This window comes from Brachyistius frenatus, unplaced genomic scaffold, assembly GCF_029030835.1.
Source record: "Brachyistius frenatus isolate BFR_SWC_R1_liver_20210118 unplaced genomic scaffold, ASM2903083v1 Contig_64, whole genome shotgun sequence".
NCBI lineage: Eukaryota > Metazoa > Chordata > Actinopteri > Embiotocidae > Brachyistius > Brachyistius frenatus.
Genome location: NW_027210663.1, coordinates 505,557 through 643,818, shown reverse-complemented (window position 1 = coordinate 643,818; position 138,262 = coordinate 505,557). Strand labels below are relative to the sequence as shown.

At 40.5% G+C, this 138,262-nt stretch overlaps 1 protein-coding gene across 1 annotated transcript; it reads right to left on the bottom strand.

The window, feature by feature from the left end:
• Positions 1 to 29,328: 29,328 nt before the first annotated feature.
• galnt9 (polypeptide N-acetylgalactosaminyltransferase 9) lies at positions 29,329 to 109,081 on the bottom strand. Its single transcript, XM_069706613.1, has 11 exons — positions 107,872 to 109,081; positions 96,054 to 96,234; positions 84,038 to 84,204; positions 76,890 to 77,064; positions 67,687 to 67,884; positions 61,237 to 61,354; positions 41,796 to 41,981; positions 39,721 to 39,858; positions 37,387 to 37,482; positions 30,584 to 30,751; positions 29,329 to 30,360 (listed from the first exon to the last, which is right to left on the bottom strand). Exons 1-11 carry the CDS (start codon positions 108,110 to 108,112, stop codon positions 30,214 to 30,216), a joined length of 1,815 nt encoding a protein of 604 aa, XP_069562714.1. The 5' UTR covers positions 108,113 to 109,081; the 3' UTR covers positions 29,329 to 30,213.
• Between the last annotated feature and the right edge of the window lie 29,181 nt (positions 109,082 to 138,262).

Here is a 138,262-nt window from a genome sequence, read left to right as displayed (position 1 = left end):
ATCCATTCATATAGATGGGGTTGGTTTCAAGCTTTCTGAAGAGGTAATCACTTTGTTTGGTGAATCAGCACGGTGGAAATTCATGGTAAATATTCAGCAGGTATTATCTATTCTGAAATATTTTGTACACATATTCTGTAAAGGCTGTTTTTCCTATACTGCCTTATTTTTGTTGCTGTCAAGTAGAGTTTGACAGCTGGTAGATAATGATGGCAGCTGTCAGCATCTGTGAGGTCACCAGTGGGAACCACTGAAACTAAACATAATAACAGTGACAAGAGGACTAAGTGTAATAGTGTAGCATAGTAAAATATATAATGAAATCAACAGATGTATGTAAGCCAAACATCCTATCACAATATAGAGGCAGCTCAGGTTTCCCAAACACAGCCAGCATTGCAACAATCAGCACTGTGAAGGTGTGAACAGTTTAAAATAGCAAACATCGTCTAAATAAAACACAGTTAGCACATTGGATGGATTGTAAACACTTTTTTATTTCACTACATGATGGTGGTGGAAAAGATGTTATCACATGTCATCGTGACAGGCTGTTACCTCCCTTCGTCTACTTTTGAAGTGACATTTTCAGCTACAGTGTTTGTGCAAACCTCCAAATGAATGTCACAATCGCTCAGAGATCAAAAGGGTAACATGCAACATGCTTCGTTTTTTGCAGTTTCATGGTCTGAACAGCTGGACTTGCTGCTTCTAAGGCAATTATTAGCCCGCTTCATTTAAACAATCAGATGTCAGTTATTCTATACCTGGTTACTTTTTGTGCATTAATTATACACATAATCTTACATAGAAGAGTCTTCTATGTAACTGTCGCCACAGAGATGTGGCAGGTTGACAGAGATATAATTTCATGCTGAAATAAAACCTGACTTTCATTAACTTCCCTTCCACTAGTTCAGTCTTCACCCTTTGATTTCCCCTCTGCACCTCTGACAATTGTGACATTTTTGTCTGAATGGTATTTTTACATGGTGTGACTTCATATGCAGTTATAGAGATTTAATGATACCTTGTAGTAATGGTCTACGAAGTATCTCAGACTGATCAGACTTATTCAAATAAAGTTCAATTCACCATAAACCAATGTGAGAGGATTGTTGGGCAATGTGAAATTTTCTATAATGCAATAGCAATTATGTATTTTCAAATATTTAGTTTTTTTCATGAGACCCATGATTCAAAATTATTATGTACATTTTTTACTTTCACACTGGAGAGAACGTAAGAATTTTGAGGGAAATATAAATTTGCTTTTCTGGTAGATAAAAGGTAGACGAGAACGCTATAATCATTGGAAAAACACTTTCTTCAAATACAATTGTAAACAGTTGGATTTTTTTATTCACTACTTTGCTTGAAAAGCACGTAATGTAAAAAAAATTCCCGACTTTGCCCAAAGGAGCTGCACTGATTGAAACCTGCTTTAGCTGGCCTTCCTAGCTTGCCGTCAAAAGGCCAACTGAGTCAGCAGCAACAAGACCTCACCATCCCTCCTCCACAAATCTACCATGGCTACGTCTTCACTGGACCTGACTCCATAATCTGCACCTGGCATGAAGCACTATGAGCTGTAGAGATGAAATTGAAGTGTGTATCTCCAATTCCTGGGGTACATTGTGATAAGAAAAGCCCCAGGGAAGTCTAGTGTGTGTGTGTGTGTGTGTGGGGGGGGGGGGAGGTTGTCTGCATACATGTGAAAAGGACGACAGCCGATATGTGGGCTTCTAAACAGCAGAGGAATGGCTGAGCTCCTCTGACAAGGTGGACGTTTAAGTTCAGAGCGTGTGAGACTTGTCCCGTCAAGTGAAAACAATTGGCCAGTTCCAGCTCCAATTCATCAAGGTGACAGTAGTTGGCCACGTGGACATGAATGAATAAATAAAGGAGAACGCGTTCAGTGTGCAGATAAAGAGGAGCCTGCTGGGTAGACGCTGTCAGAGAGGCCTGTCAGTATGGATACTGTTCAGCCCTCGTTGGCAAAATGACATCCCTCAAGAGTGAAACCCTCGCATATGGGTCTCTCCTCTCCACCCTACGATTCATCACATACAAATTATGTGACAGAGGGAATAAAATCCATATATACAATCCTCCCTTTCACCTCCCATCTACTGATACTGTAGCATACTGGGCTGCTGTCATGGCTTTTGCTTGTAGTCTGCCCGGGGAAAAAACGGGAACGGTTGACCCAGGAAAACTCAAGCATCAACATCCTTTTCTTGACTTTGACAGTGAAGAGAAAAGTATTTGTATGCGCCCTATGTGGATACAGAAAAGTAGTCTTCACCCGTCATTGCAGTGCTCTTGAGCTATGACCTGCCACATATTCATTATTGATCATCACTTTCTTTTGCAGCTGAGTTGCCTTGGTTACCTGTGAGCATCCATGCTGCCCGACAAGGCTCCTTCCATGTGTAATTCACAATAAATAAGAAGGTCTTTGATAGGGAGGCAGTGTGTGGTGCTGAGGTTGTACTGTAGACACATTGGGGTCATCTCACTGGATTATTTGGCTCTTTTATCTTCAGAGTGAAGAAAGTTGAAGAAGTTGCCAGGAATCTTTTCTGTGATCCATCAATGCTGTAGTTTTAGTCATCGTGCGGATATTTCAATGTCAATTATAATGAAGGAGAAAAGTAAAGATGTAGCGCAACATTTCCATTAACAAGCTCAGTTAGATGAGAATACTGATGCCGCTTTCGTGTCTGTAGCGTAGACTGAATATAAAAGTGGACGTAGCTTCTGGGTCTGAAAAATTAGGCCAATGTGGAAGTGCTGTGAAGGGCAATACCACTGAGGGCCACTAGGAGTTGGCTCCAAAAAGGCTCTGTCTCCATAGATTTCCATTCAACTTGTCTCATGAAATACAAGTTCAATAAATGTTTTCACAAATTATGGTTCTCTAAAGTCACTCCTTCTTGTTAGTTTTCCATCTGAAAGTAATTCAGTCAAAAAATTGCGCAATCGGTTAGCAGCACATAGTGTCCTCAGGTTCCAATCAGATTGAGCCAGATCCCTGCTTGCTCCTCCACAGCTCGTAAAATATGGTCACTGCTGGCTCCAAAATAACAAGATGGTGACGGTCAAAATCCAAACTCGAGGATTCACAATAGCCGTTAGAAAACCAATGGGCGACGTATCTGTTGGTTGCTGCTTGGTGTGTAGGCTAAAAATGAACCTACAGCCAGCTATGATTAGCTTAACTTCGAATCGAGAGCAGAAATTGGAGGAAGCAGCTAGTACGACTCCGTCAAAAGCTAAAAACAACAACAGCAACAACAACAACAACAACAACAACAACAAAAATCTTCCTACCAGCGCCTATTTATAGAGTAATATCAGTGTTTTGTGCCAGCGTTTTTTGGGCTTTTTCAATCTGTAAGCTATGTGCAGGTAAATGACAAATGGTTGTAACTTCACATTTGGCAAACAGATGATATGACATATCAAAGTATCAATCAACCTCACTAGAAAGCTAGCTGGTGGACAACATACTGCGGGCAATGCATAATAACAGGGAGAAGTCGAGGCCGTTGGGAAGTTTTCCTCAGATGTGTAAATAAATTACAAAGAAAAAACACAACCAGAACTATAATATATTAACTTATCATCCAACGACAAAAGAAAAATTCCATAGCCTCCTCTGTTTCCTAAAACATCAACAAACATGTCACAAGTCATGAACTTTTAGAGAATGCTGAGGTCTGAGGTCGTGAATGCCACAAAAGGGGGGCGTTCATTTAGCCTCTTCTCATTAATAAAGTAAAATATGACTCCCAAGTTTGCACAATAACTCCTTTTTGCAACAGAGGCCTGAGAAGATTTTTACCTCTATCATTTGTCATTGAAATCCACTTTAAATGCATCACTCAGCTCTAACTTTTTATGGGATACCTCGGGTCAATCCATCATCGCATGAACAGAAGCGAATCTAACAGCACAAGCAACTTCGTTTTCCCTTTGTGTGGACAAAAGGCCCTTATTTTCTTTATGAGCTGTGCTCCTTCAGCCGTGGCATATCATTCTACGAGTGACACCTTCATCATAAATTATATACAGGCAGCGCGATGGCACCCAACTTTAGCCTGGGGTAAGCAGTGGGTGGCGCGGGGAGTCTTACGTTGCTTGGCTGCACAGGGAACCATATTGATTACCACTCATGTTTCTTTTGAATCAATCTCCATCACCCATTGGCTATTTTCCCCATTATATTTCATTTGGGAAGATGGATGATGGAGATGGCTGGCTGCATGTATCGGCAGCCTATCTTTGGCACCGCAGAGATTCTATCAGGAGATTTACCATTGTCTCCATCACCACCAGGATCGGCTAATGGAAGGAGGCACATCACTGTCACTGCCTGCAACACCCCCCCACCCCCACATCCATCCTCCCCATTCTCATCCTCCCTCAATAAAACCCCGTGAGGATCCGGAGACAACGTTTACTTTGGCTGATTAAAACCCCTGCCAAATAACACCTTGGGTCCAGGCTAGACACCTGCAGTGACAGGTGACATGTGGTTTTGTCTGCGCATATATGTTACCATATCTATCGCACATGTTACTCTGTATATTTACAGAGAAAGAACAATTTCCAGTTTGATCTCGCTGTCTGTGTGAAGCATAAATAAAATGACTGGTATTGATGCATCATTGTGCATTTTTTAATCGATGCATCAAATTTTTCCCGAGGCAGATCTGAAATAATAGAATTTTTTTTTATGTCAATCAAAGTCTAAAGATAATGAATATCTTCCCATATTTTTTTATTCATGCTGTGGCAGGATATTAACTTGGAAGCCTTATTTTGCACCCTCCCTCCCCTCTCCCACCCACCCCACATGGCATATTTATCCCCTAACACAATCTTGCTTTTGATTGTTCCTCGATAAACCGGAGTCGTTGGATGGAGGCTCTGTGTGGAGCGGATCTCGCCTGGCTGGTGTAAGCCAGATTTATTTTTCCTCCCAGCACTGGAGCTCGGTCAGTGCTCGGCTCAGCCCAAACCCCCTGGAGCGCTCACCAATCTATCAAGTCCATCAGTGTTTCATGTAGCCTGGGGGACACTGGCTGGCAGCCCGAATGAGCTCACGCTTCCTCATTCTCTTCCTCCTCCTGCCATTGCTTCCTGTGGAGGCCTGCCTATGCATGCTGTCTGTCTGGATTTCTGTCATATGGTTTGCAGGATGTTGTTTTTGCTGAGATATTCGATAAGTTCAGATCTTTCTATGAAAGGCCAAAGTAAACTACATGACTACCTGCCTTCTTAAAATGAAATAGAAACATTAAAGAGAGGGCATTCAGGGGGTCTAGTAGTATTTAAAACGTATTACTAAAATCTTCCTGACAAGTTGTTATGACTATTTTCTGAGGTCCTGGCTCTATCTCATTTTCTTCTTCTTGTTTTTGAGGGACAGCCGACCTCTCACTTTGTCATGTCAACTACAATTACACATTTGTGACTCGGGTATTTAAATAATTATTTGCTCAGAGTAAAGGGCTGAGAATCAAACTGCTCTGTGTAGTGAGACTTACACATTCTATATGCTAATCTTCACTTTACTTGAAGATTATTTAGTTTGTTGCTACAATGAAAACAAGATTTATGCAGTTTGTTCCATTTCCACAAACCCACAAGCCGCTCGGTCCCTGTGGGTGCATAAACTTTAGATACATGACTAACGAGTCTGAAGTTTAGTAGAATTTTAGCTTAAAAAACCCAAATGAATAGATTGAACCAGGAGGCCAACTGAATAAATTCACATTCAAATACTATTTGGGATCAGCACTAGAATTACAAATATGCCCAAGGCTACTTCACTCTTTACTTTCAGCCGTCTGGAGCACATCTTAAAATCAAAACCACCAAAAAGCCCCAGAGATTTTTTAGCCGGGACTGATTTGATAAATTATTGTTGTTGGCAAATGCTTAGTTAAACTAGCAACTGAAAAGCAACCGGAATAAAGGCTGCACTGTAGAGTCTGTTCATAATCCTGGCAAAATTGTTCATGCTCACTGTATATATTTTGCAACGTTATTGCAGCATTTATTTTTCTCAACCAGGTTACATGTTCAAAATTCCAAGTAGGAATTTATACTTTTTCTACGTGGATTTTGTCAGCGCCACCTTGGTTCTGCTCTGTGTTGGTTAAACTTCATGTCAAGCTAACTTTACCTTAAATACTTTTTTGAAATCAGTATGGAGATAAGTTTAAGTTTTAGAGTAAAAGCCTTTTTTTTTTAAAACTCCAAACTCTAACTAGGTAGGTAAGGACAAGACTCCAGGAAGTCACTTCACCAAGCCAAGAAAAATAAAACCAAAGGAGCTTTTTATTTTTACACTTCATCTCATGTCTGGATAAAGCTAACAAGTATTCGTGTCGGTTTGAGAGTGGTTTCAGTCTTCACATCAAGATTATAATAAGTGAATAAGTGTGTTTCTCAAAATACTTAACTCATCCTTTAAATTTCCTGTATTGCATCGCACAATAAGGTGCAAACTTAGTTCTGAACACACTACTTTGTCATTATTAAAAAATACACTAATGGGCCAGCTAGCGCATCATTAAATTCATACCATGAAGAAACGTATTAAAACTCCATAAGTAAAGCACTAAATGGTTCTACCCCCTGAGTTACTTTTGATAATACCCCAACTCTCTCTCAGGCTGAAACTAAACAAAAACATTAATGTCTCATAAATAGCTATAGAAACATAAGCTCATGCTGTGCCTTGATAGTTAGAGATTAAGTATCGGAGGTAGTGCAACAGTCTTTTCCCAAAACTGAGGCCTGCTTGTATGACAATTGATAGGTAATCTCAATGAGTACTTAGAGCAAAAAGTAGCAGGAAAATATTGGTAAAGTTGCATTATAGTTTATTTACCTGTTTATTTTCATGTCAAACTTTGACTTGTGTTTTGAAATGTGAAGAAAGTACAATTTAAACCTATATTTACTGTGAGGGGGGATTTGGTGACAGCAGAAACAAGATGTGAATACAAATATGACATATTATCACCTTTTAAGTTGCTATGGCAAATGTGTTAGTTGCTTATTAACACCTCCAGCAGATATGGAGTAACACAAGCATTCGTTTTGAGTTGTATTTGTTACCATCTGATGAATTACTAAATACTTTTTGTTCCGTTTTTGGTCTCCACCATCTTTTGAGCTCAGCATCTGGCTTTACAGCTGCTAAGTTATCCTTTCTTCTGTGGGATTACTGCCCCCTTTTTCACTGCAAACACTGCCTGCAAATATCTGGTGGTATAATGCATGTCTGAAAAGCACTGCTGTGTACCCAGAGTACCACATTCATGCTCCAATCACCCAAGTCAGAAGATGATCTTGGTTTAATGGATCAAGAGAGCCGAGATGGGACGCGAGCTTAAAATGGCACAAGCATTCCTCTCCTCGGGCAGTTATTTTTCCAAACAGCGGCATGTTGCTCTCTCTCCTTTTAAGTGGTAAATGTTCACTCCATCCATCAAGTGCTTCTGTTTAGAGCCAAGCATTTTTCTGCCGACACAGTTACACGGCCAGGCAGGAGTGGACTCAACATCCCTAAAGCTTACTGTCCATCACCGGGTATTGTTTATGGTACAGACAAGAGGAAAAGCTGCAATGTCACTGTGACAGCGGCTAGAATACTGACCGATGCTGAACATGTTTTTATTCTGTAGTGCAAACTAAAAAAAAAAACATCACAGTGATTTAAGAGAGCAAACAATCACCGCACACTGCATCAGTAACAACAAACAACTATGGGACTCTATTTGGAACAAATAACAGTGCAGACTTCTGCTTTTCTCTATTCATTGTATAACAAAACTGCATAAGTTCTGCTGTTTTTAACGAATAACCACTCGCATGTGGCTCTGGGTATATCTATCAAGATTTATATCAAGGACATAAACAATATGTTTAATCAGTAATCTTCTAATCTAAACTCCCATGTGGTTTATCCAGTGTTTTCTGAACAACTCAAAGGATGACTGCTGAGATTCTCAGCATTCACACAACATTCTCGTGGATCCTCTGTGGCCTTTGCAATATGTATGCCGGTTATTTCGTGTGATATCAGCGTATTTCCTGGAATGAACAGTGAAATCAACGTACCTCATCCTTTACCTTTAAAAGTCTGGTTGTATTACTGGGACAATACAAGTGCTTTTTCATGTTTAAGCCTATTTGTGTACCGGCTGTGTGCTTTAGAAGTGTGGTTTCTCAAAAGGGCACACATGTCACTACACGGCATTGTAAAAGTCAGCCCTGCTGCACCAGGGACAAAGCCTTGTTTACCTTGATCCTCCTGTGAAAAATGTCGCTCTCCTGCAGAAGACAAATTGATGATTTCCTTCTTCACAAGTTGATTTGAAGCAGCGAAAGATTTTCATTGAAGCCAAAACAAAGTATTAACCTATGAATATTTTACGTAGGTGAAAATACTTTCTGCCTCTGTTTGTAAACACTAAAAATATGTCAATATTCGGTCAGTCTGAGACTTTGATTGGACATGAAAACAACAAACAAAGTGCATAATTAATTCAAACACATTTGGAAATGTGAAGTGCACTTGCTTTTATATTTTAGAGCAGATTTTACCAATCAGCTTCACGGCTGACTTTTATCCACACCAGTGATGTTTATTTTAATTACCTCCAATCAACACAATTCTCCAATCAACACTTGTCATCTCTGAATAATTGTCACTGAACAATCAACACTGATAAACACAAATTAGCACACTGCAGAAGAAAAATGTGACTAATTAATAAAACATGAAATCCCTGTCTGTCCGCTCCCGAGTTATCTTTTTAGAAACAATTCAAAATTATATTTAACAAAAACATGCATCTGCAGAATTGTATATTTTACTGCATCTCCTTTAGTGAAGTGCTATTCAGTTTTTCAGCTCTACAAACCAAACCTGATGAACTCATCCTGTCTCTGCACTAATTAAACAGTAAGTGGACTCTTCTCATCCTCTGGCACTGAAAATGCTTTTTTCATGCCAACTGTACTTGACTTGTGGCAGCAAGTCGGATAAGGAGGACAAACTGCGTGGTGCACTTTAATGACTGCTCCCCTTGCAACACCGGACAACACTCCTTTCCTTTTTTTTTTTTTTTTTTCCTCCTTTCGTCACCATTCAGATGGCTGCTTTACCTTCACCATTTAAACTGCTCCAGATTACGGACTAATTACTGACAGTCTTTCACCAGCAGGATCTTCTCTCCAATAAACTTATTTCATATGTTTGGATATTTTGCTCTTTTTATTTAGGTACAATGTTAAAAACATCAACACAGACATCTTGCAATGTTTACAGAATATAATTTAAATAGCTCTTTAGTTTCATCATTGTTATCATTGCAGTTTCCTAGGAAACAAGCGATAAAAGGTGTGTTGCCACTTGGTATTAATACACCCAGTGCAATTATTATTTTTCTTATAAGGTAATGTAATGTAAAGATGGTGATGCTAGAAGCACTATCAGGGGACACCAAGTCATTTGTATGCATAATTTGGAAAACTGCACCAAATTTAATGACAATTAAGTCAAGGGTTGTAAGAATATTTCAGTCTGCGCTCATCGGTCAGAACAACAATTAATTTAGGCCAAAGAAACATTCTCTCCACTGAAGCAACACTTTTAGTATAGGTACTGGTTTCATGGGTATTCAAAGGTGCACTCAAAAAACTACTGGGTTAAAGAAATTGTCCAACTTTAATCCCTTTGCTGGATAACTATGAGACAGAACATGTGTCCATTTGGTTTGACCCAAGTGCTGCATTGTTGACCGAACCCAGTGAGTGAAATTAACTTTCCAAAGACCAAAGGCAGCGGCAACATAGAGAAAACAGGCAATGATCAGAAATACAAAAAGACAAAAACTTGTGATAGTACAAAGGGAGGAAGACAAAGGCTCAGTTCAAAAGAGTCGAACACAGATCAAAAAACTGGGAAGACTCACAGAGAATTCAGGTAAAACGCTGGAACAATGAGCATGGAGACATCAATGAACCGGCACAGGCGGACAGAAACACAGACTAAACACACAAGAGCAGGAAGACAATTAGACAAAGGTGGGAACAATCATGGTGGATGGGGCAATTAGAGACAAGGACAGGAAATCAAGACACCTGAAATAGGAGGAGAAGGTAAATAGCTAAATAAAACAGGAAATGACACGGACAGAAAATAACCACATAACATCAGCCAGAAGCCGGTGTAACAGTTCGCGGATAGAGATTTTTAAAGTTAGCCAAGTAGCATCTGGTCAAAAAGTGCCAGGAAGTTTAACCATGAACAAGCGTGAAAATGAATGGGTCAAAGTAACAGAACCAAGCGTTCAGCTGTGAATAAACTCCTTACAACTCCTTTGACCCAAAGTAAGCAACCCAGAATTATGACTGAGCGAAACCCACCCAACAATGTGTTTACAAAAACAACCCAGCAATTTTTAAAGTAAGATTGTTGAAACTAACCTTGAAAAAATGTCTGTGCCCTTAAACTTTTTACTGCAGAAATATCACCTTGTAGGATCAGTAAAATATTTCATAACAGGATGTGATTTCATGGAAATTATCATCCCCAACCAGCACTGACAAACAAGACATAGTAATTAAATCAAATCTCCATTTCCTCTGAAACAATCACGTAAGAAGCAACACAACAGAGCCTTTGTGCCTTGGCCTTGTCTGGAGTGGTTAGACTGAATCGGGGCCACACGGGAAGCACAGTGAAATGCTCTTGTTCCTCCCTGACAGTGCATACAGCCCTGTGCATTGTGTTTGTTGGTGTGCCGAGATCTGGGGAATGTTGGGGCTTATGTTGGAAAGGAGGAAATGTTCGGCTCACGCCAGAGAGCGGCGGTTGATGCTCGGTCCCTCAGGCTCTGCAACACTGTCGCTGTCAAACCCCGGGGCTTCGCTTCTTCTCATGGATCAAACACTCTGCACAGGACTGTCAAAGCCCATCTCGTCACGGGGAGAGGAGCACACCGAGCGGCTGTGATAGTTTACTGGCGAGAAAGGGGGACCAAAAAATTACTTTGCTCTGACTTTCAGGACCAGTGTGTTCAGTCAGCAGTTTCTCATGTCTTTACTTGCATCTCAGCATGTTTATAAATGTGTCCTACTTTCTGGCCATACATGAACAGCATGGAGCGCTTCGGGAGGCTTGTTACAGAACAACACATTTCATCTCTCCGCATGCTTGCAGCAGTTGGGCAAGCCTGTTCTCTCATGTTCTTTATATGATTTCTAGAAATCAAAAATCAAAAAACATGAAAATGTGGAGACAAAGCATGAAAACAAAGTATGGAAATAGAGGAGCAAAATAAACAGAAAACAACATGGCCTCGGGCACCAAGCAGAATCTCAGAAAGATTAATGAGTGTTCCCGAGGACCCTAAATTAAAATAGCATCGCTTTACATATCATCTTGACAGGGGATAATTAATTACCAGCACGCATACAATTGTTTTTAGAAACACTGTTATTACTGTACATGTACAAAAAGTCACAGCTTCCATTAATGAAATTCACAACTTTTCTAATAGATGTCTTCATTGGTGAGATGCCAGCAGGTCAAGAGAGCGTAGTTTGGCATCCGCAGAATTGCTGGTTCACTTACTCACTCCGCAAACTGGAACATGGAAAATAGGACTTGTGATCCCATTTTTAAAAAGGCAGAACAGCACCTAGAGGGAGAAAATACATCCAAGAATGCAACAAGGACAGAACTGCAGCTATTTAAGTCATAGGGACTCTTGGAACAGCACAGTTTCTGTAGAGCAACCTGAATAAATTATGGAGTGTCTCCCACAACAGATAGAGCTTTCTAAGAGAGTGGATAGCACACGCTTGTTTCACCTCGTCATCAATCAAGCATGGAAGGCAATCTAAAGGCTGTCAATACAGGATGGTGAATAACATTGAGAAGTCTTTGGTAAATGGGGAGGGAAGGCACGTAGCCAAAATGTAGGTAGACATCAAGGCAGAGCTGTATTTCAGCTGCTTCATGTCATCCTAAATCTTGCTCAACACTTGGCAAGAGTTCTTGAGAGAATACAGCTGTTGTATCATCCGAAGGGGAAAAGTAGGGCTGCGAACAGAATAAAACTGCCCTGTCGCCTTATTTGAGAGGCTTGGATTTGCTTTTTTGGGAAAGTAAAAATACTTTCAGGGGAAAAGTTTATTTCAAACTTAAAAACATAAACTGTGCCCTAAACAGCAAAACTGTCAGCTCAAGAAAATAATTATAATTCTTCTATCTTTTTCTAATCACCAAAGACACCTCCCATACAGGATTTCACTCAAACTGTTACCATGTCAACAACATCCTATTAGCACTAAACACTAAGTACACCTGATCCTGAAGGAAGTTGATTCAGTTATAAATAGAAATATTGGAAAAATACAATTTTGGCCAAATAAATTAGTATTGTCTTAAACATGTAAAACTATATACAAAATTACAGGAGATCCCAATAATGGTACGGATTGATCCTCTGGGGAGCAGGAATATCAATGCTGCTAAAGTAGTGAAAAGAAACTATTATTCTTTTGAAATGAGAAACTTGTTTGTAGTTTATTTAGTCTCTGTTTTGTTTTGAGAAACTGCAGTCGTAAACATACCACGTTTCTTTAACGTCACATGACATGCTGTCTTCATATTTAACATACCCTTAAAGCCTTTTGGAGACACCGGTGAGTGGGCTTGTCTAGTTTTGCATGGGCACGGTGTCATATTGAATCATGGGTGAAAGTCAGCGCTGACAGGGTTGCAGAGATACAGTGCTGGGAAGCTGTCAATCCAACTGAAGATGTTGCCATCCTGTTTGAACAAAGCATTTGTTCAATTTAAAAAACCTCAGTGACATTTTTCTTTTAATTCCCTTTAAATTTGGACCTCCTGCAGGTGTAGATATGCAATCACTTAATTTTAAAATGCAGTTGAAATTTCCACAGCTTGAAGACAAAATTAGAGAAAATCAACATGAGAATATTAAGTAGCTACAAAAAAACGGTAACTCTACCATATAACATCTCCTGAGGATCTCACTGTTTTAGGCACCAGTGGTTTAATGTCTTAACTTGCTGCAGTGATGTAGAAATGCGGTTGCAGGTGCAACAATGACCACTTTGCACCGCACTCAAACACAGCTGCTGCCTGTGGTCAGATGTGCAACAAACTTGAAACTTTTAATTATGAAGAGCAGTTAAACATTACCTGAAATTAAATTACTTACGGTTTATCTCCTTCTATTTCAATGTTCAACATTCAAGTGACGTTTGGATCTGGAGCAGTGTGTTTTGTGATCAGTGTGTGCACTCTAACATGCTCCTCATAGCAGCCATTAGCATTTCATCCCTAATTTTAAAAGTTGTCCAAACATCTTCCCCAACAGGCACACACACACACACACACACACACACACACACACACACACACACACACACATCATCTTTTGTAGATAGTTTTACAAAAGTTGTAAGCTGTTTTTTCAAATTCCGTTTAGCGTGTATCTCCCCTTGTCTTTTGACAAAAGTGTCTGTATTTCATAACTGTTGAGATGAGCCTGCTAGATGTTCCCTTTTTTGTGTTCGATAGCACTGCAGTTTCTGGGATCGATACGTCCGTAAGTCAGTCAGCGCTGATGTCTTGCTGTCATCGTTGTGTCAATGTGTTTGCATGGGTAAATGTGAGCTATTGTGAAGAACTCTCCTGCTCTACTTGCAGGTTAAAGGCACCATATTCTGAAATACCTATTAATTTTTAATACAGAGAAAGTTTGAAATAAACTAAACTAAACATAGATCAACACTTTAGCCCAGTCTGCAAGTGAAGTGAAAAATGCAATTTTCATCTGCTCATTATACCATATTCACATAGACACAATTTTGTTCTAGTCTATTTGAGCTTTGTCTTAATGATCTAGAGATGACCATGTCCTGTTGAAATGTTTGGATCTTCCAAGTATCCTATGTCTTAAATAGTGTTGCACAAAAAAAAAAAAAACTGCTGCACTGGAAATATGATTCAGTACACACTGTTGTAGCTGTAATTGTTTAGTTTAGTTTTTTATACCAACAAACTATTTTCATTCCATTTTTGTCTGAAGACCATAAGGCCGAAAAGCAATTGATCTTTGAGGTTGAGCAAGTACATTTTCCAAAGCAGATACAGAAGAGAATCAATTTGAAGCAAGAGCACCTGGCACCACAATTGGTTGTGGGTATCAAAGGTTACCCTTTTCTGTCTCATGAAACAAACAAACCATAAATCACGACTGATTGGACAGTGTGGCCGATGTTGGCATCGCCACGGCACGTACAGGAGAACCAAGGTTCCCATTAGTGAGGTAAATATGAAAGTAAATAAAGCTTTGGAAAGTAAATGCCAAGAGTTTTGTCATTAGATGATTATCTGGAAGATCAAAAATAGACTTCATTATCAGGAGGGGTCACATTTAACAAATTAATGCTCTTTCTGGAGTATATTCAAAATGAATTGCTGTTTTGCTGTAGTATATCCAATTACACTTTCAACCCTTGAAGTCTCGACTATCCACCAAACGCCTCCCCTGATCAACAACTCACCTATCACAGCTTAGCAACTGTAACCAGGTGTCAGGAGTTCAGTTTTTTTCCTCCGTTTTTGCCCCCGATCACCTCTCCTCCTGTGTCCCCTGTCTTTGTCTGTGGCCACACCACTCACCTCCCGTGGCCACGCCCCTCACCGGTCCCAGCAGATGCAGCCACTCACCCCTGATCACCACCTGCAGGTGTGCTGCATCTCCCTGATCACCTCCCCGGTCTATATGTAACCTGCCCCTGCACAACTCTGGTTGTCGGTGCATTTTTGTTAGCCACCCGTCCGTCTTCCGTCTGCTCCCCGTCAGCTCTCTGTCAGTCCTGTTCCCGTTCCCCCGGCCTTTGTGTCTCCTGCGGATATCCCGGTCAAAATCACCAGTCGGTGGAGTTGCCCTCCCGGCTTGGAAGATTGTTGACGCCGTCCCTTCCGCTGGCCTGCCGGCTGCCCTGTTACCCGTGTCCCCCTGGAGCTGTCGGTTGAGTTGCCCTCCCGACTGGACGTAAAGTGGACACGCTCGGTGCCACCTTTTGGTTTGTAGTTTTTTGTTTGTTTATTTTTTGGACAATAAAGACTGTATTTTTGGAACTGATACCTTGAGTCTGTGAGCTCGCATTTGGGTCCTGGAAAAACACCCACCTCATAACACCAGGGATGCCAGATGTGTTAAACTTTGGATAACTACTCTTGCTGAAGCAGTATGTGTGAGGCGGTATATATTTAGACAGATGCTATAAGCACTGAAAGGTTTTGGAGATGGTTGTCTTTTTTCTAGCCTTTCAGAAAGTAGAAATCCAGAAATCGTGTGATCGCAACAATTCATGTAAAATCAAACAATCTCTGCAATACTTGTGGGGAATTGCAGCTTTGCAAAATTCCCAAGATTTTCTTCAATGGGGCCCTGTGATAGGCTGGCGACCGGTCCAGGGTGTACACTGCCTTTGCTCAAAAGTGAGCTGGGATATGCTCCAGCCCTCCCATGACCCTCCTCAGGATAAAGCGGGTGTAGATGATGGATGGATGGAAGGTCTTCAATGGTGCTGCTGAACGTATTACGGCACAAAGCCTTTTAAAAAAAAAATACTCAAGGATCTTCAACCTCTCCTCTCATCATCAAAACAAACCGCATGGCTGCTGACTGGAAAAACGGGAGGCGACCAGAAAAAAAACATAAGTGACCGAGCTTATGGTAAATGTAAAACTCAAAACTAAATGAAATGAGGAGTATGTTAAATTAGTTTTGTACATGCTTCCAGTTGTAAGAGATTGTACTCTATTGCCTATGTGTTGAATTAACATTATTCAAAAATAATTTCGAGCACTTATGTTTACAGAATATTTAGGTTTTGTGTTCTAAATTACAATCACAGACTAATAAAGATAAATAACTTTTTTTTTTTTTTACAAATATATATATATATATATATATATATATATATATATATATATAAATACATCATGAATAAAGATTTGTGGGTAATGATCTTCAGGCCTCAATGATGGAGTTTGCTCAGTTTTCATGAGAGTGAAGAAAAAGTATTTAAAATAAAGCTGGGTCACATCTTGTTAAAGTGTCCATAAACAGCTTTGCTATTTCCAGGACCATAACTTTCTGGAAAGGCTCCAATTATTGGCTTTGACAGTCATACATTTTTCATAAGCTAGTCGACCGCCCATTGTGTAACCGTCTGATTTTCCTGGTACAGCGTGTCCTTGGCACATTTTTCTCAAGATAGCACAGGTAATAAATTGGTACGGTTTGGTGTTTAGCTCTGTTTAGATGGCGATAGGCTCTCCATTGATGATAATCATCTGTAGCAGTGCACAGCAACAGTGATTAATTGTTGATTTTCCGTCAGAGGTGGCAAGTGATGTATTTTACCCGTTTACAACGATTCGCTGACTGATTGCAAAGGTTATCGAGGAGTAAGATAAAAGCTCTCTTTTGTTCAGAGAACAACCTTGGATAGATTGCCCCTCAATTTGCAAGAAGACACTTCAAATTTCTATCGCAAGTCTGAAATGGAGTTTGTTTTTAGAGACTGAATGTCCTTCTCGGCAGAGGTAAGGACTTGTTGTCACGTGTGTTTGTTGTGCAAATGTCCCCTTTAAGTTCTACATCAAGAGAATCAGCGAATGCCTACATTTGAACAGACATTGCTGATTATTTAGACAGATAAAAGGAGGAGGCTCATTTGTATTCAGAGATGGGTAAAGAGGGAGAAGTGAGTACATGACGCCCGGGCAGGACGGATACTTGCAAATGAAAGCAACCCACAGGTCAAATCAATACTCTGTCTGCAATAATACTGTAAAGTGGCATACCAAGTCCATTTATATCTTTAATAACATTTACCACTTCACCAGTCCAGTGAATGGCCACAGCAGAGAAGTTGGAGAACTCAGAAACGTATGCACACCACCCAGCTCTTCATCCATCTGAGAATCCTCTTTGAGATAAAAATAAAACACAATGCAAAGGGGAACCTGTCAGAGTGAATATTTGAATAAACATTTGAAATTCACTTCTGAGATGAGTCACATCTGTTGAGAATTGTACTCTAAGCTTTCATTTCCATTGTCTCCTCAGCCAATCTCTGATTGGCATTTAAACAAAGCTTCGAGTATCCTGAGAGGATTGACATTTGCGTTGCTATTCTTTATCGTTGCTACTCAGCATATTTGGGATGATAAACCATTCTTAGATGAACTTAACACCTCTTTTCTTTTTCTTTCATGTAATGGGAACAGACCTGCAATAAAATTAAACAGATTTAAATTTCCTGTTTAGACTTTGGACAGCAGTATGTTGTGTGTCTGCGGTATTTGGTCTGTGATGCTTTCAATATCTGGACCCTTTGCATGATCATAGTGACACATGCTTGGCCTACTCAACTGGGAGCCTCAGATCCTGGAATATTTAGTATACTTAAAAAAAAAAAGAGCACATCTCATGGAAAATGTTGACTATTTCAACATATTTGAGCAAGTAGGTTTTATGTCTGTACAACTGCCATTGTTGGGCTTAACAACAAAACAATGAGCCAAAAGACACTAAATGGCTCTATAGAACTGAAGAAAAGTGAAAAATCAGATGATATTTCACTTACACAGTCATTTGCAGTCACTTTCCACATATTTTCTTTTCATACATTACGACTATGTTGCAAAAACAGTGACCTGAATAACAAACTTTAGATTTTCCCTCATTCAGATGAAGAAAGACTATATGAGAGACAAATCTGAAAACACCTACAAACTACGACAGAATAAGGCCCCAGAATGCACATATATATCAATATATATAAGAAATACCACGCTGAAAGCAAAGTATGTGTGCTCAGCAAAGGCCTTCCTTTGCTAAAGAAATATATCGGGTTTCAAATGTCAGAACTACACAAAGTTCGACATCAAACTCCTGCACTCCTCCACTTTGTAGTTACTGGTGCATTGTTCAATAGGAGAGTCATCAGAGAGCTTCCGGAGGCGGTACGACCCCCGAGGTGAGTCAGGTAGAGAGCGTTGCTTTGAGCCTTCGAGAGAGTTGGGGCTTTGCATTGTTGAAAAGCACTGGAAAAGTCAGGAAACATGATTCTCACCTCATGTTTCCATGCCTCTCCAGATGGATGGAAACCCTGTGGACAGGTACAATAGAATATACTATGACCACATCGTCTTTATCTGTGTGGGCTGATGTGTTGATATGAGGAGATCCGAGGAGGCCTAACAAGGAATCTACAGAGAGGTATACTCAAGGTGTGAAGGATTTAGAAAATAAAAATTATTCAAGTTTCTGCGTTGAGGAAGTAACACATGATCAGACAGATCACCTGGTCAGTTTCATTCCCTTCATCGGGCCCATCGCACGCCCACGCATGAATGTCCGAATGTCCCATTACCACTTCGCTGTATGTTGGGATTGATTCCATCCATCCATGTTATTAGAGGCCTGAAGGGCAACCAATGAAGAGTATTGTACAGCAGAGCGCTGGTAACAATTCAATTAGCTGCCTCCATCTTTGCAAAACCTCCACATGACCTGCATCAGTGGATTTTGCTGACGATCAACCTATGTAAAGTGATGGCATCCTTGGGTTGTGCCTCGCAACGCAACCAACATGCTGATTGGCTGGAAGGACTGCAGGTTAATGGGATGGGTGGAGGGGAGGGGGGACTTCCTGTTATTTGCATCTCTGAGATTGGTTTTAGTGTAAGAGCTTTAGAAAATCAGTGATGGTTCCATTTCAGAAAACACAAAAGCACATTGAAATTACAGCTCTCTCCTCTGTTCGTTCAGAGATCGACTCATGTGCCATCAATGCATATATTCATTTATCTTGCAGCTGCAGCACTTCACTTATAACCTGTAATTTTATTTCTTGATTTGTGCATTACAAGATTAGCCGGTAGCTCATTCCTGCTGAATACTGTAAACCATCTTACTGTGTGCTGTTTTTTGGGTTCACTGATTGACCTTAGCTCATCTGTCCACATATAGTAACCGACATTTACTCTTTCACTTACCATATTTATGGGGAATCAAATTAAGCTTTGAAATGTTAAATGTTTTTAATTCTCTGTGACTGCTGAGCATGCAAGTGATTATTTGCCAACTGACTCCATTTGCAGCAAGAAGCTTTTATTCACGACTGTCTAATCTATGTTGCTGCTGATGTTCCCAAACTAATAAAAAAAAGGAGAATCTGTAAAACAAACAAACAAAACGCTAGAATTATAAGGTAAGAATTATAAGGTAATGATGGTACTATACATTTCATATTATTTACTGATCCACAGTTTTATCAGATACATTTATAGTTGGACCAAATGTCAGATAACATCTTGTCTTTGCAAGTACTTCAAATCTCAAAATAATTCTGCAAAAGGAGAGAAAAAGTCCAGAGCGGATTTGACAGAAATCCTTCCCCAAAAGGAAGTGGATGTCCTTGAGGTGTAGAACTAACATGAGCTAATATGTCAGCATTAAACAGGCTTGGGAGGTCATGCACTGGATCAAACTGGGAGCCAGTTTAGTGATATTTGGCCAAGAGCCACATAAGGCAGCAGTGAACAGCAGGGATTCCTCTCCCAGCAGGTCTCTGATAGATATAGAGGACATGGCTGCTTGCATAAGGTCTATCACGCTTCTATTTTAGATGATACACACTCACACATGTAGTTGGATGTGGAAATACTGCATTTAGAAGGACATGTTGGCATTCAGCCTGGTCTGCTTGAGGGAATCAAAGTCAGATTGGGCAACATCCACAGGAAGCGCTGCTAAGCCTTCGAAATGGATATGTCCATGTGTACATTAATTGGTAAAAGCACTGAACACCAGTCTGCCTCACATCATGCGCCTTTAACAGGGTTTTTAGGCAAGTGATAGAAACACCAATCCCAGTAATCCTCAACACCAAAATCATAGCACTTTCTTGATCATTACTGACTCTCACTGTGCTTCTCCTCCCATATGAGTGTGCAGTTCGCAGCAAAAATCCAACCGTCAACACAAATCTCTCACCCTATACGCCACTTAAAACTGTCCTGAGCTTGTCCTAATCACAAACAGTATTTCAACCTTCTTCACTTTGCTGCTGAGGGAATCCAAAGCTTTGAAAAGTTTCAACTCGCTTTCTGATTTTGGGACAGGCTCAGTGTAGCTTCACTTCATGAGCTGCTTCTTGAAGACAGACTGATGAAAACGCACTGAGCAATTTTTCAAGGCCAGCGTGCTACTATGTAGAAGATGTACTTGTTTGAAACACACTATGAGAGATCTATATTGGAATGAAGCTGCAGAAAGAGTGCAGGGAGCTTGCTCAGGCAAATAACCACAAATGCTGCTGTTGGTAATACATTCCCCCTCAAGTCATGGAGCTGTTTTGGGAAATAGCGCCATTAAAGTCATCACTGTCTACAAAGTGGAAAGAACAACGGTATATGGGAGCAATGAAAAAGACTGGCTGACCTTGATGGAGTTTATTAGCATAAATCAGCCCTTTGGGCCCCACATACTGGCTGGTAGTGGTGGTGGTGGTGGTGGTGGGTGTGTGTATGTGTGTAAATGTAGTCACTTCTGAAAGCTGTTTCATATAACCTTGTGTTACACGAGAATAAAAAGATCACAATTGTGCTCACTGCTCACTTTACTTTTTAGTAATGGGTTTTACTCGTCACAAAATAATTCAAACAAATTACTGTTCTAGTAACTGTAAAAACTTGAGGTGAACACTTTCTATAAAAGTTGCATTGAGATCTTTAATCAGAAGTTAAATATTATTTTTAAAGGTAGTTTGTGATCATTTATATTTCTTAAAGGCCTGTTGGATTATTATTTCACTGCATAATCTGTGGATATTTGGTGGCAAAGTAAACCAACAGCAATGAGATCACATAAGTGAGTTTGGTATTTAGAGCTGCAATAATTGATTTGTCTGGCCACATCAAGACAGCCAAAAACACATTTACTTATTATTATTTACACATCCTGGAGAGAACAAAAGTATATTAGCATTAATTTAGAGATCCCCCCCCCCAACAAATGTAAGTCTAGTTTTTGCTTTATTTTGAGCTCTTTTTTTGGTCTCCACCAACTCCAGTGAAAAATATGGGGCTCTATAATGTTTGCAGGCTTAATTGTTTGTACATGCCTCTGGATATGCATGCATGTATGTAGAGTTGTTTTATTTGACTTATTTTCACTGAGAAAAAAGTCAAAGTTGCAGTAAGTGGAAAACATGGGCCCGGAAACCAAAACAATGAGCTGAAAGACTCTAAAACCTACATGGCATAAAGCAGGAGACTGCTGACTGAAGTGACAATTCTCTGTAGGGTTGTTCCTAAATTTCATCAACCGTTTATGTAAAAAAATATTAGAGCAGCAATAAGTAAACTATTCATGTTCAAAAATTAGATGCATAAGAATCAAGGAAACTGATTTGACTTTAAAAGTAATGGTTTTATTTGGCTTTTAAAAGCTGGGCAGATTCATACTTTCTTACTGAATTCATATATAGTAAGTTACAAATAAACAGTTTACAAGAACAGTTTCCATTATATTGAACATTTATCATTTTTGCGAGTTTCCTAAAGATTCCTTTTGCTGTTCTCTTCTTAGTGAATATATAGTAATAGTGACCAGAATTTTGTTGGGACTGTCTGAGTTGTAAACGTGTGAAGCAGTGAGCTGTTTGTTTCGATGTTAGAGTCACGGAAAAGTTGCATGATCAATAATATATTACTTATTTGGCCAGATGCTTCTGACTTCCAGCTTGAACGCATAGTGGAGTATAGAGAAACTCTCCACAGATCAGACTCACAAACCAAAGATGTGCAAGTTGTATTAAAGTTAATGTAACTTGTCCTGGTCTTGTAAAGGTCAGACTCTTCAATGTTGCCATGTAATTTTTGCGGTTTTAATGGCATTTTTTATGGCTGGAAAAATATTGCACTGCAACTCCGATGTGTTTGATAACTGTCCCTGCAGACAAGTTCTTTTCCCCTCTATCTCATTAAATGTAATCCCTCTAAACAGATCAAACTTGTTTCTCTATTCATTTGCCAAAACAGAGCCTACAGGCATCTTCAGATGTTATTGGTTTACAGCAGTGATTTTGAACCCTGGAGCAGTTTCTTCCTCTGTTGGGTTGCATTAGGAACCCCTGCAGTCCAAACTAATGGACCAGAGGCCTCATTGAGGTGCTGGTTCCTCTCCGGGTTTACAAACCAGCCTGGAGCTTTGTCAGGAGAGATGATGTGATCTGACTAGCTAAAGAAAGTACAATCATCAACATATAAATTCTTATCGCCATGTAGTATGACTACTTTTTAAAGCCAACGGATATCAAACAGTGAAGAAAGGCTGAACTGAAATCTAAGAAATGGAAATCACCAAGGATGTGGTCCATTCAGACTAAACAGGTCATTGTGTGTGGATGCTATACTTAGCCTTCAAAAAACGGTCTATTATTTATTGCATTAACTTGCCAGTAAGTGCATAAGCACACACACACACACACACACACACACACACACACACACACACACACACACACACACACACACACACACACACACACACACACACACACACACACACACACACACACACACACACACACACACACACACACACACCACCTCAGCGCTGCCTATACAGTTCTGTCTTGGAGGCAGAGCAATGCCGGGTCTAATTGTGGCTTGGAGCTACTGTGCTGCTCCTCTCTGGAGATCTCATTATAAGGTCCACAAGCTGCTCAAGCACGTACGCTCGCTTCTCGCTCTCTCATCCCATCAGCTTGTACAGCATAACTGTCTGAAATCTCCATCACCCCCTTTGCAGTATTGACAGAATAAAGCAATTATTGTTGATTAGGAAATTGCACCTTGCACCTAAAGAGAGACACGTAGAGTCAAAGAGATAAACTGCTCAGTGAGGTGTTTGATCTCGCTGTTGGCTGTCCATAATGAGTGTCTAGTTAGTGTCTCTGATCCAAGCCATGGGAGCAGTGGCTTTCAATGTCTTCACAAAGTTTTGTCCATTTGACAGCTGTTATGACTGTTGAAGGGCCCAAAGCATTACTTTTTTGTGTCATTTTACTCATTCAGGTGTCATTTCAACTATTATTTTACTTTTTACAGGCACATCTGATTAATACATGATATGCAAAATACTGTAAGCACTCCATCTCTTCTGAACTGTTATTTTGTTTGTCATCTATGAATTTAATGTTTATCTAAGTTCCTTAAATGCAATTTGGCTACTGTAATTAATGTTATTATCAGTGTTGTGGAAAAGCTCAGTTAACATCAACCCAGCAAGTACAACTTTCCACATTGCTGCATTGAATTTAAATAATGTATTCCTGCAGTTGAGAACTACTTGTATGACCTGAGGGTGCTCAAGTAGTACTTATAGAAAAGTTTTTGTGAGCCAAGCTGTTCAATAAATAGTTTCGGGAAATACAATTATTAGTTTTCTTTCCGAGAGTGTGACGTCCTGTTCTGGGAGGCAATTAGCTTAGCTTCCCATAAAAACTGGAAGCAGGGGGGAAGCAGAGAGCCTGGCGGTCTTTAAGGCTGAAAAATACATCTACCAGATGTGTGTGTGTGTGTGTGTGTGTGTGTGTGTGTGTGTGTGTGTGTGTGTGTGTGTGTGTGTGTGTGTGTGTGTGTGTGTGTGTGTGTGTGTGTGTGTGTGAGGGGGTTGGGGGAGTCTCATGGCATAGTGATGGAAAGTTTAGATTCATCATAGAAATTTACCTGCAATATAGATTAGGTCCAGAGAGTCCGTTTATTAATTCCCCAAGAGATAAACCTGAAGGATCTGTGCAACTTCTTGCACATTTACTGTTCACTATTTAACTGCCAATCACCCAAGCTCAACAAGAAGACCTTGGTGAAAAGGCTTTGACTTTTCTCCATTTCCTGTTTTGGAGGATTTGGGTTACTTCAGTGAGTCAGATTTAATTTTGTTGTCAAAACAATAATGTACCTGCTAATAATAGCAAAAAACAACAAGATAAGACTAACGATAATCACTGATCCTAAAGTCCTAAATGCTCTCTACCCTGGAGGTTTATGTGCTGGGACCAGGCTCAAACTGTTATCAAAACACAAATATTCAAAAGTTGCCAAGCGTGGCAAAATCATTGAAGAAGATGCTTAAAATGGATGAAATATTCGTTGTGCTTCATTTCTGTTGCATCAGATTTGGTTTAGTTACAGTTGAGAATTCTTAGAGCGTTTACTGACTCATTGTTAGTTACATTTAATTTACAGTTCTAATTAGGTGGAAATAAATAAATGCAATTGTTTTCTGGAGTTTTTCAAATCTTGCTCTGGCCTGGTACATATGATGATAAGGAGACCTATTGTGTTTAAAATTCTCCTTGGTGTCTCTTATCCATCGATCCCAAGGCTGTTGACTTTTGGCCTCACTGTTTTGCATCTGTTACTGACTAAACTTGGAGATGTTTCCAGGCGATTATTACAAAATAAATAAAAAAAAAAAAAAAAAAAGCCCACGGCTGAAGGGGTAAGATTGGGAAATTCAATTTATCTTGGTCATTTTCAAATGAGTCACACTGTTTTGAAGGCGAGCTGCAGCTAGTTATTTATACCTCACACTTCGAGGTATGATTCCACACGACTTCCACAACCACCCCACTGAGCGGCTCTACTGGCCCTGCTGTTACTACACAGCTCCTTCCAGGTGGAGGGAACCGAATAGCCAAAAGAGAAGTGTGTGTGTGTGTGTGTGTGTGTGTGTGTGTGTGTGTGTGTGTGTGTGTGTGTGTGTGTGTGTGTGTGTTAGTCAGACTTTGAGAATAATAAAAATTGCCTTTGTCTCAGAGCTCCTTTAAAACTTTTGATTAAAGAAACTGTTTCCTGTTTGTTTCATTTGTGCAGAAATAGGATCTGAAGAGTTACATGTAATATTTTTTGATCTTAGTGACCTCCCAACCTTGTCGACATTGTGCGGGTGTCAGGCAACTATTAGAGAAGCTAGAAGTTATTTCCATCTACCTTGTGTGTTTTTGTGTCTTGGATGGAGTCAAGCCAGCTGCTTCCTGCAGTAGTTATGCTGATCTAAACTCATCAAGGTTTCCAGCCAAAGAGAGCAGAATCAGTCTTCTTATCTACTGTAACTCGCAGCAAGAAAAGCGAAAAGGTGTATTTACCAAAAAGTTCCAACAGAATTAAGAAGTATTTTAACATCTTTTTAGCGTTAAAACTTTTCCTTTAACATTTTTAAAGAGTAGCTGTGACCCTGCCAAGGCGAAGATACAGTACGTAGTTTATTTGAGTGTCCTTTTATATTCCATTTCTGTCTCTGTGTAAATGATTTTAAATTAAACAAGCAAAAATACGAGGAGGAGTTTAATATGACAAGTGCTTCCTGTTGGGAGAGCCCAGAATAGAGTGAACATCAGCTGGCTCAGATGAGGACTAATAAAGAGGTGAAATACTATAAAGAAAAGCTATCATTTTATCTTAAGAAGGACTCATAAACTGGGAGACATTAATCTGTGCATGGAATGACCCACTGACAGTAACCATAAAGCCCAGCTGTTATCGAGACCACTGGGAAATATGAGTTTTTATAATAATCCCCAGTGATGGATTTGAGTTGATAGAGCCAAAAGGTCATTTTGATTCTGAATAAAAAAAGAAAAGAAAAAAAGCAGGTATTTTTAAAAGAACTGAAGGATCCTACAGTTTTTCACAAGATAAATCTACAACATGATTATACAGGTTTGTGTGTTATGCCCCTCAAACTTTGCTCATTAAAACTTGCGCACTTATTGAGCCGGCTATCTGTCCAGAACTCTGTGCTTTCCAAACACGGCAGTAATTGCTGTCAGTTTCTCTGCAGATAAATAAGCTGATTGCTCCCCTGGCTCTCTCACAGCCATGAATATATGTGCAAACAGTATCCATTCGCGGCGGCACGGGGAATTAGCATCGGTTTGGTATCACAATGGAAATGCTGCCTTTTTTGCAAACACTTTTATCAGATGCTGTTGAAAGAAAAAGCCCAGCAGCCTCTGCACCCCCGGCCCGCAGCTGTCTGAATAATGAAGTCACCTATCCCTCTTGGCTGCAGCCCAGGCGTGAAAAAAAGTATTGTCAGCATCACAATGAGAAAGGCCGAGGGTCCCGGGCTCAGGAGACGGATGTGGTGTCCTTGTCTATCCAACACCCTCCAGCCCCCAACACCACTCCCCGCCTGCAGCCCCACTGTCACACACACCTTCCCCCCACACCTTCCCACCCGCCACCAGCCCATCACTCACTGTCACTCTGCAGGAAAATGAAACCTCTAATGCAGGCTAACCTTCCTTTTCACCTGCTGCTCCAGACTCAGGAGCCTTTTGTCTGATGCTCAAGCATGCAGCGCTAATACACACACACACACACGCACACACACACACACACACACACACACACACACACACACACGCACATGAAATTGGAACACGATGTGACCAGACTTCCGATTGTTACACACACTAACCTTTAATTCACAACCTCAACTTTAAATGATAATCCACCCAAAATGTATTATTTGAGCTGGAAACTGCCACTCAAGCTTTGCTTCCTCACACAGAACGGTGGCTTGAATTCAAAGAATTACTCAGACTGTTGTGTATCCAGGATGATCACAGCCTTTATGCTCTGTAAACATGCAAACTACTACGTCAACAGAAAGTGATGTTTGATACTTAAAAGGTAGATTTTAGGTGCAGTACGACTACCTTAATTGTAACTGCTATTCAACTATAAATCCAAATAATTATAATTATTGTTTTTGCATGAAGACATTTCTTTTATTTGGCCACTCAGATATTCTGCACACAGTACTGTAGCTCTCGGTTTCTACTGTCCTCACCACAGGAGTCTGGTGTAAATCGACTCAGCAGCCACAGAGCTGTAACCCACTGAATCCATTCATGCTATGAGGTGTGGTAACATTATTTTGCAGGTGTTAAGTCCTGGGAAACCCATATTGCTAGAAAAAATAATTTCCCGGTTCAGGCTATTTCCTGATACAGGGGCTGTGAAACATTGCACTGGCAGTGTATTTGTAAACCCTGTCGGGGACCAGAATAAGATATTACCTTGGGAGGGTTGGAGCGGTCTTCGTTTAGAGGACACACAGATGATGCATTGCTTATATGAAATGATTAGAGCCACAGAAGCATGACATGGTGGCAAGTGCAGGCAATCTCTCAGGGTAAACCAGCTGGAAACCAAATTAAAATGGGCCTTTGGAACATGCAGGCTGGATAGCATGGCTAACCCCAGTAAAAAGGACTTTTCACTTTTCATTGCATCCCAAAACAGACGGTATATCTGGAGCCGGAGGAGAGAGGAGAAATAGATTGGACACACAAGGAAGGCTCTTGTGAATGTAACAAAAGTCTTCAGTTTTCAAGATAAACAGCACTTTTTCGGTTACATCCTGCTGCTCAGTATACTATGTCTATGTTGGAAGGAAAAGAAGACAGCTTCTTTTTTTTCTTTTTTTTTTACTCACAGTTGTCGTTTTTGCCTCTACAAATAAGAAAAATATATTATTACTGCTACTTCAGCTCATTGAGAAAGAGGACATTTTGTTCACAGTTGCCACTAGACCATTTTCACAGCAGACATGTTGGCGTGTTGTAACAAGAAAAGCAAAAAAAGGTGTAACTGATAGAATAAAAAAAATTAGTGCCTACCATTTAGGTGAGTTAGTTCCAGGGTACTGGTATTGTGCATGCTGTCACGGTTTACTACAAACCTGATGGAACTGACTGTGCTTTTCTTGCCATGAAAAGTCAAAATGTCATCCATGTGTAAAAGGTCTACAGATAATAATTTTTTTTTACAACTGTTCAGCTTAATTACCATTGCAACATATACACAGTTTGCAATGACAATGTCAAACACGTGAAATTCTTGGGAGTTTTTGAAAGCACTTAAAGTAATTTCTGTTATTCTCTCCTCAAATTTGGAACCCAAAAAACAAAACAGAGATAAGGAGACAATTAGGAGTTTTAAGGCAGTATTATTGAAGGGAGATGGCTGAGGGAGGTGAATCAGTGGTGGCATATTGAAGCAGGGGAAGTCAAGATTGAAGCTGGTGTGGTGGAACAGGAGGCAATGGAAGCTGAAGTGAAGGAAAGAGGGCTGAGCTGGACAAAGCAGGCGACAGGTGAGACCAGAATGATTAACTTGAGACGAACACTTTATTGGCAGGTATTCAGGCAAACACCGACAAAAACTAGGAATTTGGCCGCAGGAAGAGCCGGAGTTTAAATACTGGCTGTGGGGTTGATGAGGTGGTGAGCTGCAGGTGTTCAGGTGGATTGGCAGCAGCATGGGACGCATTGCCACGCCCAGCCAGACAAACACACACAGAGACCGACACAGAAGACAGACTGGGGACAAAGAAACCGCATGAGGGAGGTGTGAGAGTGGCAGGAAAAACACAGGGAATGAGGGATGTTTCAGCTGGACCATAACAGACTGTCCATTTTTATCAGCAAATGACAACCGCTGAGGGAGATTTCAGGCGCGTAATCAAACAAACATTAGCTCCACGAACTGGTTGAAAACACTCTGAAAACACTTTTCCACGTTTCCAGCTCACAAAACAGGACTTACATATGTATTTGAGGGCAACATACATGATATTGTGCTGACTCATCCTTCTGTACACGGTCACTGGAGGCTGACGAGACCAGTGCCGAACCTGCCAACGCCTGTATGGTCGATGTATTGTAGCCTTATTGCCATGTAAAGAAATACAGAGCAAGTTGCAAAAGCCACAAACACCCAAGTCTGTCACATTTTTGGCTGCACGTAAGAGAAAACTGAGCAAGTACAGAAGTTTCTCTCTGAGCACGATCAGTGGAAAGCTTTCTGTGCTCTCTGGAGACCTGCTGTCTGATGGGTGGGTTGGAACAATTACGCTGCACAGGGCCAGAAACCCGGCGGAGGCTTAAGGTGGTTGTAAGAGCACGCACAACAAAAGACACGCAATTGTACTGTTGTTGTTAGCAACTGGCCTTACGAGAGTACCAAAAAAAAAATGTTTTTATGTAACAGGCAAGTACAGCAAGGGAGAAAATGTTGACATGAAATTCACTGAACTGATAAAAAAAAAAAAGAACAAAGACTTGGACAGAGACAGACGGAGAGGTGGCTCATCATAAAAATGATTTTATTATCCTAATTGTTATCAGAGGACAAATATCAATTTTCCACTTTTTTTTTTTTTTTTTTTTTTTTACAATATATTACTATCATTAGACTGTTTTATACATTGTTTTATATATTAATAACTTTCAAAGAAGTTTGTACATGCTTTTGGGACTGACATTCCCTGGTCAGATGAAGCAGAAAAATTAGGAAAAAAGGCACATGATTGCTCGTGTCCACAGCGAGCAACACAGTCCAAAGAAACAAAGAACTGTAGTGGTTTGTGTGGGTGCGGGTGAAATGCCTCCCGGTCTGACGATGGGCTCGAAGCCTATGACACGTCTTGCCCAGCACATTATTTCCAAAGCAAGTTTCCAAATCACGGCCCAAAACACTCACCTTAATGGGGCAATTGACAGCAATTATACCTGTAAATTTACTCAGATGGACTCAGAAAAAAAAAAAAAAAAAAAAAAAAAGTCACACGCATCCACGCTCTTTCTCACCTCCACAGGTCTGATAGTTTTACAGTAGAAACAGAATAATTACTCAGATGTGGAACCACCTTCAGGGGATGCTCTCAGGTGAGTTGTTCTATACATGTAGCTGAATGTCAGAAATGTGGGCCATTTCTAACAGTGCAGCTCGCCGTAAGGTCTGGTGTAAACGCGCAGCTCAGTGTAATACATGAATTGATCATATTCTTCTTTAAGACTCGGTGTTGGAAAGCTCTGTGGCCTGAGGGAAGCTCAGTGTGCTCTGCAGTCTGCAGTGTGAAATACCACACACTAGCACTGGCGGTCCCTGGTCCTATTTGAACTGTCCACAGTTTGACATCCAACCGTGCCTTGAAACACTGGCCAAACTGTCTCAGAGGTTGTTCTCTGGCTTCAGTGCCTGGGATGCTTTATCCAGTTTCGTATCATCCACTTCTGACCAGAGCATCTTTGCACCACCAGGCGAAGGCCAAAGTTGGCGTCTTTGGACATTTCAACTTCCAAGCATCGGCCAGTGTCCCTGCTGATGATTGGACCATTCTGGAACAAAAACATGAACACAAGGCTGAATTTATAGCAAAAACAGATGGTTGCCTCAGTAAGAGCTCATTCATAGAATAACTCTCACATTTTAAAGCCAGTCACTGCTCAAACTCCGTGACAAATGCATTACTCTTTTATCTGTCCTGACATTTGTTGTGTTTGAAGTGCAACAGTGGAGAAGATCAGCATCAAAAGATCACATCATGTGTTTGCTTCTTACCTGTGTAAAGTCCCAAAGCCTCTGGGAAGTCCTTGAGACAGTGTCGCATTTTTTCAGAGTGGGAGTGCGTCCTCTGCCATCATCAATGAGACATTTTGTGTCAGGCAGGAAGGTGGTCGACCCCAGGGGTCCAAGCTGGAGCAGCCCCTCAGTGGAGTAGCGGGCGAGCTGCAACACATAGTTACCCAACGTTTTACACACTCAACTGCTGGAGTAGCAATCATAGCTTAAAAAAACAAACACTCGACTTTTTAGAGGGCATCCGCGGGAAAGCACAAGCCTGAAATGTGATCCAGTGAGAAAATGTGATTGAATGTGGGTTCCATTGATGCTGTTTCTGCAGTTTGTCTTTTTGAGCAAAAAAAGACTGTGGAAAGAACAGAAGCCGAGAGGTTAAGAAAAAAGCTTTTCAAGTTATCAGGCCGATGAGCAGACGCTGTACCGGATAGAGAGGCTACGGCTACTTTTTTTTTTTTTTTACCCTTCTGCATTTCACCCCTCCAAAAAAAACAGACATAGGGGGGAGCCAATGGCTGATTGATCAGTGAACATGTACACACACACATGTTAAAATGACTAAAGCAACTGAGTGCCCAATTTGCCTCCTGGCAGCCAGACCTGCATCATCACGTGATGTTCCTCTGCTCTATTTTCTACACTAATGTCTATCTTCACTGCACAACCTGAACAAGTCCATTAATATTAATAATTACTGACATAGAACCAACATAATACCTAAAAGAAAAAAAAAAAAATCCAGATCGCCTACTGTGCTCTGCTTTTGGATAATCTTCACGAAATATGAAATACAGTATCAGCCAACAAAACATTTTTCTTTCTGCTTTCCTTAATTTATTGCACATAGGAACTCAATGCATCTCCAATTCAAAAATGTATCCCAACATTGAAACATTTAAATGTAAGATTTAAAGGAAGCTAAAATGTAGCATGGTATCCATTTTGTTCGTGTCAAAAGATAAGATGCAAGTAGAGATTTTGGTAAGTGCACTTGAGTTGCACTCAAATACAGTCAAGATGTAAGCTTTTATGTTTTATATGCAAATTTATAAAGCTGTCTTCACAGAAATTTGCATTTGTATTTCAGAATTATTTGAAAGGGTAAAGCAGATTTTAAAAAGTCAGATTTAGTTCTTTGGTCCAATTTTGAATAAACCTTCTGTCATTTTTAATTTGACCAATTATTTAAAACTTTTCCACATTCAAAATTACAACACCATGTGTCCTTATTATATATGCCACGTGTTGTTTTGTAGAATAGTTCAGTGTACAGTGGAGCTCATTATGCTACAATATTTCCCCAAACCAAAACCTGATCCCTCACTGTTTAATCCTGCACTTGAAAGGCTCTGTGGCGATACGTATCTATTACGTAAGGATACAGTAGAGATAGCATTTATTATTTATGCAAGTAATCCTCTATGAAAAATGAGATGCAGAAGATAGGGAGGTCTTCGGTGTGGCAGCAGCCTGGCTGTGACTGCCCTGAATCACACACACACACACACACACACACACACACACACACACACACACACACACACACACACACACACACACACACACACACACACACACACACACACACACACACACACACACACACACCTACAATCTACTTTCAGTTATTCATAGTCATGGAAGAATCAGTGTAGCAATACGAATGCAGACTTCTGAACAGCTGACTGCTGAATGGTTTGTTTTTATTGATGGAAAAAATATGCCACATCTTTCCCTTGAATTTTACTCTTCTGAAAATCTTTAGAAACATTTAATCCGACGGTTTGACTTAGAAAATTTGATTTGATATGAGCAACATTTTTGACCTGAAAAGCTAAAGGCGACCCTTGTGACTTCCATCTCTTCTTCCCATGAAGATTAAAATGTAATGATATGAAAATGTATTATTGTGGTCATACACTGACACTCTGCTTTCATGTACTCGTATCAATGAATTTTAACATAAAAATCCCTCTAACTCATGTAACTTTTCTGAACAGATTTTTTTGTTTTTTGTTTTTTTTGGAGCATGGTTGGAGAAACCAGAGCAGCAGTATGAGGTCTGTGTGTGTGTTTCTTCTTGTGATAAGAGCAGGTGCGTTTTAACCCGATGTTCTGCCCTAGAGGGCCGCTAAGAACAAACAGGGAAACAATGAAGCACCACTTTATGTGCCACTCAAGGTTCACTGGAGCTGGTTGGGTTGCTCGCAGGGATGCTGATGAAAATATATCTTTGGACGGAGGAATGACAGACATATACATACATATACATACAAATACATATACATACAAATATTTCAAACTCAGTCCTATTTTTCACGAGGTTGCAGCCTAAAGGTCATTAATACAGGCAGTTTTATTACAAATTCTTTATGGAATTTAGTATATCTGTCTTGGGGTATTCTGGGGTTGTATGACCCTAAACAGATTTAACCAAGGTGTAAACTACGACTGGGCACAAGGAAAACCTCACATAATCCGCGCTAATACCGGTTTACAGCTCAGTCTATACTAATACATTTAAAATGAGACCATAACAAATAATTAACATAAGGAAATGATTCTGCCAAGCCAATTAACCTGAGATTCCTGCAGCCACATTAGACGCTCCATTGCCTTCCTGCGATTGTAAAACATTTTGCAGCCACTTCTTGGAGGTCAAGCTAACCACGCATTTCCTAATTAACTCTTACTGCCACGACGACGAAGCAAATGCTAGTGTTTGTACATTGTGTTGGGTTATAATCTGCACATTTCTACCTTTCCTGTACCTTGCTCCACCAGGAGGTTTTTTTTTTTTATCACAGATTATGGCAAACGTCTTAAGAAGGGCTCGACTCTAACCCTTTCTTTGGAATCTGAGGTCCATATTTATGTTAATGTGGTGGAAGCTAGAGTCTTAGTCATGTTCGGAAAAGGCCGATGAGTCTCAAGAACAAATGTGAATTTGTTAACATTAAAACCCTTTGATTAATGCAGATGCATTGGTGAATCATTCCACATTGATCTATGAATCAATGCCAGCCATTGTCCTTCTATCTGTTGTGCACAGCTGCTTTGTACTGAGTGAAAAGCTTCTCCTTCAGTTCATTAAATCCCTGCAGCCATCAGAAGACAGCAGGACAGATTATGTTGATAAATCTGTAGCTTCCTATCAGAGAGGAGCCGCTCTGAAACGCATCGCCATTACACGCAGCTGTCCACTGAGTTTACTCTGATTAAAGCACGTGCAAACAACATTTTGGGCTGCAACAAAATAACCACACGCACACACACACACACACACACACACACACACACACACACACACACACACACACACACACACACACACACACACACACACACACACACACACACACACACACACACACACACACACACACACACCTCAACAAACACATCAGACAGGTAATGGCTCGATATTCGACCTGTTTTTATGGGAGATGTCAGACTACCAGAGCTCATTAATCCTGCCTGCCATAAAACCAAAATACATCATCCAGACAAATATATGAAGCCTCTTATTACTTGTTGAGTTGTTGTTGTCTTGTGCATATTAGCAGTTACCATAAAGATGAATAACCAATATGGCGGAACAGACAAAGACAGGAGCTGCACTCGAATCTCATGAACAGAAAATCCAAGGTTCAGTAAAAATGCATCATTTACTTTAACAGGCTACTGCTAGGTGAGTATATGTGAGTAAAGCAATGGCGCAGGCTTTGTAGCTCCTCCACAATGCTTTCACTTCATTGTACCATTGGACAAAGGTGAAGCATTATCCATGATTTAGATTTCCACGGGGAGAGCTGGCGGAGGGAGACTCATTTCTCAGAAGTGCAATAAAAATATATTCTGGCCGGTTATTATTATTAATTTTTTTTTAAAGGAATGCAAAATCACAGTGTCCTACAAAATTGAATTCGGCCCGCTCACCGTAATGCCGGTCATCACAGTAATCTAATGATAGAGACAACAAATTCATCTCCATTTGTTTATTTCCCCCGGGGACAAGGATTAAAAGAGTCAGTGGTGCCTGACATTACGGGACCCCAAAGATCTCTCTAGAGGGGGCGGGGCATCAGCTGCTGGCCACCTGATAATACTCCTTCGAATGACAGATGATAAACATGTCACTCACAAGCACGAGTAAAGTTTGAGCGTGTGGGAAATGGAAAAAAAAAAAGACGCATGAATAGCATTTGCATTATTTGTCTCACTGCGGAGAAGAAAAAATAAGCACAAAAACAGGACAACAGGTTTCCACCCACAGAGCCATTTGTTCTGGGATCTATTCAAGTGAAGGTTGCACTCAGCACACACATTTTTTTTTTCTTCTGTAGCATCCCACTGCATTTTCACATAATCACATGTACTCTCACCAGGGAGTACTCCAGTTATTCTGTGTCTCATCCACATCCTAACCACATTTAAAATGACCGTGATGCACTGCGCTTTAGACTTTACAGTCTCTTTAAAAAAAAGAATCCATATATATGTTCTTTGCCCGTCCTCTTCTCGTTAGCTGCTATGAAAGCCTGAATTATTTTAATTCATTTGTAGATATCACTTTTTTGGTCTTCAAATAAATCTGCTAATTGTTTGAGTTTTTAGCTTCTGTTTTAGAATTTTTAAATATGCTATATTTGTAAGACTTCACAGATGTCAGTTCAACAGAATGAGAAGAAAAATAATTTGTTTAGGTGCTTTCATCTACAGTATATGTAGCACACATTAACAGCTGTCAAACTTTAAAAGTGGCACCACAAACATTTGAGCAAAATGAAGATGTGCCTTCGGTAAAGAGAGGAGATTTCCACCCTGCTGTTCCCACATTTAAACCTCTTCATTTGGTCCTCTGAGCGTAACACTGTATATGTAAAAACATTCTATAAATCTTTATGTTGTGCAATTAATTTTAAAAGCAGTTATGCTGTTTGTCCATGTCGCAATGGAGCATGTTGACTGATGTTTTTGCATTTTTAAATAAGGGCTTTCAAATCATCTGTGTGGATTTCCATCTCATTTCCTTGTCTTTATGGACTCTGCAGGAAGTTCAAGTGCTAATTAAATAAGACAGGAGGCAAGAGGCAGCCTCATCAGGTCCCTTTCATTTAATGTGATGGTTGCACATGGAATAGTATATATATATATATATATATATATACACACAGTATATAATACTGTGTAAAAGGCACTTTAGGTATTTAGATTCATATCTATCATATATTACTTCTGGGAGGCATCTGTTTTGATTCCAAAATCCTCCATCAGGACAACGACCCCAAACAGCGGAGTCATATTTTCTGCAACAAGAAGAACAAGGAGTCCTGCAACAGATGGCGGCGCCCCCACAGAGCCCTGATCTCAACATCATGGAGTCCGTCTGGGATGAAGAGACCAAAGTAACTGAAACGGTCTCAATCCACAGAAGAGCTGTGGCAAGCTCTCCAAAATGTTTGGAACAACTTCCCGGCCAAGTTCCTGGAAAAACTGTGGCAGTCGAGACAGGGAAAATTAGTTCTGGTATAGGGAGAAAGGGTGGTCACAAAAATAATAATTTGATTGAGGATACAAATATTGATGGCAGAAATCTGCAAAAATCTACTTTAGTAGTAGACATCGCAAAAGCAGCATGATTTTTTTCAAATCCAAAAGCTGCCAATAAATACACCTTCTGTTCGACACAGTATGTTCAAGTTCTTTTAATATCAATTAAATTGAGATCTGCAGCCATATACAATGCAGATTTTATGTCTTTTATTATTTATGCATGCACCTCTTTATATGTATTTCTTTCCTGTGTTTGAACATTGAAGGTCTTGCACCCAAACATGTTTACAGGATGTATTGTGTGTTAAGACGAACCTTTTGGTTTGCGTTTGCTTCAGAGTTTCTTTTTGTTTTATGCAGCCTGTTGATTATACTTTCAGCATGCAAATTGTTTTAGCATGGTAGTTGAGGACAGATTAGCTAATAATGGTGATAGCAACACATATTTTTGCATAAATGCTGAACTTCCATAGAATACTCACCCAACCTTTGACACATGGTAACTCATAAAAAAAAAAAGTGAGAACACCGTGTGGGTGTGAGTGAGCCTTTAACACAAATCCACATCTTACTAGTCCTTCATCCATTAGTATCCTGATGGACATCTTAATTTATTACTATTTGACCATGAATTCTTGCTAAAAAAAAAAAAAAGGATCCTGCATCACTCACAAGCTCCAGGAGAAAGCATTGTGGAAGTTCTGTTCAATGAGAAATTAAGCAAACATATTTTAGCGTGTTTACTTCCACCACTTATTACATAAAATTAGATTTAATTTTTTTTAAAGATGACTCTTTTTTTTTGCATTATGCGGGAGCATCATACACAGACAGGAAACACAGGGAAATAGAGCAGCAGATGAACTGCAGTAAGAGTCTGACCGGACAGGAATTGAACCGTGGACTCAGTGCTGACAGCCTTTGCTTGTGTGATAATGCGCCCTAAATGCTTGACTGTTGCTCTCCCAGAATTTAACTTAATGGGGCTTAAAGAGGAGAATAACTGCACCACATCGTCTTGAGGAGAATCCTCCAAAAAAAATGTTCGAGTGAATATTTACATTTTCCTCAAGGGCAATACAAGGAAATCAAATGCAAATTCTAACACCTGCAATGTTGTTTGGAAAGAATCAATACAAAACGCTTGACTGACTGACAGGTGAACATGGCTGCTTAATGAACTCGGCAGTCAACATGGAGAAATAAACAGCTGATGAGTGTGGTCTGACCTGGGAGGACATGCCGTGGCAGGGGTAGAGGATGGCTTTGTCGTCGTCCTCGGCGCCCTGGTCCAGGCAGTAGCCACTCGCCTTACTGTTTCTCACCTGAAAGAAAAACACAGGAGCTGCTGTTAACACTTCACATGTATATTAATAATAAATGTAATGACTGAGTTCATGTGAAAGGAGAAGCTCAGAGTGACAAGTCCATGAAAAATTATCAAGCAGTTTCCTCATTGCAGTTCTTCTCTTCTAGAGTCTTTCAGCTCATTGTTTCGGTTTTCTGACCCACAACTTCACTGGTTCACTCTCACCTCTCCCATAAGTTTTATTTCCAGGCACAGCAGGCAGTTTTTTTTTCTGCATCTCTAATAAACTCCCTATGTTTCTACCTGTCTTAGCACCGAACTGCAGACAGACCAAGGTAGCAGCTGGCTACTCAACGCAGAGGGGTAAATAGCAGCTAAAGTGTCAGATATTCTTCACTGGGAGATGAAAGAGACTGAATTAAAATGAAAGTGAATATTGAACAATTGGCATGTCAAGTGGACAGAAAAACAGAAAAATCTGCTGGATGTGTAAAGAAGAATTGTTTTTCTGAGTTTACAGCTTGTTTTTGCCGCCGCACAAGTGAAAAAAATCCATCGGTTAGAATTTTTGTTTTTCATTCGGTGAAGACGCTGAAGTGAAGAAAAGAAGACAGAAGCACTTCCAGCATGGCAGATGGGATAATAGTATATGACCATGAGGAGATAAATAATTGTTTCTTTCTAAGAAGGATTGCTAATATCACTGTCGAGTAGTTGGTGTTGCACAGCTTATTTTGCTCTTCACATGCAGAGTTAGTTGAAAAGGAGGGAAGCCAACCTTAAGAAAAGCATTCTTTAGTTTTGCTTTTGGGAAAAGAAGTTTATAGATGATCTCTTCTATCAGACAAAACTTCAGAAAGAAACTGAATTTTTGCAGGGAGGATTCTTGGCTATACTTTTGCTCCAATCCCCCAAAAATAATATCAGCACAGTATTTTTAAAGTTTTGTGCGAGTCAATCCCTTCTGCATATTATCAGGTTGTTGGAGGAGTTTTCTGAAAGTAAATCAATTGCCAATAGTTCGGGATTTCTCTCGTCCCTAAAATCTGACCCATTGTTTCATTCCTGTGTGCATGTGATACTGACTCCTGGTCCCAGCTCTCTCTCTCTCTCTCTCTCTCTCTCCCCTCCCCTGGGCCTCCAGATGATGGTGTGCATTGAGCATGAGCTTCAGTTCTGTTTGATTTGAATGCATATGGCTTCATTTCCAGGTTGTGACATATCTATCATGTGCTGTTGTCAGGGAAGGTTCCACTCGGCAGGTTTGGTCAGCATGGCCGAGCGCGGTGCTGATGCTCGATGACAGATGAGACTCACTTCTGCTGCGGCGGCTGTGTGGCAGCACAAGGTAACTGTTTCCCAGCTTGTCAACCGATCTGAAAAAGTGCCACTTAAAAGCGTCCTCTGAGGAATCCATTAGCTGGGTGACGTAGCCAAAACAGGCGGCAGAGGAAGCACTACGGGGGAGTAAATTCACCCAGCTCTGATTAATCTAGAGGTTAATTCTGATGTACTCTGACATGCAGAGCATATTGATTTTCCTCTGTTTTCCATTGTTAAAATTGATACGAGGTAAAATGATGCGTTTCAGAAAACATCCCAACAGTGTCTGACTCAGGAGTGCGTTCAATTCTTCAACCTGTCATAATCCTGTTTTCGTCCTCCACTGTGCTGAGTGTGTAGCCAAGCCCAAAACAATCAAGTTGAAATGGAAAACTAATAAGTGTTTAATTAGAACTCATTATGAGGAAATTGCACCTAATCCTGTGTGTTGATGCTGCATTGCTATAGCAACAAGATACAGTACGTTTACCGTAGACTGGCTTCAGTTAAATTGTATTCATGTCATGGAGTTTAATATAGAGAGTATGAACCTGGCAATATGATGAACCCTGGTTGTTTATCTGCATATGCTAGCTTCTGTTTGTTTACAGCTTTCTTGCAAAGAGTTTTGTCCAAACTAAAGCAGATATCAACGAGCTGCTGACATGAATCTTTCAGGGAAATATTACTCAAAAAGACTGTCACAAAAGACATACTGATAACGGACAGCTCACAAATTAATAAGTTCTCACCAACCAATTTTCTGTATTTATCATTTGTGAAATCAAATTAGCTGCTGCAGCGTTCGCATCCTCTTTAAACCGCAGCTCTGTTCCTGTTACATCAACTGTAATAGAATTACAGATTATGATAGTGCTAAATGAACATGCAGTTTATTTCCAGTAATCCTTTCAGCGAGTATTTTCCTCACCTCGCCGTATGTGATGGTGTTGTTGTAGATCCGCATCTCTGGGTAGACGTGTTCAAGGTACCAGCGGAAACTCCGACACTGCAGCCTTTTCCTTAAGGCCAATCGCTCCGAGACATCCCCGAAATCAACCCCAGGATTCTGTCAACAAATGGTGCAAAACAAAGACAGAAAAAAACCTCTTAGCCGGCGGGCACTTTACTGACAAGAGAGCTAGATGCTGGAGAAATGGAAGATGCCGGAGTGTTGAGGTGCTGAGAGGACGCACTGAGGATTTAGTGAGGAGATGGATAGATGTACCTGTCATGTGGGACCTTCATTGTTCTTTCATTTAACATGATCTGTGCTGAGCAGATTCTAATCAGCTGCTTAATTATGAGCCCTCACGGCCGTGTCTGCGTTATGGAGGTGGCTTCCTAGATTGATTGGGGGAATGCCTAATTGCACAGCCCGGCAATGAGGCGTGATTCTGATGCACGCACACACACACACACACACACACACACACACACACACACACACACACACACACACACACACACACACACACACACACACACACAAAGCCCATATCAGTGTGTACATATAAAGCGCACTGCTAAAATGAGCATGAATATGCAAACAAATGCACATTCTGTACAGTCATAGTAAATATGCACTGCCTACATATGAAAGGACAACACAGTAGTCTTCCCAGAGAAATTAATGCAAAGGCCCACACACACACACACACACACACACACACACACACACACACACACACACACACACACACACACACACACACACACACACACACACACACACACACACACACACACAGAGGTTTGCACAGCTATCTTTGTGAGGACATTAATTGACATAATGTATTCTCTCTTGTCAAAATGTCCTCAATCTGATGGGCTAAAACGAAAACTAGTCCTCTAAAAGATAGTTAAACAAGCACACACACACACACACACACACACACACACACACACACACACACACACACACACACACACACACACACACACACACACACACACACACACACACACACACAGAGCTGTCTTAATACCAGAATATGTTTCCAGGTACATACTTTTCATTATCCCGCCCCTAACAAATGCATTCAATTTCAGTGAGATGATGTTTGGTATTTGGACTTTGGCGCCTGTCACCATGGTGAATCATAAAGCCGTGGCTGACCAAAGTAAAGTCGTGCTCTCAGCAGGTATCTTAGACAATAACAATAATCTGTGATTGTGTGTATGGGTAGGGTTGGGGGGTGGGAGATTGGGACGGGGGGGGTAGAAGGAATAATCATAGCGTTAGGTCTTTGTACTGTACACAAAATAACTCTGCGCCACAGGACAGCTGGGGTAATAACATGCCATGCCACAGTGTTTGTAATTACACTCAAGAAGGGATGTGGCCTGATTGGCAACTTTGTCAAAGTTGATGCCCCAGCACCTCCTGCACACCAGCCCCACTGCTCCTCCGCGCCACCGTTCTCCAGCTGGAACTTCCTACTTGCTCTTAGTGAGGTGTCATGTAATGATTTTTGGGCCAAATTTCCAGATGGCGTCTCGGGATCAGCAGTGTATCAGACGCTTATTATTTCGTTATGAACATCAGTGCATTGTTTTAGTACCTTCACTGACGTCCTTCACCGGCAATCATTTCATTCTGCACGGCTGAAGAGGCAATTAGGATTCAATATTAAACTCTTCATTAATGAAAGTAGCTGTTTATTATTTTGCAGCCCATCTCAAAAGACCCCCGAAAGCAATTAAGCTAAACTGACGTGTACGAGAATAGACTGATTAGATATGTGGCTCGTTTCCTTCACTTGGTGGACCTCTCTCATCTGTTTGGAGAGAGACTCCACTGCTCTCTCGCCCTGTCTTTGCTCTGCTGCCAGTGTGAAGGTCAAGTGGGATGAAATCTGAATTTAGAATTTCTATTGACTGGTGTCTCTGGAGAACCGGGCTTCATGTCTGAATGAGCAAGTGGGATGGGAGGAGAGGCGGGGCAACGGTAGCTCAGGGCCTGAAGGAGGGGTTGATCTAAGACTGAGAAAGAAAACAACGTACGTTCATGGGAATGTTCCAGGCCATGTAGACGTGGGATTTGTATTCATCCATCCACACCTCTGCGGCCCGCAGGGCGTTGCGCTTAGCGTAGTAATCTATGTCATTGTTGTAGGGTTTCTTGGTACGCTCAATGTGGGCCACTCTGGCACATGGCAGGACTTCCATGCTCCCGCCACACTGCCACACCTACACAGCAGAAAGAAAGAGAGTTACAGTTTCAATCAAACATGGCTTTGAACTGTAATTTCTTCACTGTGCTTATTGAATATGGATAAACATCATGGGAATGCTGGAGGATGCCCGCTGTCTCGGTGGAAATTTAAATCTACTGCTTAGCAGAAATGTGGACTTGAATCAGACTAGACGCACTGAGATTGAAGGATAATTCTACTTTATTACAGTTTGGTTCGTACTTTCACACTCTTGGCCAATAATCCAATGTGATTGTGTTGGAAACAAAAGGAATTGCTTGTCAGTCATAAAAAATGGCACAAATAAAGCAAGTAATAAAAGGTCAATGTTGACACCAAGGCTTGTAAACTGTGATGGATGTCTTCAGTGGTTTATGTTTGGTTATTTATTTTTCTATTTAGCTTTGGTTATCCTTGGACTTTATTTAACCCTTTAAGACCTGGCTCTTTTAAAAAAGAAATTCAATCCGCGAAAACATGCAAAGCTGTAAGACCCAAATGAACAACTTTTAGCTTTAGGATAAAAGCAATATTTAAAAACTACAAAACAAAAGTGGACATTCTTACTTCTGCCTACTGAAAAATGTAGATTAGAGAATGAATAACAGTCTCATAACAATGAGTCAGGGACACTGATGTTATTGAACCAGATCAAATTTTTTTTAACTGCCTTTAAAAGCCTCTTCAGTGATTGTACCAGTGTCAGCCAAGTCTCCCTTCTGGAGGGATCTCCAGAAGGGAAACCTATGCTCCCTACCCCATTTCATTTTTTTCAGCAATGTCCTCACCTTTCCACATCATAGCAATTTAGTCAGTGAGTACAGTCTAATTATTGTCAGTGGGACAGATGGGCAAAAGTTAACTACCAAAATGATGATAAATTTACTGCCGGTCAACCAAAGTGTCCACATTTTTTAAAAGCTCTGCTACACTATCATTTTCTTCTGTTCCATTTGCATGCTTTGTTTGTTCAGAACAATTATAGTTTGACAAACTGTAAAAAAAAATGCTTGCTAAATACCCGGCTGCTTCAGTTACTTGCCACCAGTTCTCATTAATCTTACACATCTTATGTGCAGAAATTCAATCTGCTTCATGGTATAAATTCCTATAAAAGTTCATTTATTTGTGAGCAAGTGATTACATTTGGCGTTTTACTGATTTACTGATAACTTTAGCTCTGATGTCCAAGTTCTGGACACTAAGGATGAAAAGACACACATCTTCATATCTACCTATGACTGAGAATAAATATAAATGGCGGCAGTTGCATCTTGTTCATGATTCTTTTAGGTTTAACAATTCATCCGCTCTCTGAATCAAAGTATTGCTTATAATATAGGATTTTACTTAAAAAAGTGTGATAAATGGATCGCTAAGTCTTTGGCTCATAAATACGGTCCTCGGAGAGTTACCTATGGCAACCAGAAAACCCTGAATGCATGAGTGCTCCGTGTACGGCATGAGGAGTGATATATAATGCCAGCCAGTAAATAAATGTCATCTTTAAAAGCATCAATCATGGCAGAAAGTATTGATTGATTGTGGACGGAGGGATGTTGTGACCCTCGACTGACACAATCAAGGTAAGGAAGTAGTGACAGACACTCACATGCCAGGAAAAGTCATTTCTCAGAGTGCAGCAAAAAAAAATCTGAATTGCAAACTCTCTTCAAAATGTCATTTTCCTTTGATATACAGTCTGCATATGTGCACATCTATGCCACCCTGTGAGAAAGTGGCCCAGCGGTTACATTCTCACACAATGCTGTCAGAGTGCCACAGCATATGGTAATATCCTTCTAGCCGTACAAACTGCCAACGCCTCCACCACCCGCAGCCTCTTAATGACAGTCACCACAATGCGTAACAGATGTTCTCCTCCATTAATTTCTCTCTGACCCCGAAACGACACCCCCCGCAGGGTGTTTAAGGAGAGGACTGCTGCAAAACTATTTTCACAATTAGGAGAGGTGAAGCCTACGTTGAGCTGACCACGTTTATTTAATGGCATGAAGTAAACACAGCGTCTGGTTCGTGATCACAATAAGCATGTTTGGATTCAAACTCTGGGGCTCTCTTTCCTCCGATGGAGAGACAACAGCAGTGCCACTGAACTCTGAGAGCAACAAATGATGGCATCAAGAAACCTGAAAGTGCAGGCGTTGGGCCATCCCGCCGTTCTTCTGCTGTTACTCTGCAGAGTGAGTAGGTCAAGTGGTGATTCAAATATATGTTGAGAATCCTGCTCTCTCCGGTTTGTCACTGAGAAACTACGACCAACGTAAACTGTTTCGTGAAATCAAAACATTTTAAGTAACGGTGTGGTAATCATTGAATAATAAGGGGCCAAAAGAAGAGACTAACGTTTTTAGAAATCAATGAGTAGTTGTTAGGGCTGGGACGGACTTCCTGCCCCATGTCAAGGGGTTTTAGTATCTTGAGGTCTTGTTCATGAGTGAAGCCCGCATGGAGCAGGAGATTGAAGAGCTGGTCGGTGCGGCATTGTACTGGCCGGGAGGAGCTCCACCAGTCAGCTGGAACTCGAAGTAGAGCCGCAGCTCCTTCGCATCGAACGGAGCCAGTTGAAGTGGTTCGTACATCTGATTAAGACTGCTGAGCGCCTTCTACTGGAGGTTTGCTGGGCACGTCCAACTGGTAGAAGATCCCGGGTTAGACTGAAAACACACTCGAGAGTCCACATATCTCATCTGACCTGGGAACACCTCAAGATCCCCCAGAGGGAGCTGAAAAACGTTGTTGGAAAGTTAATTAGGATCGGCTCAGTAAAAAATAAGAAGCTATACACTGTAATCTGTGCTATATTTTTGTTTGCCAACCAGTCCTGTGAAAACTTTAATTAGAAAAGAACTAAATATGACAGCTGGGTACTGTAGTTTTTATTTTAATCAAATATTACACAAACAGGAGTAAATAGTGCATCATTGGGGGACTATTTTTAGCTGTGCATTAATACCACTTGGTGCTCTCAAATTCACACTTGGTGAGTATTTTCTGGCAGTATGTGGAACTGACTCAAAATAAACTACCGTGCGGTGCCTGTGTTTATTGTAGTGAAGGAACATGTCACCCAGGGAAACAATGTGACTCACTGATGTGTTTTTAATAGTTTATAACTACTGAGCTTTATGCCACCGCAGAACAAGATACACCAGGCTTTAGATACAGAGACAAACACTTGTTTGGTTAGTTCATTGCTGTTGTAAAGAGATTTGTTGTCAATAGGAAACAAATTGAAAATCACCAGTTATGTTCTTCACATCATTACATATGGCTTCATTTTCATAGTATGTCTATTTCAGAGATATTCATATTTGTGGTAGCTACCAACGTTACGGTTACAGTGAAGTCTTATCCAATAACTAGGCCAAGATTACTAAAACTTAGCTTGAATTTATTACCTTTGGTGTTCACATAAGGATATCAAAAAGCCAAATCCAATCACCAGAGTATGTTGTATTCACTGGTGCTCTTCTGGGCAGGCGAGGTGTTTGTAAGCCTTGAGCCATACGGCCAAACGAGCAGCGTTCATGGAAATGAGACACGCTCAAACATTTACCAAAACCCACTTCATTAAAATATTTCTGTTACGCTCAAGGGTGTATGAAAGCTCCTGTTTAATTGTACGATAATAAAGAAATTCGAGGCATCCATCCTCCGTTTCTCTCGCCCTGAAAACCCTTCGGTGCTTCGGCTGTATCAGCGGTGAAGTAGTTCGCCGGGTTCGAGCCGAGCTTAAACACCTCCATTGACTGGGCTGACCCCTCATCTTCACTGCTGATGATCCACAATGACCCTGGCCTAAAAAAAAAAAATCCATTAGTAGTTTGGAGCAGGCTTCACCTGCTTTTCTGCTGCCCATGACAAGTGCTGTTTTTCTGCAATAGCTGCTGCCTTTGTGTGGGTGTAAGTGCAATACCAATTTAATGGTAAGTCCCTGCAGATCCCACCCATCACCTTCGGAAACATAGTAAGCTCTGTATAATGCTGTCTGCCTTTGGTTTCTTTATCCAGGTTTCCTGTTTAAAATCAATTTGGTGTGTGTGTGTGTAAAAACATCTACGTGTGTTAATTGCTTATGGACAGTTATGGCACACTCATGGATAATTGAAAATGTGTATATGTGTAATTGCAGTTAGAAGTTCGTCTGGCTCTAAAAGCAAATTGCAGATCAATATTTCTTCAACCATTTCCAGAAGGTCACAAACCTATTTGCTAACTAGACTCATGAAACAAACTGGAGTGTATTTTCCTCACATTAAGCTTTGTGTAGTGTCACTGGACAGAAACCCTTTATTTTTGGTGAGTAAGGAGGAGACAAAATGTTTTCCTTTTTATATCCACATCTTTTTGCAAATACACAACGAGGCTATAAAGAGTGACAATTTTTTTTTTCTTTCGCATGGCAGCAGTAATAGTCTCCACTGCACATTATTGTCACAGTGCCAGCCAGTCATCTCATCTCATTCCAATAAGCATAATTTAATTTTAATTATATTGACTATGGTGTGTTGTAAATCACATGCTAACTACACTACTAGAAATGATTGAATATCACATGAAACTAAACAAAATACTTTATCTTCTGCCAATTTGTGTTACTGTAGATGTTCCTAGGACAGTAAAAGAAGACTTCCAAGAGTCCTCCAGCAGTAAAGAAAAAAACACAATAGTGATTAAATGGACCTGCCATATGTTCTTATATGCTAAGCTCCATTTACCTCGTTGAGCCAGAAAGAATCTGAACGACTTTCTGAATATTATTTGTATGAGTTTCATTTAATGAAGTTTACCTTGATTGTCAGTATCTGTTACAAATAATTAGTGATTAATTAAGTGTGTTTGCACAATGTTTGAGCTTGTGTTTCGTATCACTTTACGAGAAGAAGTGGATAAAAACGGAGTCATCTTGCTGCTGCAGTTTAAAAGCACCTCACGTGTACAACTTTCTAAAACACTGAACGTCACGCCATCCGAGCTGGCAGCAGCTGATAGGTCACTCGTAACGGTGCTTCTGCTCGTTTTCAGTATTTATCAGTGTTATCTTCAGGCATTCTGGAGCAGGATCAATCACTTCGCTATCCTGTTTGCGTTTGATGGCATCGGCATGTTCACAGCATGGTCACAGTGTTTACGCTTTCCCTCTTCCTTTAGAGATTTAGTGGTCAGAACATTTCGGCAGATAGTCCAACTGTCTCTCGCTGAGTTGACACTTCTTATAGAAATGAAAGGATGAGATGCAATTTTGAAGGCAGTAGCTCAAATAATATTTTTACAACTCTAATCTTGCTATTCAAAAGGGGACGTCATTAGATAATCTACCAAAACTTTGACTGGCCAATCGCCACCTGTCCAGATGATGTACCATTAACCTGTGCATACTGCAGCTCTTTTGTTGGACCCTCACTACAGTTGTTCAATGTTCTGTTTCATTGAAACAAATGAGGGAGATGTGTATCTTAACCCTGCAAACCTTCTTCCTAAGATATTAGTCCACTAACTGTTGGTCTACATGCTCTTCAGCTGCTTACTGTGCAAACACTGTTTATTTGTACACGGTTTGTTGTTTTGGGCTTGGCTTCCGTTTTGTACACGCTTCATTGGACAGCACCGTCCTCTGCAATGGGTTTTACATTTTCCTTGTCCATGTGAAATGTGTACCGGAGCGAGAAGACAATTTTACTGCAATAGAGAACATCTGGTTACAATGTAGCTTTTTTTTTGTCTCAGTTAAGAGACTTGTCTCGGTGATGTGAAAAGCTAATCACGAACAGCTAACTGTGTAACAGAGGGGAGAAGATGAGGGAGGCTAAGTTACATTTCCTCCTTGGTTTACCAGCGAACAACCTGGTACAAGACATCTGTGGGGAGTCAACTCTGCCTCTGAGGATCATCAACGTTGATGCGACCTTTTTCAACGCATGAAAGAATCACCGATCTGATGATTTGGAGGCAAAACAGGTGGTGCTCAGCAGATTGCTGGCGAAACCGGAGTGTTTCACATTCCAGGACTGCTCATGACTCTGTCCTGCAGCCTGTACAGTCATATACGGGGCAAAGCATTAGCAAAACAAATCAGACAAATGGTACATATTGTTTGTCCCTCAATGTTAAAGACATAATAAGGATGCTTGTGCTCCTGTGTTCATGCTGTAAAACACAACAACATGCTGAGAGCACAGCTGCTAAAGATAGGCCTCACTTTTTATTGTGGTATTGACTAATTAATTTACGATTGTACTCATTTATTCTAACTATGTTGAACCCAGTTATTATCTGCTGCTGTACTTACAACTAAAATTGGAATACCTAAGTATCTAACAAAATTAGCATACAATTAAATTCTCCAAACACATGTAAAATAGATGTGTGCCTTCCTGTATGAATGGTGAATTAATCTTTAAACAACTCAAAGGGGTAATTCTGTCCAGATGAGACAGAGCTTAAAAAAAGGGGGCAACATGCTTTCAATATTTTAATATTATGGAAATAAAATAAAATCTAAATACCAAATAAGATTGTTTTAATCTGCTGCCTCTTATGACATCCAACACACAGGTACTGCATTTTTTGTGAAGTCCATTTGGAGGTGACATTTCATCAAATTCCAGCCTGCACCATTAAGTGGAAGCACTTAATATAGAGTACTTTGATGTAGTGGTAATGTATTTGCTAATTTAATTTAATTGTCTCTGAACATGCAGTTAGTTAATTGCAGCCGGACCATTTGTGTGATAAGATCCACGAGGTTACAGAAAACACCAGCCATAAAAAGGATAAAAGCTATTAACAGCAGTAAACAGGCTTCCATCATCACCGTTAAACAATACAGTCAATAAACTGCAGCAAGTGGAGGCTCATAACGGGAATGTAGACAGGTTTTGGATTTAAATAGTTTTAACTACATATCTAAGACAGAATATTCTCATGCAGGTGAAAAGAAAACTGGAATTACTTAAACAAACTTTAAATAGTCAGAATTGCAAAATAAACATGACTGTCTATTTAAATTCAAAGTGGAGTCCAGTGCTGCTCATTGACATGCCCAAACCATTTGCTGACAAAGTAATCTGGCTTCAAACTATACCATGCTCAATTGATTCTCAGTCGCTGTTTTGCAGACTATCATGCATATTCTGCGAGGCTGGATGACCAGAAAAGGAAACGGAAGCGTGACTAAACACATGCAGACGATTATAAGCAACGACTCGAACTAAAAAACTTCAAGCTGCTTTTTGAAATTATAGAGGCTGCTATGGATACTGGCCTTTTGACCAGACATAGAGCATCAGTTGCTCTCCAGTGAATTAAAGCCAAAGGCTGAGGCAGAGATGGTTTGTACAATGTGTTGGATGAGCATGTTGGAAGGCGAAAGTGTTATACTACTATTATGATTGTGCACTCTTTCAGACAGTCTCTCTCGGAGGGTGTTCGTAGTTATTTGCACACTCAAAAGGAGCGAAATAGAGAATGTCAATGGATAGAGAATGAATAAAGAGAGTTGGAGAAAGAAGCTCAAACCCTGTTTTATTCCTCAGCTACCTGACAGTCGGTGGTCCATCCAACAAGTGTATCTGTTGGAATATAATGCTGCCTCTAAGCCACTTGGAAATACTGTAGCTCCTGACTTTCAGTGTCACCGGTGCAACCTTTTTCAGAAACTGTAAGAATGATATTCATCATTAGACCTTTTCTCCATCCGTGGTCAAAATGGAAAGTGGAGCAGAGCAGAAGGAGCCAGTGAGCAGCTAAGAACCCAGACTGAGGAAGATGAAAGAGGGCGCTCAGGTCACACAGACTTCACATTACACCTGTGACAGCTGACGTATTTGACAGACAGGGAGGAAAATTACCCTGCAGTACCAAACAGAAGCCTCAGGTTTGCCCGAATGACTGTAGTAATCGCCCGGGAACGACCGGAGTTCACCTCCACTTTTCTCAGCTGTTCTCTGTATCGTGATTGAACCAGCTCGACCACAAACATATACGGGTAGGTGTGAAGGAATGTGGGAATGTCATGTGATTTTGGACATCCTCGAGAAAAAAAAAGATGATTTGGAGTTATTGACTGATCTGCTGTGTTAACACAGCAACACAAACAAACAAAACTGTGTCCTGATGTTTCTTTTTCTTTTTCTACTGTGACATTTTTCACCTTATTTCTCCTTTAACTGTTCTACATTAAAAAAAAAAAGTATGTTTAGAAACATAAGTTCAAAAATGTTCGGCTTTCTTGTGCTCGTCATTGTAATTGTGCCATTATGTGCCTGTTTACAAATCACTTTTCCCAGGATGCCTTTATGTCCTGTACACTCAGCATAAGTACACAAGCATACACAGGATATCTGCCACACAGCTCTAAAAATCAATGCTTTAGCTAATGGTTTCTTCCTATCCCACACATCAAATTATTGATATTTTGGAGTCATATTGCTAGAGGCGATATAAACTGAACTTTTAGAGCCATTCACACGTTAGAAAAATAACAAGTCTCTTAATTTAGGTGTTACCATTGCAAAGTGAAACAGTGCAGCGTCTGTGGTTGACCAGAAGGCATTAACAGACTTGTCTACCTGCTTGCTTGAAGTTTTTTCTTCACAAGACACCATGAAAATGCTTTAATTTCTGCTGTCATGTGTTCCTCTCCATATGGAGCTGAAGATAATTGCTACTGTGTCATTACTGCACTGTGGGCCCAACACTGGGAATTAATTCTGTATAACTCATCCCTTTACTTTCAAACAGCAACGGTTATTTAGTATTCTGCTCACATAGTGTCGGGACTTGTGATTAAAGGAAAACTTTAGGCAACTCTACGCAGTCTCTTTTTCTTTATTTGCAAAGAAACATTGCAAAAATTTCACTATGAATACATAAACCTTAATATCTATAACTTTTAAATTTGTGGATATTCAATTTTAGACTCAGTTTGCAGGCAAAGATCATTTTAAAACCTGAACAGATTGTCGTCCTGCATGGTGACTGCTGCTTTCAGAGAAAGATTAATCCAGGAGTTCTACTTGAGTACCCATCCAAGCTGAGTTTTCTGTCATGTCAGCTACTAAATAGCATTCACGTAAAATCCCAGGTGTGAGTCAGTCCCTCAGCAGATGGTAAGAAAACTAGCGGTGATAGTTGGGGATTAAGACTGAGAATCACTAGAAAATACATCAAAAAACTGAACATGAAGTACATGCTCTTTTGTTGAATGACAATTGGAAATAAATAATATAAAATTTGACCGCATGTCCACAACCTCAACGGGTTCGTCAACATAAAACAAGAACTGAAACTAAACATCGCCAGCCAATGTGCTTCCATCACATTTTTATCAATGAAAGATGAAAAAAACACAAGCCTGCATTCATCTGGTTTTAAGCTCTCCTGCACCCCCCTATTATAACTCTTAAAGGACAGGCTGGTAGAGCTGATGGTAGCCGAATTTTGTCAGTCAAAATAGAAATTCTCTCTCAAAACAAAAATTTGACTCTTCGAATACTGTCAGTCGACTCAGTTCCACACAGATGATTGGACTCAAAAAACAAAACTCTTTCATTCATTTCATTCTGAGTGAAGTTAGGTTTACGTTGGCCTGTGTCAGGAATCGTCCTTCAACTTCACGTAGAAATTCTCACAATTACCTTGGAAGAGAACCCCCCACAGACTTGCTGTATCCAACTTGAGTTGTGCGCTCACTTGCATCTGGGGGATTTTACACATCCCTGTTATTAATTGAAAAGCTCTCCACTCTCTGAGCTCTGTACCAAAAGGATGACTGTTTTTGCAGGATAGTATAACCTGTTTTAAAGAAATGCCAAGAAAATGCTGATTGAGTGTGCAGACTGATCAGGGTGTGCGTTTACATCTTCTTTCATCAAAGTTACAGGAACAAAGACATTAAGATATTAGGGCAAATATAAAGGGATTTGGACGGTGTCTGTCTGTGCTATCAACGCTGTTATTAGAAGGCAACATACATTGTAATAGACATGGAGCTAACCTTTTCCTTATTTAGAATGAGCTCTGGTGTCACCATTTATGTGATGTTTATTCAAACTAATACTAATTTAGAGATCTGAATGAGTAATTTTTCAAATTGTTGTGTGAGTGAAAAGAATATCAACAAGGAAATACAGTGGTAACACTGTACGTACTAACATCCTGTATTCATTTAACAAATGAAATCTATCAGCACTGAACACACCACTCCCTTTCACTCTCAGGACATCAATCCATTTCCAACAGTAATTTTGGCGCCATGTGGGTTTTTTTGTGGGTTTTTTTTTTATCTCATGAACTGTAACTTAATCTGAGAGTCCCTCATTTGATAAAGGAGGATGCTTCCATTTCACATCGCCATTTGAAAAGTTAAATGTGCATTAAGTTAGAACTTATCGACCTCCATTAGCAGAGCAGGAAATATAACGTTGTATGTTGTAAAGCATATTGGACCGACATGTTTCTACTGTAGCCCTGAAGGGACAAACCAAACACCGGCATTTTTCGTGAGTTTTTCTAGCCACAATAGCTTTTCCTACACGTTTGGAAGGGGGAACCGAGGAGTGTGCAGTGGTTACCATCTTCAGCCTCACCACTACATACCACTAAATACTACATTATGAGGTGAACAAGTCATAATACAGTGTAGTTATAAGAGTTTTTCATTGACTAGAGGATATGATTACTTTTAAAAGGCTGAAATCTTAGCACCTATATCCAGACTGACTTTGTGTTACCTCACATGGAACCTTATCTTGAACTTTAATTTAATGCCTTTGAAATTTGACTGACTTGGAAGAGAGAAGAAAATAAAAAGTTTAACATTTTTTTAAATGCAATCATTTGCTATGTTGCAGAGATTTACACGAGATGACTGATATCAGTCTCACATTTAACCAGGATTTTGGATGGTCACTAATTTACCCATTACATTTTGGTTGTCACTGCACCCTGCCAAAAAAATAGTCAGACACATAATCCCCCATAAAAACACAATGTGTCATCTTTACACTGGATTAAATAAATGATACAAGTCTTGTAAATTTAGAGTTGCTGTTCTTCCTGTTATGAAATTAAGCTGGCCACCTTCATATCGTAATATTTTACTTATTATTTATTTTAATTTGTTTTATTGCTTCATTTTGTTGGGTATATACTGTATAAATGCATTGATTTCTCTTGCAAGTTTCTTGCTTTAGTTTCATATTTAGAGCACCGACTTGAGAGTGGTATCAATCTTTCATCAGCGTATTCCCCAAAATGTCAACATGTTCATCTACGTTTCACTGCTCATGCCACGGTTGACTGGATTTTCGTCTACTTCTGACTATTTATGACCTGCAGATGCTATTAAAATCATGAGATCTGTGGTAGATATCTTACCCTGGACAGAAACACTGCTCGCTCTCTCCGGTCTGATGTGAAGATGAGTGATGTTTCAAAGTGTTTGGAACTGAAGGCTCCCTCGTCCATGGAGAGGCCAGATAAGAGACACTCCCAAAGGTCCATCATTTCATTTCATACCTCCGTTCCCTGCCTCATCTGTCCATACATCCATAAAATGGAGGATGTTGATGGAGAGATAAGGTAGATGCAGCGGCCTTTTTAACTGTGCCTGTCGAAATCTAATTCCACCCAGTTGCTGCCCTTCGTCTTTGATATGCCTGCTGATTTGCTTATGCAGCCAAATCAGCGCATGCCAGTACTCTTCAAATACTTCAGCCTTGTCAGATCATTTCAAGTTTTCAGCCGGAGTCTTAGACACCCAACAGAGGCAATTACGTGAACAGATTAACTAATGCTCAGATAATGAACTGGATGAGACAGTCCACTTGCCAAGTGTTACTGTATTTCCTGGAGTTCACAGAGAAAGCATTTCGATGCCTCTCCAAGTAATTCAATAGTCTGGAATAGTGGAAGGATTTGAAATGCGCGATTCACGTGAAATGATTTTAATTAGCTTGTCAAAATGTGCTCAAATTAAGGTGGGAGTATCTGCAGTCACTCTTGAAAGAGGTTTTTTAATGAAGTTTATGATTCACTTGGATAATAAGTAAGCTGACAGGGCCTGTCTAATTACTCATCCCTCTGGCCCTGAACACCAAAGTGGCAACTCTCAGAGGTATGCTTGCGCTCAAGAAGTCATGTCATATTTCCGAAGCCATCTCAGGCAGCACAGTATGCTACATGTCATTGTTAAACGGTAAACATGAAGTATGCTTCCCCAACACACAATCTGTTGGCGTGTAAATTTTGGATATAGCATGGATCAGCAGGATCTGAAGAGACAACAAGACAATATAAATCCTGAATTATTTATGCATGGAACGCATAAATGCAAATCATGAGCATGTTTTATAATGTCAGCTGATTTAAACCCAAAGATAAATTCCACAACAGCACAAAGCTTATGCGGAGCTTTTCCACTTTGCCATACGTTGGCAGTAAGACCTTCATAGCTGCTGTAATTCCTCTGGAACAATACCCGATCTGACTCATTTACAGCTGCATTCATTCGCATTCGTCTTTCCTCCCAAACACAGATTCAGGCTGGAACATACAGTAATGAGCCATTGAGTAAGTAAACCTGAGTCCATTAAGCCCTAACGGATTGATTCAGCCACTAAATAATGCAGCCGTGGAAAAAGACAAATGCTCGATCGATATCCAATGCTATTGTTACCTTTACGTAGGCTTTATTGATGGAGAGCAGTTGGTTCCTTGCGTGTTGTAGCTCTACATTGTGGTGAGAGAATGAATCAGTCTTCTGCCAGGGATGGGACAAGCGAACAGAGCAAGGTATTAGTTAAGGCTACCTAAGGCCAGTCGAAGAGCAAAGGCAAGACGAATAAGACTGAAACCAAACTACAAGTTTCAAACCAAGTCAAGACCTACACTGCCAAAAACTCAAACGAGAATCTTACTTTCTCATCAGCCTTTAAATCATGCTTCTTTTATTTTGAAATGTAAGAAGCTGCACCATATGGAGCCACCAGATTGGTTGGTACATGGGTGCCTTGTCCAATATAGCAGTCCTCATTATGGTATTTATCCAATAATTTTCCACATTTATCTACTTCCATTTGCTAAAGTATAACATCGGAGTTTCTCGGAGGCCTTAGATTTGTTCTCATCTTTGGAATGACTCAGTTTGTTGGAAAGGGCTCACATATGGTGAGCGCCCACTGTCATTTGCTCTTTGATGGACACGGGCACGCTGTTGATTTCGAAGCTGCCTGAGTGGCTGGTGTCCACAGATGGCTGCAGCTCATAACAACGTTTCTGTCCTTTTCAAGGTGACTGCTTTCGCTGTGGAGGGCTGCAGCCTGGGGGAGGAGTCTGGGTCAAGCACTGCTGAGATTTGCGCGGCTGTCGAACGGCAGAAATATTCAAGATATATAATCTGTGGGATCTAAATGTTCCTGAATGCTGAAAACACTGGAGAACCTTTGGAAACAAACACAAAAACAAACTTCCTTTACAGGATAACTCTTGATGTGATATGTTATGAATGGCCAGAGACAGCACCGCTATTCCCCGGAGGAATTCGGCTTATCAGAAAATACTTGCTTGGGGCTTATCAAAGCTGTCCATGATAAGCCATTGTAGCTGCAGACGACATGAACATTTACTGTATGAATCCTGGTGAAGCAGGAGTGTCAAGCCCTTTATTACCACCACAATATTACATTCTTTTAGAAAGTTGAAAGCAAACAACAGCAACAACTCAGCCATGTGCCAGAGCAGTCCTGCGCTCACCATTTATATATACACAGACTGTATGAAGATGATTTTAGAGGCGTGGAAACCAGCAGAAAAACACAAAGACAATTGTTTATTCTCGTAGAAATCTCTGTCTTTAAAAAGAAGAAAGAAAATGTGTATTCTCAGACGTGTGTGGCTTTGCATTCCCATACCATCTACTATGACTCTGCCATAGTCACTGTCATAACCCGCAGATTGGACCAAAACACAAAACATGACCCTGTATGAAAGTTACTGTTTACCCAGATTACAGACTGCATTTTTTTATGGGCTGCACTTTCATAAACTTTCATCAAAACTGAGAACACATTTTTCTTTCAGCAAAACAATCCTGTGGACAAAATATCATGTTTAAATTATTAAATAATAGTGTTAATTTATTCCAACAACAGATGTTTATGTATCACCAAATATTCTCTCTTAAGTGAAACGCACAGAGTAGTTACAGTATAGGAGTGAATATGAAGATAATATACGTGTTTCTTCATCCTACCTTTAATAAATGAACACATCTGGAGAAACACTCCAGCCCCCTTTGAATGCATTTGTATCTATATATCCAGATGGCCTGTGAGGTTAATCAACTGTGTTAAAGTGTCCAGGTTTTACATTTGGATCAGTGGGGCAGATGTTCTCAGAATAAACTAAAGGCAACATTGGACTGCGTCTACCAACTGCTACGAAGCCACACCTGTTATTGGACCAGCTGAAATAATGCTTACCAGCTCATCTTCAGTGAACTTTTTTATGTTGTTGTTATGTTCATTAAGTAAAGTTACCATCTGGAAAAATAAGTCGACTGTGATATGAGAGTAGTGGGCGTCATGAGATGCATACCGTTGGATGAGCTGCTGCGTTTACTGTCTGGTAATTCATACGTCCTAGTCAGCGGACAATCTGTTTTATAAGAGAAAGTTGTTTTAATTTAAATCATAATCTAAAATATAGATTTTCATTATGAATACATGTTTGTTTTTTTGTGTGCCCAAATGGTATACAGCGATTGGAAAGAGTTTCCATTTACAATGTATTTGGAACAACAAACAACACAAAGAAAATGACAACTGTATTTCATAATAGAAAAAAATAAGACCTCGCTGGATTTACATTGAATTTGTTCACAACAAAAGCTAGCTCATTTTGTCATTTTGTGGCTAAATAGAAGCATGATAAAACTGGTTCACAATTGATTCACAAAACAGCTAGTCTGAGTATTAAAACTGAAAAGTCAGGAGCTGCCGCTCTCGAAGTTTGTCAGGACTGACAGGTTTTAATCCAGACAGTAGTGTTAAATGATTGTTCAGTCTATTAATACGCAGTTTATGAAACTTTTCTGGTGCTGCTGAAAGTTTATCTCCATCAGGAGTGTATTCCCGAAAATTTTAATTTTGTAAGAATTTCAATCACTCTTCTATTGTACAACTGAGCAGGTGTGAAGCGCTGAAAGTGACAGCTTGAAATTACTTTTAGAAACACCTTTCTTAGCACAGCTTGACATCCTCAGCAACATGAGGCGCTAACATGTTACATACAAATACCTTCAGAAACACTGCATGACTGCAGTCTTCACCATCAGCATTTACACAATCACCACAAAATAATGTCCACTTCTCTGCAGGAGTGGAACAAACCATCTGTCCTTTTTTATTAACAGGGTTTTTGAAGCCAGACCATGTGGGGACCCTGCAGCTAAAATCGAGAGAATGGGAGTGATTGGGGGAAATACGAACAGGAAGTATAATGTTGCCAGTCAGTTAGTTAGCTCTGGGCTACAGCGTGATAAAGCAGGAGTATGATTTCCGATACAAATTGTGGCAACTGGGAAAGGTTTTACTACTAAAATCAATCTGTGATTTACATATAGTTAAATGTTTTATACATAAAATTGATCAAAATCAATCGTAAACCCATAATAATATATATCGTGAGTTGTTACCCTGTAAACTGTCAACACACTGTAATATCTCTGCTTTAGATACAGAGGGAACCAAGCGAAGTGTAATTATGTCCTACTCCTGTCTAGCTGCTGGTACTGCTAGACTTTAATTAGCTCCATTCTCCTCACTACGGAGAGATTATGACCAGATGCCTCGAGGCCTGGCCCAGGTGGTTATGGAGACGGGGCTTCAAAGGACAAAAACACTTTTTTTTTGGTTCATTACTTCTGAAAGGACTTCCTGGTGAGTTTAATAAATGTCATCAAGACAAGCAGGCTACCCCTTGAGATCACACTTGAGTTTCTGGAACTGATTGATTGGACTGTTATGAAAATGAGACAGATTTCATAAAGCAGCTTGGATGGTTTCCTGATGACAAAGTGAGCTCATGGGCATATTGTGTGGGTAAACTCATCTAGACTCAGATCAGTCTTCTCTGGCTGGAAAACCGTTCCCATCGTGTTTTGGCTGGCAAAAATATTGATGAATGAAATTTTTCTAGGGCTGCACAACTAAACACAGTAAAATATTTTTCATTCGTGACCTCAGCTACATCAAAACAAGCACTGCCACTTAACGAGTTAGCGAGTGAGAGACACCGACGAAAGGACATTGCTTCACAATATACAGGTTCAAAAGTTAAATAAGAGATAGCAAGCGACTAAAGCTGATAGTTGCGAAGGAAAATTGCGAAAGACTGATTCTTTGATGATGATTTCAAAATCTGATGATTTAAAAAAAAAAAAAAAAAGATTCTTATTTTATCCAGAATTGTACAGAAATTGTGTTCATCATAAAAAGTAAAATGTCTGACTGTAAAAAAAATATGTAGAAAGGTTTTCCTTCACTTAAGGTTTCAGCAGTACAAACAGGAACAGCAGCTGCAGGAGTAACCCCTGGTAGATTTGATTTAGTGTCATATTTGCAGACAGAGTTACCACAGTATTATACCAACGCCCACAGGAACTTTGAAATGAAAGGCAATGTCCAGCTCTCCCGAGATGCCATATCAGCAAAGACTCAGCAAAGCGGGAGGGGTGGGAGACACATTACAAGATAGAGTCATATTGACACTTCTGGCAGAATTCATCATTTCTGCCCCAAACCATTTTTCTCTGTTTGCAATTGGAGCCTTGTGTTAAGTTCAGACATGCCATTTACAATCGTTTACAAAATGTGAAGATATCAAACGTCTATGTTTTTGATTGGATGCAGCCGAAGCAGAAACCATTAACCAGCATCAGTTCCTGATTCAATAGGAATACATATGCCTTATTTTATTTTTTTCAACGATTATAAAGCTTGCAATATATGCATCGTGGCTGTACATGCATCTATCCTTCACTTCATGATGCTGCGAGCATCTTCTCTCCATTTTCTTTGTGTCTGCAGTTTTATCCTCACTTCTTTTCATTTACAAGTCCTACCCCATAAATTATTTCATGCCTGAACAAACAGAAAACTTCAGCGAGACCTTTCATTCATATTACCTTCCCTTGGTTTTATTCTATTCTCTTCCTCTCGGAAACAAAACCACACGCAACGCTACGTGCTGCATAATCATCCCAGCCTCCTTTCTGCTTAACAAAAGAGGCCAGTTCTTCGCATCCTGAAAGCCTTTTTATTTTTCACCCAGAACAGGCCAGCAGAAGCCACATCTCACTGTAAATGATAAATACAGTGCAACCTTTCAGTGTGAACCCTGCTTTTCATCAGAGCCCCTGCAGTCAGATGATACTGGGCAGGCTCGGCTATTGTGAGCTGCCCTGGCTAATTGTTAAACATGTTCATGTCAATCAAACCTATCCCAAATGGCAACTCCTCAGCTGGCACCACAATGAGCTGCCTGAGCCGCCGTAGCCTTAGAGGAGTAATTGCGGTCCACCCGCCAGCAGCCAGACTCCATTCTATTAGCGGTTGTACATTATGAATGTTTGAGGCTGGTTGTTGACTGTAGACCTATTCAAGCTCGTGCATGTGCTGAATGGCCCCTTTTTTCCTCTGGCATGTGTTTCATTTCCACACAGACAGGCCAAACAGGAGGAGAGGTAATTGCATTTGTGATGGCATTGTGTTTGCAGACAGAGAGGGATATTATCTCCACTTCATGAATCAAAAAGCTACAGTAAATGAGAACAGAGTCAATGAGGAGTTCATGTGTGTGTGTGTGTGTGTGTGTGTGTGTGTGTGTGTGTGTGTGTGTGTGTGTGTGTGTGTGTGTGTGTGTGTGTGTGTGTGTGTGTGTGTGTGTGTGTGTGTGTGCGCGTGTGCGTGTGTGCGTGCATGCGCGAGCGAGAGCCAAAAGAAGTTCACTGTTACACTATATCCAACTGTCCAATAGAGTTGTTCTAACTTTATTTAGCCGCTGTAGCTGAATTGATCTCCCCCACGAACCTCGTATAACACGGCTGCACGGTTTGTTAGGTACATATAAGCAGCTCTACTGAATGAGAAAACACTGTGTAACCTTGGGGGAGTCTGTTGGCGGTTGGCATGTAATCCTGAGTTATCGCTCTATGATAATGGAAAAACAACTATCAGCTGAAGACACAAGAGGCCACATGATTGTGTCATTATTGTAGATGGTAACAAAAACATGCTATTGATATAGTAGAAAAGTTGCTCTATGTGGAATAATGGGAGCCTCTGAAATGGTCATCAACAACTATAAACGTCTGTGTCTTCAATAAAGCACTGCAAACCAAGATCCATTCTCTGGCCTCCGTTCAAGTGCTTTTTCAGAGGCGGCCCGACACTTCAGAGGTGTCGTTGAAGCCATCTTGAGATTTTGAAATGGATGTGGGGACCACGTTAAATGAAGGAGCGGGATCTTTCAACCATTTCTCATTCCAATAAGCCCAAGGAGTGCGTCTAGATTCAGAAAGGTTCCACTTGGCTGGAGAGAAACATTTTCTGAATTTAAACGCTAACCAATTCTTCAGCAAGCCTTTCGCTCACATGAAGCGTTAAATTCAACTCAAAGCAGCAGCAAAAGCGATCTACATTTTCCATATACAGGCTTTGGAGCCTTTGGGTTGCCTGAAGATTTGCATTAAGGGGATTTTTTTTTTTTATTCTCCTGCACATCCATCTAAGAAACTTTGTAAAGTTTAATCATTGCTTCTGTTGACGCCTCTGGGTTTTGTATCTTAAGCTGTATCCCTCTGGCTGGGAAACATAAGAAAACTTCATCATAAGCTGTTCCAAAGTCTGAATATAAATTTCACAAATCATTCCAACCACAGCAGTTCATTTAAGTATTACTTGCTCAAATATTGGATTTGTAATTATGGCTTTTTGTGTGGCCTTCCTGGTGCACAGCTTCACACACGAAACCCTCCAGCTTTGAAGGAATGCCTCATTAAAAAACAACTTTTCTTGCAGCAATTCTCAGAGAAATGTCATCTTCCTATTAACACTGTGACTATTAATTTATTTTAAAAAGGAAAAAAGTCTACATTTCAAGTTATTCTTCAAAGTCTCCTTCTGCTCCTTCAGCAGCAGCTCGGGTAATAATGTGGTCCTTACCCGCATGCCCAGCTCGATGTTCTCGCCTCCATAGACTTCCATGCCAGGATCCAGCAGGCCAATCTCTCCGAAGTATTCCCGATCTACCACAAAGGAGCAGCCAATCATAGCTGGAGTTCTGGATGAGCAGAGAGAGAACGCATATTAAGCTTCTAAATTAGTTTTACACCCATAAACCTTCCAAAACCCATCAGAGTTTTTCTTTTTTTTCCAAATCAACTTGAAAAAACACATTGAACCACAGTAACAGTGTTTTTATAGGAAAGTAAAAGTTTTTAGTTAATGTACCTTAATGTAAATATCTAGACAGGACCCAGTTATGGTTTGGCTTCTCAAAATAACAGCTTAAAGTATATCCATGCACTGAGAAGTTGGCTTTTAATACAACAAAGTGAAGCTTCCTTTAGCCATTAATCAAGACCAAAAAGCTCATTTACTGGAGATGAATGCATGTGTACAACATATCTGTCTGTTTTCAATGCTCTAGAAAGGGTCTTATACCAGATGTAGGGAGACATGATGATGAAACAGTGTCCTGCAGCAGTGACTGCAGAAATAACATTAGTATTACGATGTGGACTCATTTGAGCATGGAGAACACAAAGGGTTGAGTGACAGATAGATGAATGAATTATAGAAAATCTATCATCAGCCCAATTTAGTTTAAAGCCTAAATCACCTTGATGGCTTGATGAATGTAAGTTCAGTATTGACACTAGTTTTATCTCTGTTTATGTGTCTTTAGCTGTGAAGCGCTCCCTAGCAATTCTTGATTTTTGGGGCCGATGCCAACAACGATATAAGGATGTCAAAAAATATAAAAAATCAAAAAGACATATTTGCTGAAATATGTTTTTTACGGTTTAACAAGCTTTACTGTCCAAAATGACACTAGTGCATTGGAACAGTGAACCTCACTGGGAAGGTAATAATTATAAACAATTATAAAAGAAAAAAGAAAAAAACACCAAATAGAACAATATATAAATGGCCCCAAACACGTATTTCTCGATAACGATTTGAAAAACAACGTTTTCATATCGGCACATATCAGACAACATATACACCAACAATAATATATCCATCAGGCTATACTGAGGAAGACTGCAGATCTGGCCTATAATTATCTATGTTTATAACTGTGCTTTAACTTTAATAGTATAATTCGATACAGTGTTAATATAAAATATTTATTGGAGCTTTGATATTTAGATGCGCTTAAAAGTACTATAAACAATAGAAATAAATAAAACATGACACTAGCCCTATTCATCTAAGCACCTAATAGCCCCTCCAGGCTGCTATTCAGTACTCAGGACAAAACCCCACAAAAAGCATTACATTCATACACAATTCTGAGGTGCATTGTTTTTTTTCTGTAAAGTGACCAATGAGCAGCTGGATTTTTCTTTTTCTGGAATGATGCCCGGGGTAAGTTCACGATATATATTTATACACAAACAAAGACACACACGCACACGCACACGCACAGACACACACTGACACACACACAGAAAAGGCAAACGTGTGTCTGCCACTTCAGTTTGAGAGACACAGCAGTGGCAAGTACTCTAAAGTGCTTCAGGAGCTGCATTGTGATTCATTGAGTCTGCATTAAAAGCGTGCACTGAGCCGCACAGTGTGCGAGCCAAAAAGGAAGGTGCTTCTAGGTTCAGGCCGCGTATAAAACATCGTCTGGACCATCACTATGGGCTGTCATTTTGAAAATCCTGGACCAGTAAATGAATATAACTCTGACACAAGCATCCCCCACCCACCTCCCCCCAACCATCATTTTTCCAAGAAAACAGCTTTTCCACTTGTGTTTTTAAAGCTTGACAATCAAAGTAGAAGTTATACGCGTGGTGTCAAATTGATTGAAGTATGTCAAAATAGAACATTTTACAGAAACCACAGTGTAAAAGTATAAAAAAAAAAAAAAAAAATGTTGCACTTTTAAAAGTGGTAGTCACTGATTGACATTTGTAGTTGAGCAGTCGTTAGGGTAAAGATTTAATAGTGCTCTCCGTTAATATTCATGCCTGCTGACTTCTATACTTTTATTTCCTGACGTAGCCTCAGACAGTCTTGTTTAAATTATAAGGGGGTGACAAGGAGGCTTTCAAGAGCCATTATTTGCTCTGGCTGTGTAGATAAAAAAAAAGGACAGACACAGCACACACTCAGCCCCGCTCACCTCATCCTTTCTCTTCTCCTGACAAGTGACCTACCTTACGCTACTGCACAAACTTTGTGCAGATCTCTGAGTGTTCGCTTTGGGATAAGCTTCCCAGTAATGTAAGCACTGATTCTGTGTTTAACAACAGACTCTGCTCCTTAAGCCAGATGCACGTGACAGTGAAACTAAAACCTCAGCCTGACCAATTTCTTTGTGATGCATCACATAAGGCATAATGTTGTAAAAGAAACAACATCACACTGATAATAGTCAGAACTTAAGTGTGTAATGTATCAGTAATTATAAACAGGAAAAGAAATAAGAGTAAATTGCAGAAAAGTTTGATGCCTGATTTGTCTGGTGTGCAAGGTGATCAAACAAGCAATATTAAGGCCTGAACAAGTAATCCCCCTACGAGCAGCCAATTAAGTAAAACCAATCAACAGAAGCCAATTAAATGAATAATTCTAACTAGCTGTTCTTCCAAAACATGCAAAAAATAAGAGAGGCTGAATTTTTCACGTCCAGTTTTGATCTCAAGAATCACCAAGCGACCGACTCATTCCCAGTCCGTCATGGACAGAGGAACCAGCCACAGAGGAGAAAACACCAGTTCTCTTCATCAACACCAACTCTCAACAAACCAGAAACGGTTTCTACCACATAACTTCTGGACTCCATCAGACATCACAGATTGATGGGTGGAACCTTCTAGTGGACTTTTAATGTCACAAGGTTTAGTTATTTTTAGTGTGCAGATGGTCCGCCTGCAGGGCTCATCCGCCCCTCGCACCCCTTTATCTCTGACCCCTGCTTGCTGTATGAACATCTGATACATATATGCATGATAAGGCAAGATAAACACTGTCATTTAAAATTGCTCACATCTCTACCAGACGAAGAGACAAAGCTGTTTTGTTTTTTTAAAACAGACATCAGGATTGTTTTGACCTGTCATTTTTAAAATTCTGTGACAGCCTTGTTGATTGAAGTCATATGGAAATGTAGGAAATGTTTCTTTTAAGTAATTTCCTTCATTTATAGACCAATGTCATCAAAACTTATACTTCTATTTGTCTGTCTACACCATGTCCTGTCCGTGACTCTTAATTATTCATGTCTGATATTCACATTTTCTTTGCCTAAAGCTGATTTAAACTGTGTCCTTTAGGCCACAATGGATGACAGACACAGATATCTCCTACAAAGCATCACTCTCATCCAGACGGACAGCTTTCCACTTAGGAAACAACTCCATGTGATGTTGGCTGAAAATTTCTGCTTCTGTCCTCACATCAGAACCACTTAGTGCCCTTTCTCACTACCGTCCTATTCTGTCCTGTTAATAATCACAACAGTCCCCAAACAAAGCCTATTTTTTGTCAGGTCTTCAAAACTCTTACAATCCTCCGTATTCTTCAAATATGGTGGTTTTATGTCGTCTTTTATGCTTTTTTGCTCTCTTTGTTGTTGACTGTGTCCAAACAACCAGAAAAGGCTTTGAGACTGAGCTCTGAGGGGTCACAGAGCTTCCGTTGTTGATGGGCAGAAGACCTTGAGGAAGCAAGCAGGAGAATGATTTCCAATAGAAATCCACACAACCGACACTTCAGCCGGCCCTTGAGGCGATCTGTCCATTTGCAGCAAAGTGTCGATAGGGAAAACGAACTAGCTCTGCAATGTCTGAAACTCTCCTCTTATCTTCCTTACATCTCAAAATCTAGCAGCTGATACTCAGAAATACAGGATTTTCACGGAGCTTTGATAAGACATCAAATATTTAGGTCCACGGTATAAATTGTCATCATATTGTTTGTTCGTATGAGCCACGCTGTATCAAATAAAAGTGGTATTGCCTTGCCTGTGCTGGACGGAACGAGGTAATGAAACTGGTTTGAAATTCAAAATCGAACAGCATGTGTTAATATCTATGTGCTCGGTATGATAGAGGACATTCATGTTTGTAGCGTGTGGTTAAAATGCAGCAGCCGAGACCTTAAGAGATACAAATCAACATATTCTGTTTCCAACCAAAGTTCAATTTATCCACTGGTTTACAATCAACCGACAAGTTACCGATCAATTTCACAGCAGGACAAGGTCGACTCAAAACATTTGTTTTGTTGTCCTAATTCATCTCAAACATGTGATTCTGTTTTGTTTTTTTGTTCACATTGAAATGTAGCCCTGTTGGCACATTTCACATCTCAAATCTTCATTTAACGCTCTGTTTAACAACATATGTTTAACACTGACTCATGCAGCACAGTAGATACGCTATCTTTTAACTACATGACCTGTGTTCAGAACACAAGTCAGTTGTTTCCATTTTACTGGAGTGTCCTTGAGCAAGACAGAGAAGGTAGATCAAAGCTGCTGTTCTATCGCCGACCCTGACACCTCACCTTCCTGTGCAGGGCGGCTGATTACATTTATATTCCCTTCGAATGCCAGGACCTGTTACAGTCAATCCTGAAGTCAAGATTTGATACTGTAGCAGTAAAAATTGCAACAAGCACACAGCAACATTTGCAATCCAGCAGCCCCATGAATATGGAAAAGATGAAAAGGAAAAGCTAAGCTGCCTCATGTTGGCTCTGGATTGACCTCCTGTGCTCCTCTTCTGCATTCCCTTTGGCTTCACCACATTAAAACAAACACCTACAGAGTTACAGTTCATTCATGTGAAGCAGCATATGAAATGTTCAAGGTGTCCTTTGATGTATTCAAGAGGTTCAAGATGCAATGAACCTGTTTTCAGTCATAAAGAATTTATATTTCCCAAAACACTTTGAGGGCTGTCTTACCCTGAAAGACTTTTTATAAAACATACTTAAAAACAACAATTACAGCTAAATACTATCCTGGTATTACCAGACTCAGACTCTGTGTGAATATATGGGTCTGGCTACACTCAGTCGGATTGTTTCCAGTCGTTGCATCCTAAAGGACGTAGACCTCGGGTTAATTTAAAAAAATGCTGGAGCAGCCTTTAACCAATCAGCATTGACCGCCAAATGACGTATGTTGTGCGTCAAAACTCGCCAAGCTGTAAACATTGTGAGCAGAGTGCAACACCATGTCGGTGAATGACCACTACAGGTTTTTGTTTATTTCAGGAATTGTTCTCGCTTCAATTCCTCCTCAACTCTTCCAACAATGATACAACAGTTCGTATCACTTCATCCCCCTCTACCACTGCTGCCATCACTGGAACTACAGCTAGAAACAAAAGCTTGACTTCAACAACACTTAGCCACCACCACTTGTCACTGATTGGTCCACCCTTCAGAGTGGCTGAGTGGACCTTCATGTGAACAGAGATTCCAGACAAAAAGTCAAAAGGTGAGTAAAACCAGGCTAGCTACAAAACACTCACAGTCCAAAACTCTCTTTAATCTCAGGGGATTAATAAAGTAACTACCTAACCTACCTACCTAACCTACCTAATCAGTCACAAAAGAACTGTTACAGAGAACTGAAGTGAAATGCTTCAACCATTCCAGATCAGTTTAACCACTTGGACTTAGTAGTTAGTGATATTGTAGCTTGACTTGGCCAACCAGATGTTAATTGGAATATGCAACCCATTTTCATCCCAGGGCATCAAATACTGCCATTTTGTCACAGTCCATTGGCGTCTCAGAGATACAAACAAGGTAACTCAGGTGTACGCACCAAATACAATGTGGTTAGGTTCAGGAAAAAGTGATGGGTTTGGGCTAAAGGTGTCACACTCACAATTTCTTTGGATTTAGCCACTAAAACTACTTGATTATGTTTCGGACATTATGATCTGGCGATCCTTAAAAGAAATCTATGCTCTCTCACTGACTCGAACCCCTTCTCCTTGGTGAATCTCCTGTGTTTATTCCATCCAACCACCTCCAACCTCCTTCACTCCAATTGGATTTTACCAAGGACACACATAACTACTTCCAGGACTATATATGAACATAATACAACCCTGTGCTGTCCTCCAATCAGGGGTTGTATAATAGCATACCCTGCTCATATTCAACACACAATTACACTAATGACACCACATCGCCATGGCCTCATGATCCTGCATCAAAATGATTATATTCATCACGGTAATTAGACAGCTTTCTGCAGGCAGCCTCTGTTTGTGTGCTTGGGTGGCACACCGGACTGCAAAGCACCTGAATTTGATGGTTCCACACATGAATAAGTCATATCCTGAGGCTATCCATATTTCATCAAACATCCTCATCTATAATGGACGCCGTTCCCCCAGCTGAAGCCCTCACCTGATAGGGGCCGTCTCATCGCCCTTGTCCAGCCACTCCTGAGGAGGGATGATGTACATACACCACAGACCCCAGTTGTAGCCGTGGGCGGCGTTGGCATACTGCTGCACCTCGAACGTGTTGTACTTTATGTTGTCTATGGCGGGCAGGATAATGCGGGTGTGATCCTCCTTCATCCGGGTCAGAATCGGGTCAGCCCTTTGGATAAGAAAAGAGACAGGAGTTAAGAGACGATTTTCTGCATTAAGAATGCAGAAGGTGAGGAGTGAGGGGAGAACAGTCTGCTACAGAGCAAATAATAGACCCGTGCATATTAAAATTTTGCCCTGTGGAGGTTTTGAAGTATTAATATTGCAACAATGTTGGTTAAGAATGACCCGCTGGATAATGGAAGTGAATGCAAATGTAAAGTGAAAGCATATGTGCAGGAAATCAACCCAAATATCTTTTTAAACATAGCGAACAGAGAGGTTTTTAGTCAAGATTCAGAAAACGCAGCCAGCAGCAGCAGCACGCATGACTGCAGACATCGTCTATCATCTATCGTTACATTTACATGGGTGTTCAGTGGCAATGCAGTCTGTCAAATCAGCATTTATTCAACATTCAAAACAATTTTCGGGATCCGCTTCCCTCCACTGTTCGCGATGTGAGGGTGATGCAAAATGAATTTTTCTGTGGAATAACAAATAATATTGTATCATATTTTACATCTTCTGCTCATGAAAACGAAATGTCAAAATGTGACACTTATCCCAGCGAGAGACTCGATAAGAGTTGGAACCCGTTAAAGCAAAACACATCAGGTGAAAAAGAGACGCTTAATCTGCTCCTGGAAAAACTGTCTACTCCCTTTTTTTTTCTCTTCTGTGTGACAGCTTGAATCGCAGTTTCTGAAACAGCCTCGGTCCGCACCATGTTTGTCTCATGGCTTTTGCTCCAGGGCTCCTTTGGCCGTCACACATTAAAAGGAGAACACATATTCACAAAACATCTTCAGGCTAAGGGTCGCCCTTAATGGGTCAGTTACAACTAAGTTACAACAAAGTGCTTTTATGGCATATTACATGCTGTAAGTGAGAGTCCAGGATGTCACTGGACGCACTAAACTGTGAACCCACAACTTGTCATTTTTACCTGATTTTAGGAAGATTAAAACAAACATGAAGGAATGCTTTAAATCATACAAATGCCTGAAGGCTGATTTTTCTAAAACACTATTGTATGTCTTTTAATTCATTCTAAGACGCACTCTCCTTACTTACTTCCTCCAATGTTAAAATATCTTCATTAGCTTCCTGTCAGTTTTAGAATCAGTTTTTAAATGTATTTTTGTCTTGTTTAATCAGGCAGCTACCCACACATTGTTTCGAAAACTGCTGTTTCGAAGCCTGTCTGGCATTTTGGAGCCAGAAGTGACTATACTTGGATGAGCTGGGTAGGAGTGATGGGTGAATCTAACCCAGGGACACAAGACCCAACCACCTATACGAGTTAGTCACTCCACCCCAGGCAGGTCAATCAAACTAGCACGCCCCCCAAAGATGCCTCTCTTTGAGGCCTAATATCTAATTAATTATGGAATTATTTTCAGAAGGACCAACAGAACTCAGCAGAACTTAGATAATGACACCAAAAGGACTTGTAGAAAAATGTATTTCATGAGAGAAGTTGATGCTTTTTGAATGGGAGTCTACTGGAGCCAGAGGTTTCTTGGAGCCAGACCCTAGTGGACCTCTGTGGTATTGCACTTTAAGGTACTTCCACATTGGCTCCACTTTTCCGACCTGGAGACTAGTATATCGCAGAGCTTTTACAGACCTACTCTTCTAGTCGGTCTCTCAGGTTTTCAGAGCACATATCGCTGGTGGTGCCTCACACTCGTTTTAAGTTGCATGAAGACTGGGCCTTCTGGGTGGTCGCACCAAAACATTTGGGATGAGTTTGCATTATCTCTTTGGAATATTTATTCAGACATTCCTATTCAGACCTTTGGGTAGCATCTTACTTGTTTGTCTTGTTATGTGTCTAAACTTGTGTTGCTTGTACATCATTCGTTTGTTGTATTATTTAGTTGTTTTTTTTTAAACATTTTAGAAGCACCTTTTGACCCTTTCATGTAAAAGATGCTTTACGAATAAACTTCACTTACTTATAACGTTGGACAAAGCAAGCCTAGCAGTTTAAACTTGATCCCTCTCTTTGTGTTAAGCGAAGCATATTGTCTCCAGGTTAAAGCCACATACTTAACACAAAGACATGAGTGTGTTAGCCTGTCAATCATCTTATCTAACTATAAAGAACATGAGTTATTACCCAAAATGTATGGGTGTAATCATTAATGATGAAGATGCCTTCACAGACCAAAACTCTCCAGCAAGATTTTACATTATCCAAAGTAAAAGTATCAACCCAGTTTTTCTCCAATTTTTAAAGTTCTCTTCATTCTGTACAGTAACAGCGGTTTTGTTAAAAGGTCTTCAGAGACTACACTTACCGCTGTAGGAAATGTGATGCCATTCAAGATGATTGTTGAATTTTGACGCCTGCGTCTCTCGGTCACTGGGATGGTTTTTTATCAATGCGTCATACTGTATCGTAACTTCCCTCAACTATTCAAAGTCCTTGCCAACGGCATCATGGTCTTGAGCTCCTTGTGATGCAGAGCGACACTCAAGTGCTTCTGGTGCCAGCTATTTTTTATAATCTTCTCATGCTGAGAGATGATCTCCAACAAATCTTCAAAGCAACTCCTCATGCGCTCAGCTCTTCACACGATAGACTTCGAAATTTTAAAAAGAGGCTCCAATTATAACGTGATAAATGTATCTCACACTCCAACTTCCTCTCTAGCTCCCCCACCCACTGACTCTCTTTTCTCTGTCTTCGCCATGAATCCCGTCTGCCTCTCTTCAAAAAGTGAGACCTATTTATCTTCGGAAAGCAAAATGACTGCTTATCGCATGAAGGTAGGGGACAGAAAGTACAGAGGGAATTTATCCACAGTGAACTGTTTGGGGTAAAATATGAGTAGCACTTAGTAAAAGTCATCATTTATTCATCTAACAAGGGTTGGTAGAAGCACTAAGTCAGTATTGTGAGAGGCCTGGTTAGTTTGACATAGTTAGCAAAGGTGTTGCTGCTTCTGAATCTTCCTCTACGTTCCCGAACAGAGCAGATCTCTCTGTCATCAGAGCCTTTTCCATTCATCTCCCCGTGTCCTTGAGCACTTTAAAAAGTCCGAACCCAGCCGGCAGCTTCTGTACCTCCGGAATCCGCGAGGCTGATAAGATAAGAGACGCTCTGGAAATGAGGACACATCTGGTTTTGACAGATGAGCCTGTGCCATCCCACTTCCTGTATCTGCCATTTCATCTGCATAACACAGAGGGTTATTCATCCACATCGGACCAAATGACACTCAGTTCCATACAAACAATAGGATTTCCCCTCCTTCCAGTGATGACTCATCCAATATTGTGAATACATGTTGACAACCTCCATCGCCGTTTACTCTACCATGTCATTCCTTGTATTCATACTAAAGCAAAAGGCCCTTTTCATTTATTAACTCCTTGTGGCTCACTGTCGTTCATAATAGCTGATACCTCTGTGGCGCTTCATATCAGGCTGCATGCACATTTTGGAGAATTAAAGAGACAGAATGGTGTGTCAGAGGCTGGGATAAATATCACAGGAAAATCTTAATTTATATCTGCTGATTTAATAGTGACCTCAGCGGATGTCTTACTATCTGTCCTACCTTTGCCCAGCACTGACATAAAAGCCCTGCTGCTCTCCCCTTTGAGAGATGCATTTTTTATTAAAATTTTCCAGATTAATGGATCTCCAATTGGGAATGATTTTCAAGCAGTGAATTATCAGATAATGGGATCTAACTGTGCTCAGAATTATTCCCCAAGAGCGGCAGGGCCCTCACTGCCTAAAATAAGATCTTCTTTAATTCTCCATTGGACTTAATGCAGCAGAACATGTGACGTACCCGTGCAGGGAAAATGTCATTTCAGTGCATTGTCATAAATGTCTTGAACAATTTAACAGAGAAGAAGTTCAAAAAAGCCAAAGGAAATTTAGTTAGATAGTCGGCGTTTGGGGGAACCTTCAAAAGACTCATTTAACTTGGATTTGAATGAAATCTGTTAACTGCCAAACAAAAATTGTTAAATAGTTCTTAAATTATTTAAATTTTAACTGTCTGTCTCATTATTGGCCTGTCAATCATGTGTTCAGCACTTCGAACTGCACCCAGAGTCCATGAAAAGTGCTATATAATTAAAGTTTTGATTGATTGATGAAAAAAAAAAAGTGTTGCAAAAACGAATAATAACCACTGCACTTCAGGGGCCTTACTTGTAACCGTTGCGTACGCACAAAACTGGGGCTAAAAGGTGCATACGCCACTTTGCACACAAAAATCGCACGGTTTTATTGATCTGGATTTGTTATTGGTTTTTTTGGGGCTTTTTTCAACATTTAGTATGGATCCTACACACATTGTTTTATAAATGAGGCGCCTGAACAGTTAAGTTCATCTATGCTGCCCGTTATTTAACATCAATACGTATTGCAGAGCTCTCTGATTTCTACAAAAATCTACTTGCCAACACATTATTTACTTTTATTCTTGTTAATTTATGATGATGAGGATTACCAATCATTTAATTCCATAAACAAATAATAAAAGCTTGTTGTGTTAAATGTCGTCATTATATATGACAGGCCTTTTTTTGTAAGAAAGTTGTATAAAACAGTATTTAATAATAGATTTCATTCAACAATGCACACCAGTGCTGAGAACAGCTGACACTGTTTTGTGGATTCTAAGTCAATCACCACCACCAACACTTTAAAAAGAGTTAAACTTACATTGCAGTGTGGATCCATTTAGACAATATGAAAGTGTTAAAATAAAGTCTGACCGTGTTAATTTGTGTTTGCTGTGTGTGCACGATGCAGACTCTAATCCTGCAGAGCCTCGGGCCGTATTTAAGCACATTAAATCTGTAACTGTGTGGCCGTCCACAGTCCTTCCGCCTGGCTTTTTCCACAGAGCAGCTCAGACATGTACATGTAGAGCACACATTAATATTGGCGAGTCTCCAGCCTCCCATGAAAGGTGCAAAATTTAAGTACAGGTAAAAGTAGGCACACAGAATTTCATTTCATTATGGCGTCTGGGCTTTTTCTGAAGTAGATAGCGGGATGGAGAAACATGACCTGGAAAAGGTTTGTAAAGGTGCACTGTTAGATTCCACACTACTTCTAAAGGCATTTGCTGAGGATGTGGCTGATATGATACAAACGTAAAGGCGGCATAAATCCCTGTCTTTTCTGTGATTTTGGAGGTCTGCCTGGATCGGTGCTCTGTGAAGCACTCAGTATGGCTGCAGCCTCTTTTCTCATATCCAGACAGATATAAACACTGAGCCACTGCCAGACACTGTGAACGGGAAGAAAACATGACTTACTTTTGAAAAAATAAAAAATAATTCCTTAGCCTTTGAGAACTCTGGAATTTATGTACCACTGAATTTAATCTAATACCACTGCACCCGCATGGCATAATAAGCAGACAGAGCTTCGTGATATTAACAAAAGAGGCAATATCAAATATAAATGTGACAAATATTACATATTTTATAATTACCGGAGGCGGAGGATAATTTTTATTCCTGTCTTTCTTTTATGAATTCCACCAGTTTGTCTTGTTCTTAGAAACACTCACCAGGTCACATAGCAGCGGAGCGTTCAACATTCATCAAAGTGTTGCCTTCTGAGGCATGTATTTCATTACAAACTCCCTGCAATGACAATCTTATCTCCAGCACACACTCAGCATGGAGCAGCTGCTACACTGCTAATCATTAATCGTTAATAACCTGAGATTGCAACTGTGCAGGGGCTTAAAAAAAACAAATAAATATCAATTTCCCCGCGCCTCCTCTCTGCAGCCGCATGGCTGGTGTGTGGCATACAGCAGGTCCTAATTACAACACGTTCCCATTTCCTGCTATCAATCCTGTTTATTTACAGCGTATGCAGAGGGAAATGGGTCCTCTTCGGAGCACAATGGACAACCGTTGTCTTCGGAATGGATGGTTATAAAGTGTTGGAGGAGATGGACTGTAAACATTCAGCTGATGCAATACCACATTAACAACAGGCAACGATTTCATATCGTCATATTAAAGCAGACTCCATCGCTGCTCCGGTTGAAAACTGCTCTTGGTGTGAGGGAATGGGAAGCCATCAAGTGAACTATACAGTATGATACAATTATGTTTGCTTTAACAATAATGTGAACTAGCAGTATGTTTCAGCTGTAAATGTACCGCACCCCAGGGGTAACACCATGCCAATGAATCACAGCGCTGCAGCTGAGAGCTGGCAGCATTGTCTCTGGCTCAGTATGCACAGGCAGTCTGCACAAGGTCATTGAGGGAGACTCACCACAACATCCACAGGAACCATCCATCTCACTTATCACTGTATATGCAATGGTGAATAATCATATGATGATAAATAGGCTTTTTTCTATTCAAACAAATAGAAAGTGTCGATATCACGAGTGAATCTATCTGAATAAAGGAGTGCAGAACGTTCGCAGGCATACAGTAGATAATAAATGCATGCGCACACACACACACACAATGTAATCTAAGCAACACGAGCACGAACTTCTTCAAGACGCCTGTCATCTCCTCCATCGCTATATCCCTCTACCCTTGCAGAAAAATCACAGGGATTCTGCTCTACTTTTCATCGACTCCTGTAAATAAAACCCCATGCAAGAGCAAATCTGAAGAAGAAGCAAAACAAACAAACAAAAAAAATGGATGTCTGCAGGTTGTCAAAGGATGATGGAGGTGATATGGAGGGAAGATGGGGGGTAAGAGAGGTGTGTAGCAGGTGAGCTAACTCAAAGGAAATATGCCGACACAGCCTCGACATGCAGGGGGGAGGGAGTGTGGTGGTGAGAGAGCGCGATAGCTGACGAGGAAGAAGCGTATTCGGAGGTGAGTGGGTTGTGTGGGGGCTTGAAGGGTACGTCTATTTCTGAGTAAGAACAGATAGGGAAACAGATGAGGAAACCACCAGGGTATCAATTATCATCAGTAATGCACCTATAGGCAATGATGCAGCTTTCTTCCTGAGTGCTGCTTGTTGGGTGGGTGACCTGTCTCGCACAACCTCGGGAGCTGCTCCCATTCATGCCGTGAATCAGGGCTCATCAAATCATCTCTTGGCCCGTGGTAGTACGTTTATGCTTTTTTCATGTCAAGGTCATGTTGTCTGTGACCTTTGGTGCTTTCATTTTTGTCTTAATGAGCCAAAGGAGAATAGTGAATATTGTCTACTACTGTATAATACACCAGCTAATAAAATTAAAACCCTTGAATCAGGATCTTGTTTTCATGTTTGCAATTTGTGAAACTTGATCTGTGAGCACAGCAGCATTTTGTAGGAATTCTTCATGAAAATATTTCTATTCTTTTGGTATTTGTACAACTGTATTTAAGGCCACTGAAAATGGTTAGAAATCATCAAGTCTGCTTCATTTTCATTGTTAGATTGTTTTCCTCTTTCACTTCATATCTACATCTGTGTGAATTAATGAAATAGTAAATCCTGATTTCTATATGAAGATTACTGTCATAAAGGAAAAAAAGAGCTTAAATAAAAGCAGTGTAACAGTTTATGTGGGGAAGAATTACACTGTAATATACTACAGTGGAGGTTGTGTATGCAACCTATAAAAACAAATTTATATAGTAATCAACAAATTAAATGGGGGGCCATAATACCTCATTGGGACATATTGCATCATTTTAAAAGGAGATTATGGAAACAGTACATGAAAGTAAAGTCAAGGTGTTGATGAAAAATGCCTATTTGAGACTGTTCATCACTTCCTGTCTTCTGTCAAATCAAAAGTCTGTTGGCAGAATTGGAGCGGGAAGTAAAAAATAAAACCTATAAGTCGGTGTTTATCCTGAAGTCTGATGAAACTCTGGATGAACCTATAGGTACCAATCTACACATCCTGTTTTTCACCTTTTGATTACATTTTGGAAAATGTTGCTTTGGCTGCTAGCGGTTCCTGTTCACACAGTGGAGGCAACGACAAGCTGGAATACTTGGATACCGAGCAAAACGCCTCAAACTGATGATTAAGAGCCAAGATCTGAGTTATATAAGGAGTGCTGTGGTTTTCTGAAAGTGTATCCTCAACACAGATTGGACAACTTGTCACCACACTAATGAGGGAGTTGTGTTGATTGTCGAGGATTGCATGTGACCTTCGTGCGTTCCCATTCGGGTTACAACCCTAACAGAAAGTGGCAAGTTGAGTCAATCAGGTTATCCAAATAATGAATTCATATTTGTTTACATTCATCACATCTCTATAGCGAGAAAGGCTGAACCGCATACAGAGACACTTTAAAGCTTTAACCAACCCTCCTACATCCCTCCTCGTCCTCCTCCAGCCGCCCAGACGGCTTCCCAGGGAACAAAAGCCACACTTCATCTTCAAACGCTTACAACATGACAGTCTCAAATAAGGTGCCAATTACATCTATTCGAGTGACTTGTTTGCTGGTAAACTTAAGCAGCAGGCAGACATTGGACTGAGACCCCCAGAAGTAATTTCATACCGCAAAATGAGCCCAGAGACCGCAAGTAAAATAATGTCGAAACGCTCAACATTCGAGCTGCCGCTTTAATTACACTCACTCTCGCTTTTCACAGCGTCTGGCTCGCTCACTTGTCATGTGTGTGTGTGTGTGTGTGTGTGTGCGTGCGTGCGTGCGTGCGTACGTACGTACGTGCATGTGTGTGTGTGTGTGTGTGTGCGTGCGTGTGCATGTACGGGCATTTTAATTGGGATGTCTTTGTAGTCAGTTCTAAGTAAAGCCCATTACTCACAACCTAAAAGGAAATGCAAGAGACTCTTACTAATGATAAGGGTCATTCTGCTGAAAAGTGCTGTCTCAGTTTGAACCTGGCCTGGTGTCGTATCGAAATGCTAAGATCAGACCAAACTGCACATTTAAATGATAATAATCCAACACGACATCCCGCCGTAATAAAAACATAAAAAAGCAAAGTACAAAGGCAAAGGTGAGAGAGGACAGAGAAACAGCTCAGACCTTGTCGTGTTGAACATGACCTTTCCTTACCAGCCCGTGTTGAACTCGACGTGGGCATCAAAGAACCCGACGACGGGGGCTGTGGCCGCATTCCAGCCGTGTATTCTGGCTCGGATCAGGCCCTCCCGCTTGCTGTTCCTCACGATCTTCACCAGCCCTGGGTAGCGTTTGTTCACATACTGGTCCAGGTTGAACTTCAGCTCCACTGGAAGAGAGCAGAGTAGGAAGAAACCTCCTTTAGATGACACCCAAATGACAAAGTGAGGAAAAAAATAAGGTGAGAAATCTGTTTTGTTTAGAAACCGACTATTGATTTAGGAACAGGATACCAAACTGAGGCGAGAGGAAGATTAAAGGTTTTGATATTTGATACCTTGGATGTATATTTTACACATAAACGATGTGGCAACACTTCACTTCAGGGTGAGTGAATTATCAAGGCTTCATGCATGAATTCCTTAATTACTTCATGCATTAATACCTCATGAAATCATCAAGAAGTCTTTTATTCATCATCTCATGCAGGAATGAATCATTGCAAAGAATTCATCGTGATCATGTTTAATAAATTCTAATCATTGATGATGTTCTCACCTTAGTTAATGCTTTAATTAATGTGTTGTTCATGCATGAGATCATGATAGAAAGATTTTGAACTCATGTTACCTCCTGGCGATTCATGACGTATTAATGATAATTCATGTACCCTTACTGTAAAGTGTTCCCATCAAGGTTCATGTCCTGGGTCCCTATGCTGTCCTATTCCCTCCCTGCTCTTCCCGTCACCCGAACCAGTCGAGGCAGATGGCCGCCCTCTGAGCCTGGTTCTGTCGGAGGTTTCCTCCTTCTCTCGATATTAGTAACCTGTGTTGTGATGTGGCGCTATAAAGACTGACAATAAAGACGGTGTTTATTTCATTCGTCTAAATGAGACAAGTTTCAAGGTTACTATCCAGGATGCTCTACAGTCTCCCTGTCTAATGCTCTGCTGATGTCTTTATTCCAGCTGGATTACAACATCTTCCCTCCTTCTCTCGCAGATGAGCTTGGCTGTCATGACGAGAAACAAAGTTTGCCGGGTAAACAGCCAGTTGCACAAATTGCTGCCTGTGTTTCATTGGAGGATAGATGGCTGTTTGAGCTTCTCCTCTAGGTTACTGCTGAGCGCTCCACTTTCCGAGGAAGAGATTAATAAGGACGCCTGTGGCACACCGGCTCTGAACAGCATCCACACCTAGCTTCTGACTTTGGCTGGCAACATTAATCAGCCAGTGAAAGTATAAAAAAAAAATATGGAAGTGTAATCCCCCCGTCTGTGTGACAGAGTAGACGCAGTGAGTGGAAGGAATGTCGGGAGTCTGTTTTTGTTTTTTTTGGAGCTGAAGGTCTGAACACACTGTATATGGTGGTGACTGCTGCAGGTAGAGAAGGGAATTCAGAAGCACTGACCCTTGAAGCAAACAGGTGTTACTATTTGGCACTAAATTAAAGCAACCACTGAGTCATTGGAACGTTTTTTCTTTCTATTTCTCCCTGTGGATGTGATATTTTCTATTTCTGTGCTACTCTCATGTTTAACAAATGGGCAGCAGGGTGGCTCAGAGGTTAGCAGTGGGTCTGAATCTGCTGGCGACCCGACTGCAGTGTTCTGCGTGGATTTTGAATGTTTTCCTCAGGTCTGTATTTTCCCTTCACGCTTTAGAAGACATGCTGCTTGCAGCTGGAGGTATTTTTAGTTTCAGTGATTACCCCACCGCATTTTGGGGAATTCAGAGTTATGATTTGTTTTGCAGAATATGATTTTACATTAAAAAAAAAAGATGCTCGTTTTAAAGCGTACGAAATACAATGCATTGTATAACACTAGTTCCATAAGCTTTTTGGCCTATGACTCATCTCTCTTTCTCTCTCACACACACACACACACACAAAATAAAACAGTTTCTAGTTGGAGCCACTTGTCATTTTTTATGTCAGACGTCTAGCACCTCCAAAGAGTGACTTCCCCTACAAACTTCTCAGACAGTTTCATTTAAACAACTACTTGAGGCTCAAAGAGGTGACATTATTTTACAAATAAGTAAAGAACTTCAAGGAAGAACTTTGTTTTCTGTTTTATTTTATTTTATTTTCTGCCATTGTCTCCACATTTATCCTCCGATGGAGTGGGTTGGTGGAGGTTGGTTACACTTGCACCTAGGTTGGCAATTAATGGAGTAAACTATTGAACTGCATAAAAAAGTAGCTCCACCTGCCACAACAGTTAAATGCTACATGTACGATGCATCAATATCTAAAAATAAAGCAAATAATAACAACGTATCAAATACAATAGAATAATATGAATACAATTCTTCTGTACTTTTAGTCAGTAAATGATTTGACTACTTCTTCTACTGTCTAATATGAAAAGAGGACGTTAGAGCATTTCAAGCTCAGAAATTGAGATGATGTCGGTTTGAAAGTAAAACATCAAAAATACAAGAAAAAAAGAGAAAAAAGTCACGAAAGTTTAAAAGACAACACATCTCTGAAAAGGTAGTTAGTGCTCCATCCTGAGGGAGACGGACTCATCAGAGTTAGACTTTTCCTCTTTCATCTCCTTTGAATGCTTTGCTCTAAAAACCTACAAAGTGGTGGGTTACAAATGAGCAGGTTTGTGTGCATTAAACACTAATGTCACGTAAAATAATTTATGAATAACAAGGTTCATCTTTACTGTATTCCCATTAGGATCCATCCCTGTTACACGCTGTACAGTGTGGTGCTTTGAAGAAGCAGCCACTTTTGTAGCTTCGTTTCTGTTTGCACTCATTGCAGGTTTTGAACCGGTGCACGGTGTGCTCCTTCATCATCAGCCTATCCTGCAGCTACGATACAATAAAAGCTATTAGAGGGTAATAATTACTGGGCTTTGCTGGGAAGGAGAAAAGTTATGGGACTTCCCCTGATCCTCCAGCAAATAAAAAACATTGGACGGCATCCATGTGAGAAGAGTTATGGAGTAGGGAATACATTTTAAAGGACTGACAGCAGAGGATTAATAAGTATCCATCATGCTGTGAATTTAAATGGTTACATACTAGACTGAACAAGGAGCACCATCAACTCCTCCAGCCACATGGGAGATTATGGAAGCTGATGTGTTAAGGATAGATGGTAGAGGTAATGAACACGCTTTTGATTATTCAAACTGAGGTAAAGCCGTGAAATTCACTTACATGCTGCAAAGCCTCCCACATGCCGCCTCCCAGGTGCTCACTAAGCAGCAGCGTACCTTTATTTAAATGAACCTGCATTCTTGTGAATTCTTGTGATTCTGATCCTGTAAGATTAAGCGCCAGTTGTGTTTTTGTCTGGTGTTGTAAAATGATCACCTTCACAGGAAAGAGATTCACTTCTGCAACACAAACCACAGGCCACATTCTTCTGATGGTGGATTTATAGACTCGTCTCAGACACACTGGTCTGGAAACAGGTTGGAAATTGATCGCTTTCATTGATCACAAGCAGACGAGTGAAGAAACCAAACTGTCTCACCACAAGTAATGTGATGATTAATTTAAAAAAAAAAAAAAAATTTTTTTAGACAACACTAAACTGATCCTTGTCATCCTGGCATTAAGCTACTCAGGAATACCACTGAAATGCTGCGTTACAGTACAAAGCAGCTCTTCGCTGTGAGTGGGAAACACTTTGGCAGCAGGCCTGTGCATTGCAGAAATAATGCGTGCAACGGCATGTCAGCAATATGGAGGTTATCCACCGCTCCTGCTTTCATTGGAAGCAGCACGATAGTAATTTGGTTCACGTTTTTTTACTCCTCCACCTTTGACCTGCTGTTAACATCAGTAGATCTGCTTTCGTTAAAATTCTACTCCGTCAACGTTATGTTTGATTTGGACTGAATAACTGACAGATTAGTTATGAACACAACCCTCAGGGATACACTCTCTAACCTGAATTAACTTCTTTTTCTCTGCTTGTTGTCTTTTCAAGGCACATCCTCTTCACTTTCAACCCATTAATAATACTAATGTTAAGTGATCAAATTCCTTGCTCTGTACATAGAAATACACACTGATTTCTGACTGCAAGCAGTGACTAAATGTTGTATGTGAAATTTTACAAGGTGATATACTAACATGCACGGTTCATGTTTTTGTTACATTGTTGACATTTGACCGGGTATTTTTGGTTTTGACATTGCACTTTTGTGAGGACACAAAAATATTTTGCGTGACGTACCTCTGTCATCATCATCACTCAACATGTATGTGGGCTATGTCTCCCTTTTACTTGACACTGATTGGTTTGTAGACAGGCGTGCATCTGACGTCAGCCTGTTGTCAATTTGGTAAATAGCCGATAATATTATTATTATTATTATTATTATTATTATGGCATTACTACTAGCACATATTGTCCTCTCACAAAATAAGTTATAAATTTGGCATTTTTATGCATTATTTCAAGTTTTGATTTCTTCTTTGGACCAATTCACAATCACATACTTTATCTCCTACTCTCCATGTGCTACAGCAGCTAATTTTTAATTCTATTTAGGTTCCTTTTCTTCTTCTTTTGTTGAATAGGTGATCATAGCCATGGCTTGTCCTAAAGTCCAAACCGTACAAGGTGTTTTCACGCCGCATAAAACAAGTTCTTAGTCATTAATTGTTTCTTGCAGCTAAAGAGTCAGTCCCACTCCATCAAAAGTAAGCAGAAAGAAGAATAAATGAAGATCATTGAACAGTAAATAGAAAGTATATGTTTTAATTTTTTTTAACGTGTCAGACTCGTTTTCTGCTCTGTGTTAATGAGCACATTTTCCGTTCAGAAGCTTTAATCAGATGTAATGTATGGAATGTTTAAAGTAATTTATCTCCACTTGAAATGAAAATTACAAGCTGTACTCAACTGGTCCTCAGTTTGTATCCTGTTTTCATTATATGAGTCATTAAGTTATCAATTTGGTGGTGGTATTTGCTGGAATTGAATCCTGTAGGGCTCATTAAGCCTTTCCTTGCTGCTAACATCATGAACAACAATGAACTGAAGTCGTCCAGGCTCATACATCCAGCCAAAGCTCATCAGTGTGAATAGGAATTTCAGTTCAGCCCGCTGGATCCGGTGCTGTGAATAAACCTCTCAGCCACCAATAAATGTCACCGGCTGTCCCGGCAAAGGAAATATGTCGCGGCGACAAGGCAAACATGCTTTCTGTGCGTGATTCATTACTCCAGGAGTGTGCACGGCTGCACCTCCACTCATCTCACTGGGCACGGTTTAAATGAGCGTGGACAGACAGAGCCATCCGGATAAGGTCAAGCAGTCCAGCCTGCATGTTAATTGTCTAATGTCGCAGCAGAGCGGTTCCCAAGAAACAGCTCGTACATCTGCACAAATGCTCATCAGTGTTGGTAAACATACAGTAAGAGCACGTGACGGATGTGATAATGACCTGAAACTGAACTCGAATTAAAGATGCACAAGGCAAATGGGCAGTGAAAACACCTCAGAGCCATGTACCACGATGTCAATGAAGTGCACACTAATGTTTACTGCTTTTACATCACTTTTAATTTGTTACGTTTTTTGACAGCTTTCATGCCTGGAGTGTTATTGTGACAATTAACGTGAATTTCTAAGGTCTAATTAGTGGGAATGGGGTGCCAGCTTTATGATTTAAATATCAGGACAGTCATGTCATTTTTTGTGGTTACTCATTGTCAAAACCGGCATAAAACCAGGAAATGTAGGCGCAATTAAATAAAATTTATCTTGCACAGTTTATTTATTCATCGTGCAGGTGTTCGTTTCTGTGTTTCTAAATGCTTTCATTGATGTTTTTTTTGCCGGTTGGAGGTAACAAGAGCTCTTTTGCTGAGCAGTGAGAGTGAACCAAAATAGTAAACGGTAGGGCAGAAAATCAAAATGAGCTGAAAGACAGTAAAACGCTGTAGGGCTGAGGGGAAATTCAGAGTTGAAAATACATTTTATGTGGTTTAGTCGATACAAGCAGCACCTTTCACATTACACATACACATATCTAAGTCTTTGTTAACATCAACATATTAATTATAACTTATTTAAAGTGTCTCTAAGCTGTCTAGCCAATAAGAGATAAATAGTTACGACTAGTTCGGAAATAATTTCATGAAGATTCCACTTCAGACTTTTTGTTTGAGTCTAAATGGTGTTTCAGAGTCTCGGATGCATTCTTGCAACAATAACATTTTATGGGACAGAGGGGAGGTAAAATCTAATAAAGTTGAACACAGAACATATTTCAGCCTTTCGAGTGAAAACGGTGTTCTTCAAAAATCTATGTCAGGAAAACTGATATAATGAGAGGAGGGGTCATCTTCCATTCCTGTCTGTTCACGGCTCCCTTGTTAATGGGAAGCAGTTAGAGCTTCAGTGGGGATCGCAGGCTTGCCAGCGGTGACTCCTGCTCTGCCTTCTTTCACTATGTTATTTATGCGCCCTCTTCCTCTGTCAGCCTGAGGGAGGCAGGCTTGTTACTCTGTGCCAAGTGAAAGAGGGCCAAGTGTGGTAAGGAATCTAGTTCATTGTCCCTCCCTCTCCAAACAGGAAAGCTTTCGGGGGACGTGCAGCCGTGCATCATCAGCTCCTGTGGGCGTCGCGGTGTAGAGGCAACTGAAGGATTTGCCCACATCGCCATGGAGACAGTCGTACGTAGCAGTTTGGAAAAGGACGAGACAAATCCCATCCCCTCTCTTTCCACTTTTTTTTTTTATTATTTAAGCTGATGGTGCTCAAGTTTCCACATTCAGGGGCTCTACATCCTTCAACTGTTACTCATGAATCCAAACAAACACGGAAAGCTGTGGCGCACAAGCACAAACACACACATACACCAAGATGTGTACAAAAAAACACTGACGACTCTGAATGGAGTCAAAAAACACTAACTCATTTGTGTATGATTGTTTGGTTCACATTCCACAAGGGAAGACAGAAGAGGGTGACCAAACCAAACCTGCAGCATTAGATAGAAGTAACTGGGAAGATCTTTGTTTCTACCGCCGGTTAATATAGCGCAGAGCACACCAAAGGCCAGCAGCTAAAGAATAGTGCTTGCAGGTAATTTCAGAAGTGGTGATTGTTTTTCAAGTTTTCCATCCCATCACCAAAGCTGTAGAAGGTCTTACCGCTGTCGCTGTTGTCGTCCACCAGAATGATCTCCTTGAGCAGGTGTGCCGGTGTGTGGTTGACCACGCTGTGGACGGAGCGCAGGATCACTGACAGCGCCTCGTTCACGAAGATGAAGACCACAGAGATCTGAGGAAGGTCCTCTGAGTACGTCAGCAGCTTACACCTGATGAGATCAATGTAAAATTATTAGCCAGTGATAAAACTGCTGGTCAATTGCATTTTGCTTTGTAGCAATATGAGCAGTTAGATGATACAGCTGATTAGTCATGTATCAAGGGAATAGTTTGGGAAATATCCTTCATTACCCTCTTGCTGAAAATTACATGAAAAAATGAATACCACTGTCATATCTGTATGTTAAAAATAAGGCAAGAGCCAGACCCTGAAACTCCCTCTTATACCTCCCTAAGGACTCCTGGTGCCACGTCAAAGACCTTTGTGTTACCTTTGACCCAGTGTGACAGCAACAGTGTAAACCAATGCTGTGTTCAAATGGAACTCGGGAGCGCGTGGTTACAACATGGCAAGTCCTGTGCACCGTATGCCTGGCGTTTAGGTAGTTAAGACATAAAAACAACGTTGCTAGGCAACGGCAATGTGGACGGTGTCTAGAAGACACAGATGCTAACAATTTAGCAAGTTAACAGGGGGTAACATAATGCAGGAAATACAAAAGGAACAGAGGAAAGAGATGAGGCTGTTGGGAAGACCAACATTTTCCTTAGACATAGACTGTTATCTAAGTTATGAAGACAAACTCTGACATTGTGAATACCACACGACGGGGCCGTTTATATGGACTCTTCTCGTGTACAAGGTAAATACGACTGCATTTGAACACAGCATTTCTCACAGCAGACATTTGACTCGTCATGGCAGAAGTAATCCCAGATGTAACTAATAACATTAACGATGGCTCTGCTTCATTTCCAGTGCCAGTGAGCCTGTGCATGAACCGGATGCCCTGAAACTGGCACAGCTGTAGTAAATGGGACGCAGGCATCATCAGTATGATTAGTTGCACCTGTTTGAAAAGTCAAACTGTTTACATGGAAAGGTTTACTAGATGGACAGGTTGAGAAATCAGCCTTATGGTTTACTTCTGCTCGTTTTTCTTGACTAAGTGAAATATTCAGTAACACGATCCCAATGTACTCCCATGTTGCAAGCAACCATATATTTCTCTCCAAAAGCAAAATAGATAACATCCTGAATCCCTTTTTTTCCTCAGTGCACCAACCCAGCAAAGCAAAAAATAGCACCGTTCTAAGATTTCATTTGAGTCCCATTTGATCGTGAAGCTGCAGCTCCCAGGCCTAGTTGTTCTGTACCATACAGTGACTACTGCTGCTGTATATATAGCCTCATAGAAACAGCTTGTGCTAATAAAAAGGAGCACATTTCTAGAGTCGAGAGGAATGTATTTTTGCTTGGATGTGACACGTTCATGACCGAGTAACCTTGGAAGAACCTGCCAAACTTGCTATTATAAAGAAGGGGAGAGTAGTCATGACGTCTCAGTATGCTCTTATTCATAATCTTTTCAGGTGGAGAGCTGGTGAATGGTGCACTCCATTAGCACTAACAAAAATATGTCTTATGACTGCGTGATGCTAGAGCATTCCAGTTCTGATCAGATGTTTAGATTCCTGAGATTATACATTTGCACATTGTTCTCTGATGGAAACTTGGATTCGGTGGTATGTAAACCCTTTGTCCACTGTGTGCTTTGTTTACAACTATTTTAATAGCTAGCGTTACGTAGCGTTCAGCTACCAAGACAGCCATGTTAACAACTCTGTGAGGTTGTTATTAGTGCTGGCGTGCTGGTATTACCAGGTATGTTTACCCTCTTAGTTTTTCTGTTAGCATGGTAACTTTTAGCTGAAGGGACTGTATTTTTTTTGGTATTTGGTCATAAACCAAAGTACTAGACCTGATAACGGTGCAACATTAAAAGTCTGGAAAGTTATCTTTTCTGCTGCAGCATTGACTTTTGTTGAGCAACACAGGTATTCTGGCTAAAACCCCAAAAGACTGATTTAATTATGATCTACAAGGTGCATTAAAGTCTGACTTTTGTAATGTATGCGATACACCTCATTTCCACATTCGTAATCCATTGTGAATGATCAAATGGAGGCTGGTCAGAGTGGTAAATGCAGCAGACAAAAGCCAAACTGGCTTAATTTTCATCTGCTGTGTGAACCTATTCAGTCCAGAAATGACTGCAGCTGAATGTGGAGGAGACACATCAACAAAAGACAGACAATCAGAAACATAGATTATCTCAGAATCGTATATATATGGAACAATATCAGCTTCTCCATGTTCCTCCTAAATCTAAATATGATCACAAACCAGAATAATACATAAAACAAGTGTGCCTTAAATGTGTGCAATGTCCTCCTTGAACCTCTTATTCAGCCTCCTTTCGTCTTTAATAAACTGTGATCTCCCTCATCATCCATCTTGGTCTCTCTGCCTCCTTCTTTTGCTCTCATACACGGACTCCATGGTAACCTCTTTTGTACATCTGTGATTGGCATCCTAGTTCATGCTGCCACTTACACTGACCCAATTAATAAAAACGAACTGTACACTACTCCAAGCAAGTGAAAACCCTGCGTTCACTTGGTCTGAGCTCGCTATCATTCACAATGTTGTTGCCCTCCTCTGCTGATAAGCTTTGTTCCCAAGTCTGTCAAAGTTGTCTGTCATTACCAGGAAAAATAGATTTTTTTTTTCACAGACATGCTGTGACTTTGAAGTTAGAAATAACAGTGTCAGCTCGTCAGAATCACTTAGCTGATTCCTATGGCAACTGTTAACACATACAAAAACAGCCGGCGTCTTGTAAACTTTTCCACCCCGCCCTAATTAGGACTCCGAATGCAACAGCTGACAAACGCATTTCGCTCACATCTGCCTTTCCTTCCCCGTGTTTTCAGTAGGCTGAGTCATTATGTAGGGATAATGAGGTGGCTATTGTAACTGTTGTGGCTGAATAATTTACAAGAGAATCAAACACTTGTAGTACTGTTCTGCATCAGAATATCAGATTGATATGAACATAGTGTAAACAAATCTGAGTCCCATTTAGCTTCAGTAAATCCTGTTAAGCCTTTGAAGTACGTTGCTAAACATGAAGACATTCACATCTAAACATTAGTAATGACACTGTTGAACTTTTCCGTTGTCACTCAGTCATTTTTCAGATATAACATTTGGACCATTTGTACGAGGTGCAATTGCTCCATTGTTTCGGTGTACAGTGAACCCTCGTTTATCGCGGGGGTTACGTTCCAAATAGAGACCGTGATAGGTGAAATCCGTGAAGTAGCAACCTTTATTTTTTTTACAATTATTATACAATGAAATACTCCATAATACATTGAAACCAAAGAACAAAACCTTTTTACAAGCCCAAGCATTTGTTTAACAAATAAAAGTACTGTATAAATGTTTTTTTTTATAAATAACTACTGTACTGTAAAATAATAATTTGAATCATCAATACGAACTGAAGGCTTCAAATTGCTGAGATCGGCACCGCCCCACTGCGACCCGAGTCATTGGATTAGAACGGGAGGAAATGAAAAATGATTATGAAAACAAATACAAAGTACAGTAGGACAAATAGTGACTCGTGTATTTCACTGCTCTTCTGACTGAGCCGCTGCATCCTGACTCCGCTCTGCAGCGGTTCTTTCTTCTAAAGCCGGCGGTGCAGGTGTGGTTTTTCAAGAGAAGAACATAGTTATCGGTAGTTGTTGTCGCTCTTTTTTCTTCTGGGCAAAAAGATTCTTATAAACCGACATGCCACCATCGATTATTTTTAATTTGGCGAGCTGTTTTACGTACGTGTACATATTAAACCGCAACGTTATTGACAAACAGGTAGAGAAGAAGCGGAGAGACTGTTTAGCCAATCAGAATGCAGAACACAATGCACGATGCAAATCCGTGAAGCAGCGAGACCGTGAAAGGTGAACCGCGTTATAGCGAGGGTTCACTGTATATACGTCTATTTATGTTTTATAAGTCTATTTATGTTTGTTTTTGTACGTTGAGAGAAGTTACAACCGGAGTCAAATTCCTTGTATGTGTAAACATATCAGGCCTACAAAGCTGCTTCTGATTCTGATGTGTTGGTGTTAAAGTGAAAATGATGGTGCCACCTTGAAGACAAGTCCGTTCAAAGACAATACGTTAGCTGCTCTTCCACTCTCGCTGTGAGCCATCTGAACTCTACTGGTGCCCGGTGCCCTGATACCCCTGTGAACTGGGATGTCAGCTTGAGTCAGCAGCATCCACAGGCTGAGGCCACAGGGGGACAACCACACAGCAGATGGATCCCAGCATGTTGCTAAAGTTACATCATCCACTCTCTTTACCCACCAGAACCCTCCTCATGCTCCACAGCCACTGGTTTGTGTGTGTGTGTGTGTGTGTGTGTGTGTGTGTGTGTGCGTGCGTGCGTGCGTGCGTGCGTGCGTGCGTGCGTGTGTGTGTGTGTGTAGCGGGCATGTGTTAGGAGTTTCTCACCTTTCAAACAATGAGAATTGGCAAAAGAGGAACTAGCAATTAGAACTAGCAATTAGGATGACGCAACAGATGGCATCTTATTTACTTGTGAAGTTATAAAGTAGATGATTTGCATATCTCAAATAAAAACGTAAAGTAAAAGGGGAATTCTGGAAGTAGTATCGCGTTTTACTTCGCACATCTGTCTCGTACTCTATAACGAGCCAGGGCACACTTGTCACATCAGCTCACAGCATAGCTCAACCCCTTTAAATTTGAACTTCTTGCTTTTAAAATGTATTTTTATCAGCATTTCAATGTATTCTTTTAATGCACTCTACTTTACAGGTTCAGTGTGAACGATTGAGGGGAAACTATTAGAAGAAACTGAATATTTATAATTATGTTGTTATTACTGTATGATCACCTGGAACTAAGAATTACTGTGTTTTCATTATCCTTAATATCTCCAAAGAGAGAGGGTCCCTGTCATGTTTCTACAACAGCCCAGAAGGGACAAACCAAAGCACTGGCTCCAGAGTGGGACTTTAGCGTTTTTCACAAGTTTGGCAGCCACCATAGACTCTCCTACACGCTTGGAGGAGGAAGGTGAGGTCACAATCTGCAAACTCACTGCTAGTTGTTTGCCAGTTTGCACTTTAAATCCAAATACAATGTGTGCTGTCACTCGACTCTCTCTTCAAACAGAAGTGAAAAGTGACACACGTTGTTGGTTTAGCTTCAGAGAGACATTTACTAGCTCATACAAACTTTTTATAACCTTGTAAAGATGATAAAAAAAAATGTAGCAAAATTGTGGAGAGGCTAACTTACTAACTTACTTGGTTTTCCAATTTATTGAAGAAAACAATAAAATGCCATTTTTAATCAATAATAGTAATTGTGATTATATTATGATCATGTTTATTTGAACTAATTAACATTTATTTGCAGACTATATTAGCTAGTCAGTGAAATCAACAGCTGACGTTTTAAGCACACAATAATAGAATGTTTTGGTCACCTTGGGATCGTGAACAAGACACTAACACACATCAACTTTTAAATCAATATAGCAAGTTTGTAAGAAAATAGTTGACCATTTATGCATTCAGCAGATACAGAGAAATATTAGCCTTTATTTGGAGAGGCGTTTCTGCCTATTTCGCACATTCATTGTCTACGGACATGGTAAACTTTCACTTGCGACAGCTTGCGAAGATGCCGAGTCATAGCTAAAATTGCATCTCTCGGGATGTGAAAATTGCACTTTGCCATTTTAGACTTTTTATATTAAAACAATTAATCATTAAGACCTATTTTAAGTCGCCTTTAGTGAGCCAGGTCCCCACACTTCAGTTTTTTTCTCAGTGAGCTAAAAATCTGCCCGATAGGCGACAATGCAGAGTTCACCTTCAGGTATTTTCACAGTGCTGGATTTTAAAATGGTTGGAATATATAATACAGGTAATTTACTGAGAAGCTCAACTTTGTTTATATAATTTCTTACAAGACGCTGCAGCTATAAATTGACATCTACTCATGCGTAGGAATGACAATCTGCTCGCATTTCTTTGTGGACATGAAGGCTTGTGTTTGTTGTTCTGGAAAGCTTAATTTCATGCACAGTTATCAATCACTTCCATTACCGTAGTCTGCATGCATTTGACAGCGGAGCTAATAAAAGAAAAAAAGAAACCACAGAGAGTGTTTATGATGGAGCACGCTGCGTTGGTCTATCTATACTTTAAGCCCCGGTCTCCTGCTCTATTGGTAAGAGTAAATGCACAAGTGTTTTGATTGATAACCCCCTCCACTGTATCATTTTAGTCCTTCCCCGTGCACTTATGCTTTCCCTCAGCAACTCCTTTGTTCCCTCTCACAGCTTTCTCTATTGCCTCTCTCAATCAGCCTTGCCAGGTCTATAAATACAATGACAAATCTGGCAGTGAGGGGGGGAAGCAGGGGGGCGGGTTTGCATCGCAGCTCTCCTTTGCAGAAACACAGCCATGACATGGCAAATGTGCAAAACAGAGTAATGTATATTTCGCTCCTGCTCAGATATACGACTAGTGGAGAAGCTGTGTTTCAGGAATATTACCAGAGTATTATGTTTAATATTTTTTACCAGAGCCTTGCCCCTCTGTGACATTTTCACAGAGCCTCATTGCTTCTAGTTGAGATGTGGTGTAAAGGGTGGATTTCAGTGTCGAGATCGTAAAGTGATATTGTAGTTCCATTGCCCTAGTTACTGGATCCAATTTAGGGCATCGCTCAGCCTTAAATTTGTACCTGTCTCCAGTAGTGGGGAAGCCTTGTAGAGCTGTAACAGGATGAGCGATCGACTCATCTGTTAGTAATGGGACTGAGCTCACTGGCCAGCTCTCATAATTTGACCCGGAACAAGCTTTGACAGAAACAGAGAGCCAGATTAAGATGTATTCCTATCACACCTCCCCCTTTCTCCTCCTCCTCCTCCTCCTCCTGCAGCCAGCAGCACCCGGCCACTCCGTCTGACTTTTTCCCTGCTGGCTGCTCTTATTTGCTGTGAAATTTCACATTAACCTCCCATAACCCGCGCAATGCAGGCAACACCAAAGCAACTTTCCAATCCGTGAGCACTCCTCCCTGAAAGATAATCGTTTGCCTTGTCATTTCTCTGCCTGCGCAACCCCTCCGCCCCCCACTCATCCAGGAGATAAACTCTAGCACTGGAAAGAGCAACAATTTGTAGCCAGAGCTCCTGCACCGCGGAGACCTTATGATCCTATTCTGCAGTATCAGACGCTCAGGAGATGAGGTAAGCCTGTTTCTTCAGCCTCCGTTTCTGGTTATCACCCTCCCTCAGGCAGACGAACACAAGACGGGGGGGCACTCGGGGAAACAGAGCACGTGCTGTGCTTCAATATAGTTTTGGGTTTAACATTTATTTTGACAGAACAGAAATCAAATCTTCTGTAAAGGGACGACAGAGATAGAGGTGAGATTAGGAGTAATTGAATAACAATCCTCTTGGAGGAGGAGAACTGAAGGGTGAAAAGCTGCTTTGATACTTCAAATTGCATTTTTCTATTTATGAGTGACACAAGTTACATTTAAAATCTTTTTTGTTTGTTTTGTGGGCATCAGTAATCTCACCAGCTTGTCCGCCTTTATTGTTTTTCTCTCCACAGCCCAATGAGCTGTTATCGTACCTAAGCCTCCCAAGGACGGCCAATGGCAGGCTCACAGTCACCATAATATAGAGCCTACTTAAGTCCCCTGGTATCTCAGTTAAGAATGTCACTTGCAGAAGTGAAGGGCAATAGAGAGAAATGCAGGCTAGCAGGCAGTAAATGGGGATTAGAGGTTTTTGTGAGACACAATTGTGGCTGTAATTATTATGAATTGTTTTTTGCTACAGACAGGAAGGTTGAAAAAAAAGAGAGGCTTGAGAGTGTGTGGATTTTTCTGTCATTGGCCATGGACTTTACTTCCCTCTAGTCATCAAAGTCCTCTCTGCTCAATGACTCCTGTTCAATTAAAAGTCCATTAGACAGGAGGTGCACGCTTCCTGCATTTAACCTCACTTCTACAGTACTGCAGTCACCTTTTGCCCGCAGGACATAATTACAGAATCAGAATTAGAAATCAGAAATACCTAACTATCTCCCACACTGTATGATGCTGAGCTCTGCAGTAGATGGCAGAAGGTACGCATTGGGCCTCAAGCAGGAACATCTCTGTACTCTTATCCTGAGGAACTTCATTGTTTCATACACTAAGAGTTGATTTATCTTCTCTGGAGTCACCAATATATTAATAAAGAACAGACTGTGAGCAAACTGTAACTCAAACTGTCTTTTATGCATAACAATTACCAGGAGGAAACTTTTCATCATCATATTACAAGGAGGTAGTTGCTATCTGGTTATTACGTTTCACCTCATCAAGAGCTGCCAAGACACAAAACACCTCTGTTTTTTTACACGGTTTCATTTTCTAATTGTTCAGGCAGCATCCCTGCACTCACACTCCAGCGTAAACATGTATTACCATGGTTACAAAGTGAGTCTCGTCGTGCATGATACTTAAGCACATCTTAAGATTTAATGACCAGCTGCGAGGTTTCGTAAAACTTGATCTTTTTCATGTTTGAGTCCCAGGTCGACGATCATCAAATCCTGTTGTTGCTCTACTTTGGTTTGGAAGTGGACGCACTGTTATTTTTTAAGCACTCTGTTTAATCTGCACCAGATTTGTTTTACTGAAAGCTTTAATGCCACCCTTAATAAACCAAAACTCCAGAAGAGAGTATCTTAACCCCCCCCCCTTAAAGTCCAGAGCAGTCTAGAGGAGTGGTGCCACAACGATGTGGGTAGTCACAGCATTGTGTTGGTTGTACGCGCATCAGTTTTTTTTCTCTCAACAATTCTTTCACTTGCTAAGAGCAGTGCTTTGATGTTTCTCTTGTTCTTCAAAGTGCTACAAAGAGAAAAATGAAAAAAATAAAAAACTGTTCACTGTCCACTCTATTCATTACCACTGAGCTACACAACAAATATGTGACGATATAGTACCTTTTGGACAGCTGTCATGGACTGAAGGTTTATCTTGTGTGCTTTGTTTGTTCTCTGAGAGGAGGTGCTTGTTTATGTGGGCACCAAAAATATTCTGTGCTACAGAAATTGATAAATGATGGATTAACGCCCGAACACAGAGACACAGATCGAGAGGGAGGTGAATTCTGCTACCGTGCGACGCAGAGTGTTTGAAGACAAGCCTGCAGAAACTGGATACGAACCACGAAAACAGCACAACATCTAAACACACAACGAAGTCAGCATCATTTAAAACTGCGAATCAACACTTCAGCAAACCCCCGACTCGTGCTTCCTCTTTTGTCTTGCGTCAACTTCTTTTGTTGTTGTTGAATTTGTCGATTTTTAAAAGGAATTTCCTAAAGCCCTTCCATTCCAGAGGCGCTCTCAGCTGACTTTATTAATTAGCAAGCTCCTTTTTACTGGCTCGCCTCCTCCCTGTTCTACTCTCATCTAATTTTTCTGGGCGTGAAAAAGAGCTCAGAACAAAGCAGCCTGGATGAAATTAATTGTTATCCCCGCTAAAGCCCTCAGAAACCTCTCTTGGCCGTCAGATTTGCTCTCAGTGTCTCTGCCTGTCGTCATTGTTCTTTGACACCGTGTGATATAAACGCCACTGGCAGCCCTGATTATCCCCCACCACCCAATCCATCTCCTGCAGCACTCACTGTATCGCAGTTTCAGTTCACTGTCTAAATATAAAATCGAAATAAAAAAGGACCATTAGGGCTGCTTGCTAGATGTACACTGGGTCTCCACATTCCCTTTTATTGCAAACATTAAAACGGCTCAACAATCACCATCATCTTGTCCGTGTCCTTTCATGTAGGGATTAGGCGTGTCTAAAGTAATTTGCTTTTGTGCGACTCCCCATGGCCGAGGCCCCACAAAGCCCTGTGGCCAAACTGCCTGAACTGCACTGACAGAAGAGAGGAGGGAGGATTAAGTGGAGTTAGACAGTAAGACTGACAAGGGAGCATCGAACAGGAAGTGAAGATGGTTTACGAGGTGGGAGATTCTCGAGAGACCTTTACAACGTGCAATGAGTCATTTGGCAGATGGTGACGGATGAAGGTGTCACAGGCGTCACTTTTTGTTACTGTCCTTGAAAATTTTCTTTGGAGCAAAAGGAAAAACTTTTTGATTGAATTGCCATGCTTTTTTATGACCGGTTCATACCAAAGATTCCGAACTGCTTTGGAGCCTTTAGAGACTCAAACCAGCTGAAGTTGTCGCCTGTGACAATATCAACCAATCAGCTCGTAGCAAAATCAGCCGGTAACAGTTACAATCTGTTAGCTTTGGAGTTTGGATGGAAGCAGAAGAGGATCACCTCATCAAATTGTTTGAGAAACGGACAGTCCTGTATGACACAAGCCTTAAAAGTTACTCAAACAAGATCAAGAGACGACGCTTAGTGGCATTGCACAACGGCTGGTGTTCGCAGAAAGTGGAAGTGGAAGTAGTTGCAAGTTTCAAATTACCTCAAATCTTTGGTCTGAACTGGGCTTTAGTCTTTCAGATTTGTGTAATTTGAGAGAGCATGATCATGTCACTGTGATTCAGATGTATTTAAAATCAAAATTTCATAATTCAAAATAGTAGTTATGAGGGAAAGGTGACTTGAAAACTACATTTAAGGTTCCCTTCAAAATCAATTTCTTAAGTGTTCCTGTATTGCAGTAGTCACCATTATCAGTTTTATTTGTAATATTTATTATTATGTTATTTTCCTACAAGTTCTTTAATGTGTAAATCTGGCGGCCAACAAAACACTTCCACCACCTCTGTACAAAATGTCTGACAAGAGAAATATCCAGTATTGCAGAGGAGGTCTAAAACAAAGTCTCCTCGGCCATCAGCCAGTGAAAATGCAAGTAACGTTAATGCCAAACACTGTAAAATGGATTTTAAACAAAACAGAAATGTGCTTCTTTAAATTACATTTTTTTATCACAGAACAATTTTAGTGCTAGAATGCATTGCTCTGTGACTCATTTAAAATTGAGGTAAGTTTACTACATGCCATGTACCATTGGGACACCAAAGGCAACTTGTGCAAAATTAATGTTATAAACCAAAGTGTACAGGAATTTCTCCTGCTGGCAGCCATTAAATTTACAAGGATGACATTTGCATTTTCCTCTTTAATATGAGAGCCAGAGTGAGGCCGTTTTTGATCCGTATGACATTCCATACATCTCAGGAACCGACCTACGGCATGTACAGAGTACAATGTTTCCTGTAAGAATATAGAACCCAGCACCTTGACATATCCCATCTAAGAACCGAGGACACTGCAAATGCAAAAACTCTCACTTTGTTCTTCTTCACGAGGTGCATACTAACGGTTCTGTGTTCGATCACAACCGTTTACACCCATGCTTCATGCATTTAGAAGTAAATGCCTGATTTCTACTATTTCACCATAACGTAATTATATTCTGACTTTATCACTTCCTAAAAGCATAATGAGACATGAGTAATCACTGCACTTTTGATGTGGTCTGAGCTTGCAGGAAGTTCTTGTAAATTCCTGTAATCCCTGACGCCACAGTTTAACCGCACCGCTTATCAACTCTGACTCACGACGTACTGCACTCTGCTTCCAGTCTGGCACATTAAACGTTTTGAGAATTCACCAAAATACCAGTGAAAAATTACAAAAAACAGAACAAAACAGAGTATGCTTGATAATTATGCCAGATTCCTGTCGTGGAGAACATTATGTATATTCATAAGAATAGAACCTATCAACTGCAGCAGGGATTAAACTGGCAAACCCTCCAGTACCAAGTCTTTCGTACGTTTCACAACCCTGCCACGGGGAAAAACAGGTATTAAGCTGAAGTTGGAAAGAGCATGTGGGTGACAGAAAATGAGAAGAAACGGGAGGCGGACACACTTTTTAGGCCTGTAGTCAGGGATGCTCCTGTCCAGAGAGATGCGGTCGCTGAGTTGAGCGTTGTAGCCGTACTCCTCATACTTCCCCTCCGAATCGTGACTGTCCTCTCCCAGAGTGGCAGCAGCTCCCCCCTGGCCAAGGCCTCCGGGCCCTTCCACCAGCCCCATGGGCTTCGCTAAACCTGCCAAGAAAATGACAGAAAGATAGAGATGTTCATGGCCGTGGGTGCAGGCAGACACCCACACATACTCCCAGAGAACAGGGACAAGCAGGTGAGAAGAGAGGCCATGCAGAGGGGCAGCTGATTGACATTCTCTGGCAGTGCGAGGAGACTGGTGTGTGGCAGCTCCGAGACCCGACGGGGCTCATCCATAGGGCATCATTACACTGTCTGTCAATGAAAAAGCTGCAAAACACCCACACGGACACAGACGTCACAGAGATGAGCGGAGCACACCAGAAGCTGAGAGACACAGCGGTAGAAGGGCCAAGACGACAATAGAGAGCGGAGAGAATTTACAGTGCACAGCTGTAAGTCACAGACAGAATATAGCAGACCTGAAACTGTCTGAAAGACAAACGCTCTGAAGTCTACACAGGGAGGGATAATGGTTCTAAATACATGCATCATTCTATTATTGCATAGTACTGTGATGTCATCAGATCAAATAAAAAATGTATATCTTAAAGCTACAGTGCGCGACTTTTACATATAAACATACGTTAAAAAAAAACATACATTTCTTTCAAACCCTTGCCAGACAAGTTGACACAATGCTGACTCAGGCTATCACCACCAGATAAATCTCTCTGTGTTTCAAAGTATGCTGAGTTTTTAAATCAGGTGTCTGGTGTGACATTTCTGCACCGGCTGCAGTGTGAACTGGCTCGTCTCAACTGGACTCAAGGCAGCTGATGGTGTCGCCTATGACTCCACTTTGTCATGTCGCCAGCGGGCAGCCTGAAAACGTTAGGCATATCACCTCTTTAAACAGCCAATCAGCTCGCAGATAAGTCAGCTGGTCACAGTTACAAACTGTCAGCTGATCAAAATGTCAGAGTTTTGGTTGGAAAAAATAGAGGATCATTTCATTAAAGGCCCGATCCAGGAGATCATTCCTGCCCACCGCTATCAGACTGTACAATAAATCACCTCTGGTCAAATCCATCACCCAACAATAATGCCGTTGGCTGTTTGTTTGCTTGTTTGTTTAAATCCTTGCAGTGTTGTTTAGTTAGTTTAATTTAATACTATTCTATTTTATTGTATATATTGTGCATTTTTATATTTAATATTTTTTAACTCTGTTATTTCTATTGCTTTACCTGTGTCTACAATGGTGCTGTCGCGAAAACATTTCCCCTTGTGAGATTAATAAAGTAACTATCTATCTATCTATTAGTTTATTTGAAGAACAGCTGTTTCTGTATGACACCAGAGTTGCAAGTAAAGGTACGAAAAAGACTGAAAAATTGGGGAGTTAGGGGGTCGTTGCTATGGAGATGTAACCCCATGTATTCTAGTTAACTTGGTGTAAACTGGTACTTGCTGCGTCAGTGAATGCGCACTCTGTTGGAATCAGGTTAATTAGCAGTACAGTCACGGGCCTCGATATTCATTAGTGTAATGCTTTCTTGTATTATTTTTTTCGGTGGTGTTTTGTGTTCCTTTAAGGACATTGCGGGCCGGATCCCACCGGTCCCTGGCCTCGGCGCCATATTTTTCCCATGTGTGCCATAATGGCTCGTTATGGCTGCATTGTGGAGGCAGCGTGTATCATCACCATGTTGCTTACAGGTAGTTATTCAAACAGGGCTTGTTCCATGCAGGTCCTTTCTTCTCACAAAGACTGCCTGAAGAGAGGCCAGATCGCCAATCTGTGTGCTTTGTGGTGAATGAGAGTCGGGTCTTGGTCATCACAGTCATGTGATGCATTTGTGGTCTAATACAACAAAAGTCAGCGCTGGATTTAATGTCAGACTTTAACAAAAAAAAACTCTGCTCATTAAAATGACTGATGACCTTGATTTAATCGCTTTGGTGCTGTGACAGTGACTTTTTCTAAAAGGGAAAGAGGAAAATGGGATGCAGTGTCAGAAAATAAATTGTGGCTGATGAGGAGAAAAAGCAAGTTCATACCACTGAGGAACTGTAAGGACATGACCAAAGTGTGTGTGTGTGTGTGTGTGTGTGTGTGTGTGTGTGTGTGTGTGTGTGTGTGTGTGTGTGTGTGTGTGTGTGTGTGTGTGTGTGTGTGTGTGTGTGTGTGTGTGGCAGTTTAGTGCCAGCAATATTTTTGCTTCCCCCATTACTAGAAATTGTTGGGTTATGCTGAAAATGCATTATATGAAAGCTGCATTCTGTACTGTACATTTAAATTTACTGTGGTAATACTGTGATAATTTGGAGTAAATGACATGCGGATTTTGCCTCGGAAAAAAATGGCGGTCTGTTTCGAGAGATTACCTTCAATTCCTACTAACTACAAACATCCACATACGCTGTTTCATCATATCGGTTGTACTCGCTATTAGAAAATAAAATCCCGATACAGGGACATGGTCGTTGTCCCATGCGTATGGTAAACAAACCTTTATGCTGCACACAAAAGGCATGTATCTGAAATAACTATTTTGTAGCGTATTGCTTTAGAAAATCTCACAAGAAAAGGAAGAAATCAAATATAATTCAGAATCACGGAAAGATTAAAAAGCTTCTGTTATTAAACTCCCGTCAGCATCATCCAAAATCATCTTTGTTCAGCACCTAAACGTTAAAGAGTTTGTTCCAACAAGACCATGGTGTCATGTATCTGCCAGCCTTCACTTTTGTTCGACTATTCAAAATTCTATGAAACTGAAGGATAATGTCAGATAATTGTTATGCGAGCCAAGCTTGCAGTGTGGCCTCCACAGAATAATCGAGCTGCGTCTGTTCTCCATATCAACAGATGGACACACAGACAGTAAGTAAACAGCGCATACCAATGAAGAGCTCAGCTCTCAGCTTCACCCCCTCCAGGAACTGCGGAGTAATCACCATATTTGGATGGCCTCAAATCCTCGGGTGCAACTGAAGATTTGTAATTGGAGCTGAATGGTTGCAAACTGGCTTCTCCCGTGAGAGGGATTTAGCGAGCCCTGCACCAGCCAATGCGGTGGCATTTTGACAAGTATGGGTGGGGTTCACGTCACGGACAAGCCATCTGGCATAGCTGCCCGTGTCACACAATAACACAGATACCCTCCAGAGCCGGAGACTCGAGTCTGGAGGGCCACTCTGTCTCTGTGTGAGTCTTGGAAGCAGGACAATGCCTGCCAGCTTTGCTTTCTGGTTGCTGCGTTATTTTGCTTTCTCCTGCCTTTGACTGCCGCTGTCTGAAGGAAGGAAATTCCATTATGGGATGAGACCTGAAAGTCTGATGCTCTGTTGTTAGTCTGTAGCACTTCCTTGTTGGTTTACAGATTCAAGACAAGTAATTTGAGGATGGGGTGTTATGCGTTTCTGCAGTAAACTGATGCCATTTACAGGCTTTTACGGGCTTTTTTGGATGTTGCGGGGTTCTGTTTTTCGAGGCAGCTTCTGATAAAAACCTGCTCTGATAATGCTCTGCAGGTCAGTTGAGGTGGTAAAATTGCTCTGCATGGCTTTGATTCATCCATCATGTTTTCTCCATTTCGTCTTTTATTCTTGTGAAATTTGTTTGGAAGAAAGCAGAAAGTCGTATCGAAATGAATATGCATAGATTCATCACCATCAAAACCCAAATACTCCTTTTACACCGCAACGTTTCCGTCCGAAAATGGATTGCTTACAAAACAAAAATAGAAGCTTTTAATACATATCTTGAAAGGAAGAATTGTGTTTTTCTGTGGGTAGCGCGTCTCTCCAACAACACCAACACTGAGGATTAAGAGCTTTATTCTCTCAACGACTACACCAGTTAAAAATGTATGTACACATGATCCTGTGAGGCACTTTGTATAAAAGCATCCAGCAAGTGGGCTGTTATGTTCTGGTAAAAAAAAAAATATGACAATGCCAAAAGGCCCACGCTGCTCACTGTAATGCTGTGACCAGCACAATGGGGAAAAAGACACAAAAACTAAAACTAATATCACACCTGTCAGGTTTGACAACACAACTTGAAAATCTTAAAATTTCCATGCATTTCCTGTGTGGTATTCCTTCATTCAGTGTTTCCGATGTGGGACTAACACTCCAGGCAGCACTGTGGCACTTTCATCATTTCACTACGAGGCAATTACAGCCCAACATCTGCTTCTTCCCCTCAGGCTTCATTCCCATCCAATGTGGATCCTTCACAACATTAGGCGCCAGTTTGAATGTCATTGTGTCCGAGTGTGCATCTGTCTCTGTTCTCGTTGTTCACAATCCATTTGTCCAAAATCCCCCTGACAGGATACAGTAAACCCACAACAGTTCTAAATTGTGCAGCAGCTCTCAGAATGTGTCTGATCTGGCCCTTTATAAGATAGAGTCTCAAATTCAAAGATGACCCCATTTTTAATGAATGATTTAAAAGCAAGAGTGGATTTATGCGTGTCCAAAGCGATGCAGTGGCGTTCTAAATATTGATGTCGATGGGAGGTGGGGGAATCAGCGATCTCTTGAAGAAGAGGAAAATAACTTGTTCTAAAGAGGTTTAAAGCCTTCAAAGGCCAAAACAAATCTATGAAATATTGAGAGCTGGGAGAAAAGCTGCATTAAATCTAGCACTTCCACTCATAATAGCAGCACGCATGTCAAGAGGATGACAACTCTGATTTAGAAATTGGTAACACTAGACCCCTAAAAGTTCTCAGTGCAATGAAACAATGGCACGTTGTCTTTTTCAAACATTTGAAACAGGCATTGAACTAAAAATGCAACTACACCAACTATGGAGTACAAAACTGCAGAGGCACGATTTAAAGCAACAAAAAAAATTACCCTCATTGCTCATTCGTTATCAGTCTGTGTTCTGTATCAATGTGCATCAAACTAGCAAAATCACACCAGCATGTGTTGTTTGTATATTGTTAACACATAAAAACAGTTGTTCTAAGGGATCAATATTGGCACATTGTTCAGTATAAAAACAAACCAAAAAACATGCTGTGCCTGCAATGGCAAGACACAGAGATAAATAAAATAAATAAAGTTGAATTTTCAGTCATGAAAAAACAGAAAACTAATGCCAGGCTTTAATATTGGGTCATGGTGTGTAAATTATAAAATCTTTTTCCTATATTTGTTGCCATTTTGCCAAATCTACACCATGGAAATCCATGCAGCCTGTTACCTGTATCACCATGGATGCGCAGACGACCGTCACCAAGGTTACTTTTCATCTAAAAACATGTTTGAATCTTATAACTCTGAGGCAAAAGCAAGTGATAAGGAGCCCCTTTTTGCAAGATCTCTGAGCTGAATGGTGTCAATTTGGTGACAGGCCATCTTAGCAGTGAAAAGATATATTGCACAACATGTCCTCTGTAAAATTCACATCTGGTCAGAGTGCATTCGCTCTTCATGTCTAAACAACGCAAATGCTTTTGTTAACATCCTTGGTTGTCAACTAATGCTGTTGCACTTTTGTACTAGTTTGTCATAAAGATATGGATAAACAATCAAAGTGTAGCAGTTCAATGAAAAACCATTTACATCATCAATTATCCAGCCTGACAAACTGGCATATGCCCCCCCTGTTATTGGATGGCACCTTTAAATGCGGGTAATGTACTCATTGCATGACTCTAAGGCAACAGTATAAATAAGAGAAACGCTCGCTCCATTTCAAATTGACATTATTGTCTGCGGCTGCCTGCTGATTGTCAGGTGAGCCGCTGAATTCATTATCATGATTCCTCAAGGCTGAGCAGAATTGATTCTTATCTGTTTCTGAAACTGTGTTGTCAACCAGCACCTCATCTACATATCATTATTGGAATATATTTCATTTCATCAGGCTTCGCCCTGCTGAGATGTGGCGTCCCTACAGCCGACGCCATTACACACGGCAACAACAACATACGTCAATGCACACCGCGATACGTATCATTAAGATACAGTCCGTGCATTGTGTGTGTGTCAGCGAGGAAGAAAGTGTGGCATTTCTTGTTTCTCCTCAAGTATTTTTTCCCAGCAGGCTTAGCATATAAACAGCATTAGTTTCTTTGCCATAATTGGGCATTATAGATAAGAAGCATATCTGGTGCTGCAGCTGGGCCTGTGAGGCTGCCATCCCATCAGCACCTACGCACTGGGAGAGGATCGGGAGTGACATGCATGGCTGATGACAAGAGTCTCAGTGTGACCGTGAGCTGTGGGACAACAGCCGAGCTCAAACACTGACACATGCAGAGCTGGTCAGAGGAGTAAACTGAGTAGTAGCACGTTGACTTGCTAACAGCAATATCTGTTTTTTAAGCATCTCTGCTTCGAGTGACAGAATACTAGAAGGAAGGCAGCCAATCAAACGAACGTCAGGCAGTCTCGTGTGAGTCATAGCCTATTAAACTTTAACAGTAATACCATCAGAATGAACATAATCAAACTGATGTTTTGTACTGGCCTTTTTATACATGCCACTGACTGGCGCCTTTACCCCTCCCTGAAGACTGATTAGTCAAGCAGCTGAGCAAGTATAGACTGTCAATCTTTTCATATCTCTGCAGGCTGAAGTGTATTGGGTTGTAGTAAGAGTAATATTGGTGCGTTTTCCCCTGTCACACTGCAAAGATAAAAATTCGCTGCACCGCTACTGAGCCTTACAGGTGATTTTTCAAGGTGATTACATGCTGTATTACAAAGACAAAAAAAGATCCTGCAACCCAAAAAGCTTATTTTTTTGCAAAGATAACAATTACATAAAGAGAACTTAATGTAAAGAGAACTAAAACTATTTTGCAGGGTCCAGTTTGCCACAGCCCGGTATGATAGACTTGTCTACCTCTATCTGAAATGAAGGACCTATCGTTTCAAAAATGTCGTTAATCTGCCAGTTTTATATGTCCCATGAACAGAAAGCACTCCCTGTGTCCGAGAGCACTCCCTGTTCCCGGTATAGTGCATTCAATTTTCTGTCCAAATTTTGTGTGTAAATGTATTCACTGTAGCACCCTCAAAAATTAGACGATGGAAGGCAAAAAGTAGTATTTTATGCTAGAAATCCCAGAATGCAATGCACCACATATTATAGATGCCAAAATGACTCGACAGATTAATTGGAGTGGTCAGGAATTTGAAACACCTTCTTCTTGCAGTTGTTAAAAAAAAACGTGGTGTCACAACTGTGTCAAAACTGACAGAGAATTTTAGGATCAGTGTATTAGATGTTTGTAAATGCACTACGAAGGTCTGAGCAAAACTATAGCAAAGGTTAACCATTCACCTGTGTTACAAGGTTAAAGGTTAAAGTAGGATGGAAAAAGAGAGAGAACTGTTATCAGTGTTTAAAATATCCATTTCTATCTTTCTAAATGATGGCAGCTAATCTTATGTGTGTTCATTTAGGCCAGTCAGACTTCCAGGGCTTCAGCAGGTAAGTACCAGCACGGAGCTATTTATTGGTTCTAATGTGGTACTTAAGGTCAAAATGCTGCTTCATAAGCTTGTTAACAAGCTTAAAACCCCCTCATCTGATTACCCAAAGCTGGTGGCATCCACAGCAGAGCAGTGCTGCTGATAACCCTCTTGTTGCTCATTTCTGAGCCGAACGGGCTGCTGATAAAGCTTGACCATTGTTTTCTTGTTGGGAGTCTGGTGACTGTCCATCAGACAACCATAAAAGAGTAATTCTCTGACTTGTTTATGTCCTTCAAATCTAATTGGACCCTGCTGCAGCTCCCATGGCCTGCCATTGGTAGGCAATAAACAACAGCGGGAATGGGCAATTAGTTCATATCGCTGCTGGACATGGTAATAGTTATTGGCGCACAGAGTCCTCTCACCATAGTTATTCCCACTGGCCATAGAATACAATTTGTGGTCTGTGTACGATTTGGAAAAAAGGCCAACGACCTGGGATATGAGGATATGATTAAGTATGCCATTAAAGAGCTCAAGACAAATCATGGAGGGACTGTGACAGCAGGCAAATGTTTCTAGACAGTGTGCACTCCTGTTTCTGTCAAAGAAAAATTATGTAACTGCAACTGATTGCTTTTTCTGTGTCTGACTTGGACTGCAAAGACACAGAGAGAAAGAGATTGTTGCTAGAAGGAATTGTTTGCAAATTGTACGTTCAAATTTGTCAGAATAATATTGAACATCTGGATTTGTTGAATGAGTGATTTTAGTAAACGTGTTATATGGGAGCTCAATTTAAAATTCAGTGTAACAGCCTGACACCGAATGTAATTATTACTGAATGAATATAGTTTCTGGACAATGTCTGGAGACTCAGAGCTACAAAATGCTTTTATTTTCTTGTATGGTAAATGGAAGTAGGCAACTGTGCCAAGTTTGCGCTTAGTTTGTCCATCGTCTCTTCAGTTAATAACTGACAATTAAGGTCTTTACACACTGAGGGAGTTTTTTATGCGATTAATTCACACGTCAATATATTTCGAGAACTGTTGTATTTGTCATGATTTTTTTTCACACGTGACAGAACGTGAATATTACGAGCTGAAAACACAACTTTGTTTTTTGGAAGGAGGACAATGTTTCTGAGCTTTCGCAAGCTGAGATGTAAATAAAGGTATCAATCTATCAAGTTGTGCAAGCAGAACAGACATCATGTCGCACAAGTTCAGCTCAGTTACTTCAAATGAATTGAAGCAAAAGTCTGCAATGTCAAACAGTTAAAGGAGACATGGTCATATTGCAAAGTGGCCGTCGGAGAGGACGGTGAGGTGAACATATCCAGCGCCTCAGCTGATGCTCTCTTAGCTCTCCTTCTCTTTCTCTACCTTGTAAAAGGGGTTGTAACCAAAATCTCCTCTTGTTATATTGAGAAAGGAGCAGGCCAAGATCAGCGATGGATCACCGGAAGATGTTCCAATCCATTTTTTTTTTTTTTTTCTGATTTGGGGCGAATTTTTTCAAACCTTTTCTTCAACAAGTGTTACATCTGTTTCAAATTCACATCACTGTCGGTTTGAAAAGTTTTAATGCAAAATATTCTCAGGCAAGTATTTCGCATCATCTTGTATATTTTTCTATGGATCCGCCACTGTGTAAAGGCCTCAACTCTCTCCACTTGTCAAAGCCCTGCAAATTGCGTCCCAACTACATGGACTCAACTGTGTTGCACGGGGGAGTCAGATCTGAGAATAATTTATAAATCTGATATAACTCTTTGGACTGCATATCTCTAGCCTGAGAAGAAATGTATACCTTTCAACCAATACTCGGGGAAGAAGTCAAACTTGCATCACACATATGGAACGAGACGCTGTCCTGAACTCATTACCATTTTCAGCTGCGACAACCCAACTCTATAATCTCACAAAAAAATATATCCAGTATAGTGCAGACAGAGCACGTTTCTGTCCCACAGCCGTCATACTGTATAGAGTTGACTGGCTCCCTTGTATTCTCTCTGTATAAAGCTAAGTGACTGAGAGGATGCATTGTACGTTTTGAGAAGCAGTGCCTGCTGGCTGGATGCCAGATGCCAAGCATAACTCAAAGTGACAGAGTGACCCTCAAATAGCTGCCCAAGCTCCAGCATAATAACAAGATCATGCAGAAACAGTCCACAACCGCACTGTTGTGGGGCCGTGAAGCTTTAAAAACGTCTTTCAGCAGACAGTCAATGGACTATCAAGACTTTTCTTCTGGATCTTTTTAGGACTCAGTTAAGTTCCAGTTATTTCTTATCTGTGTGTCCTTGAATTCTGGGTTTCAGCAGCTTTCAGCAGCTTTCAGTGGCCTGAATTGTTGAAGGGGTATTACCAGATCTCCGACCTCTACTGGTGACTAACATGAAATACAACAACACAAGCAGAAATTGCCTCCTGCAATTCACACAGATGATAAAGTTACGATTTCCCAGGAGAGAAAAGGAAGCTAGTAAATAAACTCACTTTACCAATTGAATAGAAATCAATCAGCAACACAATGCAAAGCAGGAACAATCGACCATGCCGCCTCCTCACTATTTGGCTTTGACAACAAGACATATAGTATTAGATTTTGTAGAAGAATCTCAATTTAAAAATACATCCGTCCTCACTGTTGAGCGAATAAGTTGCTGAAATGTTGTGGACAAGGAGTTCCACAACTCCAGAGAAATATACTTTTCCAAAGTCAGAGTCCGTGTTGTTGTTCAGTCAACCCCTGCAGATGCGTTAGGATCTGGCTATGATGTCAGGTAGTAAAACATTTCTGTGGCAGTCTTAACAGTGTGCGAACATTTCAATTGTGATCCCACTTAGCCTCAATTTCCTGTGAGTGAGCACTACATGATGGAACAAAAAATAACTTTTTAATTTACCAAATGTGTTTCTTTCACTCCAGCAGTGACCAGCGGAGGAGTCAGTAAATATCATCAGTTATCCTACAGTTTTTATTGAAAAATAATTGAAGATAATGTTGGCAAAGAGTCACTTCAAAGAAAGAGAATGCCATTGGACTTGTGACCTATATTAGTAGGTTAAAACGTTGAAGTAGTTTTGAAAAAGAGGGAGAGTCGCTAGAACTGAAAAGCAATGAGTTTGTCAATAAACAGAACATTTATTTTACGGTTTTCTCTCCACAAATGTGACGATTCTTTGAAAATCTATATTTTTAACATTTAAATACATCACTTCATGACCAAAACTATAAATCGATTCATTGAGAAAACAGATTAACGATCAAATAAACAGTGCAATCAATGATGTTTTTTTTTATTATTATAAATTGTTTCAAGCCCATGCATTGAGTCAACCCTAACTTTGCCTGCTTAATGTTAGAAATACATATTTGTGTGTAAATACTGTGATTTTGAAATGAATTTTGAGGATGTAAAAGGGTTGTTTGCAACATTAAAGTTAATAAAAACTGGAACTAATTTTTATAGTTATAAACTTCAAGCATGTGTGTGAACAAACATCGGACTGTGTCTTTGTTGGGATTGTGAGGCTTTTTTCCCACAGGAGAATAAGACCAGGAGTTAGGCAGAGTCAGATGTAACCTGATTTTAAAGATTGCTGCTCTGCCGAGGAGACCGAATCTGCCCCACAGACTAATGGCCATGTAATGAAATACAAGTCTGTCATTCCGTTACAGAGCCATTACATTAGGCTCTCCTTCAAAACTCAGACTCCTTGTTAAATCTGATATGTTTCACCAGCTGTGCCTCCAGTGAAATGACAGGAGCAGCTGCTGACACACAGACTTTCCCCTCAGTCAGATTCTATACAGAAGTACAGACATCAGTACCGAAAGAAGAAGTTTATGTGAAGTTTACAACAAGTCAATTATTGTGTAGGGATGTCAGGAGTCTGATGGGCTGTTAAAGAATATGGCCCAGTAAAGTCTGTCAGCACATTCAGAAAGTATTGCACTATAATGCATCACTCTGCTTCATTAGCGTCTACACAAGGAGGTTGCCGCTTTAGTCAGCGGACTTTCACTCACCAGCAACGTTTGACATCGTTCCATATGTGAAATGAAGCAGGTTTTTTTCACAGGCTGACAGAAAAATATACATGAGTCATTGTCCAGATGGACAGAAAAACTCACCTATGCACCGACACACTATTCTACACTGCACAGGGGCTGTCTCTTTTATATAACATCTGTGATTTGGTGGTATTTTTTTTTATATACATATGTCATTGCTTTTGCCAGTGTTCTGATTACGAAGGACTTCAAGCCTACCGTTTAACTGATTGTAGACCACATCCTCCAGCCTCTCCAGCCTCTGGAGAATAGACTGCCTGTCCACCAAGTTGGAAACTTTGCCATTCCTGGCTCGCAGCCTCTGGTCAGAAATACGCCCTATCTGGATGAGTTCCTCGGATCGGTCCTGGATCCTGCAGTACACCGAGAACAGGATAATCCCCACGAACACCAAGATGTTGACGGTCAGCAAAGTTTTGATTTTCCGTGCCACAGCCATGAAAGAGAATATTGTCTGGCTGACTCAGTCAAGCCCAGCAACTGTTCATGTGTGGTTGACCTGCTCTGTCACCTTTGCTGTGTGTTGCGGGAAGGAGGAGGGGAGGACTTTGTGCTCGGTGGGGAGAAGGTCAACTCGTGGAGACCTGGAGGAGCGGACTTGTTCCGTTCAGCACCACGGACAGCTCAGGAGGCTGCGCTCACTTCCTAGCGGGGCATCTCAGCCGTCACATGGAAGTTCAAGGTGGGGAAAAGGTTGCTGGCCGTCCACGGTGCTCTGCTCCAGTCGGTGAGCGATGCTTTTACGGGCTTCACGAGCCGAGAAACAGCTGCACACGCTTTCCCCCCCCCTCCGTCGCTCGAGCTACATATTACAGGCGAGAAATGACACCGGGGAAGGCATTCATCCTCCTGAACAGCCTACGGCAGTTGCAAGACATCTCTCCTCCGCAACGTGGTAAGTCGCCAGTTCCTTAGCCCCAATATGTCTCGTCCATCTTACAGGAGATGCGCTGCAATAACCGCTCGTATCGAAGCATCCTCCTGCTATCACTGCTTCCTCGCGGCATCTCCTTTGTCAAAGACGTTGTGGTCACTCGATCCGTCCCGCTGTGCAGATCCGGGGAGCTTATGTCCAGAAAATATGTTCACGCTTCAAAAACAAGGCGGCGTTTCTCCCTCTCTCTCTCTCTCTCTCTCTCTCTCTCTCTCTCTCTCTCTCTCTTTTCCACTCTCCCTCCGTCTCTCTCGCTCTGTGTTTGCGTCCCGTCAGTCCATCGTTGCTTCCCTCGTCGGCGGTGCAGTGTCAGATGAGTTGAGAGCAGATTTGCCCTCAAATGCAGCGAAACGATGCCGTAGCTCGGTGTCGGTGGGAGATATACAGCCGGGCTCTGGCATGCTGTCTCTCCTCTCCTTTCCTCTCCTCTCCTCTCCTCTCAGCCTCTCCGCTCTCTGTCAGGGAGGAAGAGCCGCCGCTGCGTCCTGACGTTTAGAGGCACAATCATGAATATTCACGAGCTGTGTTGGGCTCGCTGGATAAAATAAACAGCTCGACTATGAAAGCAGCAAATACTTCCACTCGGCAGAGCAGCCTTTTCCTCCAATCAGTTAGTGAACTGTGAAACATTTGTGCTAAGATGTGTTCAAAGATTTTGCCATTTGATCCGTAATGAGTAGGTTAACAGTTTCCATCTCACCTCGGATGCCACTGCCAGGAGCAACTTCAAGTTTCACATCCATTTAAAAAAAATAATAATAATAATAATTTGCGTTTTGTGCTCCTGCTCTTGCAAACATGCGTGCTCAAAATTCAGAAGTAGCCCTTGACGATCATTTCACCAATCCCATGCTTGACTAGACTCTAAACTCCACATCATATTAGAGCAAACAAACTGTAGAGAGAAAATGGCCTATTTCCAAACAGACCTACTAGGAAGGCATGAATCATCCTTTTCTATTAGTTTTAACAACCATCAGGAGAGCAGTTCGACTTGTATCTACAAAAAGGAATGAAGAACAATCACCTGCACTGCACTGCAGCCCACGCTGTTGACTGATCTCTGAAGTGCAGAGAGGAAACCCCACTCTAAAACCACGTATCTGAAGACATCTGTTTGATAGAGCCATGCTAATTCGAACTATCAGCCAATTCAAATTACTACCTACTCAATACTGTAACCTGCCTCCTGCCGTGATGAGCTCCTTGTCTCCAAGTCCAAATGAATTACGGCACGAGTAAATCACGTACAAAGAGATTCAGTCTCACTGTACTTTTACTTGATTAGGCAAACCCAGACGTGGCAGCGGCCGCCCAAAGCACTTTGATCCCACGAGTGGATCTCAGATTTATGCTCTTCACTCTAATCAAATGTTAACTCGGACTGAAAAACCTTCACAGTTTGCACATTTCTTTGTCAGAAGACAGGTCTCTAAATGTCTTAATGGTATACATCTTCAAAATATAATCAATTCTGCTTTGCAGATTCGAGAGCTTTTCGTATTTTTTAATCTTCTCGGAGATCATTTTCAAAGAGCGCGACCTCATTTCTGTCAAGACACAAACTTACTGAAATGTTCTGCGAAGTCCCTGAAATCCAACATTTTTAAGGGTGTGAAAAACCAAGGCTTGTACAAGGCTCCCACTGTTCTCTGTGTTGTGACGATACGCTGCATTTCCTACGATTACCCCTTTTTTGTTTTAACGCCTGTAACACATACTTCCTCTCCAGCCCTGCAGCTCTTGCGTTTCCCAGCGCTGTATGACAAGAACATTTCAAATAATTGGCTTTGCATGGAGTGTTTAATTAGGATTCCTACTGCACAGGACTCCCTTTCCAAAAGGTGCTGATTTGATTCAAGGTCTGCAGAAAGCGACTGTGGGGAAATCACCGTTACAGCCACCTCATCCGCCGTGCGGGCCTCAGCACAGCTGCTTATGCAGCAGCTACGGTATTACTGCCCCCCGACGCTGCTCTACAAGACTCTCTGAAGACTTCGCCTCGGTTTTCTGCGTTCAGCATCCTGCACGCCTCTGTGACTGCAGACACTGGCGCTCGAGTGTTTTAACCATATTAACCTGGGTCACTGCCAGCTGCACTTTAGTCATCCCACTCACTGCTTCCACATAAGCCACTTGAACACATGCAGTGGGAGGACACAAGGCACGTAGACGTACGTGTACGTAGGTCTACTGCAAGACAGCCACAAGTACCTGCGGCTATGTATTCATCCAATCTATATTCACCGGAAGCATAAAGTAGTAGCTTCCACAGTCACTAATCTGTCAAGAGGAGAGCTCATTAAAATGCGTATAAAAGTCAACAATCAATAGGCTTGTGTCAATAATATGAACAGATGCCCCTTAAAGCGACCTCGTTATGTTGTCATATTAAATACAATTTTGCAGTCAAAACTAATTACAGTGATTTTTTTTTTTTTTTTTTTTCATTAATAAAAGGAAGAAATGAATGTATTGATGGATAAATCCTAAACCCTCATTTAGCTTCCAGGTCACTGAGAACACTGATACATTAATCCACAGTGGACATTTACTGTTAAGTCTTTAAGATTTTTTTTTAATGTCTTAGAAAACAAGTCCATCTATCCTTCCACAATTAAATAAGCAGCTTTTCCCTCAGTGGACGTTTGCTACAACAAGCCAACGACAGGATAAGACGTGGGTCCATGCTAGCGTACAAGAGAGACATTAGACATTAGACATTAGCTAGAAAGATAATGTAGGTCGTGGGTCATATGTTTATGGCTTTTTCAGCAAACAGTTGCCTATTTACACATCAAGCATATACGGATTGCATCAACATTAGCATTCATTTACAGTCATTGTTTTGGTGACCCAGCAAATGTATAAGTTGCATGTTTACTCTCCTTCTGTTTTGGTCTCCACCAGCTCCTGTAAAAGATATCTGTCTTTTTAGCACCTATATTTCTCCACTACGGTTCAGCAGGTAGCTTTACTTTGCTAACCGTGTGCTGTTTGGAATTAGACAGGTAACCTACTTTTAGTGCGAGAGCTTTTTCGCTGAAAAAGGGAACTTCATTTATCCGGGACTGAGGAGTGATCATACCTTGCAAGTTGCGGGTCAACAAAACATTGAAAAGAATGATGCTGAAACAGTCGAGAGAGCTGAGGAGCTGCAGAGCCAGGTGATAATTCTCTGTGGTTTCATCAGCACCATAAGTAACACGTTACATTTTACACGTTAGATCTGTCCAGTAAATAAAGGCAGGTAGGAGCACAGGCAGTCTTTGCTTGGAAGACAGTAACTCCTGTAAAACACAAGGCACTAAGTGCTTTGTTGGGGACCATTTAGTTTGCTCCACTCCAGTGATTTTAGTACACTGGGCACTCTCCGAAGCTTCTCTTCACCGTTTGGTTCACGAGAGCCCGACATGTCTGGACAGAGTGAACGTGTTCAGACAAGATGCTACAATGCGAAGGCTGCTGGATGTCGACAGATCACATATCCACAACATCGCAAGAAATATTTTTCCGGCTCAGTAAAAAAACAACATCAAAATAACTTTGTCAGTTTTTTCTTTATGTCTTTGGTACTGTGCTCCTGTGTTTATTTAACATTTCATCCAGGTTCCAGCTATGCAGATGCCAATTATGTGTCCCTGCCTTTCGAACAGAATACAAAATAGTTTTGTGGTTTCTTTAAAAATAAAAGTAGTTTGTATTCAGTGTTAAGCAATCTAAGACTTATATAATTAGCAAGCACTGAGCACAAAAGCTAAGAAGCAATGTCTTAAAAGTAAATTATTAAAGCCTTATTTAAAATAAAACTTTCACAGGAGGTGCAAAATGTGCTTTCCTTCGAGAAAAAAACAAACACGTGTCCTCCATTTGTATTCAGAGTGCTTATTATGCATAACGTTTTTGGCATAAACACAGATGATCTAATTCACCGCAAGCTGCATCAAGGTCAGTGTGACCATTGTGAAACGTGGGGGGAGAAAAAGGAAGTGACAAATGTGATGCAGCATAAACAGGAGTACTGATGTAGCAGAGCAAATAACCCGTGTTTGCCCCTGATCAGCTGACTTGCAGACTTGGTGTGTCGCTTTCAGTATAAAGCAGCCACTCCAAGACACTCGTTGGTCACTAATGTGGTGCTGTCTGCTCGCCTGCCAGAGCTAAGTTCATACATTATCACTTTGACCCCGAGGCTAACAGCTAAGCCCCAGTTCTGTCTGCCTTAACTTAGCTCATTCACATTCCACCTCCAGCCACTTCTCCCCGCTGCCCTGCTGCGGGAGCTGTTGATTTGCCTAATGCCTTAACCAAATTAGAATGATAACCCTGTGGACTGGAATATGTGATGTTCAGCTGTGGGTCAGTTTTTACATGTTTTTCGGGTTTTTGTACAACAGAGACGAGGCAACACTGAGGGCCGGCAGACGAATTGTTTTTTCGCAGCTTCATCAAGGCACAATGTGCTCCTTGACCTTGACGGACAACTGTGGCCGTCCCCTTTATGCATCTCTCACTGGCATCCCAATCACAACAGCAGAGCGGGGACTTTTTCCTCAAGTGGGGACACTGAAACTCTTGACCCTGTTAATGGCACAAAGAAACAAGCAGCTGTCGCCTTCGTGCGCATGTTGTCAAGTAAAACTTTGACAGACATTTTCAAAACACTCAGCTGGAGTCTTGATACATCAAATATCAAAATGTCAAAATGAGTGATTGGATTTATCAATGTGAACATAAGCCAGGCTTCTCAATGTGTTTATAATAATGGAGCGGGAGCTCTCGAGACGCCCCCAAATGTTTCTTGATTTATGGCAGAAGCAATTACATCTTTCCAGTGTACCGCTGCTTGATGGGCGAATCGGTGCAGGTAATTAGAAAGAATAATGAAACAGAGAGTCGAGGGAATGAATCCCTGCATCAAAAAAACTAATCAAAGATAAATGGACTATCCATATTACCCCATCATTATGCTGGAAAGATTATTGTTTTAAATCCCTGTGTGCAGCAGCTATGGACTCTTTCTCAAACAAAATCCATTACTCTGCTGACACCTCCAACTTGTTTGCAGACTGATTGATATTCCATGGCTTGTGAGCATTCCTCCAGTTTATGTTTTCAATTTCTCGGTAAGACAATGGAAGAGGGGGATTTCAAACTGAGAAAACAGTTATTGATGGTTAAAAAAAAAAAAAAAAATCTGAAATATCATTAAAATGTGCCCAAAAACCTACATTTGAACTCAAACATACACACTAATGAACGAACACGTGAAACTCGATATGTTGCCTAATTCAGTCGCTAGATTTAAGTGCACTGATGGAACTGTGGTGAAGATTTCTCTCCTGTCAATGCTGAAGCCTTTAAAGCAGACTCAACTGTAATTACGAACAAATCCTCTGCTCAGCTTTCTGTTTAGTTGCATCTCAAGGCTCCACACGGCTGCAGCTACAGAGACAAAATAAATTATTTAATCTGTTTGGAAATTTTGAATGTGTTGAAAAATCCTGTAGAAAATAAAATCTGTATAAATGCTAAATATTTTGCATCAAGTGTTTAAGAGCGTTCAAGGGCAAGGAGACATGTTGGAGAATAGAAGTAGGTAGAACAAATTTAATACAAAATCTGCCGAACACCCCCCCTTTGAAGCTCGGTAAACATGTTATATCCCATTTATTTAAACTGTACAAAAAGTAAACTGTAAAAAATGCCCATTGGTGGTTTTGTTTCTGCCCGGGAGCAATGACTTACTGGGGTCCACACCGATGTTGCCTGATTGCTTCACGGTCACGAGAAGAGATGTAACATGTTAACTAGTGCCGCTTTCGAGATGCTGGTTAGCTGCCTCCAGTCTTCATGCTATGCACGGTAAACTAATTGCCTGCTGGCTACTTAAAAAAAAATTCCCCTCGGGGATTAATAAAGTATATACCTACCTACCTACCTACCTACCTACCTACCTACTTATGTACAGACATGTGAGTATATCAACCTACTCATCCACCTCTTGAGGCCCAGTTATTTGCATCTGGCTCAGATATGAACTAGAATCCTATTTCCAGCAAGCGTCTCCAACATTTCATTTGTTTTGTTTTTCTCTCCATTCAAAAAATTACACAGTGAAAAGTAACTTTCAATGTTTTGGCAAACGGTAGCAACGGTTTGATGTGTTTTGAACTGATACCAACGTAGATATTGAGATAGAATTTCCACAAAGCTGCAGATGAGAAGAACCATCGTTTCAGCTTTCATTTTTGATATATTTACCCGACAAATATTGCGCTGGGATGAATTCAGGGTAATATGGACAAAAAGCAGTTGGCCTCGAGGAGGTGGCACAATCACAGCGCGCTGATTTATCCAGTTTCTTGTCCATTTGTGGCCAAAAAGAAGCAGCAGCCAACGCTCTAATCACAGCCTCACAGCAGCAATCACAGATCTAGTCGCTAATCAGTCAGCACAAACTCGCTCGCTCACAAACAAGCGTGCCTGCACGAGGGTGCAAACCAGCGTCTACAAATACTCCAGCACAGACACACAAATGAAAGGCCTGTTTTTAGATTTTGATCACGCTTAAGTCGTCTAATTGCTGCATGTTTTATATGGGACATTTTTTTATTGTGGAAAACAGAATATGTGTGAGTATTTAGCATGAAAGTGCTCTCATTTAAATATGATGCATATCATTTTAGCTTTGATTTAAAATGTTGCCCGTTTCCCCCATAAGCTGACTATAATACAAATTTGTATATACAGCATGTAGTAAATGAAGGCATTCCTCAAACCCTACGGTACGAGCTCGCCGATACACAGACTCTCCTCAAACACATACAAATCCCCGCTGCCAGTGTTTCCTTCAAAAAGAACAAAGTCGGCGTTGGCAGCGGGGATCAAAGCGTGCAGATGGCCCGACTGGATTTTACTTTCGAAGCAGAACAACATGCTGGCCTTTGTTAAGCTAACGTCACCGCCTGAAAACCAGCCCCCGGATCCAAGCTTTCACAATCTGCTTTGGATAAAGATACCACGCTTAACATCACCATCACTGCCAGGGAATATGATGCTGTGTGGTCAGAATGGGAGTTGACATGTAAGCCATTTTGCCATTTTGCCAGCAAGAAAAAAGAAAAAAAAGTGGAGGGCCAGGAGCAGACAACACCAAAGCGGCACATCTGGTCCCTCCCGTTAAAGCCCCCTTTTTGCTTGATTGTAATTAAAGATAGAGGCGCACGCAAGCAGTATGTCTCCCAGAGAAAATAATTATGTGGCTCTGTCAGTGAAGAGGGCATGTGGGTGGTGGTGGTGGTGGTGGGGGAGGAAGGGGGTGTGAATGGATGTCAGGCCGTGCAGTGGCTGAGATGTGTGTGGAGGGAGGGAAAGCCACAGGGGACTGCGGTGGCTGAGGTCGAAGCGGGTGCAGACCCGCGGGTCATCGCTGCTCTTCGCACTGCTCTCCATTCAAAATCCCTCAACACACACGCACACAGGCGCACACACACACAGGCACACGCACACACACTCCCCGGTGGCTGATTAGAGGGCAGAACGAGAGAAAGAGATAGAGATAGAGAGGTTGGGGGTGGGTGGTGCGAGCGGAGGGGCGCCTTTTAAACAACTCTCCCACCGGAGGCCAGTGTGAGTGTGATGTTTCCTCAAACGAGAGCAAGGATGAAACGATTGGTCGACCAGTCGAAGCTGTATTTATTAGCACATCATGCGGCATGCGTGTAATTTTCGAAGACCCATCAGTGGGAGGAAATTTGTCTTTTCTGGCACTGCACCAGATTGATATCATGCACAGTGTAAACTCACAGTCTAAAGCTAATTTCATGTGCTCGTGGCTTTGATTTGTCAATGATGTTTTTGCGGGAGTAGCAGGATAGTGGACCATGACAGCAGCCATAATGAAAGTGCAGCCGGATAGTTATCCGTGATGGTAAACAGTGAGCTAGCGGAGCAGGATAGTGATCCATCAAGCGCACATCATCCAGCCGGGATCAGGAGAGATTAGAGCTTGAGTATTTCATACTGGAAATAAAAATAAGCCATTATAAACACGCGCAAAAATGTTTATTTACAAATTCTACAGAGAACTAATTCCAATTTGAAGCTAATAGTTGGTTACTTAATATGCAGCTGTGCAATACAAGCTTTTCATTGTATTTTGATGTTAAAGTGGTTGAAACTTTCAGAAAGGTTTATGTTTACTCCATCAAAAGATGGTGATCATCTCACATTGTTGTCAAGCCTGGTGCATTTGCTTTGACTCCAACTATTTAGCAAGTGAATCAGAAAATAAAACACACTCCATCCAACAGCTCAGCTTGTCTACTTTTCCAACTTTCCCTTTTTCATAAGCTGGTAAAATATGTTCTTGTCTTGCTTGTCACATTCTGTTTTTCTCCTTAATAATAAAAGGCCTGTTGCTTCTCTGCAGTTATTCAATCTGCTTCACAGAAACGCAGCAGAGGCTTTCATACTGAGCATCCTGAAAGAAACATGTGCTCATGAAATTGGTAAATAACATGAATACAATAGTTTTGGCTGGACCGCAACAGCGGGGCCAAAACTATAAAGTGAATGTCTGTCACTGAGTGAGAGATCAAAGTTACACCGCAGGTAAGCTGGATGCTGCAACTTTTCTAAATTAAAAGCCCTCCAGTTTCAGACATGCACAAGGTACTGGCCTAGACATGAGCTTCTATCAGGAGGGGGTCAGGGGTCCCAATCCAATGAAAAACATTGGATCTTCCTGGTTAAATCTTTTATTAGGACGTATTATTTGACACGTTTCGAACTCGTTTGGCCACACAAGAGTTGCGTGCACTGCATTTCGGAAACATCTCTATGGCTGCTGACTGAAACCCAATACTGTATTTATTGGACAGAAATTAAGAGTGATATTGATCTTGTTATCTAACTCTCAGTAAGAAGGCAAAAGTATGTGCCTCTTCCAAAATGTCAAACTATTAGTTTTAATACCTCTTTGGGCATTTATTATCAAGAATAAAATGGTCACTGAGGGAAATAAAAGGAGCAAAATTTAGCACATTTACAGGTGTGATAAAAATCTGTCAGAATCAATAACAGAATCATCACATGAACACTCTGCTTTTGGTCACTGACAGTCCCATTAGAATGAATGGCAATGTCCATTAAAGCATTTTAGAAGAAAGTCTAACTTGCTTTTGCTCTGAAAATCTAATAAGAAGTGACCTAAAAGGGTATTTTTTTTTTTTTAAGAATAAAAGTAAAACACAGAAAATCATAATGGATCTTTAGAAAAATCCCAAATCAACTTCCCTGGTATTGAGTCACTTAATATGCTGTCCATTGTTATGGAGAACCGTCATGAAATGAAAGCACTACTGGGGCTTCAGATTGTCTTTTATTACTTTGAAACACAAATGAAAATTGAAGCTCCTTTGTTGTTTCTTTATTTAGACCAGTGTGACAAACAGTGTTTGAACTAGAGATTGCTTGCCTACTCCATTTTTCAGCCCTGGCATCTATTTTATGCGGAATGGTAAGAAAGTCAATTGAAAGTTAATTCCAATGCGTTTGATTAATGGCCACTGGAGGGTGCACTCTAATCTGTGCACTGTTCAACCGTTCCATTTCAAGTCACACAGGTAATTATTCCCTGCAATCTCCCGAAGAAAACGTTTTGGTTGCACATACCCCTCCTCTGACACTGGCTGTCTTGTTTTCAGGCATCCTCCAAAGGAAGCAGGTGGTCGAGTGAGTTTTTATTCAATCATGATTAGAAAATGGGAGCAAGCTTTGTGCTGAAAGATTTTAATTCATTTCAGAAGTCGTTGCATGCTGCAGGTGATGCTACAGTCTGGTTAAATCCACTGTAGGTAAGACTGGAATCTTAAAGCAATGTGTGATAAATTAAAGGTAATATCAGTACTCTGCACTGGACCCACTGAAAACTGGACACAGGCTGCTTCAGAGAAACGGCACTTACATCTGTGCTTTGGCAAAAATCAAGCAAGAAAAGGACAGTTTGGACTTTTGTGTTTACTCCCTTCAAGTTTACGTCTCATAACGGTCAAATTAAATGTTTGACTTTCTGTCGCACTTTTTGGTGAAGCACAAAGAAAAATTTAACAAAGTTCTGTGGTGATTAAAAAAAAGAAAAAAGTGTGACTCTACGTAACCAACGATGTAACGATGAGCAACTATATTATTACTATCACATAGTCATCAGTATAATCTCTACTGATCAGTGAAGGTCTTTTATCCAGAGGTAACAACAGAACTAATAATCTAAGGAATTGACAGCAGTTTATAGTCTGACATGATCTTCAGCCGGTTTTATGTTGATTATTAATATGCTTCTTTTTTACTGGCTGACGGCACTTATAAGCAGACCTAGTAGAGCTAGTAGTATGTACATTTTAGTCCTGAAAGCATTGTGACCATGTGGGAAGTGATTTAGGGAACAACAGTTATTAGTTAGACATTATCATACACATAGAACAGAAATTAGAAGTTGGAAATTATTGTTATTATCATTACTAATATTATTACCATGTGCCAGTTTTCAGTTTTGGCGCCGCTGATATTGTGTATCCACACCTGTTGGAAGAAACCTGAGGTTTTTGGCCTATTTTATTTATTGTTTCATGGACAAATCTCAAACGCATTAAATCTTACCTGCAGGGGTAAAGTCACGATGAATTCATCCAACAGGGTTAGACGCATTTGGTGTCTTCATCTCGGCGTGAAATGCAGGTTTTTGGAATGTGGAAGGAACTGAAAAAAATTTAAAAGAAAATAATGTGTTTTTATTTTTGTTAAATGTATAAATGTACATTTAAAAAATATATATATATATACATATACGGTAAATGTGACCGATGGTGGAACTGAAGAAGCAAATCAGAGGATTTACAGCTGTGCCAGGTATGCAAATGTGCATCTTATGTTGTCTGGGAGGGAGTTCATTTCAGCTCACATCCTCCAGGGTGTCCTGGCTCAGCTCTCCAACAGTCTTGTCTTCTTCACCAGTTTGCTAATCCTGTCTGCATCCTTGCCCTTGATGTTTCCACCCCAGCACTCAACTGCAAAGTACAGAGAGCTGGCCAGCACCGATCGGTAGAGCCTGCTGAGGAGTGCGTCCATGAGCCTACTTAAAGAAGTGTGTACGTGGAGGACTGCGCCACCTTGACGGTCATCCAGGAGGGAGCGATTGACCTGAATTCTATTTAACTCAATCCGTAATCTATCCAAATTTGGTTTGCAAATGTGATTTTAAATGATAATAAAACACATCAAATCCTCTTCTTTTTTTTTTTTAATGCATACTAAGTTATCTAACTGAAGTGGAGAGTCAAAGTGCCCTCAGGGGGAAAGATCAGGTCAGCTTTGACTTTACTCACTGAGCATCTCTCCAAAAATCTCTGTTCCACCGCCGGTGCCTGCTTCTCACCGCTGACCTTACTTGCTCCTTCCATCAAACACCGACTGCTTTTATTGCACAAAGCTTGAGTGGCCAAACCTGACTTTAATAGAGAGTGTGAGCATAAATGATTTAATAACCCTGATTAAATAAGGTTTCCATTTTGCCACAGACATTATGGGAGTTCATTTGCCATTTGGCTAAAATCATACAGTGCTATCAACAATGTTACAAGATATTTATAGCTTTCCCCTAATTTAATTTCTGTGAGTTGTTAGCCTCTAAATGCTGCTGTGCTCTGTGGTGATAACATTTATCCTGTAGATCATCACACCAGGACACAAAAACATCAATTTATAATAAGCTTACTCTTCCAACATAACGCTATATGAGCCAGTGTGATGCATGCCTGAAACATGACAAGTGGATTCATCAGCAGCGTGGCCTATATTTTATGCACATACTGCCTCTCTCCAGATTTTATTACACTGTGCACACGCTGAAAAATAGTGGGAAAACCTCAAATGACCTCCCAGCATGAAGGATAGACAACTGCGAAGGCACCGCTACCTCTCTGTGGAAGGGCGCCGTATGTTTAGTGGGTAATTGTTTGCTGCTACCACTGTGAGCAAACAGAACATTTCAAAAGCAGCAGCGATAAATAATGTCGTCTTTCAAACTCAGAAATGCCCCTTAATCTGTGATATTTTTCCCTTTAGTAAATGTACCATTTATCTCAGCATGAATTAGCTCAGTTAGAATTAGATTACCTTAAAATGTTCCTCCAGAATTAAAGCTTGATTCATTTTGACATGTAGCTCTCTGGGTAAGAGATTCGTGTATCACTGGGACATTACCACTATTTGGAAATAATTAGATCTTCTATCAGAATGATTGCTCACATGAAAAAAAAGAACATTATTGGGAAGCGGAGGTGGCTCGTTGTGGATTCATTGGCCACCATCGGTGTCCTCCTCCCTACCAACACAGGAAGGCGAGCAGTAGTCGCTTGTTATCATCGGAACCTTTGTCACTGCGCTGAATAACCGAACACCATTTTAGTTAGATGTTGGATGCAGTTAACAACAAAGAGACACAAAGTAACAACAAACAGCGATGACTGCAAAGCAAACCTACAGAGATGCAAAATGACCACAAAGGAACATAATATAACTCAAAAGAGATGCAAAAAAAAAAAAAAAGCTATGCAGTGATTCAAAATGATGACAAGCTGGAACACAATGAACACAGAAAAGGCTAAACAACCACGGTGGCATGAAAATTTACCGCAAAGAGACACAGAACAACAACAAAGGATCATCAACCACCTACTTTAGCTGGATGTCTGTATCCAGCAGCTCAATGTTTCTTACCCTGTCTGTGGCTGTCGGCTTTTTGAGGTTACAAATAGCAGCTATTCATTGATATTATTTCATAGTGGCATATTTAAAGTTGTTAATTTGTCATTCATGTATTACACTGAAATAATTGCTATTGATAATGTAGCTTGCTGACACCAAATGCTTTAAATGTGACACATTTCTTTCTCCCTCCTGATTGTGACAGCACCAAAGAAGGTGCAATAACCCGTGCCAGTAATGATGAAGTGGCCTCCTGCAGTGCAGATTTAAGGCGTCAGGAATCACCATGGTTTTTGTGCTTTTGCCACTTCCTGCTCAGACCAGGTCAGACATGCAAGGTGCAGTTGCGTTGGGTGCTATTTTTGCGTTCCTGCCCAGTGAGGCAGGATGAACAATTTGACTTTGGTATAAACCCCTCAAGCAGAAGAAATATGTGAGGCCAGCTACATTTTTCATGCTTACTAAATACAGATAAATGTGAATCTGTGCCTTCGGTGGGGATTGTCAGGGATGGTGGGCGTTCCATTGTTGTGGTCTGTAGCCAGTTGGCTCATCATCATTAAACCATTTTTTTTTTCATTGGACAGTGGACCAGAAAAACAAGGTAACCAAGATGAGTAACCGCCTCCCAAGCTAATTTAAGGAGAGGCATACTGTATTTGCTTGAGGTGATGTTGCACCTCCCACACAAGGACATCATGTTTTCTATTTGGAGACGTTTTCGTGACAGATCTGTTCTGCACTGTCTTTTCTACAAGGGAATTGTCAGAACTGTGTGGTGCAGGGATTGTACTTGTTGCTAATCCTGTGCACCCACACTGCACTGCCAACTGACTGTGCCACCATCCACCAAAGTGAGTGTCCTTGTTGATGTTAACTGCACACGATTTAAATTGAGCGACTTTGTACATTACCACCGGATCAAACGTATTGTTTTCTGTGCCCTTAATAATTCAACCCCTATTTGTGTATGAAATATAATGAAGTGTAAGCCTAATGCTTAAAATGTATCTATTCATAAATGTAATTCTGGACTTCAAACTGCTAGAACACACTTGGGACAAAAATAGTGTTGGATGCAGAACTAAAACAAATCACCCTGAAGCTATGCTGCCTTTCAAATCAGAGTAAGCCACACTGAACAGACTATTGCTCAATAAACTGCTTCTTTAAATCCTTTGTAAATGGGGAAAAAAAAAAAGACAATACTAATATTCCTATTTCAGGATGTTGCCGCAAACAGTTCGGAAGCAGATTTCTCTTAGCGTCACAAACCTTACAAGACAGGGCAAGGGTCCAAAGCCACAACAACACAAATATCCTGTTACCATTGAATAAATTAGGCGCAGAAGTAATATAAATGTAATTTAAAGTGAGTACAAGTGCTGATTTTGCTGAAGTGTATGAAGAACAGATTTGATCACTAAAAGGTAAATATGCTGCTGAGTAAAATGTACTATTCCTTCTATCACATGAGAGATTATTATGTAGCTGGCACTTGGAAATGTACAGTAGCAAGCAAGAATAGGAATTAGCATAATCCATTAATAATAAAGCCGGGTGGAATTTTGGCTTGGGTTGTAAACTCAGTGGAGTGTGCGCGCTTTAGCTGGCGCGGTCTGTGTACCTGAAAACGTTCTCACACCTGTTTCTTTTGATTATTTAAAAAATATTTGATTTAATGTTAGGTCAGTCATATATTTCATCAATCATTCATTGAAGTGAATTCCTGAGAAAAAGAGCTCTCTAGCAGCTATAATTTCCTTTTCCTGTTAGAAATAAGGCTGAGGAAGGAAGGTGCTGAGGACAGTGAAGTCTCGGGCTATAAAACTACAACAATGCTCCGGTATAGCTGAGGGGAATCTCAGAGTAGGTTTGTCTCCTACAAAATGACCTCCTTAAAAATGTGAACACATAAAAAGTTGCACAATTACAGTCTCATAATGTCCCCGTGGGGGGCTGAGCAGTGAAAGCTGTGTTTCCTGTGAAGGTAGGAGTCAGATTAGAGCTCTACAGGACCACAGCTGGACAACAGCACTCGCTCTGGCTGCCCCTGATAGATCCTCGACAGTCAACGAGGTAGCAATTGAAACGGCAGTTGGATGCCCTCTCAAACTGATTGAGTAAAGCTCATTATCTTCAGCCGTCACAATGAATCCATTTCATCAGTGCGACAGCTCTCTATATCAACTGTCGCAACTCATCTCATCCAATTGAATTTCACACGGGCCCTTTTTAACGCTGACGACCTCGATGTCGCCGCAGCCTCTTTTAAGCAGATGAACTTAATATTCTCATGGAACCCGTTATGCCGTCCCTACGGTGGCCACGGTGCTGTCGCTGACTGTATAGCGTAAATAACAACAAGGTAAACATTATGATCTTTGAGGGAACAACATTCAAGGCATAAATAAAACTGAAGGAACACAAGTCAATTGTTATAAAAGCTAAGCGTCATCTTGCACTCATGTCATGTACAAAAACTGCAAGCACATACAACTACAGCACCTTTTTTTTTTTTTACGCACTGTATTATGATTTAATGTAAAGAAAAGTAACCATGGCAGTTAACCAAGCAGAACGGTGCAGACACACATCCTTTCCCAGTGGGTTTCATGGTGTTTCAAATTGCTGCACCAGATATAATGAATCCCAAGTGTGTTCCAGGTCTTCCTTGAGGTCTCCTCCAAATTCGAGAATATCTCACCACCAATGTCATGACAGAGTAGCGGCTCAACTGTGAACAAATTCCCACGGACTGCCCACATTAAAAAAAAAATGTTGTCAAATCACTCGGTTTCAATTTAGGTGAGTAAATCTTACATTATAACATCCTTCTTTACTCTTTTCAAACACTATTTGTCTGAGATACAGTATGTGCACTGGAGTAACAGGAGGCTTATCTGTGTGCAGCTAGCTATGGCATCATTTAATAGCATGTGAAGCATTTAGGGAACATCGGTAAATTGCAGCATCTCGTGACAGTTTCTATGTGAGGCATTTAGGGAACATTGGTCATTTCTAGCATCTTAAGACAGCTTTCACGTGAACTATTAAAGTATTAGTCTGGCATTCACGCAGTGATTTTGGGTCTGGGCTGGTAAATTAGAGCGTCTAGCGTAACTTGCATGTGAAGCCATTAAGGGACATCTGTTAATTGAAAACAACCTGGGTTACACTCCCCCCCCTCTAAACTGCATGAAAACTCAAGATTTTTACCGTAATGTGTAATGTCATTTTCCTTTTTTTAAAGTGAATTTTTTTTTTTTAACTTGCCTCCCCCCCCCCCCCCCCAATTAAACAAATGTTTGTAAATTAAATCTGTAAGGGCACTCTGCATTAAACCTTTTTCATTGATGGTTAATGAACTATAGCCACTAAACATTCCAGAAACGGCTTATATGTCATTTGATTTGTGTAAGTGAATATAACTGCTCAAATGGATGAACTGCGTCCTTGGCCACGAGAACCACTAAGTTGCAACACTGTTTTCAAAGCATCATAAACAGATAAATATTGATCTGTGGATGCGAGTGACGCCAAAACCAAAAGCATGCAGCGTTGCCCTCGATCGATCCCCTGAGCGCTATCACAGCCTGCAAAGATGTGGTTGCCTTTGCCGATCACTTTGCCTTTTCTCACACGCTGGCATTATCTTTACAGGAATGTGTTGGGAACGAGTGGGTGCTGCCTGCCAGCACGTCAGTCAGTTATACTTTGATACAGACGTACCCCTGCAGCCCTCGGCATGATGCAGAGTCAGCTCGGGTCTCCATAAATCTCCAGTATCATCATCATGAGCGGGAGGAAAGATTCCAGCTCTCAAACTTTACTTCGTACAATGCTTGTGTTAAATAACAACTCTCCACTTAACTTGAAAGTTCAAAGAAAGCAGACTGACTTCATATGACTTCATAGAAGCTACAACTAATTCAGAAGTTACATATCATTTATTGAATCACAAAAGCAGGAGATAGAAAAGATTCTTGAATTTTTAAAATCTCTCAAATGGTCTGTGTTCTCATTAAATCTGTGCAATTAAAGAACTTGTGTTTTTGGACATCATTTGACAAAAATAAAGAACTGCTTACACATTTTGAAATAACCACATTAACAGCATACAATAACTGTCCTCGGACAAGTTTTATAACGACATAATTCTCAAAGTGTTTAATCTAGAGCTCTGAATCAGCTTCTCTTGTCCAGAAAAACTAAGCCATTAAAAAAAAAAAAAAAAAAATGTACCAGACACTTAAAGCATGTTGCTCAAAGGCAGTGTCATTTCGTTCTATGCTCTCCCCATCTCTATAAGTTAAAAGCTCTTTATCCAACCAAATAGAGACTGGAAGCATTAGGAGAGAATGCATAATGAAAAGCAGCTTCGGATTCCTTGATAGCTGGGGAACAAATGTCCCTGCTGGGCTTGCTAATGAGTTTAACTTGAGTGCTCAGCCATTTTCTTCCCCCATACACATATTAATTTCATGCAAATGGGTGTTTGCCGCAGAAGCCCCTGTGAATAAGAACACAACATGCTTCCCACAATTCCAATTTGCTGCTATCACACCACCACTGGCTGTCCATATGTCACTTGGCATGCAGGGCTGTAAACCCAGTATAAGTCATAGCTGGACAGCCAGCTGATTTCCTGCAAGCTGTCTGAATTCTGCCTGTGCCAACGACACGTTTTGAATTCAACAGCTAAACTTTATTTATTTTTGACACTCGGGGGTCTCAAACTGGTCGAATCCAGATCACTTCAGGCCCAGACAGAGCTGCATGATGCTTCATGGGACTATAATCACCAGGTAATTTACGCCCTCTTCAAGAGGTAAGCAGGCCTATTCAAATCAATGTCCTTTTTTTACCCGATATTATAGATGCGTCTCTATCTCTCTTGTAAAGCCTCTGAGCTATAAAAAAGGCCTTGGCTCTGGAGGGCAAGATCAATAGCCCAGGAAAGCCAATGGATTTCTCTAAGCCTCAGTGTTGTGCTGGGCTTTTGATTGGTTTGTTTTATGGGTTTAGGTGGATGAGGGGTTGTAAACTAATAGCTCCAAGCTGCTAAATATTACACAAAAAGGCAGAGATAAAGACTTTAAGCTGCAGAGTGCGGATTCAGCTGTGGATGGCAGGTGTCCACTCAGCACACCGGGGTGTTAACAGCACCACTCATGGTTGGGTGAAACGGACACCATCAACAACGATCTGCAGAAAATTATATCCGTCAAAACAAGTGCTATAATTGATACACAAGGAATTCTTTACAACACATGTGGTTGCAAAATGTCGCCTCGGGCACAAAAAAAAACATGACACTCCCACAGTTAGGCCGTTTCCTTCAGATGATATACAGGACTGGTTTTCAAAAGATTTATCCATTTACTTCAGAGATTTAAAGAGAAAAGTGATGTTCATGTGTTTGATGATTGTCTCTGTCTATCTCCAACTTGATCTATGCTTATATTCATTCCTTCTCTTTGTACGTCCCTCACAGATGAGACAGCAGGCAATTTAACAACAGTTTGTACAGCTGTAACAACTGGCTACCGGAGAGTCAGTTACAATTGCATATAAGAGACATTTCTTGACTTTGAAAGAAATAGTAAAATAAATACATTTAAAAATGCATGTCTTGCTAACATATCTTCAACAGCACTTTTCAGCTTCTTCTTTTTTTTTACATATATGCTATAGTACTGTCAACTGTGTACAATATATCTTTCTTCCGATATGATTTGAACCTACAACTTGATGCTAAACTTTACTACTTTCAAGCAGTTTCAAGTGAGGGTATATCAATATCAAAGATGTTTTTAACGATAGCCAGTTCTGTTTGAAACACAGAAAACTAGCATTGTTGAAGGGTAGACTATAGATATTAGGATTTTACTTTTTCTAATAAATTTTGCCCTAAGTAAATCACTATTTAGATTTTATCAAAGCTTAAACGGCATCGTTAACTGTGACCTCAGTCTAAATAATGTCAAAAGAAATTCCTGTGAAAATCCACGCATATCCAAGCAGTCACATTCTCAAAACTAAACAGCTCTGTGATATTGTATTATTCACAAACTGCAATGTGTTTTTAGTTAGCTTATAAAATAAAACGTAGCCCTGAATTTTTCAGAAAAACTAAAACCACCAAAGGTTTTGAAGTGATGGAGCTGCAGCATGACGTGCAACATGTTAACCATTAGCAATGGGGAAATTCTACATACAGGGTTCAACAGGGAGAATTCCCTGATATTATCGTGTCTCTTTCACAAAGTCTTGACATGTCATCACTGGCAGATGCTTAGTATGAGGTCTTTTACCTCAACTGGGAACCGGAGTGTGTGGAACTACTCCCACTACAACATGAAGAGAACCATCATTTATTCAGCTTTTCGCGGGCTGCTATGACAGTCACTTCACAGCAGGAAGTCTCTGAGTTCAGCGCTCTGCGTTTTAAGACATGTCAGGAGCTTCCCCTGTCGACATCGGGTTTAGCCTTTCTGTCATTCAGGGTTAAAGAGGAAGAAATGAAAGCAAGGCTACACCAAGGAATCTGATTCCAACCATTTGTCAACTTCAAATGATTTTGATAGAAAAATAGACAATTACTAGTTGGGTTTCATTTTTACTGCGAATATTATAGAAATAAAACACATTTCACTACATATTACTGAGGGCTTAGACAGAAAATATCTGACATTTTTAAAAGAGTAGTCAAGAGTTAGATGAGAAGAACTTGTCTGTGATCTAAACATGGAGCTATAGCTCTCAGATGATGAGATTGGCTACGCATAAATACTGGAAGCATGCATTTGGACCAACTCTGTGTAAAGTTCAACAATGCAAAAAAATGGAAAAACAATTCTAATTAATACATTCTAATGTCACATTGAGGGTGACAAGACTCCATGAACTGATGATTACATTTCTCAGTATGTCTCCCTGTGTGTTTTATTTATTATCTCAAACAACATCGGCCATTTGACATCATGATTTAATCATTTTCATGACTCAGTAACCTCAATACAGGTTACAACTTCATCTCTCTCACCCATACCTTTTTGTTTCCAATATTTCCTCAATATCTATTTCTTGCACTTTCATCCTCCTCTCTTACTCAGCACTGCTACTCTTATGCCCACACAGCTCTGTTCTCAAATACACACGTACACCTGCATACGTGGCCATGCGCAGGGCTTTGGAAATATCATTCAAAAACTGAGCTTACCGGTGAGGTTCGAGGGGAAAAAAATTACGGTTTCCCTGGTCTACATATGTGCATTTAAAGACATTTGGAGGGCAAAAATTCAATAACCATTGCTTTAAAATCATGTCAGTCGGCAGCAGCAATAATTATCTGTCAAGAAGTTCAAGTTTACTGCTGCAATGAATGATCCACACTACAATCTACAAATATATAATGATCATAAAACATCTGAAAACTATTGTTTAGTTGAAATTGCTCAAGTAAAGCAAAATTGACACGACTTGAAATCGAATCATAACTACAGTATTCAGACCCCTTTAAATTTTTCACTCTTTGTTTCATTGCAGCCATTTGCTAAAATCAAAAAAGTTCATTTTATTTCTCATTAATGTACACTCAGCACCCCATCTTGACAGAAAAAAACAGAAATGTAGAAATGTGTGCAAATTTATTAAAAAAGAAAAACTGAAATATCACATGGTCATAAGTATTCAGACCCTTTGCTGTGACACTCATATTTAACTCACATGCTGTCCATTTCTTCTGATCCTCCTTGAGATGGTTCTACTCCTTCATTGGAGTCCAGCTGTGTTTAATTAAACTGATTGGACTTGATTAGGAAAGGCACACACCTGTCTATATACAGTATATATGGCAGCAATAGCTTGATTTTGTATGTCTGGCATAACGCAGTACCTGTTCTTCCTGTGTCATCTCCACCACCTTCTTTCTTTTGTTTTTCTCTCAGCCTACTCATATTGTCCCGGACCTGAACTTTGATTGACGTGGTCTTTTCATTTCCATCTGTGTCACAACAGAAAGTAAAGAAAGGGTCAATTCATATTTCTATGCAAATGTTACCAACCTCTGCTAGGACAATCTTCCAAAGAAAATAAAACTATAGAGGAGCACCTAATTTTAATAATAATAATAACTTTATTTATATGGCTCTTTTCAAAACTACCAGAACAAAGTGTTTCACAAACAATGACAATACAAGAAAACCTGAAAATAAGTACAAACTCAAGAGTCAACATGTAAAATTACTAATATCATAGTTAAAATAAGGTAATGGATAAAAGTAAACACATAATACCAATAAAATACAATAATTAAGAAAAGGCTTTCAGATTTTAAGTAGCTTATAATAATGTCATGAGTGTTTTATTTAAAGATCCCAATGGTGCATTTCACCCTGAAAGGTTTGTGGCTGCAGGAGTCAACATTTTACAATAAGTATGAAGAAATCTCACGTATAAATATTATAAATATATATGTGCTAAATTTGTCTGAAAATGAAATTATATTGGTTTTATCACACATATAGTTTAGTACTACATGGTACCAATCTCAGTGGTGGTGATAGTGAGACAGCTGTCTCTTGGTGGGATACTTCTATATCTTTTGATTCTATGTGGTGTATTTGTCTTTCACGTGGGATCTTAGTCTACAATAAAGTTTTGAATTGAATTGAAAAAAAATCAACCGACGATTTTAAATGGGCAGATAACTTTGTAGTTTCTCAGGTAAGCTCCTATAATTCAAAGAGTTGGGGCTCCATTAACAAACATACCCTATAAACATACATTTAAATCCTTTGAAGTTAAAAGAAAACTAATTCAACTGTCGTTGTTTATCAGACTGATATTGGATTGCTGTAAAGAATGTCAGCAAGTATTTAACGACCAAACAGGAGCGATTCGTCTGAAGATGTGTGGGGATGAATGTTACCCAAATAAAAAAAAAAAAACAGCTGGTGACATTCGCCAGTTACCGGTGTCACTCTTGGGCGGATCCACCTGCCTATCCAGTTTGTTTACATCATCAAACGAACCGCCGTGTTTGAGTGAAGAGTTTGCGCCAATGACCAAGATCATTAACTCCGCCCACCCACGAAAAGGCAATGACGTCGGTGATCACGTGTCAACGCTGACGATCTCAGTACAATATCTTTGTAGCACCAAAGTACAGTTATTTGTGCACATGTATCTGGAAGATGTGTATGGGCCTAAAGATGAGATTAAATTGTTTTGCCTTCCTCTACTACAGCCCTGCAGAAGGACATTCTCTGTTTTTACTGCGACAGGACAAATGGACAGCCGGAGACCTGCTGGTAGACTTTGTTCGCTGGTGCGAGAATTCATTTCTGCAGCTTAGCATCAGGATGTGGTGATCGATTTCAGATGCCGATGGTGGAGAGGGCCAAGCTGTGGAGCTGCTTGACAGATACAAATACCTGGGCATGTTTATTGATGACAAATTGAGCTTTGACCACAGACAGAGGATTTGCAGGAAAGGACACACACATTTATTTGTATTACATAAAGCTCAGCTACTCTTGGGTCAATAACAGCTTTATGACTCATCTTTTGCACAACTTTTATCCACTCCGTTCCTTTTCAGCTGGATGTGAATTGCAAGCAAAACGAGTCTCAAAAGCTGATCAGAATCAGCGCAGTCCTTTTCGTAATCCTGTCACCGTGTGACATTTATTTAATCACTGACTATATGATTTTAATCTTTAATTAACACAAACAACAAAATGACAAACGTACTGTGCTGAATATTATGAGCGAAGGAAAAGATGAGGATTCAAATGCAGTTCATACAGAGATAATAATGGCCTTCACTTTTCAATGGTATTTTACCTTGTGTTAATCTTTTGGTTTAATTTTGAAAAATAATCCATCAGATGTGCTGTTAGCATACACATTTGAGTAGACAAAACAATATTCCATCATCCATTAGTAGATTTTGCTTCCTATAATGGAAAACAAATTATTTTCAAGCTGAATAAAATAAAAGGTTCAAACTACCTGTGATTTTGTAAACATTATGTATTGTGTGAAAATTGTAAGATATCTGACCTCAAAAGACATTGAATGTTTGTGAGTGGGGAATAAAACTTATGAATATTGTCTTGTACAAAGTTGTAAGTGGTTTTTACCTTCAAAACAAAACAAATTCACTTTAAAATCAATGTCCTCAATCGAATACATTTTTCTATGAACAAAGCCAGCATGCTAATATGACAGCAGGTTTTCACTGGCTCTAGGTCTTCTCCATATAGTCTAAATCTTGTCATTCAAAGAGACATTTTCACCCTGCAAGGACTGCAGTTCTCCCTGTACTGACTTCAATACGGTTAGTTTATGCTGAATAATAACAATAGAGCCTCTCGTGGCCTTCACCAGTCAAAATGTGTAGACAGTAAGGTGCTGTGGACATGTAACAAGATATCAACTATTTTGCTGCATTTCACTGAGATCTTCTCTTTGTTAACAATTTATGTGGATAAATATGATAGATTTCCAGTATTGGATATTTAGGATAACCAGATATTTCCCTCTTCTTCTATCTTTAAACAACTTGTATTCTTCCAATTATGTCCAGAGGTCTCTTTCCACTACAGTATATGATGAGAGATCATCAGTGTGGCACATAAAGTGCACGTTAGGCATGATGACAGTGAAGGTTAGACTACTAAAACAATTGTTCCGAGGTTAGAGAAAGATTGTTTTCTTCTACAAAGATCATTTTGGGGCATTTTTGTCTGTATTCAGATTGTGTAGACAGAAAATGTGGGGAAAGAGAGCAGGGGAATGGCGTGCAGGATTTGTTACTGCCGATGACAAATGCACCCGTGTGGTGCGTGTCACGACCAATAAATAAAGTAAAGATTGTGGTTATAATTTATGAATGCCCAAATGTAAATATAACTCCTGTGGCAGGAGAACACCAAACTGAATTAAAGAATGGCAGACTAAACACCTATCCGCCAACCTTGCTTGACCGCCACACGTTTGATTTCAACTTGGCCACATAAAGGACGTGCCTTTTACGGCATTGGTATCAGGCTTAAATTGTGCATGGTGGAATCGTCAAATATGGATGTCATTTCCGAGGTACTGGGCTGATTCTTCAGTCGTTTACCTGTCATTGTTGAACTCACGAAAACAAGCATTTTGAACAATCACTGCCTTTGTAAGTTCAAGAGCCATTATTAGTCTAAAGTAAATTCCTTTTAACAATTAAAACTGAGGCCCTGAACTGACTAATGTACCTGATTAATGTTTTTGCATTAATGTGTTGATTTGTGTAACTTCAGAATTCAGTATCATTTGTTGGCACCTTCCTTTAAGTATAATGTATTTTCTGCCTGAATATCGTGCATTTCACCTTCACTTTCATCTGGTCGTTCTCTCTCTCTCTCTTTGTGTGTGGGTGCCAGCACCAGTTTCTCATTCCTGAAGTCACTCAGGTAAAATATACTGACATGCTAAGACACTATAAATCACTTGGGTAATCATAGAAAGTGATGAAATGGGGAAATCCAGGCACATCTAATCGATACCGACTCCAAAGCATGATTTTCCTGCTTCTGCTTTTGGGGGGAAACATATCATTCTGGTTCATGGGATCTATTATGTGTGTGACATGAAAAATAGAAATTATTTATCCCCTGTGGCCCCAGTAGGTGTATTATTAATGACGGTGCACAATTTCGGCGTGTGTATGTGCGTGACTGTAAAGTATGTGCGAAAGAATGCAAGGACCGAACCTGTGAAGGTGGATGTTCTCAGTTTCTCACCCCTTTTTTTTTTTAAAGCCTCGGCGTCGATGCAGTCGTGGCCAGAGGCTTTATGTGTTAAGATTCTCCGTCCGTCCCTTGCTCGTGCATCCAGTATCTCAGAAACACCTCGAGGAAATTTCCTCAAATTTTGTACAAATGTTCACTTGGCCCCAACGATTCATTTATTAGATTATGTGGGTAAAAGGTCAAAGGGCAAGGTCCCTGTGTCCTCACTTCCATCCCATTATTGTGAACAAAATATATTCCAGAAATGCTTTAAGAGTATGCCTTCAAATTAGGCACAAACACTCATTAATTGGCCAAGCATGTGAACACATAATGATTTCTTCAAAGTCTTCACTATATATATTATATGCATCCTAATAGACATGGATGTAAACTTTCACTTGACGGCTTGGTGGAGGCGAACAATAATAAGGTGGAAATTCTGGTGTATTTCTGATAGAGCTCCAAATTTCTGCTTTGGAGTACAAACCTCACACTAAATGATTCTTATAGTGTGACAGTGTATATTATTTAAGTTTTTGCATCCTACTTGTATCCTTCTGCATCTTTCTCTTCACCAAGTAAATATTAAGAAGGACTGAAAATAATTATTGAAAGATTAATATTGTGTGTATTAATCATCTGCCAGATCTCACTTTGTATCATCAAACCAATAAACTAAAACCAATAATGCATTTTTTTCCCATCAATTCCTCTTAAGAGAAAAATGCAGCCTCCATCCTCTTCTAATTGCAGTAATTATACAATTTCTACAATATATTTCTAATCAAATTAAAATGTCAATATTCTTCCACATCTCTTGTCTTCTGTATTTCACACTTGACTCTCTTAAGTCCCTTATACTTGGAGAATACCATTAGCAGCCGTAGATGTGAAATCGGGGGTGTAAATGGTCGTCCAACAAGCTGCTGTATCACAGAGACTTAGGAGTCTAAAATCAGGACACAATTCTCTCAGACGGTACCTGGGATTGATCGGTTGCTGCTCTGGGAAAAACTGTGTGTGCAAGCGTATATATAGAAAATCAATAGCATCCAAGTATGTGAATAGAGACAGACACACTCTCATGCGAGCTCTCATATTCAGGCACACAGGTGCACATGCACACAGGCCTGAAGCGTGGACTTCGAAATGAGAGACAACATGGCTGACAGGTGTAGACAGATGGTGACAAACACAATGGACCCTTCACAGCAGCCTAGCAGCGTGAGACAGGAGGTTTGGCCACCGGGCCACTGCTCTGCAAAGAAATGGAAAATTAGGTTGACATTTCAGCCGGTGTGACTCTCACTGACTCCCTAATTCACTCGCTGTCCTAAAAGTTATGAAAATAAATATCATCATGCAATGTAAACAGTCCAGCAACAATACATGGGATCACCTTTTAATGAAGTTCCATTATTGAATATCATATTGTTGACTTAAAAACCATTTAAAATTGAAACTTCATGTAATTGATCTTTTTCTGTGTAATTAAATTTGTTGGAATACTCTCAAATCCTTTATTTAACAAGAATTGGGTCTTCCACTTAAAATGCTACCTATAATACACAAGAATTAAGTGAAACTAAATCTAACTAATCCATGCCAGATAATTGTATATCATTGTATTTTTGCCTATATATTATCAGAAAAATTTAAAAAAACAACTTCTCAGAAAAAAGTTAAAAAAGAAGAAAAGAAAAAAAATCTAAAATTTTAATAGCTGGCTGGGTTGGAGCTCATTTTTACTATTTTATGAACTGTAAGGGTTTAAAGACCCTTCACACCCACAATCTAAATCCACACTTCACTTATTTGCTGAGAAGAGCTCTTCTCAGAACTGCGAGGGCATGTACAGACTTTTCTCACTCTTTTCTTAGTTTTGTTGACTTTGGAGACTTAAATTTTGTATCATCCTTATTATTGCATGAACTGCAAAGTATACATTTCAGTATAGTTTTTCCTGATCTCTGTCTTAGTCCAGTCACGGCTGGGTGCTTTATTTCATTTTAATGCATTGTATAACTTCTGTCATCAAATGACTATATGGAGTAAAAATATCATATATTTCTCTCTAGAAAAGCATTGGAGCAGAAGAATAAAGAAGCTTAAAACCAAAATATTTACGTAATACACAACAATTTAAAAATCTAATAATCAGATGAATCAGTAGAAGTTACCGATGTCTTTGTGTCTTGCACTTGATAAGCTTCCATCAAATACACTTACTGGGTTGATGTAGCTACCTGAGTTGCTCCAGTATAATTAATATAAGTTTGAACATCAATGCAACTACAGTATTTTTTTTCAGCGAGTTATGGGAAACTGCACATTAAAAGTCTTTACTTGTTGGAGTTCTAAACTTCAACAAGTAAAAGGAAGTATATTATTTTTGCAATATAACATTGCTGCTACCATTTTTGACACTGAAAAAAAAATGTGAACGAGGTCAGGTCTTCGGGCCTCATAAAAACGCTGGAGGGTAAATAATTTGAAAGGAGGGCTTTTCATTTGAAATAAATGCAGACTTCTGGCAGACCTCCCTTGCTTTGTAACCATCATTCAGTCAGTGACTGACATTGAGGTAGTGGACTTCAATGGAAGCTGGTAGCTGTCGTGAAACTACTGACATCTACTTGTACAATGCTGGTCCGTGTTTGCGCCCGGTTATTCTCAGACAGGATAAGACGCATTTCACAGGTCAGGAATTTATTCCCTATATTTCTGGGACTTCACGTTTTGTGGGGACCGCGCGCACCTCGAGACAGGAACAGCTGGCTAACTCCATCCGCCGGCGGCTTCTTTGAACTCCCGTCGCGAGCGGTTTACCAGAGCTACTACTACTGAGGTACGTTGTTGCTGCTTTTACTAACACGCCGAGTGATTTCACGTCTCCATCAGTAAGCTGCCGCGCTGTTTGCGGGTGATGACTTCGCTTTTGCGAACTGGCTGCTTATATGCTACGGCTAACTTAAGTTAATTTGTGTACCCGCTTTGGCAACACCTGTGTATGTTCAGTTATTATAACTTTTCACCATCGGGAGCAATTTTAGGGTTCAGTGTCTTGCTCAAGGACACTTAGGTATGTGGACGGCAGGAGCTGGGGGTCGAACCACCAACCTTCCGATTGGTGTGCAGCCCACTCTACTGACTGAGATACAGCCTCCACCTTCGCCATTGTTCCTGTTGGTTCATATCAACATTGGGCCTGTAAGAAACGTTTTATTGTGTTGGCAGTGTGGACGTGAACACAGCTGTTGTGTTCACTGTAAAGCCGGCATAGTGAAAACCTTTGTCACGTTGGGTTTAGAGAACATCAAATGTAGGAAATGTATTTGCTGTTTGATGTATAGTCTTTTCTTATAATGCCATGTCATGTAGCCTGCAGGTGCAACTAATAATATTTAATTAGGTGCAGTCTATTAATGTGCACTATATAATAATAATAATTCCTTATAAGGGGCATAGTACTTTATGTGACACACTTTATAAAATAAATTGTGGAAGTGGGAAGTGGAGTCTATTGGAAATATGTAATATAACTGAAGGGCATGTTCATTAGGCCAAGTATTTGGATCTGAATGGGGTTCAGTCGCATTACTGCAGCCTTTCCCGGTTTTCCATACACTTTTTTTTTTTAGTAGGATGACACACAGTCATGCCATATTTAGCACAGAGATTCCTGACTTTTTTTGGTCATGAATATGGTCGTCCGCTTATTAAGAATCATTGAATATGACTCGATGTGAATGTGAGACAGTGAACTTGCTTCGGGAAAAAAAATGCAAATTGCACAAGAGTGTGAGGCATATTTTGTGTGGAGTGGGAATATGCTGACGGTCAGCAAATTCACTAATCATCTGAGCTTATTATTACACATGACTCCAAGCTACTGGTAAAATTCTGTCATAGAATAATTGTATTCATCATAGTGCTTAAGGAGTAAATCTGGCTTCTATTACAGCCAGTGCACACACAGCTGCTGACTGTCGTTGCTTCCATGTCATCTTAGTACTTTCGGTCTGTCAAAGGTATAAGGATATTATTTGTTCAGCTCTAACATGAAAAGTAACATAAATTACAATAAAGAAGGCAAATTCATCATAATGTAAATAGTTGTCTGCATGGAATATGAACAGATTGTGTGCACCTTATTTCCAATTGGCAAATACTTATCTTTTGCTGTTTGAATTTATAATAATAGCTTAATTTGGAAACAAACTGAATCAACCATCGGTTGCAGTTAAGCATGATTGTTTTTCCCCTCAGTGTGCTTTGGTTGCCGCTTTTCTCACTGGAAGTATTGAAAACATTTTAAATAAAATATTGCACAGCTGGTGGGCAAAGCCTGGAGAACAATATTCCTGATGATGATGATGATGATGATATTACAACAGGGTACTTCTGGCTTTTTTGTTGAGTAAGACATGTCTCCACTGGGCAATCTTACACATCAGTATTTAACTAAAGTTTATTGTACTGTATTTTTTTTCTTAAAGTTTGGGGTTGTTTTCTATTCAGTAATGAGAAAATTTCACATTTATGAGAGCAGATATTGGAAAGCGTCTCGGCGTAACATGGAGTGTTACATTAAGGTTGGTTTGTAGCCTTGATGTTGCCAAGCATCAGTCTGTTAATTTTCAGTCTTTCAAAGATGTTTATATCTCAAGGTCTTCTGCTGCAACCTGGAGGAAAAAACCTGAAGTAGTGTGTGAGTGCATTACTCACAGACACAAGAGAAACGTTTTCTGTGAATAATATTATCTCAGGGAAACGTACCCAACAGGATGAGTGTAAAAGTGTTTCCTATCTTCAGAAGTTTTTTCCTTCCAAACAGATATTTAAAAAAGGGGGAAATCGTCCTTTAATCAGAACCGGTACAGTATGTAGCTCTGTAATGCCAGTTTGATCTTGTACTTTGCAAAAATTTACCATTTCCAAATCACTGAAGTAGGACGAGTCCTTTCTTTTGATCTTATTTTGTTTTTGTCAGGAGGGCTGCACAATTAATTGTTTTAATATCCCAATCACGATTCAGTGCTCAATATGATCTCTTTTCTAAGAAATGACAACAATTCTGCCGCATTTTCATTCGAAGCAG

Bases quoted from the DNA above. Each gene is read 5' to 3' on its own strand.
- galnt9 (XM_069706613.1), bottom strand. From the start codon at position 108,112: ATGGCTGTGGCACGGAAAATCAAAACTTTGCTGACCGTCAACATCTTG. The intron at 41,982-61,236 runs GTAAGGACCACA...TCTGCTGTGTAG, and splicing joins ACATCGAGCTGGGCATGCGG to GTGTGGCAGTGTGGCGGGAG. The intron at 37,483-39,720 runs GTGAGGAAAATA...TTTTTCTTTCAG, and splicing joins ACACCATCACATACGGCGAG to GTGAGAAACAGTAAGGCGAG.